General features: G+C 42.1%; 8 protein-coding genes across 10 annotated transcripts; 7 read left to right on the top strand and 1 right to left on the bottom strand.

The window, feature by feature from the left end:
- Nucleotides 1–1206: 1206 nt before the first annotated feature.
- LOC311029532 (protein unc-119 homolog B-like) lies at nt 1207–5192 on the top strand. The gene is made up of 5 exons (XM_084034715.1): nt 1207–1568; nt 2567–2680; nt 2915–3014; nt 3204–3376; nt 5022–5192. The coding sequence occupies exons 1-5, from the start codon at nt 1337–1339 to the stop codon at nt 5132–5134; spliced, it is 732 nt and encodes a 243-aa protein (XP_083890841.1). The 5' UTR covers nt 1207–1336; the 3' UTR covers nt 5135–5192.
- Nucleotides 5193–14210: 9018 nt separating this feature from the next.
- Nucleotides 14211–35477, top strand: LOC311026253 (RNA-binding protein Musashi homolog 1-like). 2 transcript variants are annotated; one of them, XM_084029666.1, is made up of 14 exons: nt 14211–14374; nt 14923–14963; nt 15754–15835; nt 16002–16086; nt 23490–23531; nt 23997–24089; nt 28878–28926; nt 29455–29537; nt 29750–29867; nt 30728–30808; nt 31146–31202; nt 32279–32338; nt 32800–32954; nt 33066–35477. In XM_084029666.1, exons 1-14 carry the CDS (start codon nt 14310–14312, stop codon nt 33105–33107), a joined length of 1053 nt encoding a protein of 350 aa, XP_083885792.1. In that variant the 5' UTR covers nt 14211–14309; the 3' UTR covers nt 33108–35477. The 2 variants fall into 2 exon arrangements, with proteins under 2 accessions (XP_083885792.1, XP_083885791.1); XM_084029665.1 differs by having other exon boundaries at nt 33033–35477.
- A 1059-nt stretch (nt 35478–36536) lies between these two features.
- Nucleotides 36537–39976, top strand: LOC311026261 (transmembrane protein 233). Its single transcript, XM_084029695.1, has 3 exons — nt 36537–37191; nt 38635–38769; nt 39670–39976. Exons 1-3 carry the CDS (start codon nt 37006–37008, stop codon nt 39679–39681), a joined length of 333 nt encoding a protein of 110 aa, XP_083885821.1. The 5' UTR covers nt 36537–37005; the 3' UTR covers nt 39682–39976.
- A 9414-nt stretch (nt 39977–49390) lies between these two features.
- dnai1.2 (dynein, axonemal, intermediate chain 1, paralog 2) lies at nt 49391–71021 on the bottom strand. Its single transcript, XM_084031612.1, has 20 exons — nt 70860–71021; nt 70545–70610; nt 70332–70430; nt 70070–70150; nt 69743–69869; nt 69353–69408; nt 69028–69183; nt 68790–68849; nt 68547–68675; nt 68246–68330; nt 68007–68124; nt 67749–67792; nt 67327–67574; nt 66917–67006; nt 66594–66681; nt 66311–66390; nt 61564–61712; nt 59813–59912; nt 56872–57057; nt 49391–52507 (listed from the first exon to the last, which is right to left on the bottom strand). Exons 1-20 carry the CDS (start codon nt 70887–70889, stop codon nt 52418–52420), a joined length of 2082 nt encoding a protein of 693 aa, XP_083887738.1. The 5' UTR covers nt 70890–71021; the 3' UTR covers nt 49391–52417.
- A 451-nt stretch (nt 71022–71472) lies between these two features.
- On the top strand, nt 71473–82122 carry fam219aa (family with sequence similarity 219 member Aa). 2 transcript variants are annotated; one of them, XM_084038621.1, is made up of 6 exons: nt 71473–71704; nt 76290–76386; nt 77014–77107; nt 77674–77754; nt 78646–78700; nt 79180–82122. In XM_084038621.1, the coding sequence occupies exons 1-6, from the start codon at nt 71645–71647 to the stop codon at nt 79336–79338; spliced, it is 546 nt and encodes a 181-aa protein (XP_083894747.1). In that variant the 5' UTR covers nt 71473–71644; the 3' UTR covers nt 79339–82122. The 2 variants fall into 2 exon arrangements, with proteins under 2 accessions (XP_083894747.1, XP_083894746.1); XM_084038620.1 differs by having other exon boundaries at nt 78646–78721.
- Nucleotides 82123–82402: 280 nt separating this feature from the next.
- On the top strand, nt 82403–87126 carry LOC311023302 (BOS complex subunit ncln). The gene is made up of 16 exons (XM_084025049.1): nt 82403–82511; nt 82690–82869; nt 83554–83744; nt 83898–84042; nt 84136–84233; nt 84372–84449; nt 84541–84644; nt 84977–85065; nt 85157–85296; nt 85381–85559; nt 85671–85758; nt 85854–85892; nt 86169–86341; nt 86434–86487; nt 86580–86658; nt 86805–87126. Exons 2-16 carry the CDS (start codon nt 82728–82730, stop codon nt 86859–86861), a joined length of 1656 nt encoding a protein of 551 aa, XP_083881175.1. The 5' UTR covers nt 82403–82511; nt 82690–82727; the 3' UTR covers nt 86862–87126.
- Nucleotides 87127–87924: 798 nt separating this feature from the next.
- LOC311029620 (uncharacterized protein) lies at nt 87925–90251 on the top strand. The gene is made up of 4 exons (XM_084034844.1): nt 87925–88202; nt 88770–89050; nt 89287–89397; nt 89486–90251. Exons 1-4 carry the CDS (start codon nt 88083–88085, stop codon nt 89574–89576), a joined length of 603 nt encoding a protein of 200 aa, XP_083890970.1. The 5' UTR covers nt 87925–88082; the 3' UTR covers nt 89577–90251.
- Nucleotides 90252–90309: 58 nt separating this feature from the next.
- On the top strand, nt 90310–95155 carry myorg (myogenesis regulating glycosidase). Its single transcript, XM_084034834.1, has 3 exons — nt 90310–90414; nt 92800–93136; nt 93260–95155. Exons 2-3 carry the CDS (start codon nt 92874–92876, stop codon nt 95049–95051), a joined length of 2055 nt encoding a protein of 684 aa, XP_083890960.1. The 5' UTR covers nt 90310–90414; nt 92800–92873; the 3' UTR covers nt 95052–95155.
- The last annotated feature ends 6944 nt before the right edge of the window (nt 95156–102099 follow it).

The raw sequence follows: 102099 nt of genomic DNA, 5'->3' as shown, positions 1-102099 counted from the left end.
GCAAAAAATATGATGGGAATGTTGTTGTGGAAATATCATTATGATTAAGTGACCTTGCTTTACTGTGGACATTTTGACACCACACATGTACTTTAAATGCTTTGAATGCCGGTAGATTGAGTTAATGTAGTCTACTGTCTAGAAGGCCTATACCACTTTCCCCCCAGCCAAAACAGTGTATCAGTGTTGTAATTTCACTGCAACTGAACAATTGGAACAGGGATTGAAAAATGATCACTGGGCTCCAGGGATTATGATTTTTATTGAGAGCTAATCCAATGCTAAAGTACAGAAAAATAAACTTAATGAATGACTCCATGAGTTTAAATGAAAGCAGACCTGTACATCCGTAGTGTTACAGAAGCCTCTCTTGTTTTGATCGTTCGAACCGGAAGTTCCCTGTAAACTCATGGTAGCTTGACGGAAGTACGCTATTCAATGGACTGGATTTACAGGTTCTCCTGACTTGGATGACAAGCTACTTTAAACCAAGTTAAAAAAGATTTGGACTCACGCAGCTCTGGCTGCTTTATGGAGAGTGCCGACTACTGAGGCTTCCTGGGGCATCTTAACAGCAGGAAGTGCTCATTAGCCCTCACACAGCCAGCTCAACCTGCATTTGCATAACGCCTGGGCCTTTGCTGCTGTTAAATTTGCCTTTCATGTGCATTAGGGCAGGAAAAGTCACACACAAGTGATGTGATCTCTGCCATTCATCACATCAGGAAATGAAAACTTGTTTAATTCATTAATGTGTGTGTGTGTGTGTGTGTGTGTGTGTGTGTGTGTGTGTGTGTGTGTGTGTGTGCGCGCGTGTGTGTGTCTGTGATAGATAGATAGATAGATAGATAGATAGATAGATAGATAGATAGATAGATAGATAGATAGATAGATAGATAGATCACAATACAACAACGACCATATCTTTTATTTATTATTATTATTACTATTACTATTATTATTATTATTATTATTATTATTATTATTATTATTATTATTATTATTATTATTATTATTAATAATATTATTATTAATATTATTATTAGCAGTAGTAGCAGTAGTAGTATAGTACTAGTAGTTGGCCTAGGCTTGGAGAGTTGAGCACCCCCCGGTGGACGTTTCGAGGAACCACTTTACCCCCTCATAGCTCGCCGGACTAGTTGTCATGGCAACTGTGTAGCATGTGCTCACAAAAACAAGCGCTTGACCGTTCGCCGACAGTTTTCTCGACATTCGACATACAACGCCGGGACGCCATCTTCCTCTCCCAGCCTTCTATCGGAGGAGAAGGGCGAAGACACTCGCTGAGACGGAGGGCCGACGGAGAGATTCGACGATGAGCGGAGCCAAAGCCCGCAGCGACGCGCCTGTTGCTGAAAATGTCTCCGGCGGCGGGCACAGCACTGCGGCTTCTCCGCGGGAGCGCAAGCCTGGCGGAGGGGTTCTGAAGAGGCTCAAGTCCCGGAGGAGCCAGGTAGACAGCAGGCCCGTGACGGAGGAAGACCTGCGGACACAAAGCGGACACATCACGCCGGAGGATGTGTTAGGACTGCGGGTGGCTACGCGAGGTTTGAATCTCTCTCCCCCCCTCTCTCTCTCTCTCTGTCAAGCTCCCTTGTTGTCGGTTTACGCGGACATATGAAGCGTAATGTTCTTCCTGGGCCGAGTGAAGTAGGAACACAATGTAACCGAGTCTCTATCACCGACTCGGAATACAGTCATACATTACATAAACTAGAGCAAATGACGTCCAGGCTCGTATGGCTGTCATTGGAAAATGGAGACAGATGGTATTACATTATATCTGTGATATAATTATAGACACCTGACATCATAAACAAGTGTAAGACTTCATTCTTCCACTCGTGGAAATACTCGTGTTTCTGTTATTTGGTTCGATGTGATGTGACTTTAAATGTGCCAGGATCTTTTTTTTATGACATCACATTCTCCAATGACCTCGCAGAGCACTACAGGAAGCACCTCTGCATGGCCTGAGATGAATAATTAATTACACATAAGGACAACATGGTGATTCATGATTCTCGTTACATTTACAGCTGAGGCAACACTGTGAAATTTGCAAGGAAATTAAACTGGAGAAATTCAAGTTAAGGCTTGATCCCCCTTATGAGACAAAGACACTATTAAATTGATAAGTCATAATCAGTGTTTTTAATCAATAAAAATCATAAAAATAAAAAAAAATACAGCACACATATACGTGCTTATTTTCCTGCATATCTCTATAATCCCACAGAAGCGTCCATAAAAGCTTTGTCTTATCTTATTTCATGGTTAGGGTGCATGTTTATGTGTGCTAAGTGTGTGTGTGTGTGTGTGTGTGTGTGTGTGTGTGTGTGTGTGTGTGTGTGTGTGTGTGTGTGTGTGTGTGTGTGGTTGTCATCTGAGTGTTAACAAAGTCAAGCAGAGGGTTTTTGCATGTTATCTCTGTGCGTGTCAACACATCCTGTTTGTGCTTTCATGGTGCACACACATCAACTACAATGGCTTGTAAATCATCTCAGTGTTTTTTAACCTAATGCTGTCTGTGTTATTGTTGCAGGGTACCTCTGTAAACCGGAGGAAAACATTTACAACATCGACTTCGTACGCTTCAAAATCAGAGACCTGGAGACGGGCACTGTGCTGTTTGAGATCGCCAAACCCCCACATGCAGGTAACAACGCATCCACCTCCTCCTCGTACTGTTTGTTCTTTAATGAAGCTGTCGAATGTCAAGTATCCGGCTTTCCGAGCACTTAAACGTGAATGTACTGACCCTGCTGGCAACTTCTTCTCATCTCTCTTATTATCTGGAAATGGATGTGTCACGAGCATGTTTCAGAAAAACAAAAATAACCCCTCAGTTTGCGTGATCTGGAATGTGTCTGTCCTGTGTCGTGGGTCTCAGAGGACGACGAGGAGAACAGAGAGGCGGACGCCACTGCAGGCCGATTCGTACGCTACCAGTTCACCCCGGCCTTCCTGCGACTGAGGACCGTGGGAGCTACGTGAGTGACTCACACATCGTCTGCACACACCTAAGGAAAACACGCCTGCCTGTTGCAAACAATGAGAACAATCGTCAGCGAGGCTCTTGTTTGAACCAGTGCGGTCTGACGGCAATCCCATTGTAATTCGTCAAGAACAGACCTACCGCTGTCACATATCAGTCTCCCCTTCTTGTATCATTCAATCAGGGTGGAATTCACAGTTGGAAACCGACCTTTGAACAACTTCCGCATGATCGAAAGGCACTACTTCCGCGACCATCTGCTGAAGAGCTTTGACTTTGACTTTGGCTTCTGTATCCCAAACAGCCGTAACACCTGTGAACACATCTACGAGTTCCCTCAGCTGTCTGAGAGCCTGGGTGAGTCATCTTTTCTTAAACCAAAGACATTATGAGCAAAACCTAAAAGTGGTTATGTTAAAATGAATATTCCTTTTCCAAATTTTGAATATCTAGGAGAAGACTGAATTTAGGTTTATGTAATCTGTGTACCATACAAACACCAAAACAACAGATCAGCCTTTATTACTAATTAAAATTCCTTTAAAGAGGTTTGTGACTCCTTCCTTGTCATTATGCGTCACAGTGGAGCACTTTAACGAAAGTAAAAAAAAAGTAATTATCAATTGAGCTCATCATTTGGAGTGATAAAGTAAACACACACCACATTAGCAACACAATCTCCAGTCTTTTACGCTACACATGGGACAGTTTTGTTCAACTAAACATACAGTATTTAAGCTGTGGTGGGTAATTTTGGCCAAAATATTGTATTCATGTATTTTCATGACCCTCATTTATGGTATATGGGACAGTGTGTCATCCTGGTGGCGTCATTGTGTCATTTTAGTGAGCACAATAGCTCTTGAACAATAATTTCTCTCTCTAGAGTAGATGATCTGATTAGATTCCTAAGCATTTTGCTGCATAAATGAAGATATTGATGAGAAAAATTGTCCCATCTTAATACAAAGTTGAAAAAGTTGTTGGTCATGCAATCATATCTCTACTACATACTGGCCGTAAAGAGATCCCTTCCTAGCATGACTAAAAATGTGCGCAAAATCCACATTCCCATGTAAGAATGCATTCTAAATTCAGCTGAAGCTAATATGAGACTTCAGCATTCTGAGCTTGCCAAATCAAGTGGGCATCTTCTTATTTCTTCTCATAAGTTGCATCAAAACGACATCCAACCACCAAGAAAAAAATAACTCTGCTGGACCCCAGGGGTGACTCTAGGAACAGAGCTTTAGGGCCCAATGAAAAAAAATCCCTATTTCTTTTCTTTTTAATCAAAAAACTGTACATTTTAACATTAGTTTGGACTATCATTCCCACATTTGTGAATGAAGAACGTCAGACTATTGGGGTAGGGGAAATCACTGTGACTGGGAATCTTACTGAGCAAAAAAGCCATCACTTGGTTTTACAAATGAAATTGTATTAAAATTAAAAGATAATGAGGTATAACGGGGGTGAACGGGGCAGGTGGAATATTCAGTTTAAAGTAAATCATAAGTACTAAATGACACCCCTAAAAATCCCACTTGATTCAGCTAATTTGAGATGGCTGAAGCCTCATATCAGCTCCGGCTGCACAGAACAAGGGCTGTGGATTTTGTCCTCTGTGTTATTTCTGTCACTTCTGTGTTTTACAATGTCGCTGCTTTTGTAGGGACTGTTTCACAGCCGGTGGAGAGGAGGGATGATTACAGTGACCAACGACTCTTTCAATGTACACGATGTGCATGTTAGCATCATATTTAGTAAATAAAAGTGAAACCTTCACATGAAAAGTTCATATACAACCACTTGGTGCCATTAACATTAGCTAATACATTTTATTCCTACTTAACTGGTTTTGCCACATGACCCCCCTCCCTGTGAGCCCCCTATGAAGCAAAGAATGTTGACATTTCAATAACAATCAGTCTATAATACTGACAGACGTTTCACATTTCAGCGTTTGTTTGAATGGGTGCATATGTTGTGTGTTTTTCAGTCCGTCAGATGGTGGAGTGTCCTTACGAGACCCGGTCAGACAGCTTCTACTTCGTGGAGAACGGACTGGTCATGCACAACAAGGCAGACTATGCTTATAACGGGGGACAGTGATGTCTGCTTGCTAGCATGCAAAAAAAAAAAAAAAAAAAGAGACATTTATAGACACACATATACACATTATAGACACATGCATGCACATAGCTGGACATACATATTTTTCATCCACCCGTACATGCACAAGCAGATACGTACACGGTTGAATTGCCTATGTGTGTTCGTAAAGATGACTCGCCATTCACTGGCGTGATTTTCAGGGGCCAGTGTTTGATATTGCAGGAGGTCGGGATCAGTCTCTGCTCCGGCATACGAATGGGAAGCTTCTGTTAAAAAAAAAAAAAAAAAAAGGTTCAAAGCGGCTCAAATGTTTGTTTTCAACCAGAAGAGGACTCATCACTCTCGGGGCCATGCGACGGCTGAAACGGGCCAAATGGTTATTTGATGGAAGGTTTGTCTCCTCTTAGCGATTTTAAAAGTGTCCTAACACCCCCTCAACACACACACACACACACACACACACACACACACACACACACACACACACACACACACACACACACACACACACACACACACACACACATTCTCAATCCCCAACTGACACACATAGTGTTTACAGAGAGTTTGTCAGAAGCAGCTGTTCTCAGAGCTGACGCCTCCACAATCCACTCCAGACAATATAGAGGGAGAATGAGCTAAAGCATCCACAAAACACTTGTGTCAAACACACATGGTTTCCCCATCTCCCTCTTCTGTGACACACACACAACCACACACACACACACACACACACACACACACACGCACACACATCGACAATAGTACTTTACAAGATTTTGATCTGACGTGTCTGCGATCATGGTATGTTTTTGGTTTGTTTTAGAGTTTTTGGGGGTTGATAACAACATGGATCAGCAGCCAGTTAACTGCAATGCAACTGTAACCTTTAACTGCAACCAGATAAAAGATGAGAACCTCATATGATGACCAGCATTTAAAAAATAAATACATTTCAAGTAGAAAGATACTCATCAGTTCTGATACCATGATGCATGCGATGATACAAACAAAAAAGAGAAGATAATTGTAAGAAATGAAATACTGAATATCAGATATATTGTGGACATTTTTTTTAAAAGGAAGTGTAAAAGTTTGGGCATCCTTAAAGTCACATCACATATTATTTTTCCCCAATCTAAGTTGAATAAGTTGTATTTTTTTAATCATTCCCTTATCACATATGTCTTAAAATATCAAAATCAAGTTGGAATATGTCTGGAAATTGAGTGGTCTTTCTAGCTACAATAGATGTACCTCCTCTTTGTACTTTGTAAACTTTGGTGTTCCGGGTATAAGGTGATGTTTGTATAAAATATATATATATACATATATATATATAAAGTTTGCAAAAAGTGCTAAAAGAAAAATAAATGTACATTTTCAGATACATGATGTGTGATGTTTGTTTCATTTCTGGGGATGAAGCAAGTTGCAGGAAGTTGAGCAGATATTTTGCTCATTTTAAAAAGTCCCTAAAGTGGCCACTAGGTGGAGTTGTGTTATAACTCAGTTATAAATGAGTGCCACTGGTCTCAGTTTAGTCTGTGTGTGATTGTGGGAAAAGATCACAGCCGTGGCTTTTATTATTACGTGGGGACATGCTGGCATTTGTGTCTGATATTTGTTCCAAACATCAGAGGAGAACTGATCCCATTATATTCGTCTATGGCTGTGGTTTTATGGGGACATAAGACTGATAGAATCATTTTAATATCACATAATTACTTCATCTTCAGGCCACATGTGATGATCTAGAATGGCACGCAATACATTCTGAAATTTGTTCAGGATTGTTTTTTTTTTTTTTTTTTGTCAAACCAAAATCTCAGCTCTCTCTCTGTGTATTCTTTTCTCAGGCTGTTTCTTCCTATCTCTGTCTTCATCTCTCACTCTCTCTCAGTTTGCCGGCTCTCGTACCCAGAATCTCATGGTCTCGTCTACCTCGCCTCTCCTTTTTGGTTTCTCTCTCCACACCTATGCAGCTCTCCCTCCCTTCGCTCTCCCGCTCTGTTTTTCCCTTTTCTTTCCCTCCGCTCTCACCTGGTAACCAGACCTCTGGAGAGGAGTGTTGAGTTTCCACTTTCCCAGAGAAGAGGACAATCTGAGCCACACAAAGACCCACAATGGACCCTCTCTGCTCTCCCCTCCCCTCCGCTTCTGTCACCGCACAGCTGCACACACAGACACACACACTGAAATATACAGTATAAGAATACACACACCCTCTGCTTGTTATTCCTGTTCACCTCCTCATTATGTTTCTTTTGCTTCACTTTGTGTGACACTTTCCGACACCTTTTCCTCAAATTATATTTGCTCTATTGAACCGTCTCTATAGTTTGCTGTTCTCGCTGACACATTCAGTTGTATCCAGTAAAAAAAGCATCAGTTGTCATCTTCCTGTGAACCATTAATACCTCATTAAAGCTGAATTCGTTGCATTGTCGATTGTCAGCGATCCGACACTTTGCATGGCTACAACAATTTGCAACTGTGATTTGATATTAAGAATACTGCTGATGGCCTGATGGGGTGTCCAATCATTTGTAGTATCTTTACTTTAGTGGTTGTGGTGATGGCATGCAAACAGGTAGTTTGTTCCTTAATTAAGACAGCTCTGACATATTGTCACTCATAAGACAAGCGTTAGCATGTTAGCAAACAGTTGCCTAGTTGCGTACCCAGGGCAGCAGAGCAACATTAGTGCTCACGTGGCTCGCCAGACAAGTTTAAGTCCAATATTCACACTCTATTTTGCTCGACACCAACTCCTGAGAAACAAACATTCAACATCTAGTCACTCTGTCTGTCTGCCACTTTTGGGACTGAGCAGTTGGGTTAAAGTCTTTGTCGGTGTGTAAATATGATATAATCTCAATTTGATACGTTGATTGTACAAAATATACAATAATAATCATACAAAAATATTGATTAATGCAGCTTTACATTTTTATAATCAGTGAAATATATTACAAAGATTATCTCACAATGTATCATCATCATCATGTTAATCTTCAGACAACCTGTGGTTTGAAGCTTGCATTCATAAGTTTACTCGACACCCAACCCCCAAAAATGTGAGCTACCCCTTTAAAATACATCAAATATAATGGTGAAGATCTAATATGTCTGTGGGTGATTAGAATCCAAAGCAGGGCACAATTTAACTGTGAGCTTATAAATCAATAATCACAGCCTTCCATCAGGCTGGAGGGCCTGCACACTGCAGCACGCAAATAAAGCAGCTGCACTGTCCCGAGCCACGTGTTGGCATCATGCAAAAAAGTGTTTACAAAGTGTTTAGCATATTCGCACGCACGGACACATCCACGGCAATAAATACACACACTTTCCAACTTTCCAGGGATGATTTGTGAGTTCCCAGGCCTTCGTGGAATACATTTCAGCAGTCAGTCGCGGATCGACATGCATGCACCGGAAACAACTGGACAGGTGGGATAAATCAACCTCATTCACCCCTCCCCCACCACACACACACACACACACACACACACACACACACACACACACACACACACTGACACACACACCTTTCTTTGTAACTGGCTTTCTCATGTGTCCTGTTCAGTGAATCACACCACATTGAGATTAGAAGTGAGAAGCGTTGGTTTATTGAAGGTACCCTGAAACCCACACACAGATCTACACTCAGGCAGAGGGACAGGGGGGACAGTGATCTCCTATAAATAGAAGCAAGGAATGGCGTTGATAGGTCCTGCGAAAAGACATGGAGGGGGGAGTGGAAAAAGGATTAAAAGAGATACAAGGACTCACTGCAACTCCACTTGTCTGTATGTGTGTAAGGTAGGATATAGGTGGTATGGATATCTTGCTACACACAAAACTCTCTCTTAGATCACCCCCCATCATGCATCCTCTCTCTTTCTCTCTTTCCCCACTCCCTCTCTTTTTTTCCCTCACTCTGCCTTTCTTTCCCTTTTTTCCTTTCTTTCCTCCGACCTGCTCCGAGGCCCTGGCATGAAATCCATCATGTGTTAACACTACATTACCCACGGCACGTCTTCCGATAAAGAGATGATGAGTCACGCCACAGTCCTTTCAGGTTGGCCCCGACGACGGTCTCAAAGATGGTCGTGACTCCATCTGTATGTGTCATGATGTCATTTCCAGCAATTGCTAAGTGACATAATCTCGCCCCTGGAAGAGGTCGGGGCAGACGTGAAGTTGTAAACACGGAGGGCGGGCGTGTAAATATGAATAAGTATAAACTGGAAAAAGCATCAATTCATCATCATTACCACCTTTTAAACATACTCATATTGTCAATAAAGAGAGAGAAAAAGAAGCTTTGAGGTGCTAAGTATGTGTCACTTTGAAATGAGCACCTCATTTTGGATTGAACGGATGCTGCGATTTAATATCATGCCGAGCAAAGCTCTGTAGCGTGACAGAGGATGCCAGATAATTAGTTATCTGGGAGTTAATAATGCACGCAGTACAACAGTGATGGATGGATAGTCCTTTAACAAACTGTGACTCCCATACCAATTTCCACTGTGGCAAGTGCAGTATTGACAATCTGTCTTTAAGTGTTAGGTCTCTGTGGATTTGTAACCAGAAGCCTTTGTGCGGTGCCTATAGTTTGCATGTGTGTGTGCGTTTATCCGCCCAACCGTCTGTGTGGTATTAAAGTGTAGATCTCCGCTGCTGCTGCTGCTGCTGCTTCCACTCACACAGCCGACAGACAGAAATAGTCCTGTGTCATCAGGGTAAATAGGTTGTGGTCTGTTTGTGCTCACAGGAAGCCCACAGCCGCCTTCCCAAGCCTCCCGGAGCCTTCCACCGCCGTCAGTCCAGCTTGTTTTGTGTGCGTATGATTAATAAAAGGTTAACTCAACCTTCAGTCAACTGTTGAAGAGACCTGTAAATCTCCCCCACAATCTCTTCCTTCCTCTCCCTTTCTCTCCTCCCTTTGTCTCTCTCTCTCTCTCCCTTTGCCACACCTTCCCCTGGGGGATGGAGGGATTGTGATCGGAGAACGGAGGTGGGGCTCCTGGTGCAACCACAGGTGTGCTTGTTTCCTCCCTTCCACGCTCTCTCATGTAATAATTTCTTTGGCTTGCCACCTGCCAGGTAGAAGAAGAAAAAAAAACACCCACAGCAAATGGAGTGCTTTAAAATGGTCTCCTGGCTTCCGTTTTTTTTTTCATACTCTTTTTTTCTTGTTCGTTTTTTTCTTTATCCGTCAACAAACATTCCATTTGTATCCCTTTTCATCAGCATTTCACTCAATGGGATCTTGCTGGAACTACTTGTTTCTTTGTTTACATTTTGCATTGCATGCAAATGGCGGCTTCTGGCTTCAAAAAGAAAGCTGCTGCTGCTGCTGACTTCTAGCTTTTCAGATGGTCAAAAGTCTCCTTTTTTTAAACCTCTTTCTCTCTTCTCAACTTCTTTCAAACTGCCTCGAGGGTGGTGGGGAGCAGGTCCCAGGCCCTGGCAGGTCAGAGGTCGCTCGCAGACAATGGGTTCCCACTCTGGGTCAGCTCTGGTCAAGGAAACAAAAGCGGTGAAGACTTGGATTGGACAAGCTATCACAGTGTTTTAAGGACAGAGACAGAGGGAGGGAGATGGGACAGAGAAAAGGCACGAATAAAAAGTGCAATTTGAGCGCACTGAAAACGGCTCTCACACACCAACACACACAGATTTAGCTTTGATGTGTGTTCTTTACAAGATGTAGAAATCTGAGAAACCGCTTTATGTCCCTGAAACAAGTTAGACAAAGTTGCTCAAAAGTTGGACATTGTTGTCTCTTAACTGTCCTCTTCACTAGCTGTTTGGGTTTAAGTTAATAATCAAAAAAAGAAAAAAGAAAAAAAAAGAATTAAGCCAAGTGTTTTTACTTTATTCTACCGGTATCTTTTCAAATTGCTCTAACTTGTCCCTCCCCCTCCCCCATGCCACTGTCTTTCTCCTCTCTTTTTTATTCAGTGCCATTGATCATGCATGCAGAAATTCAGCACGCCCAACCATGGCTCTAGCCAGAATAGGTTAGCTAGTGCAAGGCCTTGTCCTACATACTGTTCCCTTGCTATGGTCCACCAGGCCACAGTCACACCCTCCCCCTGATCTGATCTGCCTCCCCTCGCTGACTTCCCCCACTGCCACACACACACACACACACACACACGCACACACACACACACACACCCTGCAGCCTCGCTCAGAACCAGCACATGCACCGATCATCATGTGGTGCTGGGAATGTTAACTCATTATCAAAAACTTTAAGCCAGGTGCAGTGATTTTTGAGATTTATTTAATTTGAAATAATGTCCTGCCCAAACTACAGAATACTAGAAATCTCAGCGTTATGTGTGTACTGTGAGATTTTGCTTTCCTGTGTTTCAAAACCGAGTTAGGCAAGTGCATTTCATATAACTATGCGAGCACTTGTTTCACTTTTGTTCGAGCAACTGAGACATGTGACGAAACCGCTCAGCTGACCAAGCTTTCCCCCGGCCAAGAGACTGTCTGACTTAGAGGTAATGCTGCTAATCTAGCACTTAGCTGGTGAGGACGGCCTGTCACGTGGGGTGAAAGAGAGAGGGAGTAGGGAAGACCAGGTTTAGGTGAGGGTTGAACTGTGATTGGGTAAATACTGGAAGAAGGCTGAACAGGTGTTTTGGATGTGATGGATGAGGATGAGAGGTGGCCAGCAGGAACAGGTGGGGGGGTTAAGGATAAAAATGAATGAATGAATGCATGTGTTGGATCACAGCAGGAACTGGCCACGGGTGAGGTGAGAGTTGGACTGAGCAAAGGTAATGAATACACATACATCACGTCCATAAGATCCATATCAGATCACATCGGCCCATGGACAACAGATGCAAAATAGACATTTTTGCTAATTCTGGTGCATTTACTGTCCATGACTAAATAAACCTTAAATACAATCGAATAAATACATTGCTACTCATCACATATGATCACATCATATCCAATCACACGATATGGCGCGACTCACATCATACAAAACAATATCATTCCACAGATGATCACATTACATGACATCATATAGGATCACATCTGAGGATCACATAACATTACATCCTATAAAATAACAGCCAATTACATCATAGAGAGCCATATAAATCATATGAGATTATATCATAGGATCACATATATCATCTATAGTCACATAATCACATCACATTACATATTAGATATTATTAAATTATATAAGATCACATCACATTACATATTAGATAACATTACCTTATACAAGATTACATCACATTACATCATATAACCACATTAACATGACATTATACTGTATAAAGGTCACATATGGCATCATGACTCACTATATCACTTAAAACATGATCATATATAATATCCAACATAGGACAACATCACATTACATGATATAAGATCACGCCATATAGGATCACATCACACTACACCATGGATCACATCATATAAGATCACATAACATTACATCATATAGGATCACATCACATTACATCATATAGGATCACTTCACATTACATCATATTGATCACATCACATTTCATCATATTTGATCACATCACATTACATCATATTGATCACATCACATTTCATCATATTTGATCACATCACATTACATCATTTAAGATCACATCATATAGGATCACATCACATTACATCATATAAGATCACATCACATTACATCATTTAAGATCACATCATATAGGATCACATCACATTACATCATATAAGATCACATCACATTACATCATATAAGATCACATCACATTACATCATATTGGATCACATCACATTACATCATATAAGATCACATCACATTACATCATATTGGATCACATCACATTATAGGATCATAATCCCATTTCATCATATACAATCACATAATAGTATCAGATCCCATTTCATCATATACGATCACGTTACATCATGAACCATATTAATCATATAAGATTACATCATAGGATCACATCACATCATATAAAATTATATCATATACCCTCTGTGATTTCTACATTACATTACATCATATTACATCATATAGAATCATATTATCATGTATAATCACATCGTATCACATCACATCGCATAGGGTAGGGTCACATAATATGGAGATGATATTTAATGACAACACACATTGCATTATATAAAACGATATCATGTACAAGATCCTATACGATTGCATCACATCATATAAGAACTCATCACATTACACCACATAACATATTACGCATCTCTGATAACATAACACAACACATATTACATAACATAAAACAGGACCTTGTTGACCTCCATGCAGTCTAAAACTACAAGAATGACTTTGTGTCCCTATCCTGTTTTATGTTAGTGTCTGACTGCAAAGGAAATACACCAAAGATGCCCAGGGTTGTATTTATCTGGCAGTTTAAAATATACCCACTTATCAGCCAAAAAGCCATTGGAATAAATCAGAGTAGCACTCACTTCCTCACCGTGTGATTTGCCCATACCCAGTCAGCTAGTAGCCCCCACCTCATCAACAAGACCACTGCAGATGCCTTAGACCTAACCTGGCACCGTCAGAATCATCACTCTCCATCAGAAAATATAAAACAACAACAGCAAATCTGCTAATGTGGATCAACTACTAATGATTGACAAGGAAATTAGTCAATAATACAACCCTATTGGACGGATGATTACATTAAATGCTCGCCTGTATTATTGTATGTGTCTTCTAACTCGAAAAAATATGATTTTATCTCGTATTTATGTTACAATAGAGAAAAGCTGCTGGAGATCTCCAAACAGTGGAGGCGCGTTGACGGGCCACGCTGCTGTGACCGACCAATGACGACGAGAACGGCGGGGAAACACTCTGGCGCGAGCGCCACTGGCAGCATGAATAATGGCAGGCAACGTGCACGAGGGGGAGGGAGGGGGGGTCCGAGGCTAGGGTAGGCTACGGGAAAGCGAGGTAGAGGCGGAGCTTATCTCTGAGCGTGTATGCGTGTGTGTGTGTGTGTTTCCTCGCTCACCCCTCCTCCTTTTAGCCCCCCCCCCTCCTCCTCCTCTCTCGGCCGCCCGCCCCTGAGTCTGGAGCAGCAGCAGCAGTGGAGCTTCACTGCCTCTCCTCGCCTCACAGTGCGGGAATATACCAGCGGAGAGCGGAATGGATACGGAAGGGAGCCAGAGCAGCCTGTCCTCCGGCACGGACAACTCCCCCCACGACCCCTGGTAACGGCCTCAGCGCGCCCCGCCATGCCTTCTGCTCGCCTCTCGGCCCCGATTCGAGTTCACCTTGGACTTTAGTTGAGTTCAGTGCGGGAGCAGAGCCGCGCCGAGACAAAAGACAAGCACGTTGCGTGTGTGTGTGTGTGTGTGTGTGTGTGTGTGTGTATGTGTGGGATGGATCCACTCAGCGAAGGAGACACAGACGCACCGCTGCTTTCCGCCTCTTTCCCTCCTCCTTCCTCCCTCGTTTGTTTATTTATCTCGCTTTTTCCTCCAGAAGGCCACATTGCAACTTCTCCCCCATCATCTGGAAAATCCTCTCCTTTCCCCCCCTCTCTCTCCTCTCTCCCTCCTCTAGGGGATTATAACGGCCCGACTGGCCGATCGGTGACTTCGCAACATGGCCGATGCTTTTTTTTTTCTCTTCTTACTTTATTGATGCTATATTGCACATTATCCCCCCCTCCTCCTCCTCCGTTTGAATGTGTGTTGTGCTCGCAAGACGACGTGTTATCCTGTGTGACTTAACGGCTTGTATTTCTCTCATTCAGCAAAATGTTCATCGGGGGTCTGAGTTGGCAGACGACACAAGGTGAGCTGTCCCGCACGCTACTTTAACAAGTACTGAATGAAAGCCTCTTGTTTACTCCTGTTTCCTCTCCTGTGCACGCATTCGCCCTCCATGTTACCCCCGAGGGCTGCTCGAAGTTGAAGGAGAAAAAGGAAAAAAATACTGCACATAGTTAAAAATCAAAGCCTCCTATTCAATAAGGATCAGCTCTTAGGATTTAGACTCGCAGAGACGCGGGGGGAGATTAACGCTGGAAATGCATGCACACACGACGACCCCTGTCCGCCTTTCCCCCCTCCGCGCGCTTGTTACGTTGTTATAAATAGAAGGGGGCATTTATAGTGATCGCTTATTATGCGTTAACGCAGAAGTTCGGCTCGTAAAAATGCCCCCGACGACGCGCGCGCGTTGTTGCCCCCCCCCCCCCCCCCCCCCCCATCGTTGCACTCCGCTGAATCCCATTCATTTGGTTTTAAGAGACCCAGAAAAAAACGAGCGCAGGGTGAACGCGCGGATTGTGTTTATTGTTGTTTGCGCCGGTGTTATTATTTACCCCGCTGCGTCTAAAACGGCGGAGTGCAGCTTTGTTTGTGGTCCGCGGGGCCTAATGGGCGATTGTGCTGAATGGCCAGATAGCCCCGCGTAACAGTCTCTGAGGGGCTGGAGGGACACAAACACAACGTGGTCCGCCCGACCCCCATTGTCTCTTTCCAGCCACCTCACCGGGGTGCTGTAGGAGAGAAAAAAGAAATAAATTCTGATCACATTTATGGATTGTTTTTTAACAATGTCGCCTTGCTTGTCTTCGCAGAGGGCTTGAAGGAGTACTTCTGTAAATTTGGCGAGGTGAAGGAGTGTATGGTGATGCGGGATCCCGTTACCAAGCGGTCGAGGTAAGAAGGAGGCGTGTGCGCTCCGCCGTCCTATCACTGGATGCCTCATGATCTACTTCTTACACGCTTTTCCATCAGATTGTCTAAAGCTGCTGTGAGTTTGCTTTCTGACTTCTGAGAGTTGCATTTGTTTTTTGTGTTTTTTTTCTCTGTCTCTCCTACGCAGGGGGTTTGGGTTTGTAACATACGCAGAACAAGCCGGCGTGGAGAAGGTTTTGGCGCAAAACAGACACGAGTTGGATTCCAAAACGGTGAGTTCTCCCTTTTCTGAAGAGCTGGATGCTGCCAGATAATTGTCTTGGGTAACTTTTCCCAATTGCGTGTAGTGTTTTTCCCCCTCCCTCGGTGCATTTTGCCTCCCTCCGTGTGGCTTGTAAAGTTGAGGAGTGCGTTTTGGAGCAGCCCCCCCTCCTCCTCCTCCCCTCTCTGCTCATTTCCCCCTACAAATCCTGGTTCAGGGCGCCAACATGAAAGCGTTCTTTCTTGGTCTTCATTGCCATGGTTACCTGGGGACCTGAATGGGGTAGGAGCCCCTGCTAAACCCTCACAGGGTTTATGCAGAGAGCTCACAAGTTTTTTTTCTTCTTCTTCTTCTTTTTTCTCATAGAAAATATCAGCACCAGTTTTCTAGTGGCAACTCTCAGAGTAAAAAACAACGTTGAGGAAAGGAAACAGTTGTGGTAGCAACGGGTGGAAGTCTGTGCGGTCCCAATGAGTCTTAGTTGAATTTAACTATTGAATTAGACGCCGATGTTTGTTTGAGCGGCTACGATCAGAGGGCCCTCAGTGATTTCCCCTCCTACGTTTCTGCCACACGGAGATTCAAATGTGGGGAAATGGGACAAACCGGTCACCAGCTTAGAGGTCACAGAGCACACAGTGAGCTTGTATTTAGCTACGTAATGTAGAGGACGCTGACATAGCTACATGTCAGAGCTGCTGACTCTGATTTAAATATGTGTGAAGGTGTGAATTTGACTGTCTTGGTCATGTAGATTAGTTGTAGGCATGGGGACTGGGTGTGTCAGTGTGTGGCCTCTCCTAACCACATGTACACACACACACAGACACACACACACACACACACACAATAGGATCATTTGAGAGTGAAACGCGGTGGCACAGAAAGGCAGCAGAGCCCAGGGGTGGAGAAAGGTAGAGTTGGTTAGTTGTTGGAGCAAGCCTGTTGCCGGGGGTGACGCCAGCCACAGGAGACAGTGCTGTAACTGCACAGCCTGATGGGATTTATGTCGCCATAACAACTTCTCAGCTATTTTGCATTAACTTTAGACACTCGGCTCGGTTGGGTAGCAGAGCTCACACACACACACAGATAATGTTGTCACGACCTTTATTCCAAGCTCGTATGTACGATTAGGATATTAACTCTGAAATTTTAGTTTTTCAAAAATGTTAATTTAATTGCACATTTGGATCTGTCAGCTGCTGTGAGGTTTTTCACAAAAATTATTGTTGCCGCTGGTAATGTGTCACATTTTTCACTTAGCTTGGAAGTAAGGTGTAAGCAACTGTAAAGTGTTACTCAGTGAGTCATATTACATATTAAACCTAGGTAGTGTTTGAGAGCCAGACCCTGTGTGTGTGTGTGTGTGTGTGTTATGTGAACACTGGTTGGCAGGCCACTGGTGGGGTTAGGAGTTGCCCTATTATAAACCAAAACACAGCTACAGCTAAACAATAATAATGTTAACCACTCGAATGCAGCTTTGGTTGCTCAGGTTGTCGTGGCAGCAGTCTGCGGGGGAAGCACACCGTGGTCACATTTATCCAACTGGGCGTTTTAAACAGGGTCAGGGTTGCCATTTTGGAAATAAGAGCCCAGCCTTTATTTATCATGTTTTAGCAAATTGCAAGAGCTGCATTGTTAAAGAAAAATATAGAAATGGTTTCTTAATTCATGAAATATCATGGATGACTGAACGGCTCATTCGTCAACAGCTCAACACAGTTTTTCTTCTGCTTATGAATAATTGCGGAGGAAAAGAAATCACCTTTGGAGAGTGTTTTTTAGTCGAGGCTTAGAGTCAACCGTGGGTCAGGTTCTGTGTTGTTGGAGAGAATATTTTTAATAACACGCGTAGCTTTATGGGGATCAGTGTCAACCTCTGTAACGGTTCCAACACCTGTCCCGGCTTTAATTATTTTCCATATTTATTTATTTCTGTGCACCTTGTGTCTCCCTCACACCTGGGCCCTCGTGTGCCCCTCCCCTCTCTCCATGGTGAGGATAAACTATTGTTTGATCAGCAGGAGATGTGAGGAAGACATTCCTCCCTGGAATGAGGAAGAATATTCAGTGCTCTGATTTTTTTTCTTCTTTTTCTTTTTATGCTGAGCCTTTTGGTTTGTGAGAAAACACTCTTGAAGGCCTGAAGCAGGTAGGGGAGAGACGAGGGAAGTGAATGAAAGGGGATGGAACACAGCAACAGGCTGACACACAGGCGAAAAGTAAACCACATCACCTGGTGCAAGGTTCGTGCTATGGTTAAGTGGTATTAAACATTTACAGTCCCGTTACATCCGGCGTGGTTTGATCCGACCTTAGAAAAGAAAAGCGGCAAAAATGTATTCTCTCTGTCCGTACCTGTGGGCCTACCCATTTAAATGGAACAAATGGGAGGTTGTCTATTGTTTTTAGAGTGAGGTTGTTGTTTTGGTTGGAGGTTAGATTTCCTGTCGGGGCAGAGCCCGGCCTCAGGGCAGTGGTGTGCTGTCGTATTTTCTCCGGACAGAGAAGAAGGACACAACTGGTATTTGTTTCCTCGGGAACAAGAAAAGAACGAAAACAGATAATCTCTCAGATCCAGGCAGATGGGATTTCGTGCACTTTTTAGTTCTTAAGACGAATAAACGTAATTCTTTGGCCGTGATCATTGTGCACTTGATGATGCGTGTAATATAGTAATGTGTATTGTTATTTTTTTTAAAGTCACTGTCCAAAAATAACGTTACTTGAAAGAAAAACATATTTTCATTGAAGGGAATGGCAAAAACAAGAAACACAGAAGATCCTTTACTTTCGTTTTATTTTTGTTTGACCAAGTAAACATCACTGTCCTTTTTGAAATATTATACTCGGTTTTATTGTGACTTGCATCACTGTCTGTGAAGGTGCGCTGGTGGAACATCAGCTATATGACCTCATTCGTCCACCAGTCTGCCGTGGCTACTGGTCTAACACCTGGTTAGTGGAGAGTTTAGACGCTAGCGCCGGCTCCTCGATCCTGGCTGGAGATTAACGGTTAATGCTGACGTGGACAGAACTGGAGATGGGGGATGGAGAAGGTTGGAGGAGCGGATAGAGGGAGCCCAGCTCCCGTGCTGTAATTAGTATAGATCTGAAAAGCAACTAATCCGATTGAAGGAAACAAACTGGATTGGTCTTCCGAGGTCCATGCGTGGCCTCAGATCCGGGGATAAAGTCTGGACCTGCTCTGAAGGTGGATCCAGGCTTCTCTCTCCATGCTGCATGGACACAGGCCCACCCCCGTTACCACCACCACCACCACCACCACCCTAACAGGGTTACAGGGGCAGGGCTGAGTTTGTGTCGGGGTGGGGGTGGGGGCTCCTCATTAGTGAGCTTCGTTAACTAATTACCGTGCCATTGTTCAGCAGTGCAGATTGACCCTGCTGGCCCGAGCCCAAACCAAGTCTCTCTCTCGCTCTGCATGCGTGCATTGACAAGCCAACTGCTTTTGTCTTCTCTTGTGTTTATAGCTTTTTGTTTAGCTTATATTGATTCTTTTTTTTTTTTTGCCATAATGGGGCAGCTTGTGGTGCCATTTTATCAGTGTGGGTGTTTGCCATTTTGTTGCAAGAATGTGTTGGCAGGTGGGCCGATGTGTCACAGCTTAAACGTCTATATGTGCGATGGCAATACACTTGTTGTGGACGAGCGTGTATGTGTGTGTGTGTGTGTATTCTTGCCTGTTTAATTGCATGTACGTGTCTTTTTTTCTTATACATGTGTTATATGTTTGTGGGTGCTGCTGAGTGCGTGTGTGCCTGTGGGGGTAGCACGGGAGCCCCAGTTCCTCTACGGGCCCATCTGTTTTGTACTCTTTGTCCTGTTAATTAATGAAATCAGAGGGGCTGCCTGCTGGGACAGCTCTGCTGCACCGCCACACTGGACAGGCCCACTTTCTCATGGGTTGACTCTGTTTTTCAAATGAATGCCTTCTCCTTTCTCCCTGTGCTTTCTCATTTTCACACACACTCTCTCTCTCTCTCTCTCCCTTTGCCTATCAATCTGTTTGATTTGACGTCCTATTATTTTATTATTTTTGTTTTCCAGTTTGTAACACTGGTGGACGCGCTGGGCCACGTGAGGTGACTATTGGTCGTAGATTAGTCTAGTCTCTTAAAGCTAAACCACTAAAATCATATGGTAGCCTCTGCCGCCACGATGCTACTTTAGATGGAGCTGGGGTTTGGGTGTCACGAAGCGGGGGTTGCTAGTCAGGCCATTTGGTGAAACGCTCAGTCATAACTCTTTCTTGCAACTTTTTTAAACATCATTCACAAGCAGTTACGTTTTCCACCACTGTTGATTGGGACTGTTCCATCTCAAATGTGAGGCCTCTGAAGAGCTTATGTCTGAGTGTTGCAAACGGTGACCTGGCTAAGTCATTTTTACCTTGTGCTTTGTGGCCTATCTGTCTTCTTTGAGGCTAATCCACCAGTCTGATAGATGCTCTAGTTTTCTTGTATTATAGCTTTTTTCCCCCTCTGAGTACGGCCAGATGTAGAAATTACATGTTAGATATATTCTGTTATTTCACTGAAGTGGACTGATTTTTTAACAGCATGGCATGACTGTAGTCGTAGTAGCACTACTGCAGAAATTGTATTAGGCATAACCACGTCTATTTTTGTAACCTCCTCTACTTTAGGATGTTTTTTAAGAGCTCCTGCAAAACAAAGCTATGAAATATTGGTGTTTCGACAACATGTGCAATATAGGTGGGTAATATGATGTTATGTACCACGAGACATACAGCTGTTTTTCTACCTTTTCTTTTGTAGCATGGGATCTTTAATATCTCTGATTACATTGCATCAACAAGATTGTTGTCATTTACTGGAAAAGCCCCAAAAAACACTCAACTGAGTTTTACGAAAGCGTATCAGAATATACTGTAACAATTTTGTGATATTATTTCCACAAAGAAATAGTAAAAAACAGCTTCTCAAGCAGTATTGAAGAAGAAGCGGAGCTCACAAAGACACGCTGAGAAGAGACCGTTTTTCAAAATCACCACATCCTGTTAAATTGTGTCTGTGCGCTTTGGGCTGCATATTTTTGGGGAATATTTTACTGTATACACTGTACGCAACTGCAACCTTGAGAGTCCGCTGTCCTTATCAGCTCATTTCTGTATCGCTGCCTCATAATGGCCTAAGGCTGACACCTGTCCTCTAACAGTTAAAAGGCTCCTCTCAGCACCCGTATTTCCACGACACACCCGGACTGTTTTGTAAAGTGAGCAGGTGTTGTTCGAAAAATATGTATTTAAAAGATTTTTTCACGTATTGTATTTTTGCCATAAAATACATGCTTGGCCTGAAAACAAAATGTTATTTTCAGCCGTACACGCGCATCGCCACTTGTACTGTGAGCTGTGAGGCTTGTAGTATATTAAAAAAATGGCTACATCGGCATTTGCCACTTGCACCATTTGTGTCTTTTGCTCTCATTGTGTTGATGAAAAGCAGGTAGTGAGGTCACTGTATCGCTAATAACCACAGAGTATGAAGCCACACATCTATTATGTTACATTTGGCCCACTAAGCACAGATCCTGCAAGAAACGCTGCGTTGCCATTATTTGTGAGGACACTCTGTTGTTGCACTGCTGTCGCCGGTAGTCTCTGGTGGCTTTGCGCGTCCTTGACACCTTTGTCTCTGTAGCTCAGACCAGCTGGAGGTGACATGACTCCTCTTGTCTTCGTGACCCACTTCAAGGTGCAAAGACCTTCTGAAATCCCTCCCAAGGATGCTGCAGCTGCATCTTAGTTACACAGTGACACGCTCTCGAAGCGGCGTTAAATCTGAGCTACTTAAAGGTCCTCGTGGGATATTTTTGTCTGTAGATTTGTCATCAGAGGCGTGGAATCATCACAGGAAAGAGATGAAAGGATTATTACAATATTGAATGAACATCCTCCCTTGTACTGTGTGTATTGTACTTTCTGGCGTTTGATAGGCCCCCCCTTTAGTTGCCAATATCCATTCAATACCTGTGATAGCGGCTGTGTGAGACATAAGTGCTTTTGCGTCACACATCCAATTATTAGAACAAAGATGGAACTCTAAGACCATAATACACTACAAGGTCCTGTGACCTAAAAGCATCTCTGCCATTGGCTTGGGTGAGAAAAAAAAACACGAGATTTCTCGCAAATTTAAAATGCCAGGCCAGGCTTTGCATATTTAGCATTTTTAAAGGCCAGCTCATTCAAAACTCATTTGCTTCTAATTTTGTCTGTAACCTTGACCACTCCTGAGACATTCCACTTGGGAGTAATATGGATACACTCAAATCTGGCTAATCCAAAATCAGAGGTTGTCTGGATTTGTGAGATTTAAGAAAAAAAAATACCCATCTGAAATGTATTCGGAATATTAAATGCTAATTTTGGATTGCCCTGCTTTGGCCGAGATGCATTTAGTTGTGTGTCTCAACGCACAAGTTAAAGAATGCACGTATTCACGTCTCACTGTGTATTTTGTTCCATGAGCCTGTTTGTTTGGCCGGTGTGTTTGGATTTTTTTTTTTGGGGGCTTGCATAAACAAGGGTCTAGTATACATACTCCCAGATTAGCATACATTCTATTTCTGGACCCGCAGGCCCGTCAAAGGGGGTTCAGACTTTTAGGCTCTGTGTTGTAACTAATTCAAGTTAGTTAACAGTGTGATAATTCATTGATGCCCAGAGCCAAATTCCATTTAGACAAGCGCGGGATCAGCTACCGAACAACATGTCCGGAGTGGAGAGAGACTGTCTTTGCCCAGAAGAAACCTAAGCTGGGGGGGGGGGGGGGGGGGGGGGCATATTTATGGTGGGTGTTCTGGGTGAGAACAGGTCTGCCTCGCAGTCTCAGAAGAAACAGGAAAGAATATTAGTTTTATTTTGTTTTTTGTTTTTTCAGAGCAAATTTGTTCGGGTTCCTAGAAACCCCATTTACATTATGCCTTAAACAACAAAATATATAGATTTATTCAAACATGTATTCATATATGAAATATTTCCTTCCTTAACAATGCATTTCCATTTTTGGTACATTCATGAAAGCCCAGTTTGTTACGCTTTTAATAATTTTCTACACATTGTGTTTTTAATAAGGTCAGATAAAAGAATATGTATAATTATTATGATTTTCATGTACAACAGCGAGGTCTGTGTGTCAAACAATAAGAAAGCAAAGCGAATGTCAGCTCATTTCTAATAGAATCCTCTAAATATCTGTTATAATATCTGTGGCGGTTGGTCACGATCACAGTTCATCGATCAACAAAGCTGCAATCAAATCGGTAGTAGCATGTCTTGAAAATGTGTGCGTCATTCCAAGAGCAGACCTTTTACTTTTACCTCTTTAAAACTCATCTCAACTCGTCTCTCCTCCACAGATCGACCCGAAGGTGGCGTTCCCCCGGCGGGCTCAGCCTAAGGTGAGTGCACCCTGAAGGGGTTAACGGCAAGGACGAGAAGTGATGATGTCACGTGTCACAGCTCATCACTCAGTCCTGGTCGGCCGGGATAAGAGTCTGGCAAGTGACCAAAGTGGAGCAGCAATCCACTTGTCCAACCTGACACCGTGACCCCGTAGCCTGATCCCACCCAACCCCCGACCATCGGCGGCCGAATCAAACCAAACACAGATTTTTGTTCCTGGTGCACAACATAAAGGCAAAGCCACACAGACAGTAGTTACCTGTAAACACGCTCAACCCCAGGTCCTAAACCTAACAGACCTTCACCTGAAGTGAATTAGATGGAGCGCTCAGAAGAGCTTTCAGAAACCTCCGAGATTAGATAAACACCAACAAACACAAAGTCTCTCTATCCGCAGCATCTCCCCCCCGCCTAATGTGATTAGTGGTAAACGATGCCATCTTCTTCTTCTGTGTTACTAGCTGGTGACCAGGACAAAGAAGATCTTTGTCGGAGGACTGTCAGTCAATACCACCATCGAAGATGTGAAGCATTACTTTGACCAGTTTGGAAAGGTAAGCAAATCTGGGATCTATTTGTTGAACTCTGTGATCATGTCTCTCAGATGTTCTAGTGCAGTGGTTCCCAACCTTTTGTGTCCCACTGAACTCACTTGTTTCAAGTCTTAACGCACTCTAAGTCGCAACTTTGGGCGTTCATGTGACCCCAATATGTGGTCCAGTGAAAAAAAAAGTCTCTGTTTTTATCAAATGAGCTGAGCTACTCCGCATGTACCCAGAACAAGTCCCCCCCTGGGGTACAAGCACTGTAGTCCTGGCTGGGAATCACTGCTCTAATGGAGTGTGCACCTTTGATAGATTATTTTCATCTGGTGACCCTATCCCTTTGACATCTCTCAGCTTTGGAAAAGCATGTTTTCTCTCTCTTTCTCTCTCTTTTTGTTAACTCTTTTTCACTTTTCCATTTGAGTTGACTCAGAAAAAGTGTAAAAAATGGTCCTAATTTCAGAAACAAACAGATTATGGGAAAGACAGGACTGAAAGAGAGGACTGAGAATTAAGAGAAAGGAAATCAAATCCTGTTCAGTCATTGATGATGTGCCCTGCCGGCTACAGTATTAGGTTGTTTGTTAGTTTCTCTCTTTTGTTAAGCGGTTTTGCTCTCTTACAATCACATCTTAATGTTTTTTTGGAGTTCTTCATTTGTCTTGCTCAGCTCCTTTGAATGAAATTTGGTGAAAGGCAAACACATGCTGTGGAGACAGATGAGTGGCCGGGGAGAGGGAGGAAGGAGAAAAAAGAAAAAAGAAAAAAGAAAAAAGAAAAAAGAAAAAGAAAAAGCAGCGAGAGGAGGGGAAGAGAAGAGGGAGATGGTGGGGGGGACTGAAAGGGAAGAAGCAACCCCCCGTAGAGAGAGAGGGAGGGGAGCTCAGAAAGGTTGAAGGGCAGAGAAAAGTAGGAATGTTGAGATAGTGAAGAGGAAAAAGTCACCATGAAAAGGTAAAAAAATCTGATGTGCCCTAAATGTATCAGAGTGTCCATCGTCCAACGTTGGGCTACTTTTTCTATCTCAGTCCACTTTGGGGGGTTTGGAACTGTCGGTGTAGACTTCAGGCGCTTCTATTAACTAATCAAAAGCAACAGCTGCTCCTGTAACAGCCCCTCATCCAAAATCACCACCTCAGACACCAACTCCCCTCCCATCCCACACACACACCCTGCTCTGGGCCCTCTCAGCTTGTTGCCGTGGTGACCTGCTTTTGCCCATTGTCCCACTGTAATCCAGTGGGGTATTTTTTTTTCCGTTGTTTTCTTAAGAAAAAAAAAAAAAAATGTGTAAGAAATGTGCATTTGCATGAATGGAAAGAAGGGTGAGCGCGTGCATGAAAGTGTGACGGCGGCATCGGTCGTAGCTGCCATCGGTCGTAGCTCACGTTCATTTGTACGGACAGTAAGACTCGCGGTCAGCGATCCAGCCGTCCCGGACATTAAGTGTGTGGTTCTGCTGTCGGTGTAAGCGTCTGAAAATGAACATGGCTTCAGAATGTCGGCCTAATGGATCGGAAGAAATTAACAGCACGAACCGCCTTCTGCCTCGTGTCTGGCTGCGTTTCTCTTTCCTCAATTGGCCTCTGACTCATGTTTGGGGTATTTCAGGTAGCTGGTTGAAATTCACACAATATCTTCTAATTCTGGTGTCGGGGTCGATGTGGGACACGCCGTGTGTGACCATCACACACACTTTTTAAGTCATCGTAAGGTGCACGCTGTGACACGTGTTCCTCCACTTGTGTTTTTCTAAAATGGCAGCTCTGCTCTGATTCCCTTCTCCCCGGTGATCACAGACAGTCATATCTAAGACAACACTCCCTCCGCAGGATGAGGGAATATTTGGACTGTTTGGACACGTGAGACCAAAGCTGTATCAAGGATAGCGCCAATCCCACAGTGCATTCCTGCTGAGCGGGAGGTATTTCTTGTTTATTATCTGAGCCTGGTTACAAGGTGCAGGTTAGGTTGGAGTAGGACGCGGTGTCCTGTTTATTTTCATACTGTGGCACCGCCTCGCAAAAGGAAAATACAGAATGCACTGTGCATTTTTCAGCGACCCTTTGATACGAGCCGTCGTTTATTTTTTTGGAGTGCACTTCTGAGGTCACACCTACACAAACTTCATTAGACCCGGCTGAAATGGACGCTCAGTCCACATGTCAGGTGTTTGGGACCAAATCGGAGGAGTCACAGGCATGTGTTCATGTGGGGTTTCCTAACTGGACTAATCTGAGCTCCTGTTGCTAAATGTCCCCATGGCAATAAGACTAGAGCAGCCATGTTTCTATGAAGCCTGAATCATGGAAGGCCTTGTAATATTGTGATAACGTCTCCCTTCTTTTTGACCGGATCAGAGAAATATGTTTTAAAGTGGGAATCCGGCATGCGGTCTGTTGATAATTAGCATATCGGGGATTTTTGGTCAATCCCAAAGGAAATACCTGATTTCTTGCTTGTTTTTTATCCCGCACCACATTCCTGAAAGTGCCATTAAAAAAACGACCGCTGGAACCCGTCTTCTGAAATCAAGTGAGAGAATAGAGCAAAGGAAGGAGTGGATGAAATGAAAAATGCAGCATGGACAGGGCAGACGGGAAAAGTTGGGACTCCACTCACCCATGTGAGCTGGCGATTAGGAGGCTTGACTGAACACTTTGTCTGCTGGCCTGTTTAGAGAGAGATGGCCGGAGAGAGGGAGGGAGGGAGGGAGGGAGAGAGAGAAAAAGGAGAGAATGAAAGAGGGAGATGTGAGGAGACAGAGGGGGGGGGAAATGTGAATGCCACCTTTCATAATCTTGCAGAAAAGTGTAATGAACTTGTCAGCAAACGCTTGTCCTTCAGACAATAGTTGCACGCTTCACTAAAAACGGGATATTTTTAATGCCGCTCTCCGAGAACCGCGGGATCACGGCTGACCCTCGCTTTTCGGTGCATCCAAGAACATCGGGGACTTCATGAGAATATGACCTTAACTTTTCTTCGCTCCCCGCATGCACGCTGACTGACTAGTTAGCGACTGATCTGCTTCTAAGCCAATCTCAGACCCCCGGAGCTATCCAATCAGATTGTCTTACAGCACCCTGGGCATCGGAGATCGTCTTCTTATTGGTTTTGGCAAGGGCAAGGAGGCCGATGTGCGACCACAGCATAAGCCCACACACGTGACCTGATATTTTCTCAAGTCAGCGTGCCATTGGGTTCTAATGGAAGGGAACCACATTAGCCTTAACGCACAGCGTATTATCTTTTATCTGGCTTAGAAAAATGCGGCTTCGCAGCTCGACATATCCTCGGGCCGACAGCGCTAACCATCGGCCGCCCCTTCCAGAATAGATTTGTGGCTAATGCTAGCAGGAGGGCTAGCTGTGCTTGTAACTCTACTCTTATGATAACATGTTGGCTTGCAGCTGTCTACTTACTGTCCTGTTCCATGACTCTCTGCTGTGTCATTGAGTTTGGACGACCGGAAGGGTGGAAGGCATGAGAGGAGAGGAGGAGGGGAGGCGGGTAAAAAGTGAATGAAGGACAGAGAGAGGAGGGGGTGCTCTCTCGCTCTCTCTCTCTGTGTGTGTGTGTGTGAGTGTGTGAGTGTGTGTCCAAGCTATATGTTGACATGGTGAGAGTTAAAAGGGTCACGGAGGTTGTAGGCGCGACTCTGATCCCCTCATAATGCATCATTTGGCATGGAAAAATCTTAAATCTCGTTCCCTCAACTTTGATGATGTGTTCAACGTCTCAAGTAAAAGGTTAGAAATGAGATGACCTGGTCATCCAGAGGCTTCAGCCACTCGTGTTACACTGGTGTGAGTTTCAGTGCTTGCCGTCCCTAATGAAAATAGCCACGTAGTCATGCTCCACATGTATCAGCGTGACGTGGGAAGATCTGTGTTGCAGATTTTTTTTTGTGAATGTTTTTACGATACTTTGGACAGAAAAAGCAAAGGTCATTTCCACAGCGATCCCGGCCCTCGGAGGAGGAGGAGGAGGAGGAATATGAATAGGCAGTGGAGTGAGTGCAAAAAGGAAAGTTGAGGGAGAAGGAGAATGAAAGGAGAGCGTGTTGACAAAGACTCTCTGATCCACAATGTTCATTTATCCTCCACCAAAACTTCACCTGCTATTTTTTAATCATTCCATTATTCATCAATTTCTTGTTTTGTTTTTTTGGTCACATGCTTTCTCTCCCTCTCTTTTTCTCCTTTCTCTCCATTCTATTCATTGAAATTAGTTTGCGAGGGAGCTGGGTGGGGGGGGGGGGGGGTCTTCTAATTGAAATTCTTTACAGAGTGTCCATGGGAATAGCAAACTTTGTGGAGAGGGAAAAAAGACAGCGAGGGTGAACGAATGAAAGGAGAAAAAAAAGAGAGCAGGACAGAGTTTGTGAGAACTCGGGAGAGAGACGGGCAGAGCAAAGAATGGGAAAGAATTTCCTCCAGCACGCCACGAACGGGAAACATTCACTTCTCTTTCACCTTGATAGATTGTGTTTCATTTTATTTTTATACGCCGTCCACCCTGCCGCTCCCTCCTTTCCCCAATCGCTCTCTCTCTCTCCTCCTTTTTCTCCCTCTCATTCTTTCTTTTTCTCCTTCCTCCTTTGTCACCTGTCACCCCTCCCTCGCTCCCCTCCACCCTCTCCATCTGTTTTCCCCTCTTACTCCAATGCTAAAGAGGGACAATGGCACCCCATGCTGTGTAATGATGTGTGTGCGTGGGTGTGTGACTGTGTGTGTGTGTGTGTGTGTGGGTTAATATGTTGAAGCTCATCTATTCTTTGCTTTGTTCTCACAGGTCGATGATGCCATGCTTATGTTTGACAAAACAACCAACAGACACAGAGGTATGCACTGCAGTGATACACACACACACACACACACACACACACACACACACACACACACACGTTATGTTAATGTGTCGACATACTAAGTGGGGACACCTACAACCATGTCCTCTTAGATGAAAGAATAAACAGCGTGATAGAGGTTTTTTCCCCATATGAAATGGAAAGACAAAAGTTTGATTTATCTCTTTATTTATCTGAGGGTCACGATACAGGGTCAGGAGTAGGGTGGCCCGAGAGAAATAGGGTGTGTTGATTGGTAGATTGAAGACAGTAAACCTCGGCTCTAGTGGACCACGCCCATCCCTGCTCATCCACGATGCCCACAACTTGATTGACGGGTAAACTACACAAGGCCCGGCGCTGAACTCCTTGTGTTAGAAATGGTTTTATTATAGTCACACAAACGTTTTTTCTGGGGTATTCAATCTGGTCAAATGTTTGCATGGAAATATACACTTTGTCTTCCACATCGTAAGGAACTTTTTAAGTGTGGGAGTAAGAGTGTGTCTGCGTGTCTTCCAGGGTTCGGCTTCGTCACCTTCGAGAATGAGGACGTAGTGGAGAAAGTGTGTGAGATCCACTTTCACGAGATCAACAACAAAATGGTACGCTTGTCAGCAACACATATTCATTTTTCATCTAAGAACTAAGAGACATGTAAGGAATAAGTCTCCAGTACATGTGTGACATCTCAGTGATGGAAGGATTTTATATGAGATTTGAAGTTTTCTGCCAGAGCTTGTTGTGTAGCTCGGTCATTATCTCCGTATTTTTTTTACTGAACTTATTAACGATCACCGGTTATCCCACGCCTCAGGTGGAGTGTAAGAAAGCCCAGCCCAAGGAGGTGATGACGCCAACAGGTTCAGCCAGAGGCCGCTCCAGAGTGATGCCCTATGGGATGGACGCCTTCATGCTGGGCATCGGCATGCTGGGTAAGATCCACAATCAAATACGCCCATAGCAAAGTCTCCATAAAGGTTTTATTTATAAGCAGTCCATGTTGTGGTTCAGAGCAGAAGCTTAACATAACATAAACATTGACATTAATGGGCAGTTTTACCAAATACGTCTTTATGTTATTCCACAATTATGAATGAATTTAACTGTTTAAAATAAAAGGTTGCTTTGGTTGCTGCTGGGAAAAATATATATATATATATTTTTTCAAATATAGGCCTGTTTTAAAGCTGTTTTGAACAAATACTCTACATAGATCTGAACCAGTTAAACGCTCTTTGTGTTTATGCGGAAATACAAAAATGAATCCATGCCATGTAATGGATGTCCTACCTCACATGTAATGTTTCTTGCCTTTACCCATGAAATCGGTACAAAAAAAAAAGCAGTTTACTTGAACTAAAATTGGCTTCTCTTCAATTTCTGTTGCTATTGATCTCGGCGTAAATGTTAACGCACTCGTCTGCATGGAAATGAAAGCACGATCTATGCTGTAAAAATTTAGAGGTCACAGGCTGAAGGGCGATAGAGCTACACACTGGAGTGAAATATGGTTTGAAAGCATCCTCATTGAGAAAAACAAACTCAGCTTCATGTGTCATTTGTGGTAGTTTGGCTCCCTCTACTGGACATTTCCCACTTTACTGCATCGTCGTTAGATGTTAACTCATTCGGTCTGGTTCGTACTTCCTCATTGGTGACGATGTAAACTGCTAATGTAGATGCTTTGATCATCATACGTCCCCCGTAGAAGAATAAAGTTTGTCTTCACGTCGTCATGTGTCTTGATTGAGTGAACCTAACTAAACAGATCATTATTTTCTATTTCTAACAGGCTACCCAGGTTTCCAGACTACTACTTACACCAGCCGCAGTTACTCTGGCATCGCCCCCGGTTACACTTATCAATTCCCAGGTAAATTCATATACATCTAACATTTCATGCACTCTTTATGTCTCCTGGCAGGGAGACAATAATGTTTTTCAATTTCCTCCTTCTTGTCTAAAATATCTCCATACGTCCACAATGGTTTCTCCTTATATTCTTCTGTGTTTATTTGATCTGCTTACGTAATGTCCCTTTATTCGGCTGTGACCCCTCCTTTTCCTTTTCTCCTACCTTCCTGCCTGTCCTCCCAGTAGATGTTTAACTATATCTGTGCTTGTTAGTGTTCTGCCGTGGCTTTGTAGTCGGGTCGGTGGATGGAGACTGTATTTACAAAGCGCCCTCTCTTGACCTTCTCTGTTTCTAGAATTCCATTTAGAGAGGACTCCCCTCCTGACATCATCCCACCCCCCTGAGCTGGCAGGTCAGTGGCTCCTCATTCCTCAAAAAAACAAAAGGATTAAAAGAAAAGAAGCTATTTAGCACAGGAAGGTGAAATCAAACCGAAAAGAAAGGGAAAAAGTGTATTTCCCCTTATGTCAAAGTGTTATGTAAACGGACTGTGCCTCTGACGTGAAAAGTCAGGTTGTTTACTAGCAGAATGAACAATTTTACTCAACTACAACAACCTTTGGAGCAAAAAGTCCAGTCAAGTGTTTTTTCAGCTGCTGTGTGAGTTGTGATTCCACAAATGATCCTTTAAAATTACAGTTAACTTTCTGTCTTTTAATACTGCGGCCGTATTAACCAGGAACCGTATAGTAAATGGACCTGCATTTATACGTACATATATTTATAAGCTGTACTCTACATGCAACATTCACTCTTGCCCAAGGCGTTGACATGCGGACTGGAGGATCCAGGGATTGAACTGAGGGCAATTAGAGGTTAACTGTAAGGACTGTAAGGGAACAGGTAGGATAAAAAGGTATATGAACTTTATATAAATGTTAAATAAAAAAATTTATTTAAGCAAAATTTAAATGAAAAGTTATTAAATAACATAAAGTAAATCAAGTATTTGATGTATTTCAAATCAAACAAATACATTGAAATTAAAATGTAATTAAAATCAGGTTAATCTGTGGATTAAATTGAAGTAAATTGAAATTCAGTAAATTACAATTTAAATGAGAAAAATCTATTTCAATTAAATTTTGTGTAAAAAAAAAAAAACATTTAAAAAAAACGTAATTCTGGACTAAATCTAACTGTGGATCCAACCCCTGAATCTCCAAGCAGCTCTGGTTTTACACTGCCATCTAGTGGCTCTGCGTCATACTTGAGTTGTCCTTGTTTTTTTATGGACATTATTTTGTTCCTTATTTAAATAGCCTAAAGTAACATTTTATAGGATTTGTGTAATTGGTTGTTGGATGTTGCCCCTTCACCAGCTGGATTTAAATCAGATGTTTCTGCAGACACTAGATTGGGTCTTGATTTGATGCGAGAGCGATCCACAATGACAATGCAATATTTTGGTCTGCTTGTCACCCTCAGCCATTCCCTTGACTGCATATGGACCAATGGCAGCAGCCGCAGCAGCTGCAGTAGTTCGAGGTATGTGTGTGTGTGTGTGTGTGTGTGTGTGTGCGTGTATGTGTGTATACGTGTATGTGTGTGTGTGTGTGTGTGTGTGTGTGAGAATCATGCTGAGATTTAAAAAAAATGTGTGTACTTGTATACTTGCCTTAGGTACAATGTGTGTACACGGCCCTACTTGGACAAATAAAAGAATATTTTTAGACGTGTGTGTGTGTGTGTGTGTGTGTTTGTGTGTGTACGTGTATGTGTGTATACGTGTATGTGTGTGTGTGTGTGTGTGAATCATGTTGAGATTTAAAAAAAATGTGTGTACTTGTATACTTGCCCTAGGTACAATGTGTGTACAAGGTCCTACTTGGACAAATAAAAGAATACTTTTAGACGTGTATGTGTGTGTACGTGTGTATGTGTATGTGTGTATATGTGTGTCTATTCCCTCTAGTGTTGAAGCCTGACTTGTCTCCTCTGTCTCTCAGGCTCCACCCCTTCACGCACAGCTGGTTTCCTGGGCACCAGCAGCCCTGGACCAATGGCTGACCTGTATGCTGCAGCCAACCAGGACTCAGGAGTCAGCGGCTACATCAGCGCTGCTAGCCCCGCCCCCAGCACGGGGTTTGGCCACGGTCTTGGGGTAAGTCATACGCCCCACCAACGCACGCACACACTTCACTGCATGCATGGGTGCACGTATTATTCACAAATCTAATAGAAAGTGTATCCACTCTTGTCCGTGTATCCCCAGGGGCCTCTGATTGCTACTGCATTCACTAATGGCTACCACTGAGAACACTCAGGTCATTGAAGATGGGAGGGCCTCTCTTCTGCTGATGAGCCAATCAAAATGCTGGCTGACTTTGGATGGCACAACCTGATTGGCCGGCCACAGGCTGTACCGGGCTATCCTGGCTCCCTGTGGTTCCACCCACCGACAGAATATCTTTTTAAAATCCTGAACTCTGTTTTGCTGTACTAATCTCACTTCGACGTAACGTCCCCCATCTCTCCTCTTTTGTCCTCATGTAGTGTAACAACTAGATCCCCTCCCTCCCTCCTGTTATCCATTATTTTCATTTGAAGCTGAGAAAAGAAACCTGCAAAAAAAAAAAAAAAAAAAAAAAAAAAGAATCTCTGAGGAAACGTTTGGCATCTTCGACAAACTTCACAGAGGACTATTCAAGTTTTTTTTATTCTTATTATTTCATTTCAATGTGATACGTCGTTTCATCATGAAATCCTTCAAGGCCGTTACTGATGTGAACTGAGAGAAAAAGCCGTGCGAAATGGGTCTTTGTCTGAAACCATTTTAAACAAAGGAAGAACAAAATCCAACAAAGTCCTCTTTTTAACTCAAGCATCGCGCAAACATGAAAAAAACAAACAAACCTAAAATGTATATTTTGGTAGTCTTTAAAAACAAAACCTTTGTAATATTGTTATTAATATTGACATAATAATGATAATCTGTAAGGTATTTTATTCTGTAATTGGTTTTAAAGCAATGTTTTTATGTCTTCCTGTAAGATATTGTACATAGACGTTTGGATGGGGGGGTGGGGGGGGGGGTTACTGAACCAGCTCGCATGTCATTGGTTGGTTTGGAAAGGGTTAACAGCTATATCATTGGCTGTCATCTACTACTATGTTTGGTCATCTCACTACTTTTACCAGTATGCATATGGTAGTATGTGTACGTTGTTGGCCAGTCAGCTCCAGAGACACTCTAGTGAAGCGCTGTCAATGAAGATAGCTGTTGAAAAAATACTTCCAGGAGTTAGTCTGGCACATCCATTCATCTTAATAACCGTTTTGTCACAAACTCATCACTTTTTTTGTTTGCTCTGCTTCTTGAAAAAGCAACTTTGACTTTATAATATCGCCACCATCGATGAACCAGATTGCTTGCATCTTCATGACAACTACTTCAGATTAAGATGACGGATTAAGGAAGCATCATAGGAGGAGAAATCAGGGGTTCATGGGGTCGGGATTTGACTTGACTTCCTCTTTGTTGAAAATATTATATATATATTTTTGCGCGATTCACTTCTTAATGTTTTATTTTTGTTTTTATTGTTTTCTTTAAAAAAAAAAAAATTCTTTTATGCGGTGTTCTCCGCCGTGAAAACAAATGAAGGACATTCTCAGAGAAGCAATTGTAGAAAAAACCATCACAAACATGTTCTGTCCTCTTATCGCTATTGAAGGTGCATGTGATTGCGTCTGAGTGTGTGTGAGTGAGTGTTTGTGCGCATTCATCAAGGTGTAATATGGAACTACTTTTGGCAACGAAGGAGCATTTCGATTGCCAATTTTTTTTGGTACTGAAAAAAAAAAGAAAAGAAAAGGAGATCACCCTGTTCCATTGAGGCTCGTTTGCTCCTCTCCCCCCTGCCTCCTTCCCATCTTCATATTTAGGTTTAATACATTCGTGCACCTCTGGAACCGACACATTCTTGTTTGTACACAGTTGCTGCTCCGTGCAGCGGTGAACAGAGGGGGTTTGGGCAAGGAACCAGAAATGGAACAGGGTCTCGCTCCCGGTCGGCTCTGATACAGGACCTCAGTACAGACGACACTGGCTGGCAGGGAAAAAAAGTCCAGAAGTTGGAACAAACTCAACATTTTGCAAAAACAAGCGGGCTGTTTGTTCAGCCTTCTTGCTGCAGCCTGTTTGATGTTCAGCACAGCAGAAGACTTCCTGATCCAGCCAGTAGTTCCTCTGTCAGGCCGCCTGGGACACGACATAAAACTACTGCTGGACACCAACACTGTAACTTTTTAACTTACAATAAAGCAATAAGTTATTTTTTACCTTACAAATGAAAATAGTACTATTATTGGTAATAGCAGACGACGTGTGGATAATTCTGCGGCATTAAGACTTATTTTCAGAAAAAAAAAGAAACTATATTTTTCTGTTTTGAGATCTTGTTCCCCTTGTATATTGATTTTAATGATGTCTTTTTGTTTTGTTTTGTTGATGTAAGGAAAAGGGCCAATGCTTTGAACGGAGCTTGTAGCTCTACACAAGCTCTGTTAAAGTTTAAGATTTGGGCTGTCCCCTGCCAAGCTTTACAACAATGCTTTTCTTTTATCCTTGTTTTATTTCTCTGATAAGTTCAATTTTAAAATCCTAATAAATTATTCTAAAGCGTATATGCTTGTGATTTTTTTTTTTATTATATAGTTGAGTATATATGCAGGCACACTGATGTCACACCAGTTAACCAGCAATGATGCAATCTAAGGTGGAAAAGATCTTGTTCAGACTGCAGGCAAATCAGATAGGATTTGTGTTTCCAGACATCACCAACCTAGATGCGTGGGTTGCTGTGGCAACGACATAGATGTCACTAACAATCTGACCAGCCATCGTCAAGCCTCTGACTGGGGTTTTTCCAAATTGCAAACGATGCACTTGTTACACCCATAGAGTGCAGGCTGACTTTAAAGAAGGGATTTATTCTGCAAGAATAAATGACAATGTCTGTTTGCTGGTCTTCAGTGGCATTTTTACTGATAGCTTGATATCAAGGGCCAACTGAGTTGGAACAATATAAATAAATACTATACAATCTCAAAATCACAACAATATTAGATATTATAATCTGTAATATAATCATGAATAATTTTGTTGTTGTTGCTGTCCATCCTTTCTAAAATCAACCTTGATAAGATCAGTAAAAAAATGGATTTGGATTATGAAACTTAATTTCCCCCACTGTAGGATTTTAACATTTCTGACTTTGGAGACACCATGTGGAAGTTCAGCTCTCACATCAGAAGTGGTTATGGGATTTTCTGCAAATTTGTGACTCGTGTGGTTCAACTAAATTAAACGTATACCTTATTTGTTCAGAAAAAAAAAAAAAAAAAAAAAAATGGAGAGCATTAGTAGCCGAATGCAGACCACACAATGCCATTCAACTGCAATGGTTTTAATTTAGACCTTAGACTTTTGTCTAAATAAACCGGTAACAAAATAGTACTAAATAGTAGAAATGATTCTGGACACCTTTGTATTGTTTGATCTCTCAAAACTTATATTTCAAGAGAGGAAAAATGTATAGGATCCCTTTCTTGGACTAATATTAGGCTAAGGAGATAAATGGCATGTTTAAAGAGTGAAAAGTTATAAATGTGTAAGGAGGACCTGTTTGCAGCCTTTCCACCCGTTTAAAGTGGATCATTGAGACAAACACAAAGAGAGAGGGGGACATAGTAGAGCAGAATGTCAGACCCGTGTATACTGTTATTGGTGATGTCAACACTACACATTCATAGTTGTTACACGGCCGTGAATCTCAGACGGGGATTATTTCCGTGTATCAGCATGTTGTGTGTTTGTGTGAGGCGATAGCAGCGGTAAATAAAGTCTGATCCCTCACACTTCATCTCAGGGCAGCATCCTGGATGGAGGCCAGCAGGGTTAGTGATCCTCTCACACCTCTCTCCCACTCCCTCTCTCTCCCCACAAACTTTGTTTTTTCCCAGCTTTGAAAGAAGTACCACCGCGAAACAGATTGGACTTATCAACCGGACTTTTGAACTTCTGGTTCCAAACATTTTCGTAAATAAGTTGGACTCCACTGTTCTTTCAGGTCCTTTTTTTATTCATAACCTTTTCTAATTTCTAATTTCCACCCCCTCCCTCTGACTGGACTTAATTTCTGTCGGCTACAATGGCTCTAGGGGTGATTCATTCGCAAGTTAAAAATTCCCTGTGTGGGAGCATATTTTTTGACCGCGGTTCTTTAGAGGAAAAGGAACCTCCACCCTCACTCCGCAGCTACCTGTGTTTGACTATTTTCACCTGCTTCTGTCCTGCATACCCCGTCAACATTGTGGCCTTGGTCTTCTCTATCATGGTAAGCATGGCGTTTCCTGAATGACTTACAGTAACACACATGAACCGCTTTGTACAATTAAAGGAAAACATGTGTCAGAGAGGATAGACACATGTTCTCCGGTTAGGATCTTTAATATTTTGGTTACAGTGTTGAGAATGAATGGTTTGGACACTAAGATGCAATGCTGTCTCTCTCTCTCTATCTCTCTCTCTGTCTGTCTCACAAACACACACACACACACACACACACACACACACACACACACACACACACACACCATCAAAAAAACTCTTGATCCTTCATGTTGCAAAATAATGCCCTAAAAATACTGATATAAATATTCACTTAGTTTGTTTTATGTAATCTGCCTGCAGGCCTGTTAAGTGTGGTTTTTACCAACAGTATACAATGTGACCAGGTCCCAATAGGCTTTTAAATGACACTTTTCCAAGTTTCCAAAATGTTTCAAGGAAAACTTCACCCATTTGCATTAAGCTTTGTATCGTTACACACTTGGTAGTATTTTTTGAATGTTTGTACATCATTTCTGGGAGATATCCGTATTTCTATTCTAAAAAAAAAGCCTCCGATGACGCAAATATCGTCATTTTGCGTCGTCGGAGGCTGTTTTGGTTAGAGGGGATAAGACTACAACACTAGTTCCTCATGTTTTCAACCACTGATGCTACAGACCTATTACAGACCAGTGGTGGGACCTCACTTCAGACTCCGCCGGCTCGTTCCGCTTGCTGCTGAGTCGGCGGTCCGGATCACTCACATGCGATGATCCAGAGGCCGAGTGTTTACTAGAAATATGTGCAGATGTGACTTTTCAGTCAAGTTTCAGTCATGTTCTCTGTGTTGTTCTCTCTTGTTGATGACTTTGAGACGGCGATGTGTGAGTGCAAACCGGAAAAGGGGACAGATCATTGGGTGTGGCCTGCAGAGCTGTGCATTGTGGGAGTTGTTGTCTTCCATCCACATGCGCCAAAAAGTCACTGTCTGACTTTTCTCGGTCAGGAAGGCACCAAATTCAAAATTCATTTTACATTTCAACTACATATATGACTCACTTTCTATATACATTCATGTTTCCGCTGCTGAAGTATTCGTTTAAACCAGGTGTGTCAAACTGATCCAGTAAAGGGCCGCTGTGGCTGCAGGTTTTCATTCCAACCAAGCAAGAACACACCTGACTCGACTTATTCACCTACCTGATTTGCCTTCACACCTTGATTGGTTGGATCAGGTGTGTTCTTGCTTGGTTGGAATGAAAACCTGCAGCCACAGCGGCCCTTTACTGGATCAGTTTGACACACCTGGTTTAAACTAGTTATCTGTAAATCCTGGAGTAAAGGCATTAATTGGATCAAATCCTCAGCGGGTTTGTTAAAGCAAAATCCTGAGATGCATTGACAGATATGTGTAATTTGATGTGTAACAGTGATTTGTTATCATCAGTCTAGGAACAGCTATTATCGTGGTGACTATGATGGGTCGAGGCGGCTGGGCAGGAACGCTCTCTATGTGGCTGTCGCCTCCATCATCATTGGCGTTCTCATCATCGCCATCTCCTGCATCGTTCATTTCACCACTGTAAGATTCTTCAGATATATTCTCTGACCATTATCATGTGACTATGGTATCCATACGTCAAATAGATGATTTCTGTCAATTCAAGGTGTTTTTATCGTTTTATTTATGTTTCAAATTGTGTCATTATCAAGTCAGTTTGATGTCTCTAGAATCCATCTTGGTTGTACGCTCAATTATTCAGAGAATAAAAGCATTTCAAATACTTCTTCCACAAACTCCCTTTGTGGTGCAAAGCTATGGAGACCCAAAGAGTTCAATATTAAAGAAAATAAATAAATAAATAAATAACCAGGAACACAGGGACTACACAAAAACAAAACTAATAGATGGAAAACAGGAAAGGAAGCTGGAAGAGATGAACGGAGAAAGCCAGTACGAACTGACAAGACAGAGAGGAAACACACAGACTAAATACACAAGGAACTAAACGAGACACGGCTGAACAGGCATGAGGGAACGCTGATGAGACTAATCACAGCAGGAGGTGGTGAGACAGCGAGGCACAGGTGAGACACATGAGGGCAGACAGGTAATCAACAGGAGGGAAAGAGGAGATAGTTGAGCTTAAACTGCAGAATTGTTTGTCCCTATTTTTAGAATCTGAATGAATCCCACCATCCTCGTAAATCAAATCTGAATGAAATCTGCTACATATTAATTTGACTATTTCATAATTATTAAAACAAATGTTTAATACTTTGGGGTTCCATACATTTCAAATGTGCCATTATGACACAAAGTGGAACAGGAAAGTCTATGTGAAATATTTATGATGTAGAAGATAATTATGTGAGACAAAATATAAAATCTGTTTAAATAAAAGTAAATTGTCCATTTCATGCTAAGACTCTAACCTAATTTAAAAGATGTTCTCTATTTTTACTTCTGTTTGTGTTCCAGGGGGATTTTTAGTGTTGTGGAAGCGGAGCGAGGGTGAAGAGAAGTGACTGGATGGGCTCAGGTGGTCGGTTCATGCTGTAACATCTGCCAATGAAAGGACTATGACTCCCCTTGTGTTTACTTCAATCATCACTTCCACCATGTTTACTGTTCTTTATGGACAACCACGGACTAGAAAACCCTATGAATGTGTACATTTCAATGATAAAACGCAATGATGCTTTATATTACGGCAAGTTTTGTTAGACTATGAATATGAGAAATGGATTTTCACTGTTGCATTTTAACGAGAATGATTACAATACACTGCCTAACTACACACCTATGTAATCCATAAAATAATATTTTCTGCTAATACGGATAATAGAAATACTTAGTATTTACATTGATATATTGTGGATTTACCCATTTTCTTTCATTTTGTCTGTTATTGGAAATATGGTTAAAATAACAACTCTCCTTATTAATTAGCTCTAAACATTTCTAGATTATTTCCAGCTGTCTAAGAATGACTGTAAAACGTCTTTGTTTTGTTTTATGATTCTTACTAAGACCATACTGTATTCTTCCTCTTAGAGAGAAAAAGGTACAGTCATCAGAAATAAAACACACTCTTTTTTCAATGTAATACAGTCATTGTTTTAATGCTACAGTCGTAGTGGTGTGGTATGACCAGTATCTTATTCTTTAGGGCTTCAGTTTTTTGGACAATTTTTCTAATAAGCCTCCTACTAAACTGCTGAAGTGCCCCTTTAATAAGATCCCGAAAAAAGATTAGATTAGATTAGATTTGAAATATTTCTTTATCACCCAAGTAAATGTATGAACCTCCTTTGAACTCTGAAGTACAACCTGCCTTGCTGGGAAATGTTTCTTGTAGTTTGATATGTCATCGTATATCTCCAACTAAATATAGACGATTGCCCCTCCATGTCGCAGGTTGCCCAGCGGGTCACATGGTCAAGCAGAACCGACCCTGTTGCGAGGTAACTGAAACGTATGAAAAGTGTCATAACAGGCAGGGAGGAAATAAAGTGATGATTCAGATGGATTCAAGCAGGAGGGTCCTGATCCTGTGTGTCTCATCTCAGACCTCATCATCAGTTTTTTGAACAACAACACTATCAGGCTTTTTAAAAATGTCCACAGCTCTCCATTGGGTGACCTTCATGGAGTCATTAACACCCACATACTATAAACAAAATGTACTATTATTTTTGGTTTATTTTGATATATGTAACTTTTCCATATGCAGGTGTAACTCAAAGCAGCAGCTCTGATGTAACAAGCCTGTTGCCAAGTTTGGGCAGTAATTCAAATGCACTTGGACAAATTAGCTTGGGCAGTAATCTCAGACTATTATCTCCCATTACTTGAAAGAGCAATGCAGCGTGTTTGTAGTGCCACCTCTTTGATGTCGCACCAAAGCAGAAACTCAAGAGAAGAAGATGAGAAATGTAATGAGTGCAGGGATTAGGCGACTTGAAAGCACTTAGTAAGATTATTTCGGGGATCAAGGTAGACTTTGTGAAAGGAAACTAATTACCTTACTTTCAAATGGAGCTCCTTTGTATTGAAAAGTTCACACACAAAAAATGAATAAACTTACTTTTCATTGAATTTATCACGCTACATTAAAGACAATCTGATTTCAAGCTTCGGGAGAGGGCTGTTTGTGTTGTTTTTTTTCCTTCTCCGAACCAAAATAATGAATTTGATTATTTTCCAGCTCACATTCACAGCATCGGCTCACCTGAAGCTGTTGTGTTGCTAGCTGGACCATAGCCAATACATTTGGAGAGCACTCCGTGACTCACATGAAGTGCTCATAAATAGGCCACTCGAAGCAGCTGCTTCCATTAGCACAAGATAGAGCCTTCGTGCGTACATATCCCATGACACATTCCTCCCAGGGAGCAGCAGTTTGATCCAGTTTGAATACGTGAAAGAGGATAACTATGGGAATGACGCAGAGCAGGGAACACACAAACATGCCTTCAGGTAGCTGATAGACACACAATCAAAATTGTATTCTAAATGCAGATTTTCTTTTTCAAATATCTGGCTCTTTAGCTGCTGAAATGCTCCACTACATTCACCAGCTAGCTGCTAACTTTGTCCGCTGTTTGGTAGAAGGCAGGTCAAATACGGTGTGTTTTTAGAGCTGGAGCTGGAAATGGTGCAGATGAGAGAGAGAGTAGATCAAAACTGAAAGTCAATACAACTAGAAAGGTGCAACTTGGAGAGTGCAGATCCCAGATCAGACCAGCTGTGTCTCCCCATCCCCTCCCATACAAATTACAGTTGAATCTGTGACGGCCCTGCTACCTGTGTGTGTCTCTCCTCTAACAGCTATTATTTTGCCTAAGGTTCAGCCTGATCTGGAGCACCTGGGTCTGGTGCTCCACAGGAAATAAAAGGCCCTGCTTCCTGGAGCTCTCTCTCTCTCTCTCTCTACCCTGCTGACACCAGAAGCCCTGTTGCTGCTTTGCTTGCTGCTTATGTTTGCACCACAACACCACATACACATTTTACATACACACCCACATGCACACTACTGATCTTACTGACTTCCACACCTCATATTTGTATTTTACTTTTACTAATTTTGTTAATAAATCACTTAAATGATTGGCATTTCGTGTCTCTTCCCGGTTTTTGTCGTGACCTAGAGCCAGGTTTATGACAAATCTCACTGGATTGTCCCGCCGCTGGGATGGAAACCAACAGAAATCTATCTCACTTAACTTTAGTAGGACATCAAATATCATGTATGGAATTAATGTGCAGATGTTCCAATTCAGCGGGCTGCACGGTGGTGTAGTGGGTAGCACTCTCGCCTCACAGCAAGAGGGTCCTGGGTTCGATTCCCGGGTCGGCCCGGGTTCCTTCTGTGTGGAGTTTGCATGTTCTCCCCGTGTAAGCGTGGGTTCTCTCCGGGTTCTCCGGCTTCCTCCCACAGTCCAAAGACATGCAGGATGGGGATAGGTTAATTGGTGACTCTAAATTGCCCGTAGGTGTGAATGTGAGTGTGAATGGTTGTTTGTCTCTACATGTTGGCCCTGTGATAGACTGGCGTCCTGTCCAGGGTGTACCCTGCCTTCGCCCAATGACAGCTGGGATCGGCTCCAGCCCCCCCGTGACCCTAAATACAGGATAAGCGGTAGAAAATGGATGGATGGATGGATGTTCCAATTCAAAATCGGACTAAACTATTCCATCAGTTTGTGAGCCACCACAAAGGGCAACATGTAGCCTGCAAGACTAGCCTAGGTAAGGGTTGTTTTTAGCCAAGCCTATTGCCAGAAATGTCTTCTGCCACTCAAGCACTTGAGTTGATCACTTGTGGCCCCAAACAACCAGTTAAGAGAGGCGAGGAGTCAGCAATCAATGACGGTATAAAACAGAGCAGTCAACAAAATAGGTGAGTCACTGCAACCATGTGAGTCAGTCAGTCATATATGGACAAAAACTGTTCAGTTGATGGGTCCAATGCAAGATCCCCCACAGGCTTACATCTGGCAGAGATCATCAGCTGATCGAGTCCAGTGAAAGTCACCTGTGTGGGTTCATCTTCGCAGGCGAGCCATTTATGGGAACCGACGGGAGAATTCAGTACCGACAGTGTTTGTTGTCGATGCAGACGGTCAGTGAATATCTTATTTGACACACCGTCAGCATATATTTGTAGCTGTTGAGACACTTTTGATCATGAATGACAGTATTTTGATACCCATGTCTACCCCGATGTTGCTCATGTGGACCCGTATCTTTGTCTACTTGAAGTGATGCTCGTCAAGACAGATTATCGTTACGCAATGTAAAAGACTGTCATTAGTGGTGGTTTGCTTCCACACCAACGGCCTGAGAACTGTCTTAAAATTATTTTTGCATTCTTGAAGTCAAAACCTTGATGTAAACGTATTTCTTTCACTGTTTCCAACATAGTGCAGAATAAAATGGGGGCAGTTTGTAATGCTTGTAATATTCAGTATATATACCGTATATTGCTTTAGCTATTTTACTTGAGTATAATCTAACTATTTGCCCTATTTTCAAGCATTGTCTATATTTAGAAATAACTGCATCACCGATAGAGTGACCTATAAGAAATATCCTTTTCCGATCTGTTGCCATTTTTCTTCCCTTTATGACAGAAATGACCTTTGAAAGAACAAATGAGGGAGAACAATCATTGCCAGAAACTGGGTCGTGACTGTGGCCCTAAAATGAAAAGAAGAGTACGGATGATGAATCTTGTGTATAGTGTCATAAAGCAAATAATGGCTGCTTACATAACCTATATCAGGATTTATACAGAGCAAACGGTATATTATTTTGTGAGCAAAGTTTGAGCTACTTGTTTGCTGCCGTGACTTCACTGACTGCAAAACTGAAAACAGATTTCTTGCTAAGTACATGTCCTACGGGTCTTTAGTTCCATTCTGAAACATATGCTTATTAATTTTACCTGTGTAGGTCTGTTTCAGCTGGAAGAGTTGTTTGTAGCAGCCACTGATATCAGTAGGACGGAGGTGTGTGGTGTGCTAGGGGAGATTAAAACAGTGTAAAGACATCTAGGAGCGTCTGTGGGAAGTAATACAGAAAGAGACATGAATATAAATTGTTCTTAGAAGACATGTGATGACATGTCTGTTGGTTCGTTTTAGTTTTTATATGATATGCAGAGTCCATAGCTCTCTAAGCAAAACGTATATCTTTCACTGAAAGTAAATAAATCACTAAATACGTTTTTTTTTAGTATTGGAACGTCAGAATATATTTAACAAATAATTCCATCCAGAAGTTAAACAACAATTTCATGAATGCAATGGTTTCAGGCAGTTTTTGTGGATTTGGAGCCACGGTTAAACGTGTGATAGTCATACTTGTTACATGGAGACAATTTGACGGAGTAGCAGCTTCTCAAAGGGGGAATTACTCAAATTGAAGTCATATTTTTACATTATAAAAAACTGAATGTATCATGTATTTGGTGACATCTCGCTACAACCTCTTAAATAATATTAAAATCATGGAGGGAGGTCACTGACAAGCAAAATGTGTTGCAGCCATTTCAGCAGTGACTTCTGTCATGTTGAGAAGTTAATATTTCTTCGTATGCAGGTCAACGCTGAGATTCTCATTCGATTTTTATTTGACGTTGCTGAACTATAAGTGACGCATCTCTCGACACAAATAAAGATTTAAGATGGTCAGTCACATTTGAATACTCTCTCTGGAAACGTACCTTCTATCTAAAAGCCAAATATGAAGGAACTGCAAGCAAATAAAGAGTTGATATTTCCAAACATAGCTCTGCCTATATTGCTTTCTGCATCTAAATCTGGCGGAAGAATGAGTGTAAAGAAAGGCTTCCCTCCCACAGACTCAGTTATATTTTCAGTGATTTTAATCATCATTCCACAGGTGCATGGAATTTAGATTTAGATTCACAGCGACCAGCTAATGTGGCAGGTGTGTACGTGTGTGTGTGTGTGTGTGTACGTATGTGTATGTGTGTGTGTGTGTGTGTGTGTGTGTGTGTGTGTGTGTGTGTGTGTGTGTGTGTTGCCACGGTTTGGGAGTCAACAGAGAGTTACAGTATGTCCTGCCTACGCACAGCCAAGGTGCCAGTCTGCCGCGCATTGGCTTCTCTCCCTCAAAGCGAAAACTGACTTTGATCCCAAATCTTGGATTCGAGTTTGTGTGTGTGTGTGTGTGTGTGTGTGTGTGTGTGTGTGTGTGAGAGACAGAGACAGTCAGGTTGACAGTTTCCCAGCCTTATCTGTCGCACTCAATCTCAAGTTTGTTTCTTAGTATAATGTTATGTTGTTTTTGTCATTAATCATAGTTTATATCAGTCTGAAATATGATGGATGACCTTGACATGGGTGTTGTTAACAGTACTTCTATCTTTGTGCAGTTGCAGAGGGAAGCTGGCGATTCTTGATTTATTTTCCTGTGAAAATAAATGTTGTCTACAAAGATGTTTTCCTAAGTCCATTCAAACCGTCCTGCACTTGCCAGTAATAATACGTTTGGCCTGCAGAGGGGCCTCAAGCAAAATGTTCCATGTTTTCCCAGTCCTGATCCTGCTCCCCACTAAGTTATGTACAGTAAACAGACATGGGCATAAATCAGAAGATATATTCATGATATTCAATGCTGTAGTTAGGCAAGCAAAAGAGAAATTAGAACAAAATAAAACCCACAAAATCTATAGACATTTTAGAGTTGTTGTTTTTTTTAGAGTCTAACATGGATGCTTGGACAAAAATCTTACACAGATTTTGCCAGTTTGTATTATTATCACATTTACATCACAACAATAATTACCTCCAACTGCACTACCAAATGCCAAAAAATTATCATAAAATGAACATGGTAATGCAGCACTTTTCAGCTCCCTCGCTTTGGCAAAATAATATTGAAAACATAACTACAAATGTTAATAGCCTAGCAGTTACATCTGCCCAGGAAACATCCCCAATCCATATTTTCTTAAAGATGACTGCACTTTAGGAAAAACACACACCTAAACAAATCTAAATAAATGCGTCTCCTGATGTGTCTCCAGATGTAGGATCATGGTCTCACACCAGGTCACTTGGAAGTCATAGAAACTTAAGCAAAATAAGATCCCATGATGAGAGAGATCATTGCGTCTGACAAAGAAGGTTAATAAACCTGAGAGTAAAAAAAAACATAAGCTAGAGTTTCCATTTGCAACAGAACATGATGTCCTGGTGGAATAATTCTATGTGTTTACTTTCCACAAATGCTGCAGCCCTAATTGTTTTTCTCTCTGCTTTGTCGGCTGCTTTTCAGCCTTGACGACACCACTGTGCTGAATCGTATTGTTCACATATTGCTTATGAGAAACTCTACCACAGTGATTGTTTTGAGGCTAAAAGCAGAGAATGGAAGAAAATCAACACAACCCACGAGACTTGAACAAACAAGGAAAAGTTCATATTTTGGAAACTTGTATAAACTTGTATAAACTTGTACCATTTGGAAGAAAAACAATGTCACTGATTGAGCCTTAATCTGGACTCCTCATAGCTGAGCGTGCCTCAGTCCCAGTCCTCTATTGAACAGCTGAAACTGTTTGTTTGGCCAATCTCTGCACTGCCATGCGAGGCGGGAGTCATTGTTTTGTCTGACAGGCAGCTTTGCTTGTTCTCTGTAGCAACCTCCACCCCCATCCCCCCCCGGTCTGCAGCAGGCTCCCTGTGTAATTACATCCAACCCGCTCCCCTCTCCCTTATGCTTGATATCACTGCTGACATCGACTAGCACGGCCCCTCCTCTATCCCTCTGCTATAGAAGAGCTCTCCCGCCAGCAAGTGTGCAGTGTGCTGCCTCATCTTCAGTTGTGCGAGTAGTGCAGCGGAGGGGAGAGGAAGAGGGAGAGGCAGAGATGCGAGGAGGAGATTGAGTGCGCTAGCCAGCCGAAGAGGTTACTGTAATCCACGTGAACAGAAACGGATGACGACTAAAGAACAGTGGGACGTTTAGAAGACAATCTGTTGGCTGAGGCTGGGAGGTAAGTGAGCAACTGTGAATGTAAGTCTTCCCTCCCCAACTTTTTGAATTTTGTGAGCTGTCACATGCCAGAGCAAACATTCAGACAGTATGAAAGATGTTTTGTGACACAATTTGAATGAAGCAACGATGCATAAAGGAGATGTCTAGTTGCGACTGCCGCATCAGAGTTTTGTTTTGTTTGCGATTCATCTAAATCCTCCTCAATCTCCTAAGAGTGAAAAGAGAGAGGCTCTGCTCGACCGGCGGGTTGAAGGCTGCACCAAAGCCAGATCAAACGCTTCCTTGACTTCATCACATCCACCTGTCACACTGCAAGGGTTTCACATTACAGCTGTGGGGGTTTAGACTTCACCGACAGAAGAATCTGATTAACGGATCGGACTGATTGATAAGAAGTGATTAGGGATCTGGGTGTGTTTGTGCTCGTAGACCTTTTTGTGTGTGTTGTTTTGTGCGTAACACACAGAGAGAGAGAGAGAGAGAGAAAGTGAAAAGATTGACTGACGGGTGAAAGAGTGAGTAAGTGAATAATTCATTTGGCATACATCATTGTGATTCACACAGGAAGTCATGCTATTTACCACACAACTTTTTCTCTCATTCACATTCACATTCAGGCCAGTTGAAGCTCAAGATACGATACATTTGTCCAAATAAAAAGCTATAAATATCTGCCCTTGTCATAACATAAACCTGGACTAAAATGATCAATAATTACAAATAACATTGTTAATTGTGCTAAATTTAATCCAACATTAATGGTGAAAACCAAATGTGTTTAAATGTGTTAATAATTTCAAATGAATGAGCAAAGTTTTGATCAGTTGTGACATAGTTTTCTATTTTGTCATTCATATCATTTTAATAAAAATAGTCACAAATACATGAACTGGGCAAGTATTTTTCCGATTATTCAATATGATGAGACTCAATAAGCCGTCTCCAGGTAAACACTAGTCGCTGCCTGAAGCATAAGTTCATTGTCAACTATTCTCACTACAAGTGCTATTCCAATGCAAATTTATGGATATGCAAATGTCACTAATGGAAAAATAATGGGAGTTCATTTTCAATCTAGTTCCTGATATCGTGCATCCACATTAGCATGTGTGCCGTCTGTACTGCAGACGTTCATTTGAAAGAGAAGACGGATGAACACATCAAGTATCTAGAGCGGGACAGCGAATGTAAACCGAGAATTATTTGGCATTTGATATGATTTTGGTAAATAAAGTGCACACACTATTCAGGTGTCGTTGTGCTCGTGGAAACAGCAGTGGATTGGGAGGAATCCATTATAATACATTATCAGTCTCATGAAATGGTTTGGGGCTAGTAACACTGATATTATCGCTTTAAAAGCAGTGTATAGTGACAGTTGTGGTAATGGGGTTTGACAGTCCAGATCAGCAGCATATTCTTGTGTGTGACGTGTAGAGTTCTATGTGTGAAGATTATTTTGCAGCAGCCTAACGGAGGTCGTGCAAAATCTAATAACCACAGTGGTGTGAATATTTGTGCTTTGAAAATGCACATCGGGGACAAACCCAGATAAAAACTCAATTCTACCACATAACAGAGCTTCAAATTCCATTTCTGAAGTACACCAGAAGCTAAGGGTTGAGTTTGAATTCAAACTAAATCAGGACTAGTGTGAGTTAACTGTATGACAAATCAGTCAGAGCACACAAGGCCAAATTGCCTCCCAAGGTACCACATGTCCAGTTGCTGACAAGCAATTAAAAAGGCTATTTTGGCTATATCAAATATAATGCTACAATTACAACTTCATGCACAACAATAAGGGGGAACATCACCGATCTGTTTAACCGAATAAATACCAGCTACAGATGTTATCCTCACCCCACCCGTCTCTCCTCTGTTCTACATGTGCAGAGAGACCAACCCCGGCCCTCTGTGAAACATGAGAGCGGACGATATTAACGATCTTATGAAATTCAAGCAGCGGCGCCCACAGTTCTTCAGTGGCGCACGGCTAAATAAACAGGAAACACTGCAGCTCTCTGCCTGCACATCGGATGAATGGCGAAACATTGTTATAAATAATTATGTTAACTAACACAAAGCTTCTCTCAATGCCCCATTTCAATCCCAGTGAATCCTAATTGTTCTTATTTGTTCCTCTTTTGCAGGCATTTGGTCGACATTTACTGGGTTCCTAATCTTTTGTGCAGCCTACCCTGATATCGATGCCACGAGGCTCATCTGTATGGAGGAGTGGTGGCGTGTCACTTTAAAGAAGCTAAAGAGAAAAACGGAGCCTTGAGGAATAAACATCCGTCTCCGCAGTGAGAGGAACGCGCAGACTTCCCTGCTGTTGTCCAATTTAACATTTTCAGCAAGACACAATGCGCATTGTGCCAAGGAACACTCCCCTCTCACAGTCACAAAACATATAGAGTTTTTTTTCACCTCACAATACCTCAGGCATTTAACTATAGGATGGAAATACAGTAAGTCCATCTGTGGACATGAGTAATCATAATCATCAGGAAACTTCTACAAATAAGTCTTAAATCCAGACATTGCTGATGCTCATTCCATAATGGAACTGACTTGAAACATCGGGGTTATTATGGAATCTGAAGAGAGCGTGACAGGACTGTCCACAGCTGCCTTGGTGGCCATTGCCTGCAACACATTTGTTGCCATCCTCCTCGTTATCCTCTGTCTAATCCTCTATCGAGCCTGCGGGGTCCCGTCCAGCCCAGAGAGGCTCCCGGTCCTGGCTCTGAGGGAAGGAGAACCCCCACAGGTGAAGGAGCACAAGTACCTGTTGACCTCCTGACTGCAGAGGGACGAGTTGGATCGATTGGCCTCGATGCACTCCTTCACTGGAGCGGGGGACTGGGGGGAGCACCTGGACTCACTGCAAGCAAGAATCAGGCTCGTCCTTCATAGTTTGTTTTCAAAATCAGCTGCCGATCCGAACGGAAGAAGCGGCTGAGCCTCACAAAGACAGCGGGGATGAATCGCGGTGAAGTGAGGAGACTATTTTAAGAAGCCGTCACTTGTCAGATCTCGTCGCATGGAGGAATGTTTAGCACAGACATTCGCAGCCCGAAGAAAAAGGACGTGGCGGCAAGGTTGGATGCAGGTGACACAAAGACAGAGAGAATGGGATGTTCAGTAGACAAAGAGCAGCTGGCCTGTTGTTGGAGGTTTCTAAATATATCTTATTTTGTATTCTCTCCTGAAAAAAAGAAAGAAGACAATACCAGTATATTGCTGAGAACAGGGACTTGAGCCTGTGTGGAGTGTGTGAGTGTCATTGTCACCCATAAATACCAGGCATACCTGTGAGGCATAGGGCCTCGCTGAGGGCGTTACGTAAGGACTAGAGAGGCTTAGTCGAGATTTGTGTCCTCTTCAACACGGCCCTCGCACCGACATCTGCCTGTGGCCGTACGTGATGGCCCACTCACTCTGGACTGAATCGCATGATGCACACATACGGACGCATCAATCGTGTGGATCCTACAGATCGCTAATTGAAACGGCCCACATTTCCCCCACATCCTGCCAGTATCAATACTTGAATTTAAACTGCATCGCCGCTGCTGCATCTGATTCAGCGAAACACTTTGTGCAGATATATAAATATATAATGATGTGTATCCTAAACTTTACAATAGCTTCCAGGCGTTTAGCTGAATAACACAGAGTCATAACACAGAGTAAGCAGGAGTTAAACAAGGATTTTGAAATCCAACTTTGGGGCACGCCTGTGGTAGTGCCAAACATGCACTGTGACTGACAGCTAGATACGCATGCAGCATCCTCCTCCAAACAACAACCACCACGGATCTCCTGCAGGGAAACTGAGAAGAATGGGCTGAGAGCAAGACATACACTGCAGCAATTTATACTGGAATTAGCTTGTTTTTCTGTAAACAAAACCTCATAAGTCATATAATAACAATTTAAAAAAACTACTACAATCACTTAAATATTCTCCACGAAACAGGTTATGGTTTAAATAAAGTAGTTCTCTGTCTTAGGAGGAAGTTCACAACCATCCACGGAGGAAGTCTTTTTTTTATCGGAATAATTGACTGAAGTCATTGTCAACAACACAAGAAACACATTCAATATCAACTTACCATACCTCAACAAGTAGCTACTCGTACTCACTAAATAACACATATTGATGATATGTAAGTATAAATACACGTTTTCTCTGGAAATACTACAGTTCTTACCATGAAATTGATTTGCTCTTTCTAGTCACTAGACCTTCTCTTCCACCCAACCCAAATGTGATACATGTGGCTACAGCAATCTACAAAACAGCAACATAAACCAATCTGATAAACAGCAGAACAAACGGTCCTTCAGTATCACTAGAGTGCAGCTGTATTCTCATGCTGACCCACGGTCACAATCATTTGTTCCACATTTGTCTGTAAAAAGAAGGCCTGATTGAGCAGCACTCTCTAACCACACTTTGGGAGATGGAGTTATGAATCACACTTAAGGGAGAGATTGCGTTCGCAGGGAGATGTGAAGGGCAGAGGAGAGAGAGAGAGAGAGAGAGACAGAGAGAGGGAGAGAGAGAGAGAGAGAGACTTGGATTCAATTTGAGCATCTGGGTGGTATTTAACTGAAGGACAAGATCATTAAGGCTTAAAGAAGTTGAGAGAAAGGCAAAAATAAAGACGCACACAGCCATGAGTCAAAGCAAAGTTCTCCCCATAGATGGGATATTAAAAGGCTCCGAGCTCATCCCTGGACCCAAGCCCAGGACAGCGTGTGCCAGCCAAGACAAGTTGTCTGGATATGGTCCAGAACGGCTCAATCTATTACGCTAATTTAACTCCCCATTCACTTGCAGTAACTCTCCCCCTTCACTTTTGTAGCTTCATCAACTTGTACAATACATACGGAATCTTTGCAGAAGTCAGTGGAATTCTAATGTTGCCTGTTAAACGTGTATCAAGTACTGCAGTATAAATAAATGCATTGGCTATTGAATATGAATAATTTATTGACAGCTTAAGAAAGATCAAACGAAAACATTTTTAATAAACACATAGAAGTCGTTTTCTTGTTTGTTGGTTCTGTTGACTGTTGCACTGAGCAAAACATCCGTGTTTTTATATGAACAAGAATAAAAAGATTGTACCATGTCGGTGTGTGTCGGGAAGCCATGGCAGCCGCGTTAAACTGTGCTTTACTCTGGTTCCCTCAGCAGGCTGAGGAGCTTCTCCATCTTGGCTACTTCCACTTCTGGACCCTTAGGCTGCTCCTGACCCTTCTTGCCCTACACACACACACACACACACACACATACACACACACACACACGCACACACACACACATACACACACAAACAACTTAGTGAAATCAGAAGTAATAGTATGCTGACCAAGCACTTGGTTAGACTACAAACCCAGCAGGCAGGCAGTTAACCAGATGAGAACACAACACAATCAGACATAAATTGAAATGGATGTAGGTCAATAGAAGCATCGTGGTTCTACAACTCTTTATTCAATACTTTATTTCTGCTATATTGTGGTGTTCATTAAAGACATGGAGCTACTGCCTAAAGGGCGATATTGCACACGGTAAACTCCAGTTTGTGTTGTATTGTCATTAATGGAACATTAGATGCTTTTATGTGTAGAAACACACAGCCAATTAAAAGCAATCTAATATTTGTCCTGTAATGTTTGCCTTAAAGGATATTTAACAGGCCTATCATAATTATGTTTTGTTTATTATTGTTACTGGCTTCTCTTAAACTGAACTGGACTTTGATTAAAGAAGCCCGAAACAACTTTAACTTCACTTGATCTTAATTAGAAAAATAACATGCTATTGAGAATTTAAGAGGAAACATGTATGTACAACTGAATTAATGAACCTGTTACAACTTACTGGATATATTACTTTAATGAACAAAGAGGTAATTTATATGTCAGGTGCTTTTGCAGGGAGGTAGGTTACCAATAAAAATTAGCATAATGAGGTATTATTGTTCATACAACAACAGACCTAAACCTAAACCATTCTAAATCTGAATAGAAATCAGCGAGCACTGTCCAGAAAGGTTAACAACAATGAATGTAAGCAGTAAACAGTCTACAGTTTATAATACAGGCAGCAGGCGTGATGCTTCCAGGTCCTCCCTATGTTCTAAAACAATTTTCACAGCAGACATTGTGACTTTGTTGGAGCAGGAAAAGCACACGTGTAACTAATAACATTAACTAGAAAAGTGCACTCGCCAGATGTGTCTGTGACGATCACTGCTGTTTTGTGTGACTGAATGAATACACCCACCCCCCCATCTGGACACTTACGGGCTGTAAGTGGTTGTGAGAACAGACTTCAGTCAAACTTAGAAACAAGTGGCGATGCGTGCAGGCAATCAGCTCAAAGTTGTTGTATAAGACACGACATACCATCTTGCCAAAAACTAAATCCAATTCACCAAGCTGTCTGGCCGCGTAGCAGCAGCGGCCATGTACTCAGCGGTGTGCTTACTGCAAGTTCAATTAGCTGTTAACTGACTACGCTGCCAAACAAACACAGCAAACTGGGTCTCTGGGCGGAGAACAGCAGCCGAGAGGTGGCGATGCACTCAGCTTTGTCATCACTAGTGGCTACTACCAGCCGGTTACCAGTGGTGAGTGAGGAGTCAGCAGGCGGTCAATAGCAGTTTAAGACAGGATAGCAGAATGCAAAATTACCGAGACAGCCACAGCGCCGCACACTGGAAACATTTCAACAAATTACATTTTTGAGTGTGGTGTTGACTGACGCTATCATAACATAATGCTATAAACAATAGAAAAACAATGCACAAGATATGGTTAGGCCAGTGGTTAACTCCTCCTTTGAAGCTTGGAAAATGTATATTTATATTGAGGTGTAACTGCTTTGAAGTTTGAAATGGATACAGCGAGGGGGCTGATCCAGAGAGACAGCTGCATTCCCTAAACGAATGAGCATCAAATCTCGATGCAACATTATATCTCTGCCAATGATGAATGGCTCAATAAAGACTCCCCCTTAATGGAGAGAAAGGCTGACCGGGCACAAACCAGCACTAATAAAAATTTCAGAGTAATCAAAATCATCATCTTCTCTCGAGGTGTCAACATGTGTTCTGATTTATTTACTAAATTCCTTGCTGGCTTGCTTACTGCAGCAATAAAATCCCAGACTTGGTGGTGTTTGCATAGAAGAAATGCATACAGAAGTCCCACCTGTGCTGTAAGGCCCGGTCTGCTGTGTCTGCTACAACACAAATGGAAATGTTATGATATGTGTAGTATTCTTGGAGAAAAATCTGATTCATATATCACAAAATATATCACAAAACACTGCATAATGCTGCTTTTATACTGCAACTGCGAATTGTGATTTGTGGGTGAAAAAAGAATGAGAGGAGAACAGATGAGATGAAGGCATTCATGCTGCACACAGTCAAACAGAACAGTGTGTTGTGTTGAACACAGGGTTCATTTGATGCTCAGTCATCTAAAAATGATGAACATATGGACTGTGTGTCTAAAGTTCATTATCATGTTCCTGTGTGGGTACTTAATATGCATGATGTGAATTCTGAAACACATTTAGAGCAGACTCCATGACAAAGACTGCGTAAACTTTATCGGACTGTTTTTTTCTCTACACCACAGACCCTCCAGGTAACGCCACACATCCACAGGTCTGTATAATTCTGTGTGTACGGCATAGCAGGCACACATGACACCACCTCATTAGTGACTGTAGCCCTCAGGCTGACAACTGGGAAATAACTGCTCAGTTCAGAGCAACAGAGAGCCCTCAGAGCATGTTAGAACACACTCTGGAGAGGTACATGACAAATACATACTACAGTATTTTTGTTCGAGACACTTACAGTCAGAGTTCTAACATTTGCTGTCTCATTTCACAAGCTCAAAACAACTAATTAAAAACCATTTGAAGGCCACTACAAAACAACAGCGGTCAAGTGGACTGGTTAAGTGAGAGTAGACGAGCCAAGATGTTGGATTGTGCCATTGTTTTGGTTATATTAATGGGCCGCCATGCCCATTGTGCAAGTTTCAGTGGGCTGCTGTGCCAATTAAAAGAGACATATTACTGATAATACTTGCTGTGGGTGTTTATGCCTGATGCTTATTTGACACATTTGCATTCCAAAAGGCTCCAAATACTGTCAGTGGTGCTGAAATGTGCAATTATTCCCCAATTATACGCTTTAGGGCTACAGTCTGAGGTCACTAATGAGCTACTACCAGATGTGTGTATGGGTTGACATGTACGAAACCAAACTGTTTATGTGAGGGGTGCGTAACACCCAGGTCCAGCAGTGTTTTTCTAATGCATTAAAATGTGTTGTGATAAATAATTAGGGATTACTCTAGTTAGAATTAGAATTTCTTCTAGCTCACATGCACTTATGTGTCCAACACAAAGGAACAGAAAAGAAAAGCCTGGATAGGCCACGTTGCTGACTCTAAATGGACCCTGATTAAAGTGTTGTGACTCAGTGTGCCATTTGGTTTCCTCCTGTGTTTAGTAGGAATGCTGTGATTACTCCACAGCTCATTAACCAGTGTCAAGAGTGGCAACAGAGCCCTCAGTGACTCATCAATTGTGAATGGTGTAACGTGGAATTTTCTTTTTCTATATAGCTACAATTTGCTTTGAATTCAAAATGTATTTTAGCTTTCTTTTCTTCAAGATGATTTCCCATCATTATGTCTTGGTATGTATTGCCATTTTGGCAGTATGAGTGACAGGGAATATAGGGAGACAGACAGGGAAAATGACTTGTGGAAAACATCCATGCCTTTACAATGGGTACCCTTGCACGGTTATGTGATCAGCCATTTAAACCAATGGGCCACCAATATATGTCAATTTATGTTCTGCATCTCCTTTGTTTCTAATAAGCTTATTCAATTACAAAAAACACTCAACAGCTCTGTGGCTAATTGTTAACTGGCCTAAATGCGTAAGGGAGAGAGAAAAACAGGCTATTAGTGATGCTGATAACGAGCTGCTGACGAAGGATGAGAATGGTGGCCTTCACCACATTGTTAGTCGGTGAAATTAGCTTGAACTCATTACACTGCATAGAATGAATCATCTGATCTGCTTTCATTGACGTGAAACAATTGGCAGTCATAAATAATGCAAAAGGTCAGACATGATTTCAGTGCATTTACAGATAAAGTGGTATATAAGGTGAAAGAACCATCCATTTCAAATTAACAATGATTGAATGGATGTTATCAGTGGCCATCGGTACCATTCTAATGCTTCAGGAAGGCCAACCTGCAACTCCCTACTTATGAAAGTGAAACTTGTGAATTCAAACAAAACAACTTTAGGTTTAGACAACAAAACTACTTGGTTAGGTTTAGGAAAAGGTAGTGGTTTGGGTTAAAATAAGTAAAAAATAGATTACATAACAAAACTAAAGTCAAATAATGAAATGACTCCCGGGTGGAAGACCTACGTTTATTTGACAATCCCATAGGATTTTGTCACTCTTTATACAAGAGCTGGTCACTGCGATGGTAGCGACGCTAATAGGCATTAAAGTACATTCGCTCAAACAGTTGTATTGAAAGTCTCTGGCACCTCGATAAGATTCTTACCTTGGGTTTCTTGCGGAGGTTTGGAGAGAGTTTGAGGCTGCTGACGTAGCCTCGGTCATCACCCACTATGATCAGATTATAGATGGGATTAAACTCAATGTGAGTCAGTTTGGTCTTCTTTTTGGCCACCACCAGCTGCTGGCAGACGGCTTCATATTGGTTGGTGCTGAGGTCAAAGACATGAACCTGGAAAAGATGAGTGAAAAAAAAGAATAAATGTGTTGTTAATGTTTTTTTTTTTTTTTTACAGTTATGGTCCTCTAAACTGAGTTTGGCATCACCACCAATACTCATTTGAATGTTTAAATAGAAATCTGGTATAAAAAACTGACCCATCTAATTGACCACTATTATTTAGGCTTGAGGATGAAGAGTATGTTTGGAGATTCTGCTTGAATCTGCTGCTGCAGACTACCGTTTCATATCTAGTGTCTAGTGCATACTGTTGTGTTTTATGTGAGATGGTGACTGCTGGATCACAAGCCTCTGCAGGGATGTAGCTTGGCCATCTGGTGCAAGTGTGAACTTCTGTCAGTATGTGTGTACGACAGCCCAACTACAAAAATCCTAAGCATCATTATCCAGAAAGAACCAGATAACATATTCTTCTTTCAGCCTATAAGTGCATTTAGACAATCTGTCTGCAACAAATGAGCCTACAGCCGAGCACAGCCCACTCCTTTTACCAGAAAGATGACTGTGCCCGATCCGCTCGGGTTCACTCCGTGTACCAACACGACACAAAGCATCACAGTCAACACTTCCAACCAACCAACCAATCATCATAGTCTACCAGGGTATGACTTTGTGTAACCTCTATCACTACAGCCATTATCTGCAGTGTTTTTGCTTTTTATATACGAGCACTAATGTAACATTAGTCATGACTGATTGCACTACACTGACTACTTTTGTTTTGTTTAGAAATGATTACCTATGATTTATTGAACTTATATTGTATTACACGTTGCATTTTAAATTATTTTTAAATATTCAAATACATTAAGTAACATTATTTTTGGCCTGTTTCTATTGCTTTAGGTTGATGTTGAAGTATCAGATCTAAAAATCCTGAACTGAAATATGAAGAGAGGTAGAGGTGCCGAACGTTGAGTAGAGCTGCACAGAAAGCAAATATGGATTTGGAGACTAATCATTAGAGGATAAGCCTGGACCTCTCATTATTTCATCCAGACACTTTATTTCCTCAACAGTCGACTGGATGGAGAAGCAAGGACAGACGGAACGAAAAGATATTTGTTTGCACTGCACGACTGTGTCATTCTTACACCTCAGCTCGCCACCAATTCATTATCGTTATGAACACATAAACACGCACATGTGCGCACACACAAACACATAACACAGCCACTATTATATATATATATATATATATATATATATATATATATTTGAAAAACTGCCCGCTGCTGTCACATTGCAAAATGTCACAGCAGCGGGCAGTTTTTCATCAACAGAAAATACATGTCAAGGGGCGCACAGCTAATGCTGAGTCACTCAAGCTCTACCAAACACTCGTCACAGAAAACGTCAAACTGCAGAGAATCTGTTTTCCTGAGGATGATTATGTAAAGTGCACTAGGACCGCACCGGTGCATTGTGGGAATTCTGACAATATTCTGCCATTCTTCAAAAGGTTGACAGCGACCAAATGGCGAGTTTAGCCTTGGACTGAATGTACAATATATATATTTATTTAGTGGGTCTCAAATTTTGGATTTACATTTAATACTAATATTCACACACGTTTCACCAGACTGAAATCATAGGTCAGTTTAGAGTTTAGCACACTGAGAAAATGGCAATTTAATATTCTTGTCCATTCTTCTGCTTATAACAGAGAGGATATTTTGCTTGTAAAATGTATGCCGACTGATGAGGGTTTAATGAGATTTTTGATCCAATTTCAGAGAATAAATGACAGGACTGTGATTCTATGTGCTTTCTAGCAAAGTTGTAATTAGATTTTTTTCGGTAGAAGACATTAACAAATAAACACACTTTGGGTTTATTCTGGGTTTAAAAAATCTGGCTGCATGCATTGACATGTATCTATTTGCAACTTATATACTATAAAGACACATGATTTAGTTGTGAATTTGGTAAACAATCCCATGTTTCCTCTCTTCCATCTTATCAAGATTGGTGTTTGGTTGTGAAATAATTTGCATAATCATGGGTATACTACAGTATGTAGTATGCCTATGAGGACTGAATTCTGGCATTGGAGGGGAAGACACACACACACACACACACACACACACACACACACACACTCACACTCACACACTATCACATAAGGTGTCTCTGAAATTGCTCAGCTCTAATTTCCTCTTTGTCACTCTCACTCGTCTTTACTTGGCACACCGGACAGGAAATGTGTCAGACACAACACTCTGGACTTTTATAGCATGGTGCACACTGCTGCGAAGACAAACAGATGGGGACAGCTTGCAGCCATACTAAGAAAATATCTAGAGATAAGCAACTCGGCATCAGCTGAAATTACTTTTGGCTGGAATCAATAACCACTGTCAGGGCAGGAAGCATGCATTAATCTAAGGCTAAGCCTATGAACATAGTAAGGGGTTAGTCAGTCTATAAATATATTATAAGAGTAATAATGAAGTGGGAGGCAGGTTGTATATGCTGCAGCTGTGATTTCACATTTTACATCTTGTACAGTCAGCTTGTATCACCTGGATACATCTTATATTTCATATACTTATATTTTTGACAGATCATATCAGTCTGAGCCTGGTTGTACAGTCAGCCTGTATCACCTGGAGCCTTGAAAATATTGTATTACATTTTTATGATTATGCTATGCTCAAGGCCAAAACAGGCGAAGAAGTTATGAACTGCTAGACTGCTAGGTCAAGCTGTGGGCTGCAAAATGTAAGTTTATCTGGACACTTACTCTTCCATCTGTTGTGACAGCAGCAAATACAGTGGAGGAGTATGGAGACCAGGCAACGTCACCCACAGCTGCATTCAGATCAAAGGTGTACACTGGAGTGCTGAAAAAACACACAGATACACACAGTCAGACAGGAAACCTGCAACTTTCCATTACTTGGCATGAAATGTGTTTCTGAGAATCAATGTCACCCAGGATGAACAAGAACTGCTCCTCATCTTCCTAAATTGGTGTTTTTACACAGAGTATAGTGTCAGACAAAGATCATCAGACTTTTTGCTCAATCTATCTGATTCTGCATCATATATATAAAACGGTGCACTTCATTTTCTATGGCCAAGGAAATGGTAAATCAGAAGCCAGACGACTATGAAACCAGGCACATACAAGTCTTCTAATATATCAAGGATATTATTCTATTCCAATAGGAAACAGAGGACAGATGTGTACATGAAGCTATCAGTCTGTAGCTAATTGGTGTTTGATTTACTAAGGCAAAAGTAATTACACTTCAAACACCTTAGATGGCCTTCTAGGGACATTCTGGAAGTGAAGCAAAGCTCAAAAGGACATATTTATGTCTACTGTTTCAACATTTATAGCTCCTTGTTTCAATTAAATGCAGTGTACTCTTAAATATTCACACATTTGGAAAGGAGGTGAAGTATTTTTCTGTGACCCTCACACTCAACACTCTTCCCATTATTTTACAATTTTCCCCCCTAATCTATTTTGGGCAAGTTGTGCCTCAGATGATTGATGATGACAAAGTGCGCCTCCATGCTGCTGTTTGATAAATAACATGCACTCTGGTAGGCGTAGAATAAGACTGAATCTGTCCCAGTAGAATCAGTCTATTAAGAGAGGGTGTTTTACAGCAGTATGACACAGTATATACTGTAAATCCATGAGTCAGAGCTATTAGGGTTCATATATTATGTCCATGTTTATCTTTAGGCTGAGATGAAGTTATCAAGCTAACCTTTTCTGTGGGTTAGCAAATTTAATGCAAGTCTCTTCTATAGCTGTGTCAGCTCATTCAGGGCTAATGCCATGTGACAGTTCTGAGCAGTGTCAAAGTTTGTGAAAATGAGTTTGATCCAGTCAGTCCCTCTCCTGGAAACAATATATCTCGTTTCTATGGGGTGTTATGGATCATTCTTGAAATCGTTGTCTCTCATAATGGGAGGATGATGACTATCATTATTCAGTCAAGCTGCCTTTGCTGACAGGTAGTGGGAGGCACTGTGGGTTTGTCAAGTGAGCAAGGAAAAGCAAGTTACATGAGTATAAGAAGGTAATACCATTCACCTACTTTTACTTGAATAATGCTGAAACTAAAATATTAACTATACTTAATAAACAGCCCATTACACTTCAATAATAATTAAAGCTACAGTAACTGGGAAATCATGAATTTAACAAAAGCCATTGACATTTTTCCTATTTATCCCTTTTAGATTTCTTCTCAATTTTCTCCTAATATGGCACGAGCAATTCTTAATTCTCTGTAGTTCTCGTTGCTGCTAAACTGTGTTGGCTTACATCAGGCAATGGGTCCAACCCAGCTCATACAAAGTCATAAGCTCTTTCTTTTCATTGTTTATATTGAAGCGTTTCAGAGACTGAAGCACTGAGTATTAGTCACTCTTCTCTTCAAATGCACTCCAGCCTACCAGCAGGAGTCAGTGCAGCAACAAGTGCATCTACAGTAGCTGCAGGTTTTACTCTCTCTTTACCGGTTTTCTTACTTGATGGTATGGTCCCAGATCTTGACGGTCCAGTCTGAACTACAAGAGATGAAAACCTTCGGGTGGAAATGGTTCCACCTTACAGCATCCACTGCCATGCTGTGGGCATCATAGGTCTCCAGGAAGTGGCTTGAGTAGGTCTTGGAGCACTAGGGAATGAAGGCAGAATAAAGTCTTGATTTGAACTAAAATTGATGGTGTAAAATGTATCTTAATAATTTTAGTGTTAAATGACAGATCTGCGGGGGCCACCGGCAACTGTAACCAATGTACTGGAGGATTGTTGAAATGACTAAGAACTGTCAAGAAAAACTGTAATAGATGCTTTTACTAAGCTACAAAAATGAAAGGGTAATACAGGTATACAGCAATTATTTTCCTATTTCTAAGCTTTTCTACCTTTTCTCTCTAATTGCTTCCCAAAATACCATGTGATAGCTCCCTAGTCCGGTATTAAAATCAATTAAAGTTCTCCGGGTAACACCTTGAAATATTCACTATAATCCAAACTGTTATTGTTGTTGGTTGATATATCATATGGTAAGTAATATTTTGTGTGGAAATCGGAGAAAACAAGTCACAACTTGACATCACACTGACTTGATAAAGGTCCCTCAAATGACACAGAAAACAGTAGTTTTTTCACAAGCCGGGTAGTAGTATTTGTGGCTATTATGACATGAATTTGTAATCTTATTTCATTTTCTAAGGAACTCAGAACTTGAAGCACATGAAAAAAGCTGATGTAAAGTAAATTGCTGCTAGCTAGCTAGCTAGCTAGCTAGATAGATAGATAGATAGATAGATAGATAGATAGATAGATAGATAGATAGATAGATAGATAGATAGATAGATAGATAGATAGATAGATAGATAGATGGATGGATGGATGGATGGATGGATGTACGGACGGACAGACAGACAGACAGACAGACAGACAGACAGACAGACAGACAGACAGACAGACAGACAGACAGACAGACAGATAGATAGATAGATAGATAGATAGATAGATAGATAGATAGATAGATAGATAGATAGATAGATAGATAGATAGATAGATATTGCTGAGAGAGGCTAGAAGGATACTTGCCCATTTTAACCCAAAGAGAGTAATGTAATCCTCTGTGCTTTAAAGTTGAATTGCCCCTATAATTCCTTGCAAATTGGGTTTGCAAAGGCACCCAAACAGCAGCAGAGTTAGATTGAAGGGATACATAATCTAGCAGGGAGACAATCTAGGATAAAAAGCTAGACAGCATGTGGGGACAGCTGTTGCCCTTCCAAGCACTGACAGTTTGATTGTTGTCCTGCAGCTGGGTGAAAGATTCTTTATCTGTCTTCTGCTGGCTGTGAGACGACACTGAACCTTGAGGCGACACAGGGAAGATATTTAGTCACACACACTGGGTGTGTGTCTGCCCATATGTCTTCAAGAAGGGTTAGGTAAATTAGGTGATTTCACAGGAGTGCAACCAAGGTGTGTGCCGCTATACAGGAAGCATGTATCTAAGCCACAAATCGGTAACAATCTGCTGCTTCACTTGTGACTTCACCGTTATCCTACTGCAAGGCACAAAGCCACCAACACGCAATTAAGAAATTACTTCAAAAGTGTCTAACCACAATTAAATCCAATGAGTTACATTTTCAGGAATCCAAGGATAATTCTTGCCTGATATGTTGTTTGTTTCGTTGCACAATCCTGTTGGGGGTCACCACTTTATGCCCCTGACCTGATTTGGCATCACATGGGGTGATCCCCATTGCATGCCTATTTTATATGACGTTTGTGCTCTTCCATGCAAGACATTTGTAGCACTCGCCTTAACTCACCATCTGACTATCATTGTAAACATTTCATTGTCTTCATGATCACGATAGACTTCCCTCAAGACCTTGGTTTTTATTTTATAGACATCAGCCAATTTCAATGATGTGTTCAATAGTCGCCATGAGCTGTTGGGCTTAGGCATGTTTGGTAACAGCAACGGAATGAGGCTTTTACGAGTGTCTTTCTGCCTGTGCACACAAGGAAGAAAAATCATAATGAAGGGAGGAGGCCAGCCCTAAAATACCAGCTGATGTGGACAGAGCTAGCCTCTGCTTAAACAGACTCATTAAATGCTTAATGTCAAGCCTGAGGAGTTCCAAACAGGCCACACGGATACACACAAGTAGCGCACACACACACACACACACACACACACACACACACACACACACACACACACACACACACACACACACACACACACACACACACACACACACACAAAATTAATGGAAACATTCCAGCTTGTGCACCCTCTGGAGTGCAAGCCCAGCACTATACTGCATCTCCGTGCACAAACAAAATGAGCTTCGGTATTTCAGGGCAGACATTGTGAAGCCCCAAGATGATCCTAATGCCGCCCCGAGATGATCGTAATGTCGCTCCAAGAACATCCTAATGTCGTTTAGGGGTGGAATAAAACAAAAACACATCCAAGGACAAGCCTTTGTTGCAAACATCAGCAGCATTTTTTGATGAATGTTCAATAGTTGTCCTCACCAAAAAACCAACTAACTTTTCTAAACTGTATTTTGTTTCTATATAAACACAGTGCTTTCTGTTCAAAACTGGAAAAGAGCGTGACTTTGGCAATATATTTGTTATTGAAACAATGTCCTTTTCTTTGGTAAGCGGGTCAAGTTACATAACTTAGGAAAGGTTTCTCATGCCAGTGGGGTTGCTAACTAGTGGCTATTGGTAAGTCTAGTAAACCCAGGTATACAGCCATGGTGCTTGGGCAACTGAGCAGGCCATGGCATTTACATAGAGTTGTCATTCAAGCCAGTAGGGAGAGAAATGGAAGTTTGGCCTCAGCAGATACAGTATAGATATAAGGCCAAGTCAAGCTGCATAGTATCTGCTCTTCACGTCAGAGTAGAGTTGTGTCTAAAATTCCATATTAACATAAAGCTAAAACAGTATGTAAGATGTTTATTATGTATTATGTAAAGAAATATTAGATGAGTTACATGCAATTTCTGGTGAAATATCACACTGGACACTATGCCCACATGAATATCCCACAATGCACGGCGGTAGTGATGACAACGTTCATAACAGACGATGGAAGACAGATCTGTAATGTCAATAACACTTCAATTTAAGTGTAAATACAATATTTCCCTTTGCTAGTTGTAATATATTTTTTAGATTACTTTTGTCTTTATGATCCTTACAAATCATTGTGTGGTCACATGGGGTTGGCACATGTTACTATGGTTACATGCAAGGAGGCTCTAAGGAAGTGACCATGTAAATTACTGCTCAGTGCATCTGAAAAAAACAAAACAAAAAAAAACAGAGTAGTACTACTGTATTTTCCCTCAATGTTGAAAGTATTGGGCATTTAGTGCATAGTATTTCGCAATTTAAAAGCAGCTTAAAGGTATATTAGGTCAGGGCTTGAGAATTGTGTCGCTTGTCAGAGGAAGTCGATTTATTACTGAACCAGATTAACTCACTGTTTTCTCACCCTTTAATATTATATTATTATTATAGCTGATGGATGGCAGTGGTTGGGAGGTATGGGTCGTGGTGGTGAGCATGGGGCGCTGCCCTCGTGAGAGCAAGGACATGGGCAATCTTTTATACCCTGCAGTACAGTTGGCCTGGCATGAGTGCGCCCTAAGGCGCAGTTGAATAAGATCAGCTGATGCCCCCCCATGTCAAATGCCCACTGGGTTTGGCCAGGATAGCCTCGAGGAGGGGCCTAACAATATCCAATGTTTGTTTTGTCTGTCCTCACTTGTCTAGTTCACTCTGGGTGGCTCCACTGTTGCTCCACTACATTACTGATGCACTGCTATCAAGTAATTTGAACGGGATGTCAACCGGGACACTAAAAAAACTAATTACATTCAAAATAACATTTTGACAATACTACCAACTAGCTACATATTAACACTGAGGATTCAAACAAAGGGAATGAGGAAGACAGCTAATTAAGACATCTGTGTTCAATCAACAAGACAATTTTATTTTAGCACATAGTATGGAATTGGGAATCATCTGTCTCAGTACACAGCAAGTTTCAAGTATCTACTGAAATAATCGAATAACCATGACTATCTGTGTGTTAAAACATCTATCTAAAATTGAATACAAAAATGTGTATGGTTCTTTAATGTACGTAAATAAAGTGAATAACACAATAATTATTAACTTTTTAAAAACTATTTTGGCATTTTGTAGGGTTCGGTTTTTATCAGTCACACACATAGTTTATTGTCATGTGTGATTATAGATGATTGTCCTAATGTACTGTGTATCACAGATGTGTCTTTATTATAGTTAGTGTGGCCAATGTGAAGTATCTTGATGTTACTGAATAACAAGTTATGTTGTGATGTCATTCCCCTCTCAACATTTGATTATCTTAATGAGTCACATCAACAACATCCATCCATCCATTATCTGTAACCGCTTATCCTATTCAGGGTCACGGAGGGGCTGGCGCCGATCCCAGCTGACATAGCACGAAGGCAGGGTAGACCCTTGACAGGTTGCCAGTCTAACACAGGGCTGACACATAAAGACATTCATTCACACCTACGGGCAATTAAGTTAACCTACTGTATGTCTTTGGACTGTGGGAGGACGGCACCAGCATGCCGTCCCATTCCAACAACATACTAAATGTAATTTTAGAAGTGACCCATGTCATCCAGCCTTAGCAGAAATCAAGACACATACCTTGTGTATTTTCCCCTCCTCTGTGCCAACAAGGAAGAGAAAGTCGATCTGTTTATGGAAGTCAAATGATGAACCACAGGCTGTGGACAAGAGGCATCAAGCACTTAAATTAGACGCAACATACATCGTCCTGTTGTGCCATTAAACTCTTTAAAAATGACCTGATCTAATAGGTCATTTTTAAAAAGTTTTATTTTGCATGAGTAATAGTATTTTAAAATGGTATTGTAATTGTGTACATTTTTAGTTCACAAGATGACATGCGGTGCAATGGAGCCCTTACCTATGCCAGGCTGTTGAGCATCTTCTGGCCCCTCAGAGACAGCACCATTTTGTAACAGTCTGATAATGTCTGTAGAGACCAGCTCATTCTGCAGACAAGAAACACATAACTGATTGCAAAAGTGAACAATCACGAGGGCACACTTATCCAGAGTGCACACTTATCCAGAGTGCACACAAAAAGCAAGTAGTTAGCCTTTCGAAAGTTTCATTATATTTGAATTTTGCTAAGATAACATGAAAACATTGGAAACTTACCATAAATACTACCATGTAAGAGTATGACTTACAGAGAGAATAAAAAGGAATAATGCCTCAACTAACCTTCACAAGTGTCCAGGACACAACTCGGCCATCAGATGACACAGAATAGAAATTATGGTTATTGTCCATGTCATCGCTCTGCCAGCGCACCTGAGTAGAAAAATACAGTAGAAAATGGTTGGTTTTAGTGTAAGTGCAAAAGGTTAATGTGCATGATCAATATAATATTTGACAAGGAAGATACATTTACAAGACATTTCTTTTATTTTCCTAACATGAAATTCCCTATAACTCAGCATCGCCGCATGTTTGGTGTTAGAAGTGCTTCCATTCTCAACTAAGTGGTTTGGGATAGGTCTCAAATTGCCAAACTTCCCACTAAATGCACAAATGGAGACGAACTAATAGGTAGAGTGACTGGAACAAGATATACACCCTGAAGTCCTATCACCTTCCTTATCTCCTCTCACCTGCCTGACGGGGTCTGTGTGCTTGCCCGTCTTAGCTGTACTCCTATAGACAGGCTCCAATCCCTCCTCCTTCAAGTTGTAGACAGCCACACAGCCATCATAGAAGCCTACTGCCACCAGGTAGGAATGCTGCTCATGGATGTCGAGGCACAGGATGCCAGAATCAGTGGGGTAGATGTACTCTGGGAAGGCAGAGTTCTTCAATGAGTGGTATACAAGCATGCCACGCCCCTGCTTACTAAAGTCGTCTGGTCGGCAGAGGGATAGAAGAGAGGGGACGGGAGGAAAAATCAGGTCAAACACAAAGCTGTTTATGCTTCATTACAAAATTAACTTCAAGATCTGATTCAATTAGGTGCAATTAAAATAGTCAGCGATGGTAACATAACTGCATGAATTGTCAATTTATACTGTGTACTTACATGATCCCAGTCCCACAGCAAAAAGATCATGATAGTTCTTATTCCTGTTGAGGACAGGTGCATCATTCAGTCATTGCCATTATGGTAACAGCAGATGGTATATATAAACATTGCAATACAAACACTGATGATTGAGGTATGAAATCAATCACATATTTAAAACACTAGAAATTGTTTTACACATGTATAATACAATACCAACTATAATAATGAACATCATTCTAAGGGAACGTTAGCAGCCTTGATGAGAAAATCTACCAGCAGAGGGCAGTGACAGACAGTCTTTTGGCTTTGTCATATTGGAACTTCCACAAAGGGAGAAGGCTGCCCTCCTGGTCTCTGAAGTCATCAGATGCATCCTCAAAGTATTTGAAATCTGAACGGGCACGACAGAAGGGATGGGAGAACAGAAGAAAGAAGAGAATCTGTAGCAACTTGAGTATCAAATGGGAATTTAGGTTATTATTGTATCACTTGACACATTCACTGGAACATACCTTGTGCAATGTCATCAAAAGTATTCTGAGTGACCATCCGTTCAATGATCTTGGATGCCTTTCCCCCGTTGGTCGTATCATCATTCTATAACAGTGACACAATTTTGGATGGAAACACTGCAAAAAAGACTCTGTGTAGTCTGTCTATTTTTTCAAATGTCTCTACCTCATTAAAGGTTGTCTTGTAAGGCAGCAAATGTATGGTGTATGGCAACAACATTAATAACAGATGTAACTGCGCTAGGCTATATACAAGATACATATTAAGTTTAGGTAGAAAGTTGGGTAGCACTTAATTTACCTGAGTCTCCATCAGTATCTTCTTCTTCTTGCTTTTGTCATTATCTTTCTTTGATGCTGCAGCTTTCTGCTTCTCTTTGTTTTTTTCTTGTTTCTGCACCTCCTCGACATATGCATCATATACCTCCCACTGCAAAGAGAGTAGTTATTACAGTCAGCCCAGGTGAGTACATATATTCAGTGGTGTGAAAACAAGGTGTAAAAACAAAGCTGGACTAAAGATCTCCTTTAAACAAGGCAGTACCTGATTAGCGGTGGCCGAGAAGCTACTGCGTGGAGGAGGTTGAGTCTGGCAGCTTCTTTCCTACAGGAACATTAAAGAAACGCCTGGTGAAACTCTTGAGGCACTAGGCTATCAATAAATTTTTTTTTTACACACCAATATTATGTTTTTCATAACCTCAAATATATAAAATGTCCCTTTTTATGTTAGCTTTTCCAACTACTACGTAAAGGTTGTGTGTTGAGATTCTCCTTCTTACCCTCAGTGGGTTGTTGAGGGTCTGGGACGCCCTCTCACTGAAGTTGAACTGGTTAGTAACTTTAAGCTCCTTCCTGTCAGTTTTGGAGGTAACGCTGTCTGGCCTGTCCTCTTCTCCCACATCATCCACTTCCCCTCCATCTTCTACAGGTGTTGCCTGTGGAAAAGCCCACAGAGGGAAGTGTTGTAACTCAAGTTAAACTCTTGACTTTTTGACCCTGTGAGAAAAAGCTGATCAAAAGGACCATGCCATGCATTGTTCAAAATGGAATATAGGGGCCAACACAGACCAGTGTTCTGATTTTAGTTCAATAAATCATTTTTACCGGGGTTTCTGGTATCTCCTCATCAGGTCCCGTTCCAGTGTTGACTGTGGCAGGCTCTGGACACATTAAATAGACTTACTCACAATTTCACTGTGGAGAACATGAACACATCACTCTTTTCTCATGTAAACTCTAAGCATGTATTGAATTTTATGGAACATGTTAAAAGTGACACCTTGTGGCATAAATGATGCACTACACCAGAGAGGAAAACACTACATGCTACAAAAACACAATACGCAACACCTTGTGCGTGTTGAAACATCTCTGATAATCTCTAATAATAATATAAACGTTGTTATGGAAGAAAATAATATATTAGGCTTTAATATCAAAAGTGTTAGTCTGATTTGTTCAACACTGAATATTATTGCATTTTTCTGTATCTACCCTCAGGGAGACCCTCCTTGGCCCTCAGTCTTCGAGCCTCATCAGAGTCTTGATGCAGGAGGTTGCCCTCCAACACAAAGTGAACAGCCATTTGATCCACAACATTGATTGGCTTGTAGGAACGTTCCTGGGAGACATAATAAGGAATGATGCAGAGAAGCTCTTTTATTTTGATTGTGTATTTGATAAATACATAAAAAAAGCACAAGAACATTGGGTGGGAATCACTGAGATGGAAGCAGCAATGCCTTTCTCTTGAAATAACCTTCAATATGAGGTGACTTCTGTATTGCAATGATGCATCTACACTAAGTGATGTAAAGTTACCTTAAAACTGTAGCGGGCAATATTTTGGGGGGCATGTGGGTTGCTTACAGTCAGGATCCTTGTGATTTCCTCGTTCAGCTCCTAATGATGTAGATAAAGCAAAGATTACACATGCCTGACTAATTTGGCAACAGGTATTGGTTTAAAAAACAATGACCAATTGGGGGAAAAAAATATTAAACAGCAGCCAGCAAAGTCTGAGCCAATTCGTTTAACGCAGACCATGTGGCTGTCTTAAACTTGAGCGATGAAGATCTCTTACAGCCTCAGTGAGCTCCAGTTGATCTGGAGGCTTAACAAGTGCTTTCCCATGAGACCACTCGTCCCGTCCATCCACCGCATCCACTCCCTCTTCCTCATCCTGTAATGTTATGTAACACATTGTTGTATGTCTTTGTTCAATTAAAAATAACATCAAACTCTAATAGCACATGTGATGTTTGTAGTTATTCCTACTCAATTGTAGTTCACCCACCCTTTTCTTAGTTGCAGCTTTGGTTGCCTTCGCACCAGGTACAGTAACCTTCTGAACAATTGAGCCCTGCGTGAAAATAAAAGGGGGAAACAAGCTAAATGGATAGCTGCAACATTAGCATACTGTGGATACGCTAACGTAAATTTACCTAAACTGACAGTTTGCTTAACTTTAACTGTTACGTTGCGGCGTTTACTTGATTTCATTGCTGTGACGTAGCATGACCGCTTCGCTAAGTTAGCAAAAAAAAAAACTGCTAACTTAGCTAGTGTCAGGTAAGTTCGTTAACGCTAGCTAAACAAAGTTGGCATTTACCTTTCTCGTTGAAACTTTATTGTTCGGCATTGCAAACCGAGTCCGTTAATGACTTCACCACCACTTTAGCTAACGTTTAGCTTTGTCAGCATGCACGACACGAAGTAAAAAAGAAACCGTTGAATTGTTAGCCAAAAGCACCACTCGCATCTTCCGCTGGTGTCTGGCTGCTGCTGTGTATGCTTGCCACAGCAACCAGCAGGTTGCCAAGACAACCAGCAGTCTTTCCTCTGGGTCAGTCATTAAAGAGGGCCAATGTCCAAATACGATATAGTATGTAAACGACTGCTTGAAAACTTTTTTATAAGTTTTAAGACACAAATCTTAACGTTGGAGGAGAGCAATGATAACAAAAAAATGATATTTTGTTGTATACATACTGTAGACGAAAGGGGTGGCTATATTTTCCCTGAAATACCAAATGCATGTGCAATGGCACCATATAAAAAATATCATTAAAAGAACATGCATTATTATATAAATAAAGATTTCTCCAAATTGTATATATTTAGTCCACCGTCAACGCATGAATTTACCTCCCTACGTCTTTCGCTCTGATCTCCTCTGTGATTGGACAGACCGCTCATGAATATTCTATAACCCGGAAGTGGGGCGGTACTGCTGTTTTGCTGTCGAGTCACCTCTGTCAGGATGGAGGAAAACGAACTGCTATCATGCTGAAAAACCAAGGATCCCGACAACCGAGCATCATCAATCGGGAGAGTTAGATATAAGTTGCGCGTTTACCTTGGCCGCTGTATCGTTTCTGTAAACGCTTTGCCAAAATGATGGAAGAAATCGACCGGTTCCAAGTACCTCCAGTCAACGGAGAGACGCAACCTTTGGTAAGAGAGCAAAGACAAAACACGTCTCGTGCAAATCATTCTGTTGATTGTTAAAACGGCAGCAATTCTGTGTCGCTGGCCGGGTTTTGTCGTGGCGGCTGCGTGACATAATCTGCGTGTGAGAACTAACCCGTAGCGATCTACGGCTATGGCACAAACTGGAGCTTTCGGATGGGTGTAGATTGTTTTTTCTATAGATGAAAGGATGGCGGCTGATGGTGCGACTCTCTCCCTGGAATGATTACATAAATAATAAACACGCCTTCAGTTTGTTGTGTCATAGCAGTTAAACTACGCATTTGACTAAAATGAAGAAGAATAAGAAAAAAAAATCCACGTCAGTTTGCGCTTGTTTACATCAAGAGCTGAGATAACCCAGTGTTCCCACATTTCGTCATTTGGTGACGTGTTATTTGGGTCGGGCTGGCTGTGGGAGCCGCGAGCCCGAATGGTCGCGTGAGCAGGAGCAGCGTCCACGCCGATGCTGCAGACTGCAACCCTTAGGGTGGTTAGCTTGAGCAGGCCCACAGTGAGAGGATGGTTCTCATACGACCCAGACCTACCAGCACGATTCCAGTAGACGTGCTCCCACAGGAACCAGTCATTACATTCGTGTTTACAACATCAGGCTGTATTTCCCTGCATACTAGACGAGAAATGATGAAGTCATGGCCACCAATAACCTCCTGCTTACTCAACCACTGCTTTTATTCCCTACATTTGAGCATTTATTTCAACAATGCAGCTCATTATAAGTAGATGGTTCTAATATTCCAAACAAAGCAGTCTCAAACAGCTCTCTCTTTTTATATTTAAGCGTTTGCCTCCGGGGTTAAGGCAAAAGCAGAGCTTCAGTTCCACTGTTCATTATCAAATCTGTGCTTCAGCTATCCAACCCCTGAGGCTAAACTCGGAGCATACTTTCTCTGGTACAGAAAGTCTCCTTTTTTTTTAAGGCAGTGGCAATTGCATCTCCTAATGAAGATTTGATCAGTCTACTCATGTTTAATTCAGTTATCCGTGGAATTCATTTCAATATCAGAAGGTAGGGATGGGGAAAATGTAGTATTTGACTGTCCATCGGGATAAATACAAAACAAACACAATAAGCGATCAAGGTGAATTTCCATTATCGGGATAATTGTCAATTTCGTCACGAGTGACTTCAACTCATGGTACAGAAGTGAAAGATGGAGACTGATTAAAAAAATACAGGATACAAAAATTGCATTAATGCCAGGAGACCATATCATTTATGACTGATTATTCAGTAAAAAATGTGTCTTATCTGTGACACTATAAAACACATTTGTGTCTTAACAAAATGTTGGATTCTAGTAGGTCTTTAGTGCTATTTTAAGAGTTTTAAGCATATTTTGAGGATTATCGGGAATGGCAATTATTTTGGCCAGGATAATCATGACATGACATTTTCATATCATCCCATGCCTATCAGAGATACTTAAATTTTGATGTATTTTTTTGATTATCATGCCAGAGTCAAACAACATTTTGGATCTCCTAAATATTACCTGCTATCTTTTGCAGTTTCAGCTTCAGAAAATGTCCTGGACCTAACATTTAAGCCATGTCTGATTGTCATGGATCATAGTTATTATGACACACATGCACTTACATGCTAATCACTTCATTGTGTTTCCGGAGCCGCTTGAGTACACTTAGAACATGCCTACTTGTTGAGAATGAATTTCCACACCATTAAAACAGATTTTTTTATAGAAGACAATGGCGTAGAAGCACTGCTGGGTCTTTGTGGTGAATGATAGCATACAGGTGTTCTTTACTCCATCTTGAGAAGGGCTTTTTTCATGGATGGAATATGGACATGAAAATCTAAAATGCAAATTCCCTTCAAAAGCAATCAAAGGCGTATTGCACTGTAGGTTTTGTGCAATATGAAAATGCCTTTATTTTATATAGCAATATGCATTTAATATAACACTGCAAAGACCCATGTTGGTTGCAAAGCTTTGGTCATTTTATAAGCATATTACATGTAAAATAAAGGCAAAACCCGACATGTGAGAATGTCATTGGCAGGCTAAATCTAATTATGACAAATAAGGCCCAGTTAACATTGTCATAAGGATAACGTGTAACTGTTTCAATGGTCACCTGATGTATCGGCCTACATCATTGGCCAGTGGGAGGCCCTGATGTATAATCCTACCAATCGCTTTGTGTCGGCGCTGTGTCAGCAACCTTGTGGCTCTTCATCATCAGAGGCAGTAAAGGAGTCGGAGGAGAGGCTCATCTCATTTATATATACGTGTGTGTGTGTGTGTGTGTGTGTGTGTGTGTGTGTGTGTGTGTGTGTGTAAACATGTTTATGTGTGTGTGTGTAAACATGTTTATGTGTGTAAACATGTTTATGTGTGTGTGTAAACATGTTTATGTGTGTGTGACCATGAGGAAGTGCAGGTGTATGTGAATGTCATGTTGAAGGTCAGGGCCACTGTTCCTGTTTGACTTTTAATACATCAAAATCAAACGGGTCATCCAAAATGTCATAGGTCAGGTTGTAATCATTTATTAGAGGCAGTCAGGGAACTTTAGGCTCTTAATGTGTGTTTTAAATGGTCTGTCTGGCGTCGGGTTTCTCCAGTTGTGGGTTTGGGACTGTGATAATATTTCTTTATGGCAAAATTGAGACTGATATAATGTACGCTGTTGAGGTTGAGTTTTAGCGTGCTTGTGGGCTTCCTGGTAGTTCAGTCAGTAATTTAGGAGCCTTATATTCAAAAAGCGACAGTGAATTTCCATTATAATACTGAATCACTTTCATTATTCACTGCTAGGACTGCTGTACATTTTCAAAAGGATTTTCTTGACAGATGATATGACCCAACCTCATCAGTGTCTACTTGTGGTGGAAGGGATGTGTGAAAAACAGGAATGGAAAGAAAGAAAAAAGAATCCAGTGGGTAAGCCTTCATGATCCAAGGGAAGGGCCCGTCACAGAATAGAAAGAGCTTGTGTTTGTGCTTTTTTGCTGTGGGAATGCCTCATCTGTGTGCCGTCCTTTCATTTCTCCTAGTGCGCATACCCTAGTCTCTGTTGCAGCTCGCTTATTTATTCAACCTCAAATGAACAATGCTTCATCGCCAGATGAGAGGGAGACTCATAAATGCATTGAAGGTGTATTCGGCCATGGTGGATCAGCCTGGCATTCATCAATAGTTATCAAAGCGAAGTGGGGAAATGGAACAAGGTTGCTTTTCTTTCACAATAAGAGATGGATTGCTCTGGTTGGCTCCTGAAAAAGATTATAGTATACTATAATATTTTTCATATGAGCCTGTCCTCATACTACATATGTAGTATGTTTTGCTTGAATTTTGCTTGTGTATTAAACGGACATGACATGTATCTAAACGAGTTGTGCTTTACTGTGTTACCAGCGTGTTGTTGTTGGCAGCTTGTTTTTAAATGCGTTACATGGAAATTGATATTCAAAATACGCTTCTCGCTGTCCCTGCTAAATACTCATGAATTTTTTATCAGGTCCTGTGAGATTAGATCAGCTCTATTGGTCTCAGGGAATTGGCCTAAATTCCTAAAGTATTTCATAGTGATACCATGAAAGGGGCTTTCATGACATAGATTCAGGCATGTTCCCTGAAGTTCCCTGCAATCTTTAAAGACACTTTAGGTTTGGTAAGTGTTTTATGAAAAGCACGCCTGACTTATGTGTATTTTAAGGACCCAACGTTTTGGGTTCTAGGGTTTATTTTACATTATTAACATCTGAGTCTAAGCCTACGGTATATCATTTTTTTTAACTTTAACTGTAAGTTTTAAAGTTCAGCTCCAGGTATTTCATAACCAAGAGGATCGTTTAAATATAGCATACATGTATTTGAAGAGAATAGAGTTATTGAAAGCCAAATGCCTGGTAGCCGTCGTCCATGTGGCCTTTGGAGACCCTCGGAGGGCAACAAGGAGAGGCCTGTAGGATCAACATAATGCAGAGCTCTGTCAGCCGAGCAGGCCAAGCTCTGCCCTGCTCCCCTCTCTCAATCTGGGGGAAACCACGGCTCCAACAGCTACCCCCTCTGTTCTCCCACGGCCTCGTCCCCATGCCATCACTGCTCACACATAAAAGAGACGGAGCCAGTGACATAGCCAGAACACTCGGGCCTATTGATGCTGCGAAGCAGGCAGCTATAGTAGCGCATAGGCTTGAGAAATCTTGCCAGGGTATTGGACACAAGCAGGTTCTGACAACAAGAGCGGGGCTATGTGTGCCTGTGCTAGCCTGCTGATAACTTAGTGGGTTGCTCTCAGTACTGAGCTGATTGTGCCCCCAGGACTGTGTTCAATTTCAGCCGCCCAGAAGATTAGAATTGTATCACTAGAAAACAACTCAGGTCCTAGTTGAGTCCCTGACAGCTACTGAATAAGCAAACAGTGCAGTCTACGGAGAGACATCCTCGGACGTAAATCTGAGATATATGAGTACGTAAATTAGGAATCTGATGTTAGTTGTCAGTGTTGTTATTTAGTTGTGTCACAGCTGACATGCTCTGTACTGCGTCTTTATTATTTCTTTTACATTTTCTAGGACCCAGCAGCATCCTCCACTTCAGAGGCAGACCCCGACACCAAAGGAGAGACTGTGGCCATGAACTACAAGCCCTCACCACTGCAAGTCCAAATAGGTATCATCACACTGCAGATCGATACATGACTTTGCACTTAATAATCAAGTTTTAACAGTAGACAGTAAGCAAAGACTGGAAAGAATGTACAAAATGTGCCACAGGATACCTTGCTATGCAGGTTTGTGTCGATGCATCATGAAAGGTAAAAGGAATGAGCACAAGCATTCTGTTCAACACCAGTTCGCATCCAGCAACATACAATATTCACAAAGAGTGCTATTTACTTCTACTGTCAGAGGTGTCGGATGATTCTGAGCTGCTTCTGTTATTGTACAACCACATCACTGTGAAAGCCTTAGTCACTCTCAGGAATCCTCATATTTATTTAATCCTAAAAGCTCTGTTCCCCAAAAAAACGTGCAGAAAAAAAAATTGTTTCCTGAAGCTCACCAGTCAAAATGTTCAGGTTCGTTACCTTTAATTTCAAATATTTGAAATGAATTGCTTGGTGGCTTTATGGTTGTTTAGTAGATAATATGACTTAAAGCATGCTATTGTTGTGAACATATGTGATTACTTTTTTTCCCCCAACAATCAAAAATCATATGGCTCTGCAACTGATGGTCATGATGTTGTGGGTTCACAATGCATTTACTGATGACCTCACACCCTGTGGTTGCCCAGAGAAACAGAGGGACCTTGCCAGAAAGGGATCAGTGAAGAACGGCACCGTGGGAAGTCCCGTCAATCAACAACCCAAGAAGAATGCCAGAACAAGGTAACATCTTCCACTACCCACTTGTTTTCAACCAGCTCAAGTGTGTTACACTTTGCATCAATTAGCATCTGAAGCAATATGTTTTCGTGTCCTTGGCTCTGCCTGCTACTGAAGGCGTTATTTGCTGCCAGCATGCTGCGGACGCCATCAGACTTCCTAATGTTGGAACCAAATACAACCAACAACAAAGCTTTTTGGAGAAGGGGGACGTTTTGTGGGTGCGACTGGTGATAAAAGAGTCGCCGAGCACAAACCCCAGTACAACCCATAACATTGACAGCTCCCTCATCTGTCTAATCCCACTTCCTGTTGGATTAGTGGAAATATCGGAAGGGCTCCGAGGGGGGGAAGATAATCTAGAAACGCCTGCTACAGGCAGTTTCTGTGTTTTTGTGGCCTGTAATAAGAGCGCCATATTCAGGACAATTCTCCTGTTCCTGTTTTACTTGATTTTAAATGTTTAGGATATTCGTGGGCGTTTCAGTGAGAATGCATTGTATTATGTGGTGAAAAGACGTTTGCAGTTTTTCAGGTTTTGTTCTTCTCTCCCATGTGCTCATCTGCAGGCTGGTGGTGCCAAACAAAGGCTACTCTTCTTTAGACCAGAGCCCAGACGAGAAGCCCCTGGTAGCACTGGACACTGACAGGTATGTATATTATTTAGTAACACCAAAATGTGACAACGAGGTCGACGCCAAAAGGGAGGGAGATAAAAAAAAAAAAAAAGGAGATACATTTGCTAACTTGCAGTTTTGTAGGCCTCACTCTGTTGTGATGGTACATTAATCCATAGAGCAACTTGAGAGAGTTCCCAACAGAAGGCATCCTAAAAAGGGACAAAGCCTCTGCGCCAGGGTGTGGGATTAGCGGATAGCGGGGTGAGGATTTGGACGGGGAAAAGCAGCTCAGAGGGAGCGCTCGCTTCCACCCTGAACCAGCACATTTGAGACAGATGAGTCCCACCCGTTGTGCCCTCCGTATGCTGCTACACGAGGGGGAACTCTCTCATGTGAGATGAGCTCTCAGGAAGCCAACCACACTTACATCATGTATTGCATCACACACACACACACACACCCTCTGACAGGCTTTCTGACTCACAGCCATACGGGACAGCCATTTGTTTATTGTCCGCATTTTAGAGTTACGTGCGGAGCCTTTTGCACAATGTCGCTCTGTTGTATTTGTTTATAATGATGTATGAAAGGCAGATTACTCATGAGAAGGAAAAAGCCTGTTACCTGAATGTCCAATAAGCATAACAGAGACTACTAATTTAAAGCGGAAAGTCTCCATTACAAAGTGGGACCACGGAGTTTGAAATGTGTGGGCATTTTCCAGGAAGGAAAGGAGTTGCATTATGGGAAATGTACGATCCGGCATTTTTTCCAGACTTGATTCATCATCGGGCTAAAAGTATCTTGACCGCTTCGACTCGTACCATTCTTTACTAAACATCTGTACAGGTTCAGATCTAGTTTCTGAACCCGATCCTTTGAGATGCGTGCGTCTAACTGCGGATGTCTCCTGTCTTCCAGTGACGATGACTTCGACATGTCCAGATACTCCTCGTCAGGATACTCCTCAGCCGAGGTGAGATGTCTGAGGGACCAGGTATCTATACACACGTTATACTGTTTCACAGCGTCATTCGGTGAATCCACAAACATCACCACCCGATCACCCCCGCTCCATTGTTGCACCACTCACGCCAGGTATTTGTGCACTCATCGGGAATCCCCCCGAGGATTCATAGTCACGGTCATCTGTAGGGATTTATCCATGATTCTCATCCAAATTCCTGTTTATTCTTCCTCTTAGAGTAGATTCTTTTTGTTTGTTTGTTTGTGCTTCTTGCCTCACCCCGTTACCGCCAATGACCTGCCTGCACTCGTCTTTCTGTTAAATATACTACATTTGGATCGTGGTTTTTTTACATCAATAATAGGATTTTTAGAACCAACAGAGGAGCTAATTTAACTAACAAGGTTGTTTTCCTGGCTGAAAGGATTTCTCAAAATTGCCCTGAAGGTCTGCTGATTCTGCTCCCCCTCTCCTTTGCCACCCTGCAGCAGATCAACCAGGACCTGAACATCCAGCTCCTGAAGGATGGGTACCGGCTTGATGAGATCCCGGATGATGAAGACCTGGATCTGATCCCTCCCAAAGCAGTCAACCCCACCTGCATGTGCTGCCAGGCTGCTCCCTCCGCAGCCTGTCAAATCCAGTAGCACCATTTCCCCGCCCGCCCCCACCCCTCCTAAAAAAAGATCCCTCCTGGTTTCCACCTGCACTGAGGCCAACAACTGACCAGAGGGGCAGCAAGGAGGACAAACTATCAACTGACAAAGGCACGGAGGGAAAACAAAGGCTTCTAAATGCTAAATTAAGAAAAGGAGACGGGTCAAGTGTTGAGAAAAGAGTCGGTATGTACAGTATCTGTGCACGTTCCTCCTATGGTAGGATCTGTGCATCTTACTTCTGCATTGTTTGTTCGGCGAGGACTCGACTGATGGCAGAAACATTACCTCGAAGGAAAACACGTTACATTTGCTTCTTCTTTGTTTGACTGCTTCCACCTCTTGTGGATATTTTTGGTTTACAAGGACCGTGAGGGATTGTGCGAAGTTGTGGACTAACAGAAAACAAACAAAAATTAACTCCAATACCTGAAATGGTGACAAGGTGAAAGTACCGTGACAGTGCATCACCCGTGGAGTCTACTCTTCAACTTCCACCGGTGTGTCGTTGGCGTTGTCAGATTCGATGTACAAGAAGAGATTGGAGGTTTTGTAGTGGCCATTGTTTTTGTTTTTTCTCTCTTTCAGCCAGTCTGCATTGTCTTCCTGTGTATATATATGTGTCAAACACGAAAAATGACATGTGTATGTCCAAGAAAGTAGTGCTAAACCATCAAACTGCTGATGAGACGCTAATGCTTACACTCGCAACACTGTGGGAGGAACTCCAGTTTTGTTTTTCTGCGTAATTGTTTCATATTCGGTCAAAAGAAGCTGAAAACAAATTGTTTTTGCATGTTGCCTGTTGACACTGTGTCCGTTTTTGGTCGAAAACCTCGAAACACATCCTTGTGCCGATGAGACATTATGTGCTTTTCAAAAGATCCAAGTTAGTAATATTTAGGTTCACCCACTGTAATGTTGGTAGACATAGAGAATTATGGTTATTAGGGACACTTTGAGTTCGAGTGTACTTCCTTTTGTGTTTGTCCATGTTAGCCCTGACATGAGTGGATGTGGAAGAGGAGCACAAAGGCAGCGAATGTGGTTACAAAGTACTACGACTAATAACAATACCGAGGCTTAGAATATGTGCAAATACTTAGAAAGCTGTGCAATTTTTTGGCCGTTTAGTGGGTTCTGAAGAATGTCTGTAAAGTGATTCCAAATCGCCTGGTTGGAAATGAAACGGCATTTTAATTTATTTTTTTTAATTTCAGAAAATACACAAGTTATGTTAAGTTAAGTGTATTAGGTTTGTATGGTTGTACATCTGGACATATTCCCCTAGAGTTATAAAAATAACCCGTCTGTCTGATTTCATTTGGGGGACTATATATGTAGCACCGGACACAGCTGTGTTTTGTCGATGCTTTATGCCAATGGATGTTTCCCGTGAAGTTGTAAAGGAAGTAGTCCTTGTTGTCTGGGAGTACTTAATGCGTACTGTTCATTTGTCATGTTTACATCACATTTCTAGAGCTCTACAGACGTCTGCTACGTCCCAGTAGTCACTTGCATGTGAATCCCTTTCTAAACAAACGACGGTGGATGATCAGGCCGGGTTTCCCCAAAAACACAAAATGCACATTTTTGACTAGTATGACACCTGAAAAATACATTTTCTATTTAGCATAATGTAAACCTAGATAAGCTCGTATATCTGGTAATATAAATGTAGTTCTAAGTATGTGTGCACTTTACACTGTGGTGTAAGTTATTCTCTCATGGCAACATTCGGGATGTTCTGTTGACTCCTGAAATACTGCGTGCATTCATGAACAATCTTATCTCGGGCGTCTTTATGGATATATTGCGATGTTTTGGGGGGGAAGCATTGCATTGATCTTTTACAACTGTTGCTCTGCTGATTTTTGTTTGAAGGTTTACATCTTTGTGAAAGTCCATACAGAAACGGCAGTAGCAAAAGTCAATTTTAGCGATGCTTTGTGCGACGTGTGACTCCAAATGACTGCATCTCTTGCTTTTTTTTTGTTTGGAGATGTGCCACATCTTCAAGAATACGTGAAAGCGTGGTCAAGAAAGGAAGACATGATTTTGCTCTGGTCAAAGGAATGAATGAAAAGCACTGTACCTGGAGAGTGAAAAGAACAAAAAACTACTTGGAAAGAGAACAAAAATGCTAAATCTATGAGTTAACCTGTAAGACGGCATCTCCTTCCTCTTATCACCGATATACCTGAATATATGGCTTCAATGTTTCTACGGCGTTTGAGTAACACAAGTTAACAAGCATAGAAAAGCTACATTAATTTGCAAAAAGGTGCCATGTGTTTGATAAAATTACTTGTATTACAAGTAGGTGAGGTAATATGTCGGTAATGCAGCCAATAGCTGAGGAGTGTGTTGAACCTGTAGCTGTGTAAAGTTAAAGTGGAGGGACTGACTGTAATTGACTATGGTGCTTTTTTTTTTTTCTCCGACCATTGACGTCACCCCAGTAAACGGGCTGTGTGCTCCTGGCCGACGCCGTCTCACTCGGGGGCGAAGCTTCACTAATCTCTTGAGTTCAGAGTCTAAAGTAATGCATTGTGACGGAAGCTATTCAGTTGCGGTTGTCTGTTTTTAATTTATTTTTTAAGAATGGGAAATAATTCATATGCTGACCGATGCTTTTTTTTTTTTTTTTTTTTTAGTTTTTGTCAGGTGCTTGTTATGATGATTGTGAACTGGTTCCATTTAGATTTTAACAATGTCAAAGTTCTGTGTATAGTGCAACATATCAAAAAAATAAATATTAGATATCTGAAGTGGTATGGTGCCGTGTGTTTCTGTTATTGGGACATATTTTCCCATTTCTTTTTCTTAAATAATGTTTTACATATGTCACCAATACATTGTGATTATAGACAGTGTGATGATAGTGGGGCGACGCCTCAATGAGTTCTCAAGAGCTCCTATCCATCATGAAAAGATGGATGGATGGATGGTAGCGTGTGAGGGTGTGGAGTAGTAGAGTGAGTGTGAGGGGTAGGGGGTTGGGTGTTAGTGATTAGCCTTGAGTTGATCCCTTGGGAGCAGATGGCGACTGGTGGCTTACCTACAGAAGACGCCTTGAATCCCAGGAGCCAGTTTGTGTCCCCGCTGCATGGAGCAGCACTAAAGTTGAGGAAGGCTCGTGAGACAGGACTGCTGAGAGACAGGTGAGGGACATCTCAATGCCCAAATTGATGCCGGTAGAATATTGGCGACTTCATGGTTATAGGGAGAATATCTAATGTAACCCGTGGGACCCTCCGTATGGAAATCCAGGTTATTTGAGACTATGGTTCTCTGTATAGTGTGTATGAAGTTTATCGTAACCTCAACCCTCCCTCATAGATTGAGCCCCTAACAGAACGCAGGCACGACGTGACATCATGCTGCTGAGAGAGCTGGGTGTAGCTGCCGTGCTGCTGCTGTGTGCCCAGTGTCTGCACGGCTCTGCTCTCCCCGCCGTTTCCTCCTATGAGTTCACCGCCTACAGGATGCAGCAGTACAACCTGTCACAAAGGAAGCATGGTGAGTACAGAGAGTTACATCTCACCTCCACTGGTGGAAAGTGCATTTACTCAAGTTCTGTGCAGTTTGATGGTACTTATGAGTATCCATTTAATATTTCTTTATACTTTTAATCCATCGTTTCATTACTTTAACCAGCGTTAGAACATTTTTCTGATAAAGAAATGTGTCTTATTGGGGCTTCTTGTCATGTTTCACATCAATGAGTTACTAAATAATTTCATCTCTAAACGTCTTTCATTGAAATTACTGTCGGAGGCCGAAAGAGCCCATCTTATCCAATATTTCCTACAAAAGTGAAAATGAAGAAAGAAAATTAATACAAAGTTGTGCCCCAGAAAATTTTTCTTCTTTCCTAACCCATTAATCATCTTACAAAGTACTCATAATGCATAATGGCTTCAATCAGAAAGAGTATACTATATATATATATATATATATATATATATATATATATATATATATATATAAAGATAAGATATATAAGATATACATTATGCAGTAACTAATAAAGTGTCTTATGTACAGCAATGTTTTCTATTTCATAAGCTACTCATGTTTGGGTTAGAATGCATCCCTTTAAATTGTAGAAGTGTAAATGAACACATACTCAAGTCAAGTACAAGCAGTGAATGTGCAGAAGAATATGTTTCAAAGTGTCTCGTCTTGGATTTGTCTGCTGAGGTTGCCTTGGAGCCATCGTGGTGGCGGAGGCGCGCTCAGCGGACGAGCCGGTGCTGACCCGCCGCTGCGTCATCATGAAGGTGCAGGACTTCACCACAGAAAAATACCTCGAGGCCCAGAGGCAAAATGCTGCTGCCATCCTCATCCTGCTGCCCAAAAACATCTCTGGTATCGCCCATGACACGGTACAGGTAAGGAGTTACCCAGAAACACCTTTCTGCTCATTCTGCAAGGCATCAAGGTCAAATTCTAGCATCTTTTCTGATAAATCAAACAGAGTAGTTATTCTGAATAAGATATCGGTATGTGCTAACGGAACGCGTCGTTTCAACAATCCCTCATAGTCCTTCATGGTGAGCGAGAGTGAAGTCTTGCTGCAGGAGACCCTCATGCCGGTGTATGTGGCGCCTGAGGATGAACAGCTGCTTTGCATGTATGAGGAGGTCAAGCAAGCCGCAGCCACACGGACCTCATCTATATTCGTGAGAGGTGAGAGGACAGGATATTACATTTTAGTATAAGGAAGCTTAAACAACTATACAACATGTCTTTATTGAGGGTTTTTTTGTTTTGTTTTTGCAGTCCTTCGAAGTATGGTCACAGCTACAGCCTTTCAGATCTTAGTGAGCAACAACGTCCCTATTAAGGGCTTCACTGACAACATCATAACCACGCTGGAGGTGAGTATGAGACTTTGCAGAACAGAGGAGTTAAAAAAACATCTGAGTGTAGTTCTTCAAATGTCAGTTAAACCTGACCAGTCTGGCTTGTGATTGGTCCCCAGTGTTGCACCGTATAACTGGTGAAGTTTCTTTCAGGGAGTGCTTCCCGGATCAGGGGAGGATGTGCCCACTATCGTCATCACTGCCCACTATGATTCCTACGGGCTGGCACCAGTGAGTCGCACAGAAATGACAAACGACAATCGTCAGCACTCGCGGTATAATCCTAAACTCATGCACATGTCTGTATCTGTGTGTAACGCAGTGGTTGTCATATGGAGCGGACTCTAACGGCAGCGGGGTCATCATCCTGCTAGAGTTGGCACGTCTCTTCCAGAAGCTTTTTAGTAGCCCAAGCACCAGACCACCGTGAGTTCCAATTCTCCTCTAAACATAGCGGATCATATGCTATATGCTCATTATGTGTCTCCAAGTAATGCTCATAGTGTAAGCACTATGCTATGAGACCGTACATTTTTACTGTGGATAAATTAATAGTCAGAACATTCCAAACCTTCTTGAAAACCTGGCCGCGTCCCATTCCCAAGAGAGCTGTGCACCATCTGCTTGGGTACATACTGCTGGATATACGTGTTTATGATAATGTAATTATCTGGGAAAAACTGTCTCCTCTCATGTAAAGGTGAACAACATGCCATAAAATGCTTGCATGTTTGATCACTTTCATATTTCTTTCATAGATATCATTTAATGTTCTCCTTAACCGGAGGAGGAAAGTACAACTTCCTTGGCACCAAGAGATGGATTGAAGAGAATCTGGACCATTCTGGTGAGTGTTTGGGCCTCGGGAACACTGTAGTCCACAGCACTTACATATCTGACATAAGATTTATTTCATCCAACCCTTTTTCTCTCTCCAGAGTCCAGCCTACTCCATGACAATGTGGCATTTGTTCTGTGTTTGGACACACTGGCTAACAGTGATGACCTGCACATGCACGTGTCCCGCCCTCCTAAACCCGACACTCCCATGCACTCTTTCATTCAACAGCTGGAGGAGGTAACAAGCTTCACTTCCAGCTTCAAACTGAGGACTAGATCTTTGTCAGTTTCAGTGGAATTGAATCTGTGATCGCTCCACCAGGTGGTGTCCTCCAGATTCCCCTGGGTGAAGGTGGGATTGGTCCATAAAAAGATCAATCTTGTGGAGTCCACTGTAGCGTGGGAGCATGAGCGCTACAGCCTGCGCAGGATACCAAGTTTCACGCTGTCTCATCTGGGAGACCCCAAATCTGAGCTCCGGGGCTCCATGCTGGACACCATGTGGGTTCTCATGTGGGATAATTGGGATTATAGGTGCTTGAAGGCCCCAGTTTACTATGAAATTAAATGAAAAGATGATGGAAAGAGCGTTGTCTTCGTGTCTTCTCACAGGTCACAAGTGGACATCAGGAAAATGAAACGCAATGGCGTCATCATAGCGGAAGCACTGGCCCGCTATATGTACAACCTCTCAGACAAGGTGACGTACAAATGCATGTATCCGAGTACACAAACTGTGGTTTCATGTTTCATCAGCATTGTAACGTGCGTTTCGTCTTTTTTGTATTGCTCAAGGGTTCACCAAAAGACGTGCAGATTTTCAAAGGCCAGTTGGTAAGTTCCTGGTCATTTTGGTCAATATGCATGCATGCAAAAGATGAGTGCTGACCTCTGGTGTTAGTTTGTAGGCATTGCAATTGCAGAGCGTTTGTGTCTTCAAAGGCCTTTGTTTAAATATTGTGGGACATTTGAATAAAATCATTTATTTAGATACGTCTGGAGTGTGAAGAAAAATAGTTTTTTCATGCTTGATATAGGCTAAAACAACTTTTATTTATGGCACATAAGGCCAGTACATTTTTCTTAAATGCGTGTAAATCCTTGATGCAGGACTTCCACGACAGTCGTATGTCCAGTCTGATGTCCTTCCTGACGTCGGTCCCTCGAGCCACCCAGCTGCTGGATAAGGAGCCCGGTCACATCCTGCTGGTTAACTCACTGGAGCACGAGTTCAGGCGCTACCTGCAGCAGGTTCACAGGCACGCCTTCCGACAGGACAAGAGGTCAAAATGTAGTAGTAGAAGAAAACGCATACCGTGCAATGTCTTCTCAACGCCACAATATCACTCCTGATTAACTTCATTTCCTCATGCAGAGACCCTGACATCACCTTTTTTGATCAAATGAACCAACCAATCGTGATGTACAGGTAAATATCCGTGTCCATATGCTTTTTTTTTTCTTCACTATGATAGTTACAATAAGACACTTGGACAATGACAGACTTTTTCTTTCTTTCAGAGTGAAGCCTGCAGCCTTTGATCTCTTCCTCGGCGGCTGCATTGCTGCGTATTTGGGGATTGTTTACTACGCCATTCAGGTTCATTAATGCAATCTTCTGTGGTGTCCATTCACATTGTATTGCATGGCACCTTGTCTGTTGTGTTATATGTTTAAAAGATAGACGGGTGACACTTGAGCTACCGGGTTTGTTTTCTCACAGCGTCTGTCTTTTCTCTCTTCCAGAATTTTGGTTATCTCTACACGAAGCTCAAAGCGGCGGTGAAATCCAAGCACGAGTAAATCAGACTGTGAATTCAGAGTCTATGACAAGGGCTTTGAAGTCGGCCCTGCACATGTTGGGCTTCTGCTTCAATGACTGCACAGAACATGAAAGCAACGCAACAAGACTCTTCTAAGACGCATCTCATCAGGACTTAGAAAGTGTGCATTTGCTTTGAAATGTATATCGTTTTTTTTTTTGTGATGTCAACCATTTCATTATATGAACGGACTGGAATTTGTTGTCTCGGGGAGATGCTAAGTGAACTAAAATAAATAAAGGAAGAGTTTGGGATTTGCCTCACGTCAAAGTGTTGTGAAGGAGGGAACGCAAACTAGAGATGGGATTAAAGAAATGTTCTGCCACATTATTACTATTCCCCATATCCTCTGCTCTGCAGCCGTTGACATGGATTTAACTGGGCTTAACGCGGCTGTCAAACAAGGCCCAGCCACTGCAGCGAGATGAACAGACAGTTCCTGTCACAGATAACTCAGTGAGAGCGGGTGGAAACACAAAGGCACCCCGCAGCGCTCGGTGAATTATTGATACCCATATGGCATGCTGACAGTAAATAGAGGTGACCCCGGCTGGTGGTGGTTGGAGATTCTTAGAAATCCCATCATTCCTCTGATTTGTTCCAGCTCTGCAGATCTGATATGTCTTATTCTGTTTTAACTGGTGTGAGTAAAAACAGCTGTGAGCTGAGTGTTTGAGACCTCTGCTGGCTAGTTTGCGAGGGCCCTCCTGGGAGGGAAGTAGGTCATGGACGGTGACCCAAGGTATGTGTGTCTCTGCAGGGGGCCTGGGGCTTAGGGGGGGATTAGTGCTCAGGTAGCACAAAGAGTTGTTCTGGTTCAGCTGGGATGCTCTTAACCTGCCCCTACTTCCATCATAGTCATCACAATAGCTGCTTAGTTAAACAAAGTTCTTACCATCTATTTGTTCCTTGATGTGGCGTCAAGCAGGATTTGTAGCTACTGACCCGTGCACAAATGTGATGAAGTGATACGCTAAACACAGAAAGATTGATTTATACCAACAAAGAAGGTTGCATGCAAAACCCAGCAAACACAAAATGCACACATATATAGATCTTTTTGTGGTGGAAGTTAAAGAACAACAGGTAGACAAGTATGAGGGAAAGGGAGGAGCCACGAGGTGACAGGGGAGGAGAAGGATGTTCAAGGCTTTCAGGTGGACTGGAGAGAAGCAGTGGAAAAGTAAGGCAGTAGGTGAAGATGGCTCCCCAGGTCTACACCACCATGTACAAAGAGCAGTTCACCTCTCCGGGCAGAGGCAAACGGGAACAACTTCGACCAACCTCTGTCCACCGCAGGAACAACCCCCAGCCCCGTCCGGTAAGAGGCACAGCCACATGGACTTCATGGGTTTAAAGGGATGCAGTCATTATATATGATTGTGCAAGATATGTTGAATTTATGGAGACAATATGAAAATATAAGTGGCAGTCCCTCAATAGATGTAATTTAGCAAATTAATTAGTTAAGGAAATAATTTCCAGGTGGTGCATTTAAGGGCAAACAGAACTAATTGGGTTGCTTATTAGTGTCTCTCTCTTCATTTAGCAAGATTTAGATGTCTTACACTAATTGGTGGCTGCTTGTTTACTGTGCTTGGTGAAAGCAGTATAACATCTATTATTCAGTACTTCCTCCATGCCTATTTATTTATCCAGACATGGAGTAAACAGAGTTTAGAAGAGAGTGCGGTTACCCCACTGTAACGAGAGAAAAAAATTATAATCTGCTTTACACTTTTCAGTGTATCATAACCATATTGATAATAATGGTACGAGGGAAGCCATTTAGGAAAAATCCAAATGGCATTTTACATAAAAAGAGGAATGTTCAATGTACGCCTTATCTTCTATTTGTTCTATTTCTGTGTTTTCTTCCTTTGCACAGGACTTTCTGTTTCCCTGGAGTCTCCAGCCCAACTCCAGGTCACGCTGCACGCTACCACACCCCTCACCCCCTGTCAACACTGGCCGTCCACTCTTTCCCCCTGTCAGACATCTATCATTCCACAGTCCAGTTACAACTTGTCCAGACAACACAGGCAAACCAAACCACAAGCCCCCTGTCAACCCATCCACAGTACAAGATCTGCCCTCTACTGACCGACTGCAGAAACTACAGCTGACTGAGCCTCTTCCTGGCACTGCATTTAAGCTCCACGCAGCAAGGTAGCAACTTGTATGGTCCAAAGATGACTGTAAATAGGTACTGATTCTAATTGATTTGCTTTGCATCACTAGAATGGGTTATCAGAGGAATGTAAATCCACTCTCAGCACGGCAGCACCTTTGAGAGAATGACCTCCGACCTTTTCTTGCAGCCTTTAAAACCTGAAAACGCTGTATGATGAGCATTACTAAGCAAAAATTGTGTAATTCTGACCAAATTCCTTTGTTATGACCAGGCAACATGCAGGTGCTCAGCTTCGGACAAGACGCCAAACCAGCAACCCAAATCACCTCTTTCCACGGACTCAACACAGGAGTTCTAGTTCTGGTAGCAGCCAGGATTACAGGTGCAAATTGATATCATTTGATTATAAAAAACATGTCATAAATAAGAATCTGTAAGGCCTAATTTTTCCTCTGATGGTCTCTCAACAGCGGGTGCTACAGCTGCTTCCATGTGGTGAAGCCCTACCAAGCTGGACACTACACCATACACCCAGAGTTTGTGTCTGAGTCCCTTCGTTAGGTCTATTAGAGCGCTGGCTTCCAAAGCGGGGACTGGGGACCTGCAGAGGTCCTTGAGGGGATCGTTAACTTCACCATTGTTTAATTCTTCACTAATTAACCCAGCGAGACAAGGAGTAAGGATGAATAATGCAACAGTAGGCTGCACTCTCGCCACTATTATCTCCCTAAATACAGCGTGGCCACTTTTACTATTCAGTACTAAATCAGCAGCAAAGATCTGCCCATAAGGGGCATGTGGTGATCAATTCGAAAGAGGCACTGTGGTCCTAATGTGTATCTGTCTGTGGCATTAAAATTTTATCCTACTATTAGAAAGCTAATTTTCTACATTTGATATCGGAATTCTTTATTGCGGGGTTCGGAGGGTTACAACAGAAATAGCACCGCAAACAATGAAACTTTACTCGAGGGTATTACATCCCTATTATGGTTATTATGATAGGTAATTTATAGTGATGCCATATAGTTGACAAAGTACCACAACATTCCACAGCACATGTAAACCCCAAGTCCCCATAGAAAAAGCAATGTTTAGTAATGTATTATGACTTTGCAAACTGCAGTTCTTAGTTGTTGTTTTTTTCTCTCATTTGATATAATTATTAAGCTTTTCAACTAGTGTCACACTCAAACAATGTAAAAAGCGTGTGTGTGTGCAGAATGAGAAAAATAAACAGTTGTGCTCCCACCTACTGGACTACATTTCCCATGCTGCGGTGGGGCGTGGACGAGGCGGATACGCATCAACATGCCTTGGTGCGTCTTGGTCTCGTTCTGTGAACTCTCTGGCAAACAAGTTGAGCTTGGAGGTGCCGAGGGGGGGCTGCTGCTGATCGGTAGGCAAAACAACTCTCTTTTCATGAACTGCTCAAAGTAAAACGGGACAAGTACGAACGATGATGTCACTTTTCTCACACGGATTCTGGCGTTATTTTCCCTCCGTTAACTTTCGTGCACGACCCGCCCGCGTGCACGGCAACGGCTTTCTATACGTCCGACTGTAGGCTTACTGTACTGGATTGGAATTTGGCTACGTTAGCAATGAAGACATGCTGTTCTGTGTGAGAGTTGGCTTATAAACACGTGTTTGTATGTACTTAACGTGTTTAAATTGAATTAAACTCTATATGCGCACTGGGCTTTACGGGTTCAACGGCGTCATTCAGAAACCGCTATTCAAGTTTACTCGCAGAGTTTTGGCCTGAAACGTATAGGCTGAAGTACAGTAAAAGCTTATCAGCGCGCTGCAACACACACACACACACACACACACACACACACACACACACACACACACACACACACACGGACACACACGGACACACTCTCACTAGCACGCGCACTTTTTGAGGTGGGGAACGTTTCTCAGACTCCTGTTTGCTGTATCAGCATTTTCTGTGTTTGTTTTTCCCCATGTCAGAGTAGATAGTGAATCGGCTGAAGTGGCTCATCTGAACCCCCCTGAACACACCATAAACAAAACAAAGAAATGTCCCAGTCGGAGCATTTTCTCCCTTTGCTGAGAAAAACAAGTTTGAGTCACATGTTTATGTTTAGTAATGCTACTTTATGTGAGAAAGACAACAAAATAATTTCTAGTAGCTTCTCTAAACATTAATGTGTGACTCAAAAAAGATACCATATGTGAGAAAGACAACAAAATAATTTATAGTAGCTTCTATAAAGATAAATATGTAACTCAAAGATAATATAATATACGTGTGAAAATCGCCCACACATGCTTTCTTAAATCAATTATTAGACCACTGTATATTGCTCCGCTGTAGATTTTAATTGGCAAGTAATAACAGAACAATGTATAAATGTCACACAAATAAATCAATGTATGGGAAACACTGATATGATAGTAAACTGAATATATTTAGGTTTTGGTCGTCTAATCAGATCAGCTAAATTGGCTGTTTTTGACAAAAGGTTAGAAAATATAGAGAAAATAATCAGCAGATTAATCGACAATGAAAATAATTGTTGGTTGCTGCACTTAATTTGCTGGTCTTAATTATCTTTGTGCTTTGGGCTGTTGATAGATTTAAACAATTTGAAGACATTCCCTTTCACTCTGAAGCTGCGGTGAATATTTTACACCTTTTTTCTTTTTATGATTTTATAGACTAAACAATGTATTGAGAAAATAATCTTAATAAAAACAATTGTTAGTTGCAGCCTGATGGGATAAATTTCATAAATCATAGATTGTCATACATTTATAAAAAAAGAGAAGAAAGTCAGTTCTAGCAGCCTGAGTGGATATCTGAGTAACCAACAGTTAGTTCTCCATTAATGATGGGCTCTTGTTATCACCCCTGTTGTTGGGGGAAATCCATACTAAGGGTGGTTGAACACAGAATTAGTCAATTAGATTGCTAATTAATGGCAAGCATTTTTTATTATCGATCCTTGCTGCCAGTGAAGACCGTGAGGTCCGACTGCAGTTGGAAGGAGTCAGCAAACAGAGGGATCTGGAACTCCCCTCGCTCGGCTGTGCTCCTTAATCTAATCTATTCTGATTAGCCAAAGCCACAATAACCAACATTTACTAGTTAATTATCTGTACGTTTCTTTCTGTCAGATCTAAATGCAATAGAAAGAAACATGCTTGCCAAAATGTCTGGGTCCTTTTTGGTCTTGAATGAACCAAGTTACATCGAGTTTTGTTTGGTCAGGCTTGATGGAGCAAAAAAAGTTTAGTATTCTTTCCTCTCCTTCCCAACATTGGCAGAGCTTTAAGGCCCAAATCCCCTTTTCTGCTCTTCTACTTCCTTACATACAAATGAGTCCTCTTTCAAGTGAACTCATATGTTAGAATGACTGCAGGGAACATCCACTTTATCCTCTTATGGGTAATTGGCAGTAGATTTGTTTTGTTAAATCTCAGACACATCTTTAAAGTTTACATCCTGACAGCGTAATACCTCTAAGTGCTGTGGAATCACTTAGTGTAGCGATGCAGAGCATGTAAGACAATGCTAGAAATGTAACGGGGGCTTTGCACTGACAAGGAAACGAGGCAGACTGGGAAACAGGCTGGCAACGCATGCTGGTCTGGCTGGGGCTGTGCTGCTGGATGTCTCTGATAGTTAAGGGTTGTTTCATGTTGAACACATTTCCCCTAAAACACAGTGTTGATATGAGCAGAGCAAATAGTGCATGAAGACCTCGACACTGACTTTTCCAAACTTGTTATTTCTCTGTCGTGACAGGCAGAGTGCAGCAAATGAACTTCCCTGGAAAACATTTCTGTGATCTTTTGAAAAGCAACTGAACGGCACAAGCCATGTACCAAGTTGTACCGGGAGGAGCGGGAGGCACGATTACAGATGTTATCCCCAAACAGAAGCACAGCAAGGACACTCGACCTTTGGTCGGAGCTGGGGTGATCGGCCTGGTGCTGATGATTGCAGCGGTGACCGCGTGGTGTTATTACATAGCCTCTCTGCGCAAAGCTGAGCTGCTCAAGACTCAGCTGCTGGATCTGAATAAAGATGGCTACATTATCCGCAACCAGGGAGGGGCTATTGTTTTCAGAATGGATTTCAGGTTGGTCATTTTCTATCGACTTTTCTATCCATTGTCTTTGAATTGTAATAGTTTGTCTCAAAAACATCAGAAAAATGTAATTTCAGGTGTATAACTAGTAAAAAAATATTTAAATCTTGGCAGGTCTGGTACCCTGGATTTGGATTCGTGCTCCAAAGAAGGGGAGATGCTGAGCTGCGAACGCACCACTGATAGGAAACTGAACTTTTTCATTGAGACAGTGCGCCCCAAGGACACAGTGCAATGCTACCGTGTGCGCTGGGAGGAACTGGTTCCCGACATTCCCGTTGAGCACGCCATGACGTACACGTTCGCACACTGGTACGGTGGTGCAGTGTCAGCAATTCAACACTGGCCTATTTCTCTTTTTGGCCAAGAGGCTCCCAAACCCTTTGTCACTAGTGACATCTACGCAAACCGCAATGAATTTGGTGGAATTTTGGAGAGTTACTGGCTGTCATCCAACGCCACGGCCATCAAGATAAATAATTCGGTGCCCTTCCACCTCGGCTGGAACGACACGGAGAAGACCATGTCCTTCCAGGCACGATACAACGACAGTCCCTTCAAGCCGAATCCAGGAGAGGTGCCGTGTGCTGAACTTAGCTACAGAGTGTGCGTGGGCCTGGATGTCACATCCATACACAAGTACATGGTCCGCAGATACTTCAACAAGCCAAACAAAGTGCCCGCCAAAGTGATGTTTCGTCACCCTATATGGTCGACGTGGGCGCTGCACAAGACTGACGTCGACCAAGAGAAAGTCTTGTCGTACGCTGCCAACATCCGCAAGTATAAGTTTAACTGTAGCCACATGGAACTAGACGACCGCTACACCAGCCGCTACGGAGAATTTGAGTTTGACACGACAAAGTTCCCCAATGCCTCGGCCATGTTCCAGAAGCTGAAATCAGATGGGTTCCTGGTGTCGCTCTGGATTCACCCGTTTGTCAACTACGACTCGGAAAACTTCCATTCTTGTGTGGAGAGGGGGCTGTTCGTCCGGGAGCCTACGGGCCGGCTGCCGGCCTTGGTGCGCTGGTGGAACGGCATTGGTGGCATTTTGGACTTCACAAATCCAGAAGCCCGGGATTGGTTTTCCTCCCAGCTCCGTTCGCTGCGCTCCAGGTACGGGGTGGCCTCTTTTAAATTTGACGCAGGGGAGACCAATTACTTGCCGTGGAAGTTTAGCACCAGAACTCCCATTCGGGACCCAAGTTTTTTCACCCGACGTTACACGGAAATGGCTATTCCCTACAACGACAGAGCGGAGCTGCGCAGCGGCTACCAGTCTCAGAACATATCCTGCTTCTTCAGACCGATTGACAGAGACTCGGTTTGGGGCTACGAGTTGGGCCTCAAGTCCCTCATCCCCACGGTACTCACCATCAGCATCCTCGGCTATCAGTTCATCCTACCAGACATGATCGGAGGGAACGCATATCTCAACCGCACGGATGGAGCTCGCGTATTACCTGATCGAGAACTCTACATCCGTTGGCTGGAGCTGTCGGCCTTTATGCCCTCCATGCAGTTTTCTATTCCGCCTTGGGAATACGACAACGAGGTGATCGAGATTGCTCGTAAATACACAGCCCTCCACGAGAGCATTGTGGCGCCGCGGGTCCTCGAGCTGGCCGGCGAGGTGCTGGACACCGGGGACCCGATCATACGGCCCCTGTGGTGGATTGCCACAGGAGATGAGACGGCCTATAAAATCGACTCGCAGTTCCTGATTGGGGATGACCTCATGGTTGCCCCGGTTTTAGAGCCTGGAAAGCAAGAGCGGGACATCTACCTCCCCGCCGGACGCTGGAGAAGCTACAAAGGGGAGAGATTTGATATCAAGGAGCCGCTGCATCTCACAGACTATCCTGTCGATCTTGATGAAATTGCTTACTTTGTTTGGGTGTAGCAAGAGTGAAGCTAAGCCATGACAAGCGTCACAAATGTTGCTTTTACGCTTGGATGAAAATGTTGTTTGTTTTGGAAAAGCTCTTTCTCGAACAAAATCTGACGTTTTTTAAATGCATATAACACTATAGTGAATCCCAATTGTGAAATGATGGGGAATTTAATTTAAATGAATTAATGAATTAATGTCTTCTCTTTTGGTTGCATTTATTCGTGGTTTAATGGAAAGACAGTAGCGTCCTTTAAAGTGAGACCGTGTAACTTTTGATGACTGGCTGCCACTGCTGCCACACAACGCTAATTCTGGGCTAATGATGACTGTAATATGTAACGGCAATATGAGTTTAATGCTTGCTAACATTAGCTAACACTAGCTGATAGAGGTGTAACGATTCATTCGATGCATCAATGAATCGATTGTCAGTCCTATCGATTCAACTAAATCGATCTGCTAAAATAAATAAATAGAATCGTTTTGGCTTCACCAATAATCGATATAAATGCGTTTAATCGTATTAATCGTGATTCTTAATTATGATTAATGTTTTAATACATTTAACACACTCTCTCCCCTGCCAGCATGTAGCCTATTGAAAATGTTCAAAATAACTGAGCATTACATTTTTGTATTCAGCATAAAATATTATGCAGGACTACTTACTTTATAGAATAAATATGTTATGTAATTCTGCTGACTGCTAATTTTTCACCTTTCAAAAGAATACAGATAATCTCACTTGCATTATTGCATGTTTATTTCATGGATATAGAATTTTGGTTACAAGTTACTGAATCGAATCGTTACAACAACAACAAAAAATGGTCCTTGAATCGAATCGCCAACTACTGTATCGTTAATCGAATCGCTGTGAAGCCAAAGATTCACACCCCTACTAGCCACATAAGCTATCAGATCAAATAAGACTATAAATCCACCCAGCATGTATTAAAGTTACACGGCCTCACATATGAGCTTTTCTTCATATGAAAAAGGGAATATGCAAACTGTGAATTAAGTAAGGCATAATTTGCCATTGTATGCCATAACGTTGAAGTAAAATTTAAACCAAACAGATTGTCTCATGGGAGGACAACTGCAGGGGTGTCATCGTTGCCATTTAGCAGAGAGTAGGCTGCATAAAACCATCAATATTGATAAAAAAAAAAGATTAAATCTGACCGATCTGATATCCTACTTCCATATGACACTAATGACTCTTCGACTCTTCTGCTGCGAGATGCTTTTCAGGAAGTCGGGTTATTTATGATTCACTTATCGGGATGAATGCTTGAAGTTTAATCATTACAAACTGCATGGGCCCTCGTTTGTGCAACACGGTGTCATGTAACTACTCTTAGCCCAGAAGAAGATGCGCTTTTATTAGGCACTAAATATTTGATGCTCTTCCTCAGGTGACCGCTTTTTCTGGCTGCAGTGTGTTTTGAAATGTGTCGGGTTGTGTTTTTGTCTCTGTTGTGCTTTTGCTGACTCAGAATGCAGCCAAACAGCGAGTCGTACTCAAAGGATATCGCACATTGAACGCAATAACCATAAGCGGTACTTGCAGAATGCAGTGTGTAGACGCACTGAATTTAACAGTGTTTAATTATCAAATGAAATGTGTATGCTGTCACCTCATGTTTTATTAATTTGAATATATTTTGGAATTGTGGTGATATCTCTAGACGTGCCATGTGCTAATAATAACCGCCACGTACTATATGGGATTTGTTTCTATCCAATTTATTGAATATTTGATGTTGTTATACTTGCTTTACTATTATTACCCTATTGTTTCCAAGTACAACATGTGATTTTGCAGATAATTTTAACATGAAATGAGTTCCTGTGGCTCCCATGCTTTTTCAACAAAAAACAACATAGTGTTATTGTGATGTAACAAAAAGGAAACGTCCACACTCTTATGGTGCAATTTTTCTCATATTTGTGAATACGCCTGTGTGTTTTGTTTTAACGCCGTCCATGTGGCTTACAGGTTGACCTCGGTGGGTTTTGTTTGTGCCTCTTGACATAGTTTTACCATAACATTGCTGCCTATTTTTAGCGGTTCTCAGTCAGCATCTGGGCCAGGCCAACCTCTCAGGCTATTTCCGTCTTGTCTTGCTCTGTGACGAGACTGACAGGCTGTATATCACAGACCGAATGTTTTTCGTTTGACCCAGCGTGTGCCGTGTGAGTTACTACAACTAAACATTGCACAAATGTCGGCAAGAGTGCATATTTTATGTCATTTTGTAAGAATGTATTAAAAGATGCCCATATGTGTGCTTTTATTTTGTATTTTTGTGCTTTTTTTAAAAGTAAACATCACCTGGAAAGTAAAGCACCACTGACTGGCGGATGACTTTTACACACACACACACACACACACACACACACACACACACACACACAAACACACACACCTTTTCACGTTAAATACATGGAGGATAGACACACGGACAAGAAAACCAGGTCAGTAAGTGGAGCTGTGCAATAACAACCTGCAACCTCTTATTCTGCAATACATGAAAAATAATGTGCCTATCAATTCGATATTGAAAGAGACACCCTTGAGGGACTTTTCCAACTTTTGGTTGCCCGGCTCATCACCAGGCGATAATGACAAGGCGATGAAACAATTGTGCAGGTTATTTGGAGACTGTTCGGATCAATAAATCATCTGGTGGCTCATGATGTGAGGCCAGAGAGCAAGCGATATGAAACGACCAGACACCAGGAATACAAAAAAAAAGAGAGATAAACTTCAGTAGGAGATAATGGCAACAATATTTATTAGAAATATTTCTGAAAGCCGAAAGCGTGATTGTTCTGTCTGAGTTGAAACGGCCTGGCAGGATAATTTCTTACAGCTGTAGTCGATCTTTCAAATGTTTGGGGAACTCATTCCATTTCAAAACAGCAGGATGTGCTTCAGAACTACTTCATTATTTGCCAATGCCTCATCTTTCTTTGAAATTGATCTGGACTTGCAGGCTGTGCGGGGAGGACATGCATTCATTGATTAGCTGTCCGTTTGTTGCAGGGATCAATATCAATATAATTTGTCGGTTTGCTTTCTGCAATATTGTTTTGGTTCTGCCCATCTTTTCACAGGCTGGACAAGTTATTTATGGAGGAGTTTTGCACTTTTACACTTAGAGATTTCTAGGAGGGGGCTAAAAAAAATTAGATTATTTTCAAAAAAGGATAATTTTGTGCCTTGAAAACTAGGGCGCTCGGTTGTGTGTTTCGAGGCAAATCCTGCTTTACTGTATTAACTATGTTATGAATGTTTTGATTTGAATCAAGGGAACTATGATACAGAACATTTAAAATAAAAAAAAAATGATTTAAATTCATATGTTAACTGTGATAGTGATTTTAACAGACATTGAAAGCTAAACAAAGGCATTACATCTGTGTGGTGCTCCAGACGGCCAGAAGGGTGCAGTGTAGCTTCATTGATGACTTCTCTCTGACATGTCAGTGGACCATCGTCCAGATGTTACGTGCGTACACACACACACACACACACACACACACACACACACACACACACACACACACACCAAGCAGGACACAAAACTGGCAGAGCCACTTCTCCCCCTTCCTTCCCCACCTGTGAGCCCACCTGTGTGTCCATCTGCAGAGAGGAGACGCCAGTTGTTCTGGTTAGGAGCCAGTGTGTCTCAAGTACCTTCCCATATCCTCCTTCAATGAGCCTGTCTGCTGTCTGTATGTGTGCATATACATAATAATGTTATATGTATAGAGATATACAACTACCTCAAAGAGTGCATCTTTTACAACGTCCAACTATTAAGGAGTATCTGACAATAGTTTAAATAAATAATGACAGGAATTGGTGTAAACATGCATTATTTAATCACAGTTTTGTAGTCTATGAGTGCCAAACATTGACATAACGTCATCTTAATTTATGTTGTAATTTGAACAGCTAAATTCAGCTGGACTTGAATTTACAACACCACAAATATGCCAATTAGCAAATTCATGAATAATATATATTGCAAACAACTTATTGAACACGATCACTAAAATAATCGTAGACGAACATTACAAACGATTGAATCCGTCATCATAATTGCCGTTGGATCGCAATTATATAGCACAATGAACAAGAGACAAACGATGATGAATACGCTTCCATTTTTTCTTTTTCTTTTTATTAAAAAGGCGTTCCAGCTTCTTGGAGCTAAGTGTGGAATGAGCGTTTATTGTGGAAGCTCACAGGGGAAATAAAACCCCATGGCCATCTCCTGTGTGAAGTGAGAATCTTTGTCCTTAACCCAAGATTTTCACTCCGTAACTAGAATGACCTCGCATCTGGTGCTGCCATGGCTTGTCTGACAGGAATATGTCTGTCCTCGCTAGGTAACAAATGAACCCAACACCCCAGAGACTTGTCTCGCATCTGTTTATCTTCTTCACCTGTCGGTTCACTGCACTGCATCAGGCTTACGCTCCTCTGCAGCCTTTCTGGATTTCCGAGCATGCCTCTGGCATTACAGGGACTGAGATAGTCAGCGTTTGTCTGCAACATTTGTTGACTGACTGGATCTGGTAGTATTGTATGTAAGCCCACTTACATATTCTTTCATATTCTATGTATTCTTTCATATCTTTTTATTATTGACTGTCGATATTCTTATCTTTACTGGTACTATTTTCTTCTCTTTTAATCTGCTTTCTTTGGTGTTTTTACATTTGGTGTGTATTTATACATTTTGATATTCGATACATTTTTCAAGCTTTTCATGTTCTAGACTAAATGAAACAACTTTGGCTTTTGGACTGTTGGTTTTTCACTACTTTCTGGCAAATGATTTGATAATGAAAACCATTAGTTGCAGCCATTGACAATGACAATAACGCTCCTTTGAATCTTCTTAATGAGTGCAGAAAGTATATGTAGTATGAAGTTAAGGAAAATGTTGACATGCATGAATAGTTTAAATTAAGGACGTGGGTGACAACAACAGGCAGGCCACTTCTTTTGTGCCTCGGTGGGGATAAGAGGTTGAACGAAATGTCAGCCGCCGAGGAACAGATGCATAATTGAAACATTGCGTTGCTGCTGCAGCCGTGCACAAGGTTGTTTGATTGATACCGTTTTAGAACACTCCTGTCCCCTCGTGCTCATGGGGTTTACCTGGAGAGAGACCAGGGGAGGGGGAAAGGTGCTTAGGTGGCTCATCTGGGTTTTGGAGGAAAATTGGTGCCATCCATCAAACGCTGCATTTAACAAACGCTAACGCAGGCCTGGCCAACAAAGGATTCATATATAAGGCAGCGAACTGGAAAACATGTGAGGTGCAGGGACTGCTGAGGGTCTATCAATCAGCCAGTCAGCTCCTTTATTTAACAAGCGAGGGCCACGGACCCTGAGGGCCACACTCCATATTCTGGGTGGTTGGGCTCGCGGTCTTCTCCTGTAAAAGGAAGAAAAAGGGGGAAGAGAGGAATGAAATGAGGAAGGAAAAAGAGGGCATGAAGGGGATTGGGGTTGGGGGGGGGGGCAATGGAGGTGAAGAAGGGTTTGGCCCGTGTCCCCTGGCGTGCTGGTGCGCTTCATCTTCTCAGTGCAAGGGCCTGGAACTGCTGCTTGATGGGATTTTCAGCCCTGTGGCCTCCACTGTCCCAGCATCCATCTGGAGGGCTGCCGCATGCACAGCGGAGAGCCAGCCACTCAGCAACACAGCCATAAAGAGCAACCCGTGGGCCAGCCAATGCCACTGATCTGAGGCTCGCAACCCTGTTCAGTGGACAGGCCAACACTCAGTGGCACACATTCCTGTCGGGAACAAAGGCTGATCCCTAAGCTACTGTGTGCTCAGTGGAACAGAAGACACGGTCCGCGAGGCAGCCCCCGCGTCCAACCGCCGACTCCTTCAAAGCTCGGAAAATTGGAATGGAACGAGGACTTCACTATTCAGCATCCTTAATGGTGTGGAGAGGACTATCTCCCCTCGCTCATTCTGCATCCCTGTGTGTCACAGCAACGGAATATATATACACACTCACACTTATTTTGACATTGCGTGACTTTATCAAGATTTAACAGTGCATTCGATATTAGAAGGTCAAGACGCTGATGTAGCGTCACCTTGTAGATGATGATGTGCAGGCATTCATTGGATTAAACCTTGTCTAAAAATAATGCTTCCTTCCTCCTTCAGTGCCCATGTTTTGTTTATTTTTGTGTTTTTCAAGTTCAATTTAATATCCCAATGCACAGCAGCCAGAACAATAATATCAGCTGTATACAGTATAATTGAATTATGTATGCCCCCATGGGGGTCAGGGGAGCAAAAAACGGTGGAGATACTGTGCGTGGCGTATTGGTGATGAATGTGGACACAATCCCAGCTGATACAACTGCTATGTCCATGAAAAGTTTGTATTGGAAATGTTTTTGTTTCTCCTCAGGGCTACGCGGCGTCATTAGCATATCTTTTCTCTCCTGACGACTGTAAATTCAGTGAATGTAGCCCTGTGGTGGGTAAGGTGGGCAGACGGCAGACTGTATAAATAAACAGAGTCTGTCTGAGGGCAGCACTGTGGCCCCCACCTGCCCACCATCAATCAATATTACAGCGGCCACTGGCAGCCCAATCGGCCTTTTATAGGCCTGTGAAATGATCAAACATCTGCTCATAACCATGCTTCATCTATAGATGGATCATACATACGATATCAGACTTGATGATATCACACGGTGCACGACGAGATGTAACAAAGACAATACATTTACCCAGAAGTGTGTACAATGGCAGATTGGGGGGGATAGTGTTGAGGATCAGTGGGCTTTTTTAGGCTCTATACTTTGCATCAATCATGAAACATGAAGCTGAAGTCTTATTGTTCCCCAGTAATCACTTATTGTGTCCTAAAGACTTGGGCTAGAAAGCACAACCCAGCGTCATCATCCTGTTTAAAAAAGTGAGCCGCGTTGATGGAAGCTCATTGAACATGATAAAAGTTGAGCCCGGTAACTAGTTTGGCAGCTGTAGTAGACAAAGGT

Source organism: Eutrigla gurnardus (genome assembly GCF_963514095.1).
Source record: "Eutrigla gurnardus genome assembly, chromosome: 2".
Taxonomy (NCBI): domain Eukaryota; kingdom Metazoa; phylum Chordata; class Actinopteri; order Perciformes; family Triglidae; genus Eutrigla; species Eutrigla gurnardus.
The sequence above is the reverse complement of the archived record's forward strand: the minus strand, read 5'-3'. Positions and strand labels throughout refer to the sequence as shown.

What these genes read in the sequence shown, in the direction of transcription:
- LOC311029532 (XM_084034715.1), top strand. Translation starts at nt 1,337, where the DNA reads ATGAGCGGAGCCAAAGCCCGCAGCGACGCGCCTGTTGCTGAAAATGTC. An exon ending in CGCCAAACCCCCACATGCAG is followed by an intron (nt 2,681 to 2,914) that starts GTAACAACGCAT and finishes CGTGGGTCTCAG; the next exon opens with AGGACGACGAGGAGAACAGA. An exon ending in TCAGCTGTCTGAGAGCCTGG is followed by an intron (nt 3,377 to 5,021) that starts GTGAGTCATCTT and finishes TGTGTTTTTCAG; the next exon opens with TCCGTCAGATGGTGGAGTGT.
- LOC311026253 (XM_084029665.1), top strand. Translation starts at nt 14,310, where the DNA reads ATGGATACGGAAGGGAGCCAGAGCAGCCTGTCCTCCGGCACGGACAAC. An exon ending in CCCGTTACCAAGCGGTCGAG is followed by an intron (nt 15,836 to 16,001) that starts GTAAGAAGGAGG and finishes TCTCCTACGCAG; the next exon opens with GGGGTTTGGGTTTGTAACAT. An exon ending in AGCAGCTGCAGTAGTTCGAG is followed by an intron (nt 32,339 to 32,799) that starts GTATGTGTGTGT and finishes TCTGTCTCTCAG; the next exon opens with GCTCCACCCCTTCACGCACA.
- LOC311026261 (XM_084029695.1), top strand. Translation starts at nt 37,006, where the DNA reads ATGGCTCTAGGGGTGATTCATTCGCAAGTTAAAAATTCCCTGTGTGGG. An exon ending in CCTTGGTCTTCTCTATCATG is followed by an intron (nt 37,192 to 38,634) that starts GTAAGCATGGCG and finishes TGTTATCATCAG; the next exon opens with TCTAGGAACAGCTATTATCG.
- dnai1.2 (XM_084031612.1), bottom strand. Translation starts at nt 70,889, where the DNA reads ATGCCGAACAATAAAGTTTCAACGAGAAAG. An exon ending in ACACAGACCCCGTCAGGCAG is followed by an intron (nt 67,007 to 67,326) that starts GTGAGAGGAGAT and finishes TTTTCTACTCAG; the next exon opens with GTGCGCTGGCAGAGCGATGA. An exon ending in AGGAGGGGAAAATACACAAG is followed by an intron (nt 61,713 to 66,310) that starts GTATGTGTCTTG and finishes TTCATTCCCTAG; the next exon opens with TGCTCCAAGACCTACTCAAG.
- fam219aa (XM_084038620.1), top strand. Translation starts at nt 71,645, where the DNA reads ATGATGGAAGAAATCGACCGGTTCCAAGTACCTCCAGTCAACGGAGAG. An exon ending in ACGGAGAGACGCAACCTTTG is followed by an intron (nt 71,705 to 76,289) that starts GTAAGAGAGCAA and finishes TACATTTTCTAG; the next exon opens with GACCCAGCAGCATCCTCCAC. An exon ending in AAGAAGAATGCCAGAACAAG is followed by an intron (nt 77,108 to 77,673) that starts GTAACATCTTCC and finishes GCTCATCTGCAG; the next exon opens with GCTGGTGGTGCCAAACAAAG.
- LOC311023302 (XM_084025049.1), top strand. Translation starts at nt 82,728, where the DNA reads ATGCTGCTGAGAGAGCTGGGTGTAGCTGCCGTGCTGCTGCTGTGTGCC. An exon ending in CCTGTCACAAAGGAAGCATG is followed by an intron (nt 82,870 to 83,553) that starts GTGAGTACAGAG and finishes TTGTCTGCTGAG; the next exon opens with GTTGCCTTGGAGCCATCGTG. An exon ending in AGCCCAAGCACCAGACCACC is followed by an intron (nt 84,645 to 84,976) that starts GTGAGTTCCAAT and finishes TTTCTTTCATAG; the next exon opens with ATATCATTTAATGTTCTCCT.
- LOC311029620 (XM_084034844.1), top strand. Translation starts at nt 88,083, where the DNA reads ATGGCTCCCCAGGTCTACACCACCATGTACAAAGAGCAGTTCACCTCT. An exon ending in ACAACCCCCAGCCCCGTCCG is followed by an intron (nt 88,203 to 88,769) that starts GTAAGAGGCACA and finishes TCCTTTGCACAG; the next exon opens with GACTTTCTGTTTCCCTGGAG. An exon ending in GGTAGCAGCCAGGATTACAG is followed by an intron (nt 89,398 to 89,485) that starts GTGCAAATTGAT and finishes GTCTCTCAACAG; the next exon opens with CGGGTGCTACAGCTGCTTCC.
- myorg (XM_084034834.1), top strand. Translation starts at nt 92,874, where the DNA reads ATGTACCAAGTTGTACCGGGAGGAGCGGGAGGCACGATTACAGATGTT. An exon ending in GTTTTCAGAATGGATTTCAG is followed by an intron (nt 93,137 to 93,259) that starts GTTGGTCATTTT and finishes AAATCTTGGCAG; the next exon opens with GTCTGGTACCCTGGATTTGG.